Source organism: Gorilla gorilla, chromosome 4 (genome assembly GCF_029281585.2).
Source record: "Gorilla gorilla gorilla isolate KB3781 chromosome 4, NHGRI_mGorGor1-v2.1_pri, whole genome shotgun sequence".
NCBI classification, from domain to species: Eukaryota; Metazoa; Chordata; class Mammalia; order Primates; family Hominidae; genus Gorilla; species Gorilla gorilla.
Genome location: NC_073228.2, coordinates 153350328 through 153494506, shown reverse-complemented (window position 1 = coordinate 153494506; position 144179 = coordinate 153350328). Strand labels below are relative to the sequence as shown.

The window sequence follows — 144179 nt, the reverse complement described above, 5'->3', positions numbered from 1 at the left end:
CTGCATCCCCTAGAAACACCTGAAAGGATGCTCCTGGCTGCAAAGCGCCCTGAGCCTATAACCACAGGAACTGCTCCATCAGTATCCAGTGTGCCTGCTTATTGCCTGGTTACCTGCCCGGTTACCTGCCCGGCTTGTCCTTCTGCAGATGCAGTGGATGCCAGAACACCCTACAGCTGGAGAGAGGCGGGGAGACCCTCAGGTGCTTGTGCCTACGAGCACTGCTCTAGCCTGGCAGCACCAGGGATGGGAGAGGAAGGAAAGCCCCAGGAATGCCTGTGGGGTGTGACAGCAGCCCCTGAGTGAAGAGCTGTACCCAACCCCAGCTAAGCCCTCAGGACCCAGGACAAGGGGCCTTCTTCTACATAGGAGAGTGGCCTCATCAGCATCCCACACAGAGGGAGGCAGACAGGCCCTGCAAACCTTCCTCTAAACTTCACGCATCTCCTCGGAAGTCCCTATAATAATGACAAGTAGGTTTATTGAGCACTAACGGGCTGGGTGCTTGGCTAAGTGGTTTATGTCAGCATCTCATTTAATTCTCCGAAGAACCTTGTATGCTAGTATTACGGGGAGCCTGTCTAGTGGGTCAGAAAATATGACCAACAATAAAAATTTGAAGACAATAACAACAATAATAACATTAACAAAGGAAACAATGTTTCCCAGAGATCTAAGGAAGGGAAATTAATGTCTGATGAAGGGAAGATTAAAGTGACGATGCAGAAAGGGATTTTACAGGAAATACAAAGATATGAAAGTAACTCTTCAGAGAAGATCTCCACCAAGAACACTCAACCCACATTCAGGCAGAATATGCAAGGAGGCAAACTGTTGTGGACTACGCGATCTCCACATGGAAGATGTCACATCAAAAAATAAAAATAGACCGGGCGCGGTGGCTCACGCCTGTACTTCCAGCACTTTATGAAGCCGAGGCGAGTGGATCACCTGAGGTCAGGAGTTTGAGACCAGCCTGGCTAACATGGTGAAACCCCACCTCTGTTAAAAACACAAAATTAGCCAGGTGTGGTGGCACATGTCTGCAATCCCAGCTACTCGGGTGGCTGAGACAGGAGAATTGCTTGAACCCAGGAGGCAGAGGCTGCAGTGAGCCGAGATCGTGCCACTGCACTCCAGCCTGGGTAAGACAGAGCAAGACTCTGTCTATAATAATAATAATAATAATAATAATAATAATAATAATAATAAATAAACAAACAAACAAAAACTCTGGTTCCTGGCGGCTTCTCTTGAAATATCAGAATGGTACCACGGCACCCTCCTTCTGATGTGGGAACAGTTGGTTGGAGCCAAGAAGCTACAGCTTTTTAGACTGAGTGTGCAGGCTCTGGTCAACACAGTCCCCACCACCCCCTAATGCCTTTCACTTGGCCCTTCCTCTCATCTCCACTAACTGCCTGGCACCATGGGCGTTTCGGATTGATCCCAAAGGCGCTTCCCAGCCGTCCCTTAGCTGATCGGAAGAGCCCTGCTGCCACCTGGTGGTCACAGTTCTTCTGTGCCATCAATGCATATCCGTGATATTCCTGATACATCTACCACCAGGCACACTGATTGTCCCTTATTTAATCCTTTTACCAACCCTGGGAGAACAGGAATTATTGTATCCATTTTACAGATGAGAAAACAGAAAAGGTAAGTTGGGTAATTATAGATAAGAAAAAAAAATGAGCAAGGTTAAGTGAATAAATCATTCAGAATCCCAGATTCCATGATGTTGCCAGAGTGGAATCCAGCTCTTTCCTTTGCCCCAGCCCAGGGTATTTTAGGCTCTGTCCTGCCACACCCTTGAGACGGCCAGAACTCTGCAGTGAGTACTTTTGAGTCTGAGTGGGAGGACAGAGCAGCCTGGGGGCCATCAGCAGATGTCTTCATACATAGAAACCACAGTCCATCCGTAGTCAAGGCATTTGCTGCTTGCCTATGGCCAAGTAGGTCTTGGACTCAGATTTTTTTTCTTTTTCTTCTTTTTTTTAAAAAAATAAAAAAATAATAAATAAATAAAAACAAGGTCTCCGTCTGTCACCCAGACTGGAGTGTAGTGGCGCAATCACAGCTCACTGCAGCCTCGACCTCCTGGGCTCAAGAAATCCTCCTGGGTAGCTGGGACTACAGGCATGAGGTACTGGGGCCTGGTGTGGACTTAGATTTTCTAAGGCCAAGTGCTGGGCCTTTTCATGCCACCACACTGCCTCCCAGGCCTGAGAAGGCCTCCATCCTGTAGATGACAGAGTAATCCCATAGGATTGCTTTATTTTTATTTTTTTGAGACAAGAGTCTTGCTTCGTCACCCAGGCTGGTGTGCAATGGCACGGTGATCTCGGCTCACTACAACCTCTGCCTCCCAGTTTCAAGCAATTCTCCTACCTGAGCCTCCCGAGTAGCTGGGATTACAGGCGCACGCCACCACTCCCGGCTAATTTTTTGTATTTTTAGCAGACACAGGATTTCACCATGTTGGCCAGGATGGTCTTGAACTCCTGACCTCAAGTGATCCACCTGCCTTGCCCTCCCAAAGTGCTGGGATTACAGGTGTGAGCCACCAAACCCAGCCGGATTGCTCTCTCCAATCTCACATATCCCACAAGGCCCAGCACCTGCACCACCTTCCTCAGGAAACTGCCCCTGGCCACCTCAGCCTTCCCAAATCTCTCCCTTGTCTGAGCACCTATATGCCTGGTCCATAGCACCCCTCTGGGGCTGAGGGCATCTTTTCCTGTAGGGCCAGATAACTGCTTGATGTCTGACTCTCCAGTCAGCCAGGAGAGTCCTTGAAGGCAAGGCTTTGGTGTTCCTATCCTCTCTGGGATGCTTACTAAGCAATATGTATTGAACATCTAGTACTTGAGGCACATGACAAAGGCTTAGGGAGATTCTGGGATGAATCAGAAGTTCTCAGCCTCAAGGAGCATGCAGTTGCCTGTGGGCGCAACAGGCACACAGTCAGAGCCTAGTGATCTTCCCAAAGTACAACCCTGAGCACATCACTCCTCTGTTTCAAACCCTTTCATGCCTCCCCCACTGCCCTCAGAATAAAATCCAAGGCTCCTTGCCATGTTTGCTGCACTTCTGGGCCTCCAAATGTTCTCTCTCTGCTATCTTCACCTAACCACCCACTGGGCCTCAGCTTGGATATCACCTCTTCCAGAAAGCCTTCCTTGGCTGCCAAGTCTGAGACAGAGGTAGGCCTCTTCCCTGGCTTGCGTGGCACCTGCCATTACTTCATCCTGACACTTACACGGCACGTAATTGATGGGTGCCTCATCTGCCTGCCTTAGAGACTGGGATCTGGAAGACCGGGCCTCATCTGTCTGATTTCTTTCTGTATCCCCCAGCAGCTCAGGCCAGCTCCCTGAGGCGTGAAGGGTGTCCATTAAATGGACACCTGAGCAAACAAGATATTATTTTTATATACAGCAAGTGTCTAGCAAACAAATGGCACAGCGGGGCATCTGGCTACCCAATGTTTAGAGTCACACAAATTCCAGAGACTTTCCATCTTTGAAGTCCTTTATTCCTGGCAGTTCACATCAGTTACTCATTGAGCTGGGGTTCATCATGTTAACCAAGAATTCATTCATCTTTCTTTTGATATTGTAATCTTGTCCTCATCTCCACAACTGAGTTGGGGCCTGAGGAGTTTAAGAGTTCTCACTCCATCACAGGAGGCAAGGGGTACCCTTGTGAACCAGACTTTAACTCCTAGAAGTCTTGTTCAGTTCATAGGCAAATATCTTTGCAAGTTTAGTATGAGACAGCCCAACGGTTAAATAAATAAGACACAGTGCCATGGTTCTAGGCATTTGGAGAGGGAAAAGGCACATTACACAGATTCCCCTGGAGAAAATACAGGCCATTCTCATCTTCTCAATATGCATTTTCCCACTCTTCGGTGACTTTTAATCTTATCCCCTGGTCTATGAGAAACCATAACCCACGTGCTACTGAATACATTTTTATTTTCCCTTCATGACATAGACTTGGTTCCAAGTATATTTTATTTTCCTCCCTTATGCCTACAAGACATCCAATTTTGTTCAGGTCCCTTTTAATGGCACTTAATAAATATACATTCTGAGACCTGGCAGAACAGGCTGTCCCCTTTCACACTGCCTCTAAAGAGCCTGTTTGAACTAGCTAGTGCAGAGCTCAGGTGGGGCACCTCCTAGCTTACAGCTCATGGCCATCTCTGGCACCAGGTCTATCTGTCCAATACTTTGTGTCTAGGGTAGAGGTCCCTAACCCTGGCTGCACATTGGAAGCACCTGGGAAGCTTTCTGAATTCCTGAGGCCCGAGCCACACCCTAAACCAATTTCATCAGAATCTCTGGGTGGGACGGAGCCTGGATTCTGCCAGTTGAAACCTGCCATGGTAACTTCAGTGAGCAGCTACACTGAGAACTCCTGAGCTACAATTCTAGCACACAGTAGGCCCTCGGTAGGTATCTGTGGAACCCACGAGCGGGTTTCCTATTTCATTATCTGTTCCCCTATGCTCTCTATTTTTATCAGAAATCTGAGCAGGAAAGAGCAGAATGAGTCAAGAGCATCCTCTAAAGTGAATTTGCTGCTGAGAAAGGAACCGTAGGGCTTGCATTTCTCTTGTGTCATGCAGTCTTCATGCTTTAACAGGCCCAGAGGAGGCAAGTTATAGACTGACACAGACATGTATATATTTCTTAAAAGCCCTTCAAAAACCAGAGCTCACTGCTTAGGCACTATGGTTATAACATAGACATGTTCTTGGAAACATATCTAAACTACCTTCTGTTTGACACACATTCTAACTTGGGTTGGTTACAAACTTTGTCAGTTGTTAAGATCACACTTGGTCACATTTTCCCATTTCTGTGAATCTTGCAATTTATCTTTGCCCAGAGCAACAGCCTAGACATGACCACCCCAAGCAGGGACTGCACTGCACCCAACATTGCCCCAGCAGGTCGCTCCTCTTTGAACAGGAACTGTTTTTGAGGGGCTCCAATTTCCAGGTTCTAGAATGGGGTGGCTCACTTACCAAGTTAAAGAGGCTGGCTACATAGAATGCAGTACTGAGAAGCCCCCCAAGGTAGATCCTGGGTTACAGGAAAGAAAGCTATACTGATGAACAAGGTTTGCTGCCACAGGCATGGGCATGGGGGAGGGCAGCATGCCGGGGGCCACCCTGAGATGACTGCTGTCATTTACATTTGTATCATACTTCACAGTTTACAGGGAGCTCTGCATGCTTAGCCCCACGTCATTCTCAGCACAACCCTGTGAGTGAGGTCTTTCTGGATGGGAACACTGAAGTTGTGTCCTACATCTAAGGTCCCACAGCCAATCGCATCACATCCACGGCTGCCTCCAGGACCTCAGGGGCCACCTGAAACCACTGGGGGTTCCCCCTGGCTCCCCTTCTAACCAGAAACAGGAAAGCAAGCCATTCCCTAACCTCCCCACCCACCAGGCCTTATCACCGCCTGCCCAGAGTTTCCTCTATGATTTGCATACCCCTTTGTTCCCTAGTCCAGAGAACACAGCAGTAGCTGTTCACCTGCTGCCAACAGCCTCACACACCCCACCTAACACAGTATCAAAATCCCCTCTTCCCTGGAACAGCCTCTGAATTTGCCTACACACATTCCAGAACTATGACTTGGTCACACCCACTCCCAGGACCAGTTAAGAGTCTTGGGAACCTCCCTGCTACACTGATAAATCCATGGCTTCCCCACTTGAGAGGGCTCCCAGTGGGTCACTGCCCAAGATAAACTCAGCTTCCAGCAAGAGAAATAAAAGCTGACTCATTGGTTATGATGTCTCCTGATACCATGTGTAGCAAGTGAACTGTCTGACCAGGCAGTTCTGGACTCCTCCAGAACCCGCTTCCTGCAACCACACAGCACGCGGGTAACATTATCCCGTGTGACCCACGCCCACAGGCAGGCCCGGATGCAGGCACAGCTAAGACTGGCCATAACCTATGGAGAGTCCTGGCCAATCAGCTGTGACCTGCTGTCCAAGTGCATTGTGACCCCAGGTTGGAATGAGTTCTTTATGCAGACATAATGAGCAGTCCTGGCTGGAGCCTCCTGTGCCCCCACCACACCAAGCACTCTGCGAGGCCCGCCCATGTCTTCTGGCTGCCTGAGTGTGCTTCACCCACCCTGGCCTGGTCTTCCCTTCCACCTCCACCTTTCCTTCGCTTCTTTTCCCTCCAGGGTCAGAGCCTCTAAGCCTCCCCCATCATTTGGCAATGTAGGCTCCAAAGAGGGTACCCTAAGAGGGCAGACTCCAGCCCCACAGAACTGGGCTCCGAGCCCTGGCCAAGAAGCCAGAAGGCACATAACCCCTCTGTCCATTCACTTCCACTAGGCTCCACTCGGGGTTCCCCTTCTTGTCCTGGGCCTCCAGGATGGTCACGGGCTGGCCTGCCTGCAGGCTCACTTCATGGCTGCTTCTGGCCACAAAAGGGTACGCGGCTATGACCTGAAACACATGGGGAGTGACACAGAAATGGTCAGGGTGAGAAGGTAGACAGACTGGATCCAGAGAGGCTGTTTATCCTGTTCCCATCCACCTGGCTCTCGTCCCCATTGCTGGACGCTCGTCACCTCCCAAGTACATCTTTTGTGCTAAAGGCAATGACTGCATCTGCTAGTACCACAGCCCATACTATGTGACTGGCACTGTCCTAGCACTCTATTGGGTTTGGGTTCTCACAATAATTCTATCATTCTGTTTGCTGCATTTTTCAGATAAGAAAAATGAGGATCAGAGAAGTCAAGGAACTTACTCAAAATTGCACAGCAGTGAATCTAGGCCTGTCTGACCTCCAAACAGATATTTTTGATCTACTACTGCCACATCACTGAGCAGACTCAGCACCCTCTCCCTCTCCAGATCTAATGGTTTGAGCTGCCCAGGCCAGTTTCCCAGCTGAAAGTGGAGACAAGGATTTGGGCAACTTGTTTACTTTTTACAGAAAAGTATAGAACTGGGCCAGGTGTGGTGGCTCACGCCTATAATCCCAGCACTTTGGGAGGTAGAGGCGGGGCAGATCACCTGAGATCAGGAGTTCAAGACCAGCCTGGCCAACATGGTGAAACCCTGCCTCTACTAAAAATACAAAAATTAGCCGGGCATGGTGGCACACACCTGTAATCCCAGCTACTCAGGAGGCTGAGGTGGGAGAATTAATTGAGCCCGGGAGGTAAGGCTGCAGTAAGCCGAGATCATGGCACTGCACTCCAGCCTGGGCCACAGAGCCAGACCCCCCCAAAAAAAAAAGAGTAAAAAAGAAAGGAAGGAAGGAAGGAAAGAAGGAAGGAAGGAAGGGAGGGAGGGAGGAAGGAAGGAAGGAAGGAAGGAAGGAAGGAAGGAAGGAAGGAAGAAAGAAAGAAAAAGAAAGAAAGAAAGAAAGAAAGAAAGAAAGAAAGAAAGAAAAACAAATTGAACTAGAGAAAACAATTGGCAAGGAGGGCATGTATTAGGCTAATATTTAACCTCTCTGAGCCTGTTCTACCATCTGCAAAATGAAGGGAATGGTCCCATCCCCTTCAGGTCATTGAGAGAATTTCATGAAGGAATACATGCGTAGGGTTTTACACAGTGCCTGATACATACATAGCAAGGGCTCAATAAATGCAGGCTGCTTAGGTTTTTTGTTTGTTTGTTTTACCATTACTGTCATTATTGATGGTCAGGCCTCAGGAACATTAAGCACCATGGAAGGGCTGGGATGATCCCGGGCAAGTCCTGCAGAGTCCCAGAGGAAGCAGCTGATATGCTTGGGCAGATAGACAGCTGAGCTCACCCAAATGAGCCCCTGGATGGGGAGTCCCTGAGACACCACCCCCATTGACTGGAGCTGGGCGGCAGGGGCAACCTCATTCCTGTCCCCAGAGGCACCGGGGCAGAGGCTGAGCTGGGTGGTCAGGCCCTCCCGTGGGGCTCTGGTGGGTGCTTTGTAGCCCCTGGTGCTTTAATTCTGGCTACTGCCGAAGGATGCTGGCCTGACAGCCTTCCCGGTGGGTGTGGCACAAGCGCTAGAGCAGAGGGTTCCCAGACACCTATGCAGCACTCACAGCCTGCGGCAGGCTCCTCCAGCCACCCTGGCCCGAGGCATCCGAGTCTGTCCAGATCCTTTCTGTTGCTCCTGCTTCCCCTGTGGTACACCCCCTGCCACCCTCAACTGCTGATCATTGTGAGAGCTGCCTCCACTGAGGGAGGTTCACAATACATGCAGCCCAGCTTTACTGTCTCATCCCATCCTTCCAACATCCCACTGAACTTCTTCCCCGCTCATGGACTCCATCCCCGCAAAGCCAAATCCCTTAAAGGCTTCCAAACACTTTACTTTTCAGATATAATTCACATTCTATAATACTCACCCTTTTACAGTGTACAATTCAGAGGTTTTTAGTATATTTGCAGACACATGCAACTATCCCCACTATCTAATTCCAGAACATTTTCATCACCCCCAAAAAGAAACTTCACACCAGTTAGCAGTCCCCATTCCCCACCTCCCACCCCCAGCCCCTGCCACTCATCCACCTTCTATCTCTACGGATTTGCCCATTCTGGACATCCACATAATGGAATCCTATGTGGCCTTTTGCATCTGACTTTGTTCACTTAGCAGCATGTGTTCAAGGCTTGTCCATGCTGCAGCATGTACCGGTGCTTCATTCGTCTCTATGGCTGAATAATATTCCATTGTACAAAGAGCTCGCGTTGTGTTTATCCATTCATATTGATGGGCCTGTGGGTTGTTTCTACTTTTTGGCTGCAATGAATAATGCCGCCATGAACGCGCATACACATGCTGCCCATTGCTCTTCAGAGAAAGACTGAGACTGACACCTTTGTCAAGGCCACAAGGCCCTGCTGGCCTGTCCCTGCCCACCTCTCCAGCAGCACGACACTCCAGTCTGTCCCCTTTCTTCTCCGGCCACACTGGCTTCATTTGGTTCCTCATACACCTCCTGCCCTCTCCTGTCACTGGGCCTTTTCTGCAGAGCTCTTTCCATCTGCACCCCAGTACACCCTCTTTATCCAATTAATTCCCTCTCTCCCTTCCTGTTTGAGAAAGAGCACCATTCTTCTCAGCAAAACCTTTCCTGGACCTCTCCACACCTAGGGCTCTGGTACTTATCTCTGCTATTAACTTTAACTTCAGTTAGTCATGAAATTATTTTCTTAATCACTGTTTTCCCTACTCTCAGATTAGAAGTTTGAGGAAAGCAAAGACCATGATTTAGTTTTGCTCATCATTGTATCTCTCATCTAGTACAGTGCCTGGCAAATGAATGAATGAATGAATGAATGAATGAATGAATGAACGAATCTCACTTGCCCTGCTGATGGGGAACAAGGGGTTAGTTCTCTGTGGTTGCTGTGGTAGGGGTGGGAGGCCCCCTTCTTCAGGTCCCACTCCTGGCTGGGACACTGGCATGGCCATTGATCAAAGCCTTGGTCTCACAGAGTGGCAGCCCCACCAGACAGGAGGGGCATAGACTTTGAGAGACAAGGAAAATCCAAGCCACAGTCCGGATGGCGGATGGGAGGCAAGCCCCCAGCTCTCTCCTATACTCACCTGGTTCACGGTGGGAATAGAGGGCACTGGAGCTGGGCTGGGCTCTGGTGTTAGACATCGGGGGTCTTTGTTCAGCCCCGCCTGCCTTCTGAGCTCCTCTGAACTGGGGACCACATGGTACAGCTGCAGTTTCCCAGCCGGCACATACCCACGATGTCCTAGGGAGCATGCAGAAGGTTAGCAGGCTGCGGGCCACCTTCCCGTCCCTTTTAACGAGGGACAAAATCAATGGATATAAATGTCTCCAACACAGCTTCTCAACACCCAAGAGAACCAAAAGGTCATCTAGGAACCCTGAACCCCCCTGCCCCACACTCACAGTTTCTGGCTTCTGCTCACACACCCCAGTGATGGGGGGCTCATTCCCTACCGGACAGACGACTCCCTTTGATCAGCTATGATAGAGACTAAAAGTTTGTCCCTGGACTGGCATGAAAACTGCTTATCTGATGGAGCCGCCAGCTCCCATGCCCCTCTGGTGTCTGCCCAGAGCAAGAGCTGCTTCCTCTCCCCAGGACTGCCTTTCCCAGGAGGCAGAGACTGCCTTTCTCCTCTCCACGTGACCCCAGTTCCTTTATGTGCAGCAACTAGTGCAGTGCTGTTCTGATTGCTGTCGTTATGAATGGCTATCACTTCCTGAGGGTGTGCCAAACTACAGAGCAAGCATTTGATTACATAGTCTTCACATCAACTCTTGAGGGCAGCCAGTGATATTATCCTCTCCATTTTACGTTCAACCAGCCGAGCTCAGACTGGCTCCATGACTTCCCTGAGATCACACAGTCAGCAAAGTGGTGGAGCTGGAATCCAAATCCTGTCATCTTGGCCTCGGGGGCCTTGCTTAATACCCGTTCTGTTGTTCCCACCTTAAGTCATGGAAGTGCTGTTTCATGATTTCTGTCTGATTTGTACCGCTTTCTTAATTTTTTAATTGACTCACTTTTTAAAACTTCATCTTGTACTATATACAATAATAGGATTATAATCATGGAATTATGGACTACTTATATTTTTTCTAATACACATTAAAATGCTTAAGTAACAATTATAATACACTGTCTGAAGGGGGAAAAACTGTGGATCCCCTGACAATAATCTCAGGCACCCCTCATATTGTGGGTCACACACCCCTCTTCGGAAGATGCTCTCCTACGCCATCTCACCTGGATTCATGGTGCCACTTCCCGTCAGCCCAGTTACACTGGGGCACCCAGACCTCAGCAGCACTTCCCAAGGCCATGACCAGTATGGAGTGGGCAGGATGATCGATCCCCTCATTCTGCACATCAGACTTCTGGCAGTGTAGCCAGGGTCCAAGCATTCTATCTCCGGTGCCCATCTCCATCTTTCAGGGTGGTCCTGGAGTTCTCTCCATATAGCCCTGTTGACCTCAGTGGTCTGCAAGGCCCTCCAGGCAGGGGCCTTGTCTTATATGGTCAGCGCCCAGTACACCATAGGTGCTTCATGATAGACCCTGCAATGAATGCCTCAATTCCTCTTGTTGGCTTTTCATGTCCCACGGAGTCACTCTAAACTGACTGTGCCCTGAGCCCTGTGTGTGTCACCTGTGCCTACTCCCATCCTGGAATGCCCAGCCAGACTTTGACCCACAAGAGTGCCCGGGTCTCTGCACTGGCTTCTGTGGGGTAGTTTTCCCAGAAGGAGAAGAAGGGCTCCCAAAGGCCCACGTACCCCCGCTGTCCACCAGCCAGCGGCCGCTGTTGCCTTTGGTGTCCTTGTTTTGAAGGATGGCCACGATTTGGCCCCGAGGCAGAGTCAGGTCCAGAGTCCCAGTCCCACTGATGTTGCTTGTCACCTGGTACAGCTTCCCAGGGCCATACCTGCTCAGGAGAGCCTGCACCTGGCGTTCAGACCCTGGAAGGAGCGGCTGGGAGAGGAGGAGCACAGACAGACACAAGTGCTTGAATAAACCTGTCAAAGCTGGCACCAACATTTGCTCACATTTTGACAGCCAGGAGTACTGGGCCTGATCATAACTCTGCCACTGAAGGGCCCACCCTGATCAGGGCAACAGGGCCCTCACTAGCAGATGGCTGGCTCTTAGCAGCCTACGGCGTTTCGGAAGAAACTTCTAATTTCTGGGATTCTCTAAAATTCTAATTCAAGTTCTGAAATCTCTCAGTTACTGAACTCCTAGGATTGGGCCCTAAATTCTGCCCATACCATCAGGCTAAGTTATCCCACAGCAGAATGCCTCGGACAGGTCTTTCAATTCCATTAGAGTGTGAGTTTCATGTGGGCACCAGACCTTATTCATCTGGTTTCTTAAATAGCCAGCCAGGGCCAGCACATGGCGGATTCCACATATGCACGAACAAGGGCATGTAACCTTTGATTCTATGAGTTTTCAGTCCACAGGCATTTATGGAGCACCTGCCATTTACAGGGCAATGTGGAAAACTTTGAGAATGGTGTAGTAGAAATACAGGAGAGAGTTTTACCTAGACGAAATTGCCATCTAGCTGGAAAGAATGATTCAGTGGCACTTTCAGCTTATCCAAAAATCTCCTGGCATTTCCTGTTTTTCCATTGCATGATACTGCTTCCAGAAGAGTATCAACAAGGAGAGACTCAGGGATGCTTGTCCTCTTTTTGCAAAATCAATAAGAAACTAAATATGTTAAATATGTATTTACTCTCTGTCTTGAGAGAGGCATGTGTGTGTGTGTGTGTGTGTGTGTGTGTGTGTGTGTGTTCACCATGCTCTATGTGGTTACTCCTTGTGGGGAGGTGTTGGGTTGGGGAGGCAGGCAGAGATGCCCTTCAGGAACATTTGGCCACAGACTCTGCCACATCCTTGCCCCAAAGGGGATGGCGTCTCAGGATTTAGAACCAGGAGATCCCAATGTTTCTAAACAGGTCCTTAAACAGGAATGTAGAGACGAGGTAGTTTTCTTTGAGAACAGTGGTGTTGTGGTCATTTCTTTTAGGACAGTGATATGCATGTGAGTATAAGAGCCAGTGGTGTCACAAATGCTGGCCTTCTTTCTCAAGGCTGACCGGCCCTCCCTGTGCAGAGAACAGCGTCACCCCTGGGAGGGCCCCCAAGGAGGGCTTGTAAAGATCCCATGAGGGCTGCTCCTGTCCGGGGAGACCACCTCACTTGTGCTGGGTTCTATACCCTCAGCCAGATACATCAGGAATGTGCAGGAGGTTTGTGTGTGTGTGTGTGGAGAGGTGGGAGGGTGGGAAGGGGTGACACATTCAAGTGGCTGCTCTGCTGTTTATCCTCTGCACCCGTGCTCTCTCCCCAAGTCTCGGGGCCCACGGCACACCCCTGGTCGGTGAGGTCTCTGCTGGGCAAAACTCTCCATGTAGAGTAAGAGCGGGGACAGATGGGGCCAATGAGGAGTCAGCCTGCAGCCTTGTGGCAGATATCAGGCTGTGAAGGTCTCCTATGTTCGCGGCACTTGGGCCAGGTGTGGGCTACCTTTATCTGTCCTGTTCTGCTGGGCTCCTGTTCTTGTTTCTCTGTGTCCCTGGGGTCCCATTCTCCCTCTGGGGAATCTCAGGGCTGTCTCCTGACTCTTCAGTTCACATGTTGCATGTGAGGGGACAGTTTCAATTTCTCAGATCCAGGTCTTGCCACAGTCTGAGGAGACCCTTCTTCCCTACAGCTGCTTCAGTTACTTTTAAAACACAGACTGCCTGGGTACACTTACAAGTGACTAGAACAGATAACCTCTCCTTATATTTTAAAGGAAAATACATTTTTTAAAAAGCATTTGGGGCCAGGCGTGGTGGCTCACGCCTGTAATTCCAACACTTTGGGAGGCTGAGGCGGGTGGATCACTTGAGGTCAGAGGGCAGGAGTTCGAGACCAGCCTGGCCAACATGGTGAAACCCCCTCTCTACTAAAAATACAAAATTAGCCAGGCGTAGTGGTGGGTGCCTGTAATCCCAGCTACTCAGGAGGCTGAGGCAGGAGAATCGCTTGAACCTGAGAGGTGGAGGTTGCAATAAGCCAAGACCACACCACTGCACTCCACCCTGGGCGACAGTGTGAAACTCCATCTCAAAAAAAAAAAAAAAAAAAAAGAAAACAAAAGCATTTGGTCAGCCAAAGCTTTGTAAACCATCATGCAGCTGAAATACTGTTCTTTGCAATAAAAAATACCACAGCAATAGGAAATTTAAATGACATAATCAAAATTTTTATTTATGTTGAATGTTCATGTTGAAGCTGGCATTAGAAGGCAGGGAAGGAAAAGGATACCTTTGCTTGGCTCACTGCAACCTCTGCCTTCCAGGCTCAAGCAATTCTTCTGCCTCAGCCTCCCAAGTAGCTGGGATTACAGGTGCACACCACCACGCTCAGCTAATTTTTGTATTTTTAGTAGAGACAGGGTTTTGCCATGTTGGCCAGGCTGGTGTCGAACTCTTGGCCTCAAGTGATCCACCCACCTCGGCATCCCAAAGTGCTGAGATTACAGGTGTGAGCTACTATGCCTGGCCAAGGATACCTTTTGATGACAATTTGAAGAAGTTCTAGGTTTTTGGATGTCAATGCCAGTTGCCCATCATTATGTCTAATTTCACTTAATATTAAAAGGTCTGAGTTTTCTTTTTCTTGACTCAGAAGTTCTGTGCTGTTCTTCTACTTCTTGGATGTAAAGAGTGTGTATGTATCTGGGTGTGTCCCCCCACCCCAGCTCAAAGAGAAAGGAGAGAGAAGAGAACATATTTCCATGGATAACAGGAAACACTGGGGGACAAAAAGGGAAAGGAAAGAGGGGATGGATGGAGCCTCACCCTACTGGCCAGTGAAGAACTGGACAGTCTTTGGGGTGGAGGAAGGATGCTTACTTGTGTGGTGGGAGGTGGCAGCACTTTCTCAAAGGTCTCTTGAAAGGCGCGAAGCTGGTTACTCGTCTGGCCCAGTGCGTCCTCCACCAGCTTCCTGAAGGCAGGCTCTGGGACGTGGTGGTGGGGCAGCTAAGTGGGGACAGACACTGTCAACAGAGCTGGGCAAGAGGGGACAATGAGATCCCTGGCTTGCTTTGGGTTTATATTATTTTCAACCCAAGGAGTTCTGAGTGATACTCTGTCCTGAGACCTTGCCCCTGTGCAGGATCTCTTGCATTTTCATCAGACAACCTAGGAGTGAGTGAGACACCACAGCTTGTCACCAAATTAACAGCTTGTCACCAAACTCATTGTTCTTAGTGCTGACCTAGAGCCTTCCTCCCACCAGGATTCAGGGAGATTGAGGTTTCTGCCTGCAGCCTTTTCCAGGCTCCACAGGGACAGGCCACATGCATGGACCACAGGACACAGATAAGGCAGGCTGGCAGCTGTCACCAGCAGACTCTGATCGACCAATCAGGAAGCGCCCTTACTTTCTGCTTTTATAAACGTGACCACCTCTCTACTGGCATCCCCAAACACTCCCTAGCTCTGCACATCCCAGATTTAATGCAAGGGGTTGGGGCAGCCCAAGAGAGAAAACCTCTAGGCTATAGGAGAGGGAAAAGATCACCTCATCAGATTTACTCTTCTGCCCTCAAGGAAGAGAGACAGTTCTTTTACTGATGGTTCAGGCCTAATTCAATTTGCAGAGTGTCTGGGACAGAACTCTGTGAGGGCCAAAAAGAGAAAAAGCTTGCAGCCCCAGTCCCCCTGCTTGAGGAGAAACACATTCATGGATTCCTGCAGCAGAAGGCAGGCTCTGAAAAGTACTAAGCACAGTTCCATCCACAGGGCTGCTGGAGTACAGAGGATAGGGAGATGACTTCTCCCCCTCAGGAGATGGGGAGCTCTGAGAGCTTCATGGAGAGACTCATTCATCTGCCACCTGTTTGGGGAGCTCCTACTCTATGCCAGACACTGAAAGTGCTCAGGGACAATGGAGAGGGACATTCTAAGCTGAGGCAGGTGTCTGTGCAGAGTGGCCACATCCAGCAGCTGTGTGCTGGAGGGGAGGGCTGTGGGCTGGAAAGGCGATGGGGTGGGGAAGGCAAATCTTAGTAGAATTTTCATGCAAAGAATTGGATGGGGAAAAGCTGAGCTGGAGACTGTGACACACAGGAAACAGTGTGTGATATGAGGAGTATTGAAACTGATCCCAAGGTTGGACCCAACAGCAATTCAGCTCTGATGTTGACATCTGAGGGCAAGATCTGGAAGCAGTTGGGTGTTCTTTCCTGTATCAACTCCAGTCTTCCAAATTCTAAAATCAAAGTTTGCATTTGGAGGTTTATCCAAACCTCTGTGGAACCTATTTATGCTTTCAGCCGGTAGCTCCTTTTACAGGCTCTTGAGTGTTGTGGTTCAGAGTCCAGGCCCTGGAGCTGAACTGTCAGAGTTCAATGCTTGCTATTAGCCGTGTGGCCCTAGACAAGCTACTTAACCTCTCCGTGCCTTGGCTTCTTTATTTTTAAAATGAGTATAATTATACCTCCTCTGTAGGGTTGTTATGAGGATTGAATGAGATCATGCATGGAGAGTGCTCCAAACAGGTACATCCTAAATACTCATGAGAAGATGGCTGCTAGAAGTAGTAATAGTAACACCGGCTTGAGACATTTACTCCTTACTGTGTAGAAACAACCTTCTGTCTCTGTCATCAACTTCTAGTACACTCCAGAGATCAATCCCAAGATCTGCCATTGTATGAGCAAAGCTTCTTCTGCTTCTGAGTTGCAGGACTTGGGAATGGTCTGAAATCTCAGTCCTATCCTTGCTTTCATGGTCTGACTTCACTAACAGAGGGAGACTGGGCATGAGAGAGATCTGGAAGGTTCCCACTGCCTCTTCCTAAGGGCCTGATGACCTGTTTTCAGGCCCATCCTCCCTCCATCCTAGCCCCTACACACAGCTGGCTGATGGGGCTGCAGGGCCTTGCCTGGCTACTCCCCACAGGTGTCCAAGTCCCAGAGGCCTTACCTGGGCCATGCTGCCCTCTGCCCTCTGCAGCACTTGCTTTGCAAGGTCCCTCTGGAGGGTCACGAATGTGCGCAGGATCTGGCCCAGCCACTGCATGACCAGCTGGTTAAACTGTGGGAGCTCAGCCACTAGCAGCGAGTTGAGTGCCTGGTATGTGTGCCGGGCGGCCTCCTCCTGGTAGGTCACACTGCCCACCTCCAGCAGCTTCTCTTCCAGCCGCTCAAAGTCCAGTAGCTTGTCCAGACGCTTCTTGATCAGGTTCTGAGGGCCAAGCAGGGCTTTGGCCAGGCTGCACAGTGGCTGCCACACCAGGCCTTCTAGCCGTTGCTTCTGTGGGGAGACATGAGCGTGGGAGTCGGGAAAGGAGGTGGCAAACGGCAGGGGCTGTGAGAAGGGGCTTTGGAAGCATGCAGGCCTGGATTCCAGCCTAACTCCCACTGACTAGCTGGGACCTTTAGCATGTTATCTAACTTCTCTGGGCCTCAATCTGCCCATCTGAAAAATGGGGACGATGCATGTAATGAGCTTAACAGAGTGCTTAGCACAGAATAGGCATTCAATCTTACATAGCACTTTGAATCATTATTATGCAAAGACCTTGAAAAAGTTTGTTTTTTTTTTTTGAGACAGGGTCTCACTCTGTCTCCCAGGTTGCAGTGCAGCAATGCAATCACAGCTCACTGCAGCCTACCTGTCAGGCTCAAGCGATCCTCCCACCTTAGCACATGCCACCACACCCAGCTAATTTTATTATTATTATTTTTTGTAGAGACAGGGTCTATGTTGCCCACAGTGGTCTCTAACAACTGGCCTCAAGCAATCCTCCTGCCTTGGCCTCCCAAAGTGTTGGGATTACAGGCATAAGCCACCTTGCCCAGCCTTAGAAAAGATTTTGTATAGAGTGGTGGTCAAGAGTCTTTGGGGCTCAGATCCCAGCTTATCACTGACCATCTGTATAAATGACCCAGGAGGTGACCCCCTCTGAGCCTCAATATCTCACCTGCAGAATGGGGTTATTCAAAGTAGCCACCCCCAAAACCATATGGTGAGGATTAAATGATGTAAGGAATATAAAGGGCTTAGCATAGAGCCTGGCAGATAGTGAGGCTCAATAAATGTTAGTGGGGGCTATTTTTATCAGTAAAGTGCACTAATAATAATCTCTATGCTGCTGACCACTCAGGAAGATTACAGATGTGGCAATTGTGTAAAGTGCCTGACTTCTTTTTTTTTTTTTTTTTTTTTTTTGAGGAGTCTCACTCTGTCTCCGGGCTGGAGTGCGGTGTCATGATCTCGGCTCACTGCAACCTCTGCCTCCTGGGTTCAAGCAATTCTCCTGCCTCAGCCTCCTGAGTAGCTGGGACTACAGGCACACACTGCCACGCCCGGCTAATTTTCTGTATTTTTAGTAGAGATGGGGTTTCATCGTATTGCCCAGGCTGGTCTCAGACTCCTGAGCTCAGGCAATCTGCCTGCCTCGGCCTCCCAAAGTGCTGGGATTACAGGCGTGAGCCACCGCGCCTGGCCAAAGTGCCTGACTTCTAAATATTATTCTTGTAAGCTCTACCACCTGCCTAACAAAGAAAGGAGAAAGGAAAAGTTCCACTCACAAATTTCAGGAAGGCCTCAAGGTGAAGGTCTCTTGCCAGATTGCAATACTGCACTGCAGGCCCCTCGGGGACGTCCAGATTGTATTCGTGCGGCCTGAAGTAGAGGAAAGCCTGGACCCAGTACCAAGGAGAAACATCCAATCATGGCCTGTCATGGCCATCTTACGCTGGAATCCCCTTCCACCATACCTTGAAGACGTTTTCCAGGCTCTCTACACACCCCCAATGAGAGGGACACACACAGCTGATTCTATTCTCACACAGCTTAAGTGATTAGAAAGTTCCGCCTTAGACTGAGTCAACATCTTTCTCCTCATTCCAGTGCTTCTTGAACTTCATACATTTACATGCCCCTTTGTGGGGTTTTTTTCTTTTTCTTTTTTTTTTTTTTTTGAGACAGAGTCTCACTCTGTCACCCAGGCTGGTGTGCAGTGGCATGATCTTGGCTCATTGCAATCTCTGCCTCCCAGGTTCAAGCAATTCTCCTGCCTCAGCCTCCTGAGTAGCTGGGACTACAGGCGTGTGACACCTTGCCTGGCTAATGTTTTTCGTATTTTTAGTAGACACAAGGTTTCACCGTGTTGACCAGGCTGGTCTTGAACTCCTGACCTCAAGTGATCTGCCCGCCTCAGCCTTCCAAAATGCTGGGATTACAGGCGTAAGCCACTGCACCCAGCAGTGCGTTTCTTTTTTCCCATGTCCATATTCCACATGTTCTATTAATACTTTTCTCTAACTTTTCCTATTTACATCAATGCATTAAAAAAATGCCCCATAGCATTTAAATCTTCATTTAATTAGTTGCTCACATTGACGCATCAGGAGATGTCATCAAAAATCTGAAAAATACCTGAATTTCCAGGTGTGTTTTTCTTAAAGTCAGAAGAACTGGGCCCATATTCTCACCCAGGAACAACCCCCCAGAGCTGAGGAATAGCTGCTCCTTTAGATTTGATTCATGTATTCATTCATTCAGCCCTTCAAATTCCAAATATTATTTTATATTTAAGTTCACTGAAAAGCCTCATAAACAGCCTGTTAGACACTAGGCTCCTGTTGCATTGGATTGTCTGTTACCTGCACACTTCACTCAGTAGCATTACCTGCCTGGCCCCTTTAGGCACCTGAGTTTGTCTCCCCTGCTCTAGGTGCTGGTCTGGCAGAGTTGCTCTGCGGGGCTCTGCTTCCAGTGAATTTTGGCCCTATGTGGTAGGAACTCCAATGGGCTCACAGCTGCCCCCAGTATAATGGCCTGGGGCTGAGGAGTGCTGGCCAGCATTCTCCAGAAGAGATGAGACAGGATGACCTCATCTAGTTGGTTTCTGAGGCTGGTGCCTTTCCCAGCTTGTAGGCCGGGCCCTGCAAGCCTCCTGCCAGGGGAACCCAGCCCAGACTCGCCCTTTATGAACCCTGCAGGGTCCTCACCTGCAGATTGTCCAGGTAAGCAGCCACGTTGTTCTTCAGCTCAGTCACACACAGAGACACCCACTGGAACCTCTCTTCTAAATCATCAAATTCCTTGTCTTCTGTCTGAAAGCAATGTGTGTGAGGGTTGAGAATATCCACATGGGGGCAGTGTACACCGGCTTCAGTGTTCCAGGTCCTCACGGGGACAACCTTTCCACAGACTCGCCCACCAGAGCTGGTTCTCGCAACCCCAAAGCTGAGAGGGTGGTGTAGCTCAGTGGTTTTGCATTCAGAGCATGGAATCGGATACACAAGCATGAGCCCCAGTTCATTGGCTTCCTAGCCGTGTGACTCTGGACAAGGGTTTTACCCTCTCGGAGTTTGTTTTCTCATGGGGATAGTGGGAACACTTATTCCATTGTGTGAGCATGCTTGGTTTCAGAGCAGGCACTCCACCAACCTGTGCTGCTAGAAGTAGCTATTTAGGGCTGGTCCTTTGCCCAAACCCAGAGACCAGCTCTCCTATTTGTGTAAATAGGCCCCAAAGAGAGTGGCCCAAGACACTGGAGAAACCCCTCCACTGGCTCTTCAGAATCAAGTGGGGTGCCACCTCTGCCTCTTCCCAGCACCTCAATCTCTCAGCCTCCATCGCCTCAGTTCTGAAAGGAGCCTAAGCCCCCTGTCTACCCACTGTGCAGGGCCTGGCCTTGGGGGTGGCTGGATGTGACTCTTCCTCCCAGGCGCACGCTCACCCTGGGGATCAGCCCTGCCTCCTGCTTCAGCAGCTGGCTCAGCCGGGTGGTCTTCTTGGAGAGGGTGTGTGTGTTGATGCGGGCCAGCCGCTCCCGGAGGGTCAGCTGCTCTACCTTGGTGTACTTGGAGGCTGCAACGACAGAGAAGGGGGAAGCACGGTGATCAAGCCAACTCAGGAAAGCGGATGTCACGGACATGCCTGGCTGGGCACCTGCTTGGGCCCTCTGCTCCATCAGGGTCACATTCATCAGGTTGGTGAGTCACACAGGAAGAGCACAGGGTCCTCTGTCTGAGGTGTGAGCCCTGGCTGAAGAGCTTCCTGCCTGCTTGACTTTGGGAAGTTACCACTCCTTGGGGCCTCAGTTTCCTCATCTGTAAAATGGGACCAGCCACCTCGCAGGATTGCTGGGAGAGTCACGTAAGACAGAGGGTCTGAATGAACTTCCTAAAGAAGAACCCAGGGAGGAGAGATTTGCCTGGGGTCCCTCAACCACTTTGAGCCAGGCCAGCTGGGAGCCACGCTTCCCGGTCCTGAATCAGTGCTTCCTACTGATCTGTCGTAGGATGGAGAAGCAGGTGGGGAGGAAGTCCAAAGCTGCTAAATACAGTACAGCATGGTGGTGAAGACTCCAGACCTGAGTTTGAAACCTGGCTCTGTCCCTTACCAGTTCTGCGATAGGAAGCAAGTGATGCATGCTCTCATTTTACCTGACTGTGAAATGGGGCTAACAGGGCCAACCTCAGAGGGTTAGTGCAAAGACCAAATATGACAATGAAGGAAAAAGCATGGCACAGCTAGCCCTTAGTAAACATTAGCTGAATTGCCATTTTTATGTTGTCTCAGTCATGTAATTGAGTTTCTCTTAACTTGAGACACTGTTTCGTTTTCCAAACCTTTCTGTTTTAATAACCTGAGGGGCAGGGGTCCCCCTCTCCCCAGATATATGCACAGCTCTTTACCTCCCCGCTATTGATTTCTCCTCCACAGTGTGGCAGTCATGTGGTTTGGATGAGATTGATCTCACTTTAGCTCAAGGGGTGGGTTGCTGACTGATACAAGCCAATTTATATAATTCCAAACCCCTGGCAACAGTGATTAATTCAAAGAAGGGCACATAACCCAGACCTAAGCCAATCAGTTCATGATGCCCTAACTTTGGTGATTAGTTCAAGGTAAGCACATGACCCAGGTGGGTCCTATCAAAGAGAAACTTTGATTTAATTTTTGTGGCTAAGGGGAAAAAAACCCTGCCTTACCCTGGTAAGTGTGGTGTGCAGCTGTGAGTCTTGGAACAGCCACAACTTACTATTATGAGGCAAGCCAGCCTGAAGATGAAGCTGATACAGAGTAAAGAGCAGAGACAAGGGAGTTACAGGGAACTGGAGCCAGCACCCTGATCGAACCCTACCTAAAGCTTGCATTACCTCTGGATTTATAGTTACATAAGCCACTACATTCTCTTTACTGGTGAAGCTGATTTTAGATAAATTTTCTGTAACTGGAAGCATTCCCACTAATGTGTCCCCTTAAATGCCCACTTCCTTACCCACTTACCCACTTCCTTGCGCATCTTGTACTCATTGATATTGGTGTTCACGTCCTGGAGGGCAGAGACAGCCCTCCGAAGGACAGGGTAGGCACTGGCATCAGGGACTGTGTTCTCCAGGATTTTCTGCAGCAGCAATGGGTACCTGGTGATCCTCTGCAGAGGAATTACCAGCAAGAAACTGAGGCCTGAAGATCCAGCTTGCGGCCTGAGGGAGAAGGCTGGTATTAGGCAGGTAAATCCCACCCTCTGGAGGACCAGGGGGCCTGGGCTGTAGTCCTCACTCTACCATTTAGCTCACTGTGTGATCTCAGGCAAGTCACCCCCCCTCTGCAGTCCTCCAGTTCCTCATCTGTAACTTGTGAGTTCTAGATGTTAGGTAGGCAGTGACGGTTCTGGGCCTTGGTTTCCCATCTGTCCCAAATCCAATGTTCAAGCTCTCTGCCCTCAGCTTGCTCGGCCTCTCCACAGCAGACACGACTGACTACACCCTTGCTCTTGAAACACTTTCTCCTTTTGGCCCCAGAGACACCCTCTGTCCTGCTTCTCCTCATATTCTGCAAGCAGCTCTCTCAGCCTCCTCTGCTGGTCTCTCTCCAATGCCGGAGTGCCCTGGGTGTCCTCTCCTCCCTCTCTCTCCACTTTCTCTTAGTGACCTCATTTGGTGCTATGGCTTTAAACACATCCCAAGCCCAGATCTCCACCTCCAACTTCTGTTCCAGAGCTCCAGACTGACACATACAACTAGATCCTTGACATCTCTGCTCAGATATGTCCCGAGCGCAGCTCAACTCTGTGTTGTGTATCCACATGATATCTTATTTAATAGAATGGTCTGCTGCCTTAAATAAATGTTCTTGTTTTTTTGTTTTGTTTTGTTTTTTGAGACAGAATCTCACTCTGTCACCAGGCTGGAGTGCAGTGGTGCGATCTCGGCTCACTGCAACCTCTGCCTCCCAGGTTCAAGTGGTTCTCCTGCCTCAGCCTCCCGAGTAGCTGGGATTACAGGTGCACACCACCACGCCCAGCTGATTTTTTTTTATTTTTAGTAGAGACGGGGTTTCACCATGTTGGCCAGGATGGTCTCAATCTCTTGACCTTGTGATTTGCCCGCCTCGGCCTCCCAAAGTGCTGGAATTACAGGTATGAGCCACCACACCCGGCCAAAAAAATGTTCTTAAAATCACAGGAACTTAATTTTTAGAGATTTATTTAAAGTATTTAGGGGTAAAAAGTCATAATATCTACAATTTCCTTCAAATTAGCATAAAAATAGATAAAGCAAACAGCAAAATGTTAACACTTGTTAATTTTAGGTGGTGGGTATGTATCTATCACATTATAGTATTTTTCTATAGTTTTGAAACTTTTTATGAAAAAATGTTAAAAAAAAATGATTGCTTGAGGCCAGGAGTTCAAGACCAGCCTGGGCAACATAGCATGACCTCTGCTTCAAAAAAAAAGAAAAATTTAACCAGGCATGGTAGTGGCTACTCGGGAGGCTAAGGCAGGAGGATTGCTTAAGCCCAGGAGTATGAGGATACACTGAGCTATGATCATGCCACTGTACTCCAGCCTGGGCAACAAAGCAAGACCTCATCTTTTAAAAAAAGTGAAAACAAAAAAAAACTCTGGAACTAATGGTGCCAAGGTCCCTTCCAGATACACCACTGATGCATGGATGACTAGTTGTAGTCTCCTTCTTAAGGATGTCTGGAATTTCATCCAGAGTCCCCAGGTCAATAGCATCTGGGAAGGGGCTCCACAGTCTTTTCTTGATTATGACCAGTAGCCCCTAGGTCCAGACTGGAGAAAGCCACAAAGGTTTCAAATCTCAGCCATCTAAGTGTGCCTTCTCCTTGAAGATTCAACCAATGCTGCTCAGGAACTTTCTCTGGGCCCTCCCTGATGATACTCGTGCCTCTGGCTCTCCTTCCTTAGGAAAATCTCCAGACCAAATGTCCAGGAAAGATCAGCCATGAAGCTAAGAATAGGCAGAGCAGGTGGGAGCCCCTCAGAAGCTGCAGGGGGCAGGATTATCCATCAGGAGACGCCTACGCTGGTCATCTGCTCTCACCAAGGGTGTCCTGGGGCTTGGCTGACTGTGGGCAGGGGAGGTGGAAACCACTGCCAGGTATTTGCAAGACTCCATCCTCTGGACTTCCTTTCCATGGGAAAGAGCCAAGTGTCTCCTGGGGACAACTATCGCCTCATAAATTAGAGAGCAAGGGGTCCTGGAAGAGATGACCACGTACTTTCCTTACAATCATGAAGCAATTACCAAAGAATGAGGGCATCCGCTCACATTTACAGACTTTCTAAGGTAATTTGGACAATACTTTTTTGTGCAGCTTTTCAGATAGGCAACAGAAATTGAAAGATGATACACAGAGCTGGGTGAGTGTGGAAAAACAGGTCTTTGTACATTCTCTTGGTGGGAGTATCAACTGGCAAGATCTTGGAGAGGCAGAGGAGTTTGGCAATTTGTAAAGGGTACAAACCCCTTCTTCCGTCAATCCCATCCTAGAAATATACCCACAAAAATCCAAACCCAAGTGAGCAAAGATAAAGGTACAAGTTGTTCAGTGACTCTATTTGAGTTAGTAAATAATTGGAAACAACCCAAATATGCTTCAATAGAGGAATGGCCAAAAAACCATAGTCTAAGAACGGTCCAGGAAAGAAACTCTGCAGCCATTAAAAAAAACACTGTGCTGGGCGCAGTGGCTCATGCTTGTAATCCTAGCCCTTTGGGAAGCCAAGGTGGGCAGATTGCTTGATTCCAGGAGTTGGAGACCAGCCTGGGCAACATAGAGAAACCCTGTCTCTACAAAAATACAAAAAATGAGTCAGGTGTGGTAGCACACACCTGTAGTCTGAACTACTCAGGAGGCTGAGGTAGGAGGATCACCTGAGCCTGGGAGGTCAAGGCTGCATTGAGCTGAGATTACACCACTGTACTCCAGCCTGGGTGACAGAGTGAGACCTTGTCTCAAAAAAAAAAAAAAAAAAGAAAACACTGTAGAAATATCAATATCCATGCTGTCCTGAAAAGATATTCATTACTATGGTTAAGCATAAATGTAAGTTCTAGAACAGCATGTATAGAAGCAGCCGCATAAAAATTCTATCAGACGGGCGCCGTGGCTCACGCCTGTAATCCCAGCACTTTGGGAGGTCAAGACTGGCAGATCACGAGGTCAAGAAATCAAGACGATCCTGGCCAACATGGTGAAACCCTGTCTGTACTAAAAATACAAAAATTAGCCGGGCATGGTGGCGCACTCCTGTAGTCCCAGCTACTCGGGAGGCTGAGAAAGGAGAATCGCTTGAACCCGGGAGGCAGAGGTTGCAGTGAGCTGAGATTGTGCCACTGCACTCCAGCCTGAGTGACAGAGCAAAACTCCATCTCAAAAAAAAAAAAAAAAAAAATTCTGTCTATCTATCTAACCATCTATCTGTCTGTCCATCTATCTGTCTCTCTATCTATAAATATGCAGTAGAAAATTTGGATGGAAAACATTACTAGTGGAATGGATTTTTACTTTTTACTTTATATACTTGTGTTATTGGAACTTTCCTTTTGTTCAATAAGCATATGTTGCTTTTATATTTAAAACAAACACACCTAGCTGATAAAGGAAAACAAAGGTTATCTGCCTTCTCCAAACTCTGCTGCCTCAGCCATCATTCTGGAATTGCAGTGCTTTGTGCTGGACGGGCCCACTTCTGCAAGGCCGCCTTTTCCACCCTGACAGCTCTACCATTAGGACAGTCCTACCTAGGGCAGAGCTTCCTGCCCACTGCAAAGGCGAGTTTTTTTATTCCCTTGGCTCTCAGATGGGAAGAGTTGCCTTAAAAGACAGAATGAACATCCTACCCAAATAAAGGGTGGGGTCAGCGTGCATTTTGGAATCCCAAGGAATCTAATAACCTGGTGCCATCTATCATAGCAGACTGAGAAAGAACTAGTTATGGCTGGCGTAGTGATTATTATTGGCCAGGCTCTGGAAAGTAATGCCGCAGGCATTTAACGGGCAGGGACAGGACCAGGTACACTGGATGTCTTGCAAGGACAGTCCTGAACTACAGAGAATTGTTCCATGTCTCATATGTCCCCCTGAACATTCAGAAACTGAACAAAGGCCTCGAAATGTGCTACAGTTCTAAGAACCTAAATATGTTTATCACACTTGGGCTCTATCCAGTCATATATCATAATACTGGGAATTACTATGACACTATCTTTTATAAATCCCAATTTCAACGGAGTTATTTCCTTCTTTCTCTTATCATAAATAAGAAAGTCAGGTTTAGGCCAGGCGCGGTGGCTCACGCCTGTAATCCCAGCACTTTGGGAGGCCGAGGTGGGCGGATCACGAGGTCAGGAGATGGAGACCATCCTGGCTAACACGGTGAAACCCCATCTCTACTAAAAATACAAAAAATTAGCCGGGCGTGGTGGCTGGCACCTGTAGTCCCAGCTACTTGGGAGGCTGAGGCAGGAGAATGGCGTGAACCCGGGAGACGGAGGTTGCAGTGGGCCGAGATCGCGCCACTGCACTCCAGCCTGGGCGACAGAGCGAGAATCCGTCTCAAAAAAAAGAGAAAGTCAGGTTTATTGTCACTGTCAGTTGCTATTCTAGGGTACACACATTCTGTGCCCTTTCATTTTTCTGTACTTTTTGTACAGAACAGCTTCAGATATCTCTTTCTTTAAATCCAAACTTATTTATTACAAGTAGCTGCAAGCATCTGATGGCTTCCTTATATCTTTTAGTAGTGGTGTCCAAGCATATGCACACTAAACTATATAGCATTTTATTGGAAATGATTTTCCTTTTATTTCTCCTTTAATAGTGAAGCCATTATATTGATTTTTTTCAGTTACATATATAGGTAGGAGAGATATATTTATTTATACATATATTTCAGGATATGTCTTAGGATAGTAAATTTATGTAATATTTGTTATAACAAGGGAGCATGGCACTGATAAAATTGAGAACTACAGTGTGGTCTCAGAGAAAATAGAATCCCTGCCTAGCCGAGATAACTATAATACGTGAGATTCATTGAGTGTCACTCGTGTGCAATGAATCAATGCCCCATGCGGGGCTGTTATTCCTCCCACCTTACACATAAGGAAACTAGATTCTGAGACATAAGATGGCTCTCTCATGGCCAGGGGCCAAGCCACATCCACCACCATGGAGCCCGGCTACAGAGCCCATGAGCAAAGCCCAGCTGGCCTGGCTAGGAAAGACCAAAGTGCAGAGGATGTAATAAACAGCAGCCTCTGAGCAAACTAGGGCTCCCACACACAGTGTTTATTAAATGTCTGAGCTAGATGCCAGCACTGAACTCTTGAGAGATGTTACATCTAAGTTTCTGGCGTCTCTTAAAAAATCAGAGGCTCTGGCCACAACAGACCCTCATTTCTACATGGCAGCCGAGGCAGATAGTTTGCAAAAAAATCACTGCTATTATTCCTCCCCCAATCTCTACAAGCCTTTGTCACTATGAAGCTCCTGCTACCAAGAAATGCAGTTTATTTCCCCACCCCTTGAGTATGGGCTGGCCTTAGGACTTCATTTGAATGACAATGTGCCAGTTCCCAGCTGAGACCTCTAGATGCCAAAGCCCTCCCCACAGCCCTTAGAATCTTGAGACCACAATGTGAATAAGCTAGCGGGCGGGAAGAGGAGAGACCATAGGACCACAGGTGAGGCAGCTCATGTGTCCCAGATACATGAAAAAACCCAGCCAGGATCAGCAAAGCTGACCTGCAGGTGACTGCAGATATTTGAGGGTGCTAATGATTCCAGGAGAATCATTTACTGAGTACACCTAAATTGCTAATATGCAGAAGTATGAGCTAAATAAATGTTTGTTTGAAGCCACTACATTTTGGGGGTGGTTTGTTATCTAGCAAAAGCCACTTGATAGCAGCAATTAGCTAAGGCCGTGCTGCAGCTGCACGCTACACAGGGTCTGTTGTCTCTAGTTTGCGCAGCCTCCACTTCCCCCTTTTATCTCATCTCTGGCACCTTGCTTCCCTTTATATCTGTAAACTGTAGAAATACATTTTGTGACTCTTGCAGAAGCCTGTTTGTAAGACCCATGAAGGATTAATAAAAAGGGAAAATGAATACAGTTTTTTTGGGAGCAGAGAGGGGCTAGGACACGGGTTCTTGAAAAGGAGACTTTAGGCCTGGCATGGTGGCTCACGCCTGTTGTCCCAGCACTGTAGATATTTTTTACTGTAAAAAATACAGCCAGCCAGATATTTTTTACTGTAAAAATTTTGATGTTTTAAAGTTTTTGAATCTTATAATCATGTTACCCATTCGAAAATTTAAATTTGAATACATATTCTCTACATTTTTCTACCTGAGGCTTCTACCCATTGGTGCTAATTCTAAGCTATGAGTCCACCACGGACTAGTGATACTCTCCCTTTTCCATGTGGCAGGACTTCAGCCACCGGTAGAGAGGGAGCCTCAGGTGATACACACCTGCTTCTTATCACTATGGGAACACATGGGTCCCATCATCTCACTGCCCTTTCCTGTGCTTCTCATGAGCACTGTTCCCAAATGTTTCCGCTTCTCCAACCCTGGACATGTGGTAGGATGGCATGCCCTGCCTCCTGGCTGTTGAATGAAGCTATGATTAGTCCTGGCCAATGAATTACGAGAAGTGATTAATATTATTTCTGGCCCACAGCATTCAATTGCCAGCATTAGACTCTCCGGAGCTCTTTTTACTTAAGCCACAGTTACTGGCAATATTCCAGACAGTGGCTGCTGTGAGTCTGGGTGCCGAAGTGAGGATGACAAAGAGCAGAACCCCAAGTCAGCATTCAATGGAGCATAAGGAAGACATAAACCTTTGTTGTTTGAAACCACTGAGATGTGGGAGCTGTTTGTCTCTGTGGCACAGCCTGCCCTATCCTGACTAACACAGGCTCTGACAGAGCAACTCTCCTGAAGCAGCATGAATGGCATGAAAAAGGGGTGAGACCATAGCTGCCCCTGAACAGGGTCAGTGGGGTAGGAGCGAGTGCTCACTGGCCGTTCTACTCACACCACCATCTCAACGATGCCCTGGATGTGCCGCTGCAGCTCCGGCTCCTTCCGGTACGTGTCCACCAGTAGCAAGGCCTGGTCATAGCTGGCACAGTAGACCTTATAGACTTGCTCCAACTCCTCTTGGAATTCCAGAAATATGTTACCTGAGGGTGAAGATGCAACAAGGGGTCATCAAGGGCATGTCTGTGTGTCCCCTAGCTTGGAACAGCGAGGCAGTAAGTAAACCCCTCCAGCTCTCCAGTGAGATTGCTGGGTTTACCAGCATGTCACCATGGGCAAATGACCTCATCTTCCTGACTTTCTGTTTTTTTCATCTTTTCACAAGGTTGTTCTGAGGACTGAGTGACAGAATGATATACATCTTAGGCTAGGAAACTCTGAGCACTTACTAAATGGTAGCTATAGTCATACCAGGAATATTAATAATGCTCACATTTGGACAGTGCTTTATAGTACACAAAATACACTCAACCATTAGCTTGTTTTTTTGTTTTTTTGTTTCTTTTGAGATAGTCTTGCTCTTGTCCCCCAGGCTGGAGTGCGGTGGCGCAATCTCTACTCACTGCAACCTCTGCCTCCCGGGTTCATGCCATTCTCCTGCCTCAGCCTCCTGAGTAGCTGGGATTACAGGCTCATGCTACCATGCCTGGCTAATTTTTGTATGTTTAGTGGAGATGGGGTTTCACCATGTTGGCCAGGCTGGTCTTGAATTCCTGACCTCAGGTGATCCACCCGCCTCGGCCTCCCAAAGTGCTGGGATTACAGCTGTGAGCCACCACTCCTGGCCACTCATTTTATCTTTATAATTAAAGACAAAATGTGTGGCAAGCACAACAACAAATCCCCAATTTACAAAGACATGCTGCAGCATAACACAACTGGTTACGGTGTGGGCTTGGATTCCAGGGAACTAGGGCCAGATCTCCAGCAACCCTTCCCCAGTTGTGTAACCTGAGGCAAGTGTTTCACTCCTCTAGCTCTCTATTTTCTCATCTATGGAATGCAAATAGAAACAGTACTTACTGCCGGGTGCGGTGGGTCACGCCTATAATCCCAGCACTTTGCAGGCCAAGACGGGTGGATCACGAGGTCAGGAGTTCCAGACCAGCCTGGCTAACATGGTAAAACCCTGTCTTTACTAAAAATACAAAAATTAGCCGGGTGTGATGGTGTGCCCCTGTAGTCCCAGCTACTCTTGGGAGGCTGAGGGAGGAGAATTGCTTGAACCTGGGAGGCGGAGGTTGCAGCGAGCTGAGATCGCGCCACTGCACTCCAGCCTGCACAACAGAGCAAGACACCATCTCAAAAAAAAAAAAAAATTTGTTTGCGTATTTGTTATTTTTAATCGCCATCGTCATATGTCATATTACATATGTAATATATTTATTATATATGTCAGGCCTCTGAGCACAAGCTAAGCCATCATATCCCCAGTGACCTGCACGTATACATCCAGATGGCCTGAAGCAACTGAAGATCCACAGAAGTGAAAATAGCTTAACTGATGACATTCCACCATTGTGATTTGTTTCTGCCCCACCCTAACTGATCAATGTTCTTTAAAATCTCCCCCATCCTTAAGAAGTTTCTTTAGGCCGGGCACGGTGGCTCATGCCTGTAATCCCAGCACTTTGGGAGGCCCAGACGGGCGGATCACAAGGTCAGGAGATTGAGACCATCCTGGCTAACACAATGAAACCCCGTCTCCACTAAAAATACAAAAAAATTTGCCAGGCATGGTGGCGGGCACCTGTAGTCCCAGCTACTCGGGAAGCTGAGGCAGGAGAATGGCTTGCAGTAAGCTGAGATCGTGCCACTGCACTCACTCCAGCCTGGGTGACAGAGCAAGACTCCGTCTCAAAAAAAAAAAAGAAGTTTCTTTATAATTCTCCCCACCGTTGAGAATGTACTTTGTGAGATCCACCCCCTGCCCCTAAAACATTGCTCTTAACTCCACCGCCTATCCCAAAACCTGTAAGAACCAATGATAATCCCACCACCCTTTGCTGACTCCTTTTTCAGACTCAGCCCGCCTGCACCCAGGTGAAATAAACAGCCTTGTTGCTCACACAAATCCTGTTTGGTGGTCTCTTCACATGGATGCGTGAGACAATACACATATGATAAGTGCCATGAATTAAAACGGAGCCAAATAAAGAGTTAGAAAATGGTGGGGGATGTACTTGGGGAAGGCCTTTCACAAGATGTGAATGTCTACCAGAGAGGCAGAGGTAACTAGTCCTGGGAACAAGCAAGGGAAGAGCAGCACCAAGTATTAGGGAAGGACACCTGCAGAGGCCCTGAGACAGGATAGTGCTGGCCACAAGGGCAACAGCAAGAAGGCAAGTGTGGCTGGAGTAGGTGAACAAGGGCATAAAGTAGAGGAAATAAATCTCCAGGTGGATGGTGTCAAAAAATAAAACAGGTTGGGTGCTATGGCTCACGCCTGAAATCCCAGCATTCTGGGAGGCCAAGGCGGGTGGATCACTTGAGGCCAGGAGTTTGAGACCAGCCTGGCCAACATAGCGAAACCCCGTCTCTACTAAAAAAATACAAAAATTAGCCAGGCGTGGTGGCAGGTGCCTGTAATCCCAGCTACTCAGGAGGCTGAGGCAGGAGAACTGCTTGAACCCTGGAGGCAGAGGTTGCAGTGAGCTGAGATTGCACCACTGCACTCCAGCCTGGGCGACAGAGCAAGACTGTCTCAAAAAATCAATTAATTAAAAAATAAAAATAAAGTAGAGGAAATAAGCAGGAAACAGAAGCCAGATCATGTAGGGTCTTAAAGTAAGTGGAGTGCAGTAAGGGATTCAGGTTTTATTCTGATGGTTGCAGGAAGCAACTGGAGGGCTTTGAGCAACGGTGACATGATCTGATTTCTGCTTAAAAGGATCACGCTGGTGCTCAATTTTAGCATCATATACACTAAAGTTGGAACAATATAGAGATTAGCATGGCGCCTCTGCAAAAATGACATGCAAATTTGCGAAGCATTCCATACTTTCAAATCAGAAACTAATGAGATTAGTTACCCACAGAGCGTGGACGGACTTGAGAGGAAGTGGTGAGGATGAAGAAAAATATATTAACCACAAGAAGGCAGGTGGGGAACCAGGGACCACAGGAAGCCTAGCTGACCCTACTGCCTGCCAAAGCCATGGGCTAGACCTATGACCCAGACAAGGTCTGTGTTGGGACACATCAATTGGTGGCCAGAGGTGCACGGTCCAGTTCTCAGCAAAGATCCCCATGGGGAGATCGCAGTCCCAGGGCCTACCCTTTCCCGGTGTTGGTTCAGCTGATGCGTAGCAAGAACTCCCAGGAGAAGCCCCTAGAGCCAGACAGAACATGACCACCTGAAACTGCAGCCAGGAAGAAGCTGTGTGAGACAGAGATCAGCCAACTGCAGAGACGGCCCGGCTAAGAGATAGCTTGGGTGTGGCCGTGAAACCTAGGCCGGTTCCCACAGTCTCCTCAACATGGGTGTGTCCTCAGAAATGAGACAGACATGCCAAGGAAACTGTGTCATACCAGTGTGGCCAGGGGCAAGGGTGTTTCAGTAACTAAAGGATGGAGGAAAATGAACTCCCACAGAATAGAGTGGTCCAAAGAGGCAAGAATGGCAATTACACCAAAGGAAAGGCTTGTTTCCTCCCTGCTTGTCCTTCTCCAGTCACAGATTAGCAAACAATTTATTCCTAGCATAAAAGGGGATACTCATCTCTAGCTGGGATTAGTTGGAAAGGAGAGAAAGGGAGGCAGCATGGTCAAGACCTAGGGCTCTAGAAGAGCTGGGTTCAAATACTAACTCTGCCTGGTCAAGCTGTGTGACCTTGGGAATGTTACTTAGCCTCTCTGAGCCTCAGAGACGTTTTTGGTAAAATGGAGGTTATTAATAATAATCAACAAGTAACGATGTTATGAGAACTCAAAGAGCTCCTTCAGGTTAAGTACTTGGCATCATTGTTGGCACAGAGATGGATACTATTTTCATGATCATTTTAAGGTGGCAGTAACTGGGACTCAGAAAGGAAAGAGCTTGTGGGTGGCAGGGACTTGTTAGTCAGATTCCAAAGCTCCTGCTGTAACCTAGACCTTCAATGCTCAGATACAGTAGTCACCAGCCACACATGGCTATTGGGCACTTGAAATATGATGAACCCCAAATACGATGTGCTGTCAGTGTAAAAGATACTGAATTTCAAAGACTTTATACAAAACAAAAGTAATGAATGATGAATGTTTATACTGATTACATGTTAAAATATTATTTCGGATCTATTGAGTTAAATAAAAGATATCATTAAAATTAATTCCAGTTGCTTCTTTAATTTTCTTAATGTAGCTACTTGAAAATTTTAAATATTTGCAGCTAACGTTATATTTCTTTTTTTCTTTTCTTTTTTTTTTTTTTTTTGAGATGCAGTCTTGCTCTGTTGCCCAGGCTGGAGTGCAGTGGCACAATCTCGGCTCACTGCAACCTCCACCTCCTGGGTTCAAGCAATTCTCCTGCCACAGCCTCCCAAGTAGCTGGGATTACAGGCACCCACCAACACGCCTGATTAATTTTTGTATTTTTAGTAGAGATGGGGTTTCACTATGTTGGCCAAGCTGGTCTCGAACTCCTGACCTCAGGTGATCTATCTGCCTCAGCCTCCCAAAGTGCTGGGATTACAGGCGTGAGCCACCATGCCCAGTCTCCCAAAAATCTTTCAAAATGCTGTTGCTGGGCCAAGAGTTTGCAACCAGCCTGGCCAACATGGCGAAACCCCGTCTCTACTAAAAATACAAAAATTAGCCGGGAGTGGTGGTGCACGCCTGTAATCCCAGCTACCTGGCAGGCTGAGACATGAGAATCACTTGAACCCAGGAGGCAGAGGTTGCAGTGAGCTGAGATCGCACCACTGTACTCCAGCCTGGGCGACAGAGAGAGATTCTGTCTCAAAAAAAAAAAAAAAAAAAAAAAAATGGTGTTGCTGCCTTACTGGGAAAAGGGCTCTCCTTGCATAGCAAGGCCTAGGGGCTAGAAGGGGAATAGAGAGACAGCAGGCAAGAGCCAGAGCAGCCTGGCCTGGCACATAGTCGCACTGAGGAGAAGAAAAGCCATGTGGGTTATTTGGGCCTCTTTTTGGCAACCACAAGAGACAAGGGATGAGGAGGGTATTTTCTGCAGACTCTGTAAAGGCCAGGGAACAGGACTGCCAAATTTGCAGGGGAGAGAGGAATACAGGATGCTCTGTTAAATTTGAATTTTAGATAAACAATGAATAATTTTTTAGCGTAAGTAAGTCCCATGCAACATTTGGGACATACTTATACTAAAAAATTATTCATTGTTTATCTGAAATACAAATTTAACTGATCATCCCATATTTTCACTGGAAACCCTACAGTGAAGCAGTGAGGGCAGTCCATGGACCTATCACCAGGTGTGATCAGGAGACGAAGTAACATTTTGGCTCTGTGGCTCCAGCACGAAGGCAGACTGAGAAATGAAGACCTTTACAAGGAACCTCACCAAACCTCAAACATGTAGCTATAGAAGAGCCCGAGCTCAAAGTCCTTAGACCCTTGGAATGTTTTCAGCCTGAGGCTATATCAATTTCCATTCAAATAAGTGTTAATTATTAACCAAAATAATGATCAAACGATAAAAGAGAAGTACCTGTGAGAACATCTATAGGTACTTTTTAAATTTTTTTATTTTTGAGACAGAGTCTCACTCTGTCACCCAGGCTGGAGTACACTGGCACGATCTCAGCTCCCTGCAACCTCCGCCTCCCGGGTTCAAGCAATTCTCGTGCCTCAGCCTCCTGCATAGCTGGGATTACAAGTGTGCGCCACCACATCTGGCTAATTTTTGTATTTTTAGTAGAGACGGGGTTTCACCATGTTGGCCTGGGTGATCTGGAACTCTTGACCTCAGGTGATTCGCCCACCTTAGCTTCCCAAAGTGCTGGGATTATAGGGATGAGTCACCATGGCTGGCCTACAGGTGCTTTTTAAAATCTTGTTCTTTAATTTTGCATTCCTTTATCATTTGTAGGGAATAGTAACTCACACTGCTATTTTAGTAAAGAACTATATTTTCAAAGGAATGATAAACACACAGTATACAGACTTTAAGTCTCACCTTCTACCATGCAGAAGCAATTCAGTGTAGCAGTTAAGAGCTCTGACTCCCAGGGCCAACTACCTGCATTCAAATCCTGGCTCTGCCCCTAGCTGCATGACTAAGCAGGTTATTGCCTCTCTCTGCGCCAAAGATTCCTCAACTGTAAAATGAGATAATGGTATCCACATTTCAGGGTTATTTTGAGATGAAGTGAATTAATATATGTACATAAGAACAGTGCTTAGCATTTTGTAAACACTCAGAAAGTAAGTTTTTAAGATTTGTTTGTGTATTTAGGCCAGGCACGGTGGCTCACACCTGTAATCCCAGCACTTTGGGAGGCTGAGGTGGGCGGATCACCTGAGGTCAGGAGCTCGAGACCAGCCTGGCCAACATGGTGAAACCCTATCTCTACTAAAAATACAAAAATTAACCGGGTGTGGTGGCAGGCGCCTGTAATCCCAGCTACTCAGGAGGCTGAGGCAGGAGAATCGCTTGAACCTGGGAGGCAGAGGTTGCAGTGAGCCGAGATCATGCCATTGCACTCCAGCCTGGGTGACAGAGCGAGACTCCATCTCAAAAAAAAATAAAACTTTTTTTTGCATATTTGTTGTTTTTAATCTGCATCCTCATCATTCGTGTTCAGGAAAGGTTAGAAGATTGGTGGTGTAAAAGCCAGGGGGACTTGGGTGGCCACAGTAATGGGTACCTTCATCTCCTCCTCCTTTCTGCCACTGTAGTGAATCTGACACCCACCCATTCACCTATATCTCCTGACTCCACTAGGAAACCCCTCACCATGGGAATCCTGGCAGCAGATGGGATGAGACAGAAGGAGACAGGTATGAGGTTTGGACCCACTTCTCCTTTCTTTCTGCTGTGCTCATCCTAACCATTTCAGAATAAGAAGACTATCCTCCTCAGGAGGCCGAGGCAGGAGGATCCTTGAGGCTGGAAGATAGAAGCTGCAGTGAGCCATGGTTGCTCCACTGCACTCTAGACTGGGCAACAGAGTGAGATCCCGTCTCAAAAAAAAAAAATTAAACCGAAGGAGACTATCCTCATTTCTCATCTGGGCCACAGTAAAGCCCCCAACTGATCTCGCTGCTTCCACTCTCACCACCCCCTCATAATCCATTGTCCACAGCAGCCGAAGAGATCTTTGAAAAACATAAATCAGCTGGGCACAGTGGCTCACGCCTGTAATCCCAGCACTATGGGAGGCCAAGGCAGGTGGATCAAGAGGTCATGAGTTCAAGACAAGCCTGACCAATATGGTGAAACCCTGTCTCTACTAAAAATACAAAAAGTAGCCAGGCATGGTGGCGCGTGCTTGTAGTCTCAGCTACTCGGGAGGCTGAGGCAGGAGAATTGCTTGAACCCGGGAGGCGGAGGTTGCAGTGAGCCGAGATCATGCCGCTGCACTCGAGCCTGGGCGACAGAGTGAGACTCCGTCTCAAAAAAAACAAAAAAAAAGAAAAGAAAAACATAAATCAAACCATGTCACTTCCCCACTCAAAACTGTCCAGTGGCTCCCCATCACAGTTAGAATAAACTCCAAACTCCTTGCCATGACCTATAAAGCTGTGCATGATCTGGTCCTTGCGTGCCTCTTCTATTTTATCCCCAACAGTCTCCCCTCACTAATTTCCCTGGAGCCACATCAACCTTCCGTCTGTCCTTTAAACATTCTGGACTCATCCTTGCCTCAGGGTCTTTGCACAACTATGCTCTCTACTCTCCCTTCAGATATTCTCAAGGCTAGCTCCTTCCTGACACTCAGATCTCAGCTCACATGTTCCCTCCTCCAGAGGCCTTCCCTCACACCCAGCAGTTACCACGACTATTTATTTCCTTCAAATTACAAATTATTACCTACAATTCTGTTGTTTGTCTATCTTCTGTCTCTGTCACTAACTTGTCAACCCATGAGAATAGAAGCTCAGACTCTCTCGTTGATGCTGTGCCTGCACACTGCAGGTGCTCATTAAATAACTGTTGGATGAATGAATGTGAAAGAGACACAGACTAAAGATTTAGCTGCATCACTAACAATTCTGTGACTGTAAGCATATTCCTCTCTGTCTCTGGGGCTCAGTCTCTGTAAAGCAATGGGACTGGACTAGTTGTTATTTGAGGGCCCTGCTGGCTCTGATATGTTGTGTTTTGGAGATCCCCAAAACAGACTGCCATTGAGCTGCATTTCTCTGGAACTCTGGAGACAGTTAAGCAGTGACCACTCGCTGAGAACAGTTCTATGAGAATCTAAGGCTGACAACTCCTTAGGTTTTTTGCTTACCAACTAGCTGCACTTGTTCCTCTTCCTTGGAGGCTGTCTCCTGCAGATCATGGAGGAATCTGCTGTTTACTTTGATGATATCATCAATGTTTGAGAACAGGACATCCAGATCTCCCTGCGGCAACTGGAAGGAACAAAGAAGCCATGAGAGGTGGTTGGGAGTTCCATAGAATGTATTTGCAGGCTTTCGAGAGTAGGACAGAACACTCACACCATTCCCATCACTCCTGAGAAGATTGGCTGCCCCAGTGGAATTTTGCAAGGATTTTGAAATGTTATAAATTAAGTATTTTCAGGCCGGGCGCAGTGGCTCACGCCTGTAATCCCAGCACGTTGGGGGGACGAGGCGGGTGGATCATGAGGTCAGGAGTTCAAGACCAGCCTGGCCAAGATGGTGAAACCCATCTCTACTAAAAATACAAAAATTAGCTCGGCATGGTGGTGGGCGCTTGTAATCCCAGCTACTCAGGAGGCTGAGGTAGACAATTGCTTGAACCCGGGAGGGGGAGGTTGCAGTGAGCTGAGATCGTGCCTGGGCGACAGAGTGAGATTCCATCTCAAAAAAAAAAAAAAATTAGGTATTTTCATTACTCTACAAGAAGAGAGGAACAGATGGAGTACTCAGTGTGGAAGAAAAGCTGAACCGGGGTTTTAGCCTAGGTCTGCTGCCAGCTAGCTTCTCTCAGTTTCCCCATCTGTCATTGAAGGGTGAGAAGTTAGACTTCTTTCCACCTCTGACATACTTGGCACCTACCACCATGACCTCAAAATGCATTCTCTGGCCCCTATTAACCAGGCTATACCACTGTTTAAAAAGATGCAAGACATCTATATAAATGCACAAGCATGGAAGGATGTGCTGGACACACACTCAAGTGGGAAAGCTAACTGAAGAACAATATCTAGAGTCTGCTCTTGCTTTTGTTAAAATAAATAACAACATATACAGTCATGCACTGCATAACATTTTAATCAATGATGGACTGCATATACCAGGGTGATCTCATAGGATTATAATATCATATTTTTACTGTACCTTTTCTGTGTTTAGATACATAAATACTATCGTGCCGCATTTGCCTGTAGTATTCAGGACAGTGACATGCTGAACACACTTATAGCCTAGGAGCAATAGGCCATACCATCCAGTCTAGGTGTGTAGTAGGCTATATCATCTAGGTTTGTATTAGTGCACTCTGTGATGTTCACACATGATGAAATTGCCTCACTATGCATTCCTCAAAACATATCCCTGGTGTTAAGCGACATACGACTGTATTTGCCTGTTTAATGCCTATAGAGAAAAATCCCAATTTCTGGAGGGTAAAATAAAAGAAGTACTTCACTTTCTACATTATCTACATTGGTATTTCATTCAATGAAGAAAGACTAATTTTAAGTCTGTTATTTATGTGTCAAGACTGGGATATAATCAACTTAACAAAATATTTGCCCTTATGGAGTTCAAATGCTAGGGGATGCTTGAAATGTATAGCAAGCAAGAGCCTGCATTATTTCTGAAACCCAAAAAAGAAAATGTAAAAAATAAGCACTGTAATAGTAACTCTCACAGTACTAATTTCTCCACATCACCACCCTGCAAATGAGACAGTTAGAATGCAGGTCATGGCTCGGTGTGGTGGCATGTGCTTGTAATCCTAGCTAATCAGGAGGCTGACTTCGGAGGGTGAGATGGGAGGATCACTTGAGCCTGGGAGTTTGAGACCAGTCTGGGCAATGTAGTGAGACCCTGTCTCCTAAAAATAAATAAATAAATAAATAAATAAATAAAGTTTGCCTTGGGCTTTCCTGGGTGATCCGAGCCTTGCCCTGGCCTTTTGGGTTCCCCTGCCAGAGGGCCTGCAGGGGCTGTGGTTGGAGACCTGAGGAGGGGACAGAGCCCAGCCCCTTTCCTGTGGCTGAGCAGGCCTCTGTGCCCATGACGCCTATCTTCGGGGGCCTGGGGGCTGTGGGTGTATGTCCTCCCTGCTGGCTCCCCCAGCCCCTGCTGCTTGATGCTCTTGGAACTCTTCCCTAAGGAGTCAGTCCCCTAGAGGCCTATCAGGGAATCCTTTTGTATCTGCACTTTGGGTTTTAGTTTCAAAGCTCCATCAGGTACAGCTCACGTTTCAGGATGTGTGGAAAGCTTGAGTGAGGGCTCCCCCGGTTTGTCCTAGCTCCACCTTCCTTAGAGGGAGAGGGCTGTTGCAGACCCCCATCCATGCCACACCAGCTCAGCACTGCACATCTCAAGGTGATTCGCAAGACAGCTGGTGCCTCCTGGCCTTCCTGCACCAGGCCAAGGGGCACCTCAGAGGACGCTGGATCCTTTGCCTCTTCTTGATTGAGGGATCTCTCTATATATGAATGTGTGTATATAAATATAAATATACATACACACACACACACACACACACACATATATATATATATAAATATATATGAGATTTATTTTTGTCTGGAATTCTGTTAGAAAAGTAAAGAAAAAGCAAATGCTATTGATTTATCTCAGGGTACCCAAAGAGGCTGTAGTCACTTTTTGGTACTAGGAAAGGCAGCAAATGCATTTCCTGACTTTTAAGCATTTCCTTGTTGGAAGCCATAGAGGGCCAGGCCAAGTCGCTGACAGTGACTTTGCGATCGAATAAAAAGACCCTTGAAGGGGAAGCAAGAAAAAAAGAAGAAGAAGAGGAAGGAGAAGAAGAGGAAGAAGAAGAGGAAGGAGAAGAAGAAGGAGAAGAAGGAGAAGGAGAAGAAGGAGAGGAAGAGGAAGAGGAAGAAGAAGAGAGAAGAAGAAGAGAAGAAGAGGAAGAGAAAGAGGAAGAGGAAGAAGAAGAAGAAGAAGAAGAAGAAGAAGAAGAAGAAGAAGAAGAAGAAGAAGAAGAAGAAGAAGAAGAAGAAGAGTCAGTTTAAGCAATCTGTTCCAAACTTGAAAAGGGCTTGTTCATTAGCTCACATAGGTCTCCCAGTGATTATTCTGCTCACCGGTTAGCCAAGGAATACACTAAGACTCTAAGCCATGGAAGACCTTGATGGAGGTTGCACGGCCAAGGAAAAGAAGTACTGGGGCTTACATCCAGGTCTGTCAGACTTCACATCTACCATGCTTCCTTTCTATCAAGCTTGCCCCAGGAATGGATGGGAGATCTCAGAAGCTGGGACCCACATTTGCCCCTACAAAGACAGGTTGTGTGTGACCCCACCCAAGTACCTGCTGGAGGCGGCTCCTGATGTCAGAGGCACAGAGCTGGAGCATGTGCAAGTAGGAGACCTCAGTGTCGATGAGCTCTCGGACAGCCAGCCTCTGATGAAGCAGCGATCTGTCCTCAGAGGCCCTACCTTCCCCGTCCGGACTCCCTGACCTGGAGGACGGCTCATCGGCTCCATGCTTGGCCATGTCAGCAGGTTCTGGGAAAAGCAAAAGCATCCCCACTCACTTCCAGGAAGAACTATTGGGACATGCTGTCTCTAATTCAATGACAATTACTCATCAAGCGGCCTAAAAACATCTTAAGCTGCAAACAGAGTCAAGATGAACTGTTTATTAGCATTTGTAGGCAGTACCTGAACAATATTGAAAGGCAGGTAACAGCTCTGATAACTCTTGACATTTTAGGTGGTGGCTCATGCCTGTAATCCCAGCACTTTGGGAGGCCAAGGTGGGCAGATCACCTGACGTCAGGAGTTCGAGACCAGCCTGCCCAACATGATGAAACCCCGTCTCTACTAAAAATACAAAAATTAGCCAGGCATGGTGGCGGGCTCCTGTAGTCCCAGCTACTCAGATACGCTGAGCAGAAGAATCACTTGAACCCGGGAGGCAGAGGTTGCAGTGAGCCAAGATCACACCACTGCACTCCAACCTGGGCAACAGAGCAAGACTCTTTCAAAAAAAAATTTTTTTTAATAGATAATTCTTGACATTTTGAATTCATTTCCCAGGACCCAGACAACATGCTTGCCTGGCTTTTCTTCTATTTCCAATCCAGCTCTTGACCTAGATTTCTTTATCTGGTGCAGCTGAATCTCTTTCACCCTCTCCCAGTGGTCCCCCTACACCCCATCCCACCAGCTACCCCATTTAGGCCTTACTACCCATCGCCTGGGCTATTTCCACAGCCCTCAGAGTCATCCTTCCTAATCCACACTGCTCTCCTGCCACCACCACACCCATTCTTTCTGGACACGTTTCCAGTTTAAACTCCCTGAAACAAAGCTTGTGAACATGGTGTGCCCTGCTGTAAGACTTTAGTAGCTTCCTGCTGCTCAGTGATCTGATTCCAACCTCATTTCCCCTTCACAGACTGCACTCCAGGCTCTAACTTCATTTCCTCTTCACAGGTTGTACTGCAGTGGAAAGAGAGTTGAGTGCTCTTCTCCATACCTGTATTGGCGTTTGCTGCTTTTGCACTTGCCATGGCCCCTCCTGTGTTCCTATCCCCCAGCATTCACTTCTCTAAGGCCACTCTTGATCCTCCCCTCATTTCTCACTCCCACCAGCTGCACTTTTCTTCTCTGAAACTCCTACAATCCTTTATCTCTAACTTATAAAGTATCAAGGGCCCGGGTGCGGTGGCTCGCGCCTGTAATCCCAGCACTTTGGGAGGCTGAGGTGGGCAAACCACCCGGGTCAGGAGTTCGAGACCAGCCTGGCCAACATGGTAAAACCGCATTTCTACTCAAAATACAAAAATTAGCCGGGTGTGGTGGTGCACACCTGTAATCCCAGCTACTCGGGAGGCTGAGGTCAGAGAATCACTTGAACCCAGGAGGTGGAGGTTGCAGTGAGCCGAGATTGCGCCACTGCCCTCCAGCCTGGGTGACAGAGCAAGACTCCATCTCAAAATAATAATAAAGCGTAAAGGGCAATACCATGGACAAGATGATCTGAAAAACTTTCCTACTACAAAACACTTAGGAATGCTAGATCAGCTCTAATAAACTTTTTAACTGCATGACAGATCTTGTAAGAGAGGAAAAGAAATCACTAGGGCCCTCAAACAGGGAATTGAAAACTACGGTGGGGAGCAGCTGAGCTGATGCAGCTGTGGCCTAAAGTAGAGGGGTGGGTAGGGAAGACAGTATTTGAAACTCAGTGAACCAGAGACTTGGGCTTAGTGCCCAGGTAGGAATAGGAGACAAGCTCCTTCACAGAACTGGGACACCCCCAGCCACAAGGACTTCTGTGAAATGGTGGATCAGAAAAAAAAAAAAAAAAAATGCAGCTATCCACACAGAAGATGACAAAGACAGTTCATCCTGGCTTGGGTTCTGGGTGAGGAAAAAAGGTCTCCTTCATAACATAAATTTGTAACAACACACCTGCCTTCACTGGGTTTAGGTCCAAATCAATGCTACACATGTGGTCCAGGTGGCCCAAAGCTGATAAATTTATACAAAAAGAAATCCTGAATTCTGAGTGGCCACAACAAAATGAAATGTTTCCAGAAGGACATGTCTTTAACTTAGGCCACAGATAACCATGTCCTGAAGATGAGTTTAGAATAAAAAATATAAGAATGCCCCTGTGAGTGAGTACCAGCAGAAACAACAAGAGCAGGAGTAGACTCCAAGAGTGTCAGATAACCAACCAGTCAGATACAGACCAAAACAGAAACAGGGAAAGAGGAAAGACACTAGGACAAAAAATACAGACCTGTATAATGTTTTACAAGTACCAAATAGGGCTGGGCACAGTGGCTCATGTACGTAATCCCAGAACTTTGGGAGGCTAAGGCAAGAGGCTTGCTTGAGCCCAGGAGTTCAAAACCAGCCTGGGCAACATAGTGAGATTTTGTCTCTACAGAAAAATTTTTTTTGTAATTAGTCAGGCATGATGGTACATGCCTGTGGTCCCAGCTACTCAGGAGGCCAAGGTAGGAGGATTGCTTGAGCCCAGGAGGTGGAAGTTGCAGTAAGCCAAGATTGCACCACTGCACTCTAGCTTGGGTGACAGAGCGAGACCCTGTCTCAAAAACAAACAAACAAACAAACACAACAACAAAAGAACATGGACACAGTAAGATACACAATTGTTACACAACATCCCTCATGTTGCCTTTTCACCTAATTCGCTCCAGTCCCCATCCTATCCTACTCCTTGGCAACCACAAACGTGTTCTCCATTTCTATAATTGTGTCCTTTCCCGAAATTCATGTAAATGGAATCACACAGTATGTAATCTTTTAGGATTGGCTTTATTCAGTCAGCATAATTCCCTGGAGATTCATGTATATTGTGGGTATCAATAGTTATAGTTCCTTCCTTTTTATTGCTGAGTAGCTGAGATACTTTGTTTAAAAAAGTACAGAGGATACATGGCAAAAATGTTAAAATTAAACAAAGCTAGGAGGTAAGTACGTGGGTATTTGTTGTTTTGTGCTTTGTTATTTTCTGGATGGTTAAAATACTTCATGATATTTAAAATGGCACAGATCCCATGTAACCTTGTGCTCAGGGTGCTCATTTTCCTGGCTAGACACTAAGCTCTTGGAGGCAAGATGAGCACCTATTCATCTTGTATCCTCCTCTGTGCCTCACCATGCTGATGATTAATACTATTTACTACACAAATGGTTCTTATGGATGTATTAGTAGTTGCTGAAGTTTCTGTCTTAGGCCGAAGGCATTGTTCCATAGATCGGAGAGTACATAAATGGATGTTTGGGGAGGGCAGGGATGTACAGAGGGCAAAGGCCCAGAAAGATCCTGAAACAAATCTGTCTGATGCATAGCTGTATTCTGGCTCCCAAACACACCCTGTGATCTGCTGATTTGTCCCTGGCCTGAATGGCAACATTCACTACCTGTGCACAGCTTCCCTAGAAAGATCCCCATAGAATTTCAGGAAAGCTATTCAGGTTCCACAAGTCAAAAGTGTTGCTAAATAAATAAAATCATGAGAAATACTTTACAGAGAACTACTAAAGACTTAAAACAGCATTAATTTGCACTTAGGTTAATTGCAATCTAGACCTCCTAGCAGGAAAAACCTCTCTGTAGCAGCATGTGTTATCCCTTAGATTATAGCCTGTGTAATGGAAAAACCTCATTGTTATTTCTTTAAAAACATCATGCCCTTATTTGATCATTACACATTGTATACAGGTATCGAAATATCACATATACTCCCCAACTATTAGATATCCATTTAAAATAGCATGAAAAATAAACTAATAATTGTTTAAAGGAAAAATATCTATACTATTCAGCAATAAAAGAAATGAAGTACAACTGACCCTTGAACAGCATGGGTTTGACTGCATGGGTCCACTTACACACAGAATTTCTTCTGCCTCTGCCACCCCCGAGACAGCAAGGGCAACCCCTCCTCCTCCTCAGCCTACTCAACACAAAGACCACAAGGATGAAGACCTTTATGATGATCCACTTCCACTTAGCGAATAGTAAACATTTTTTCTCTTCTCCATGATTTTTTAAATAACGTTTTCTTTTCTCTAGCTTACTTTAAGAATACAGTATATAATACATATAACATACAAAATATGTGTTAATCAACCGTTTATGTTATCAGTAAGGCTTCCAGTGAACAGTGGACCATCAGTAGTTAAGTTTTTGGTGAGTCAGAAGTTATAAGTGGATTTTCCCTGGCACATGTTGGTGCCCCAACCCCCATGTTGTTCAAGGATCAACTGTATTGATATGTCCTACAACATGAATGAATCTTAAAAACATTATGCTTAGTGAAAAAAGGCAACCACAAAGGGCCACATATTTTATTATTGCATTTATATGAAATGACCAGAATAAGCTAATCTATAGAAACAGAAACAGAAAGATTGGCAATTGCCTAAGGCTGAGGGGATGGAGAATTGGAGTTTGGAGCTGAAGGATGCAACGTTTTCTGGGGAAATGATGAAAATGTTCTAAACTGTGGTGATGGGTGCACAAGTCTGTGAATATACTAGAAACTACTGATTTGTACACTTTAAATGGGCAAACCATATGATATGAATTATAGCTCAGTAAAGCTGCTACCAAAACAATATTATAGAATATCAAATGCTGGCAGGAATGTGGAGAAACTGGATCTCTCATACACTGCTGGTGAAAATGTAAAATGCCTGGGTACAGTGGCTTACACCTGTAATCTCAGCACTTTGGAAGGCTGAGGTGGGTGGATCACCTGTGGTCAGGAGTTCAAGACCAGCCTGACCAACATGGCAAAACCCCGTCTCTACTAAAAATATAAAAATTAGCCGGGTGTGGTGGTGGGCACCTGTAATCCCAGCTACTCAGGAGGCTGAGACAGGAGAATTGCTTGAACCCAGGAGACGGAGGTTGTGATGAGCCAAGATCGTGCAACTGCACTCCAGCCTGGATGACAGAGCGAGACTCCATCTCAAACAAAAACAAAAACAAAAACAAACAAACCAAAAAAAAACAAGAAAATGTAAAATGGTACAGCCACTCTGGAAAACAGTTTGTCAGTTTCTTCAAAAATAAAACATACACTTTCTGTATAACTCAGCAATTGCATGTCTGGACATCCCGCAGTAAGAGAACTTATGTACAAAAACCTGTACATAAGTGTTCACAGAAGCTTTATTTGTAATATTCAAAAACTGGAAACAACCAAAATTTCCTTTAATAGATGATGGTTAAACAAACAGTGGTACATCCATGCCACTGAATACCCAGAAATGAAAAGGAACGAACTGCTGATACAGCAACAGCTTGGATGGTTCTCGAGGGCATGATGCTATGTGAAAAAAAGCCAATCTTTAAATGTCACATACTGTGTGATTCCATTTAATAACAAAGAAAATTGTAGAGATAGAGAACAGATTTGTGGCTGCCTGGTTAGAGATGGGGATGGACAGCAGGTGGGTGTGAGTATAAAAGAATAATAACAGAGAGAACTTTGTGGTGACAGTGTTATTGCCTACAACAGAATATTCTGTAATTTAATTGAGGTGGTGACTACACAAATCTACACATGATAAAATGGAATAGAACAATCAAACACAAACACATATATTATACCAATGCCCATTTCCTGGTTTTGATGTTGTGCTATATTTAAATAAGATGTAACCATTGGGGAAACATGGGTGAACAGTACAGAGGACCTCCCTTTGCTATTGTTGCAACCTCACCTTGATGTATAATTATTTCAAAATAAAAATGTAAAAGCAAAATATTATACAGATGCTCTTCGACTTACAATGAGGTTATGTCCTGATAAACCCATTATAAGTTGAAAAATGTATAAGTAAAAAATGTATGAAATATACCTGACACCTAGTGAACATCATAGCTTAGCCTAGATTACTTCGAACATGCTTAGAACACTTACATTAGCCTACAGTTGCCCAAAATCATCTAATACAAAAATCTGTTTTATAACAAAGTGTTCAATATCTAGAGTAATTAATTGAATACAGTATCGAAAGTGAAAAATCGAATAGTTGTATGGGTACTCAAAGTACGGTTTCTACTGAATGTGTATCATTTTTGCACCATCTTACAGTCAAAAATTCATAAAGTCGAATCATCATAAGTCGGCGACTGTCTGTATAGCTTAAGTTATTCACTATCTTTGCAATACTCTCAGGACAAAGCAGCTTAAAAGCCTGGGAGAAGCCAGGCAAATGGTCTCACACCTATCATCCCAGCTACTCAGGAAGCTGAGGAGGGAGGATCACTTGAGTCCAGGAGTTCAAGGCTGCAGTGAGCTATGAGGGCACTACTGCACTCCAGCCTGGGCAACAGAGAGAGACCTCATCTCTTAAAAAAAGACAAAGGCTGGCCGAGCACGGTGGCTCACGCCTGTAATCCTCAAACTTTGGGAGGCTGAGGTGGGTGGATTGACTGAGCTCAGGAGTCTGACACCAGCCTGGGCAGAAGCAATAGCTTGCTGCAGAAGTATTAACTCTAGAACATTCAACTTTTTTTTTTTTTTTTTTTTGAGATGGAACACAAAAGTCCTAGCTCCTCAGGAGGCTGAGGCAGGAGGACTGTTTTGAGCCCAGGAGGTTGAGCCCACAGAGAGCCATGCACGGCATGGCCATGATTGTGCCGCTGCAGCCTGGGCATCAGGGAGAGACTCGGTCTCAAAAAAGAAAAAAAGAACTAAAAGAGGTCCTCTGTACTGTTCACTCATGTTTCCCCAGTGGTTACATCTTATTTAAATATAGCACAACATCAAAACCAGGAAATGGGCATTGGCATAATACATGTTTGTGTTTGATTGTTCTATTCTATTTTATTACGTGTAGATTGGTGTAGCCACCACCTCAATTAAATTACAGAACACACCTATAATCCCAGAACTTTGGGAGGACGAGGCAGGAGGATCACTTTAGCTCAGGAGTTTGAGACCACAGTGGGCAACGTGGTGAAACCCCATCTCTATAAAAAATACAAAAAAATTAGCCGGGTGTGGTGATGCACATCTGGAGTCCCAGCTACTCTGGAGTCTGAGATGGCAGCCATTCTCTGCCTGGGAGGCAGAGGTTGCAGTAAGCCAAGAGCCAAGATCACACCACTGCACTCCAGCCTGGGCAAGAAGAGCGAAACTCTGTCTCAAAAAAAAAAAAAAAAAAAAGAATAAAATAGCCAGGCCAGACGCGGTGGCTCACACCTGTAATCCCAACACTTTGGGAGGCCAAGGTGGGCTGATCACGAGGTCAGGAGTTCGAGACCAGCCTGACCAACATGGTGAACCCTCGTCTCTACTAAAAATACAAAAATTAGCCAGGCGTGGTGGTGTGCACCTGTGATCCCAGCTACTCAGGAGGCTGAGGTAGGTGAATTACTTGAACCTGGGAGGCAGAGGTTGCTGTGAGCCAAGATTGTGCCACTGCACTCCAGCCTGGGCAACAGAGTGAGACTCCATCTCAAAAAAAAAAAAAAAAGTTGAATGATCTGCAGTTAATACTTCTGCAGCAAGCTACTGCTTCTGATTCTAGAATAGAATAAAACTGAGTTAATCCTCTTCTCTCTCTTCTCTTCTGTTCACACTGGCACAGAGGGATTTGGGCATTCCCACATTCATTCAACAAGTATTTGGAGCAACTACTACATGCCAAGCATTTTGCAGGATTCCAGAAATACAAAGATCAGGAAAAAGTAGGTCTACAATTAGGATAAGGTATTTAAAATATCTGGTTATTTGTTCCAGGTTTCACTCCACTAAAAGCAGAGGAACTATTTAAATTAAAACATGATGTAGGTTGGGCACAGTGGATCATGCCTGTAATCCCAACATTTTGTGATGCTAAGGTGGGAGGATTGCTTGAGCTCAGGAGGTGGAGACCAGCCTGGGAAACACAGTGAGACCCCATCTCTATTAAAAAAAAAAAAATTTAAATTAGCCAGGCAGCCGGGCATGGTGGCTCACACCTGTAATCCCAGCACTTTGGGAGGCCAAGACGGGATGATCACCTGAGGTCAGGAGTTCAAGACCAGCCTGGCCAACATGGTGAAACCCCGTCTCTACTAAAAATACAAAAATCAGTCAGGCGTGATGGCGGGTACCTGTAATCCCAGCTACTCGGGGGGCTGAAGCAGGAGAATCACTTGAACCTGGGAGGCAGAGGTTGCAGCGAGCTGAGATCTCGCCACTGCATTCCAGCTTGGGCAACAAGAGGGAAACTCCGTTTCAAAAACAAAACAAAACAAAAAATTAGCCAGGCATGGTGGTGCATGCCTGTAGTCCCAGCTACTTGGAATGCTGAGGTGGGAAGATCGCTTGAACTCCGGAAGTTGAGGCTACAGTGAGCAGTGATCATGCCACTGCACTCCAGCCTGGACAACAGAGTGAGATCCTGTCTTATAAATAAATTAATTAATAAAACATTATGTGTCAATTAAAAACATAATAAAACTTTTAAAAAATGATATGGACATCCTGATTATTTAATCCCTTTCAAGAGAGAAAAGTAACAAGAGGAAACAATATTCCAAACTTTTTTTTTTTTTAAGAGACAGGATCTCACTCTGTCACCCAGGGCTGGAGCACAGTGATGCAATCCTGGGCTCAAGCAATCCTCCCACACAGTTGGGACTACAGACATGTGCCACCATACCCAGCTAATTTTCTAACTTTTTGTAGAGACAGGGTCTCACTTGTTTCCGAGGCTGGTCTCTAACTCCTGGCCTCAAGTGATCCTCTCATCTTGGCCTCCCAGCGCACTGGGATAACAGGCATGAGCCACTGAGCCTGGCCTAGTTTTGACCAACTGGAGGAACTGAATGGAAAAATGGAACTAAGCAGATCTCTGGGGAAAGTGAAACTATCATTTGAAAGTTCTTTCAGAAGATAAAATGTCAGGGCAGGGAAAGTTGAGGATCCATCAGCTAGCTGCCCAAGGCTTTAAAGGGGAGCCATTTTATTTATTTTTTTTTAATTTTTTTTCTTTCCCTTTCTTACTCCCAGGAGGAGCCAATTTAAACATTTAAGGAAGGCGGGAAAAAGGAAAACAATCTGGTCTCAGACTCCAGGAATGGTTCATAGAAAGCTGTCAAAGGTGAAGCTCAGACATCATGAGAGCAAAGGATCCTGTTGAAGAATAAAGGGGCCGGGCATGGTGGCTCATGCCCATAATCCCAGCACTTTGGAAGGTCAGGCGGGCAGATCACATGAGGCCAGGAGTTCGAGACCAGCCTGGCCAACATGGCAAAACCCCATCTCTGCTAAAAAATACGAAAACTTAGCCAGGCGTGGTAGCACACGCCTGTAATCTCAGCTACTTGGGTGGCTGAGACACAAAAATTGCTTGAACCTTGGAGGCAGAGGTTGCTGTGAGCTGAGATCATGCCACTGCACTCCAGCCTGGCATGGAGTGCAGGCACTCTATTAAATATTTTACTTGGATTATATTAAGAAATCTTATAACAACCCTGTAAGAAAGAAAATCTGACAGAGCAAGATTCTGTCTCAAAAAAAGAAACAAACAAACAAACAGGCCGGGCACCGTGGCTCACGCCTGTAATCCCAGCACTTTGGGAGGCCAAGGCGGGCAGATCACGGGGTCAGGAGTTCAGGACCAGCCTGACCAACATGGTGAAACCCTGTCTCTACTAATAATACAAAAAAATTAACCGGGCGTGGTGGCACATGCCTGTAATCCCAGCTACTCAGGAGGCTGAGGCAGGAGAATCGCTTGAACCCAGGAGGCGGAGGTTGCACTGAGCTGAGATCATGCCACTGCACTCCAGCCTGGGCGACAGAGTGGAGTCTCCAAAAAAAAAAAAAAAGAATAAAGGGAGGGAAGACCTACAGAAACAGGAATGTGCACATAGGGACCCTGGCTACCAAGCCTGGTTTATAAAGATAGACACCATAGTCAGAAGGGAGGATCCTGTACAAAGAGCTTCCAGAACTCTAAAACCCCCAAAAGAGCTGGAATCAACAAAATTATAAGGATCACTTCCAAAGTCCCATCCCTACTATCACTACCAAGCATATTTTAAGACCGATGTTCAGAAAAAGTAAGAGAGAGGCACACTGTTTGGTGAAGTGCTTTCCTCTTCTTAGTCCTAAAGATTGATTGTGAGAGGTATGGTGAAGGTTAGGAGCCCAGGCCCTGGAGCCAGAGAAATGTCATTTCAAATGCTGATTCTGCAATCCATTAGCTGGCTTTCCTAGGATATTTATATAACCTTTCTTACAGGGTTGTTATAAGATTTCTTAAGATAATCCAAGTAAAATATTTAATAGAGTGCCTGGTACATGGTAAACTCTCAATTATAGTAGCTGTGGTTTTTTGCTTCTATTATTGTTAAGATGGAAAGGGTAGCATTACCATTGATCAGATGTATGAAGTTGTCTAAAGACACATGGCCGATCTAGATGCATAATATTTAAGCAGGTGCCATGAACAGCTAATCGTAATAATAAGAAGAACTATATATCAGAGCGTTACTGAGAATAAGACTAATACCATAGAAACAGAACTGAGAGACTGAGAGAGAGACTGAAATGATGGCATGACTCATTTCAGCCATGATAGAGGCTGATTCCCTTTTTCATATGAGTGAATACATTTTTATTCCTCATCCCCCTTTTGCCTAAGCCACTCTGAGCTGGATTTCTGCCACTTGATTAAAACAAATAGTTCATTAGCCCTTAGAAAGGGAAACAGAGATCATCTGGAGTCAGCATAGGCTAATTTAATAAAAACTGGTCATGCCAGAGTTTCCTCATTCTCTTACTGACAGTCAACTAGATCAGTAGATCAAAGGAATGCTGTAGTCCAGTGTATCTGGACCAGGAAGGTGTTGTCAGTCTCTTGTGACATACTTACATGTACGGAATAAGAGGCAGTGGTGGAGGCTGGTGTAGAGGGCACAGACAGGACAGTAATAAGGACTAAAAAGTGATAAAACTACTAAATTCAAAGAGTGTTGATCAGTGTCCACCTCTGGGCTCTGTTTTGTTTTATTAAAGATATCTACTAATTTGTGCTTTCCAACTCTGAGACCATCTGGCTCTAAACCTCCACCACCTTTCTCCTGGACTGGTACAACAGCTTCCTGACTGGATACACAGCATCAGAGTGGAGTGGTCTTTCAAAAACATAAAATTGGGCTGGGCATGGTGGATCACACCTGTAATCCCGGCACTTTGGGAGGCTGAGGCAGGTGGATCACCTGAGGTCAGGAGGTCGAGACCAGCCTGGCCAACATGGCGAAAACCCATCTCTACTGAAAATTAAAAGAAAAATTAGCCAGGCATGGTGGTGCATGCCTGTAGTACCAGCTCGGGAGGCTGAGGCAGGAGAATCACTTGAAACTGGGAGGCGGAAGTTGCAGTGAGCTGAGATTGCGCCACTGCACAACCTGAGCAACAGAGCAAGACTCCATCTCAAAAACAAAAACAAAAAACAGAAAAACAGAAAATTTGTCACTTTACTTCTCTGCTTGAAACCCAGACAAGTCTATCACTGATTTCCATCACACTTCAAAAGAACCACTCCTTTCCCATGATAATTATTTTGTTTATTCTATTTGTTGTATGACTCAGAGTTTCATTCAAAATAATGTAAACTCCATGAGGGCAGGGATCATGTGTCTATTATTCATCGGTGCATTACCTAGTGGTTACTCTAGATCTAGCGTTTAGTTGGTGCTCAATTAATTGAATTAATGAATGAAAGACATGGGCAAACACTGGCAGAATAAATATCAAATTGTCAATGACATTGTTGCAACTGGAGTTAGACTGATATGGTCATACACAACTCTTGGTTCTTCTTGGAAGCCACCAAAAAGTTTGAGGTCAGGTATGGAATAGTAACTCCCTTTGAATTTTATATAAAATGAAAAATACAGGCCAGGCACAGTGGCTCACACTTGTAATCCAAGCACTTTGGAAGGCCAAGGCAGGCGGATCACTTGAGGTCAGGAGTTCGAGACCAGCTGGCCAACATGGTGAAACCCTGTCTCTACTAAAAATACAAAAATTAGCTGGGCATGGTGGCATACACCTGTAATCCCAGCTACTTGGGAGGCTGAGGCAGGAGACTCACTAGAACCCAGGAGGCAGAGGTTGCAGTGAGCCCAGATCACGCCACTGCACTCCAGCCTGGGCAACAGAGCAAGACTCCGTCTCTAAATAAATAAATAAATAATACAGTGTGCACTATGTAGTGTTTTTTGCCTGGGGCTTTCTTTCAGAAAAATTATTTTGAGATCCATTCATATGGAAGCATGTATCAATACATCATTACTTTCCATTGCTTAGCAGAATTCTGTTATATGGATATACCACAATTTGTCTCTTCACACACTGAATAAACAACTGTTTGTTTCCTGTTTCACTATTACAATAAAGCTGGGCCTAGGAGTGAAGTTTCCAGATAACATGATAAGTGTATATTTAACTGTATAAGTTAAGTGTGTATTTAACTAAGATCTTTTTGAAAGTAGTTGTACCATTTTACATTGCAACCAATGGTATATAAGAGTTCCAGTTCCTCTACCTTCTGGTCAACATCTGGTAGAGCCAATCTTTTCATTTTAGCCATCCTAATAGTTATGAAGTGATATTTCACTGAGGTTTTAATGTGCATTTCCCTAATGAGTAATGATCTTGAGTATCTTTTCAAGTGGTTATTTGCCACCCATATATATTCTTTGGACAACATTTAGAAAAATTGTTTAAATAATGAAAGAGGCTCTTGCTCATTATATAACTAAATAAACAATATAGAAACATATAAAGAAGGCTGGGCATGGTGGCTCATGCCTGTAATCCTAGCACTTTGGGAGGCCAAGGCAGGCAGATCAACTGAGCTCAGGAGTTCAAGACCAGCCTGGCCAACATGGTGAAACCCTGTCTCTACTAAAAATACAAAAATTAGCCAGAAGTGGTGGCACATGCCTGTAATCCCAGCTACAATCCCAGCTACTCAGGAGGCTGAGGCAGGAGAATCACTTGAACCCAGGAGGTGGAGGTTATTTTGAGCAGAGATCATGCCATTGCACTCCAGCCTGGGCGACAGAGCGAGACTCCATCTCAAGAGAAAAAAAAAAAAAAGAAAAAGAAAAGAAACATATAAAGAACAGTTCAGAGTCAAAATTAGAAAAAACATCCTAATATTTTAGAAACTACTGTGAAACAAAATAGAGCCACAGAGCCAAAAAGGGAAGGAATTTTCCAAGTCACTGTGCTTACAGAAAAGGACTTCTCTGTGTTGATAAATAAATGATTGGAAGTGAGGCGGAAAGACAGCAGCAGACATCCCCTCTCCCATATGCAGACAGACATACACATTCTCTCTCTCTCTCCTGGAGGAAAAACTCCCCTTTATAAATACATGGAAAGGACAGGTGGTATGTGTCTTAACCCAAATCAAACAGCAGCTGTTTGTCCTTAGCCATATTTCCCCAGTTCTATTTGGAAGGCCTAAAAAGGTCTTCCAAAAGAGGAAGGAGACAACACAGTATTTTTTTAAAGCAGTTATTTTTATAGATAAGTGAGTCTGCCCAGGCTATGTCATCACAAGTTTGGATCCATAGATTTAAAGTTCTTGAGCCTTCCAGTATTAGAGAATTAAGAAAATAATAACAATTATTAGAATTACAAAATTCTCTGGGCGCAGTGGCTCATGCCTGTAATCCCAGCACTTTGGGAGGCTGAGGTGGGAGGATCACTGGCATCCAGGAGTTCATGACCAGCGTGGGCAATATAGCAAGACCCCGTGTCTACAAAAAGTAAAAAATTAGCCAGGTGTAGTGGCATATGCCTGTAGTCCCAGCTACTCAGAAGGCTGAGGCAGGAGGATTGCTTGAACCTGGGCGGTTGAGGCTGCAGTGAGTTGTGACTGCATCACTGCACTCAGCCTGGGCGACAGAGTGAGGAGACCCTGTCTCTAAATAAACAAACAAATAAACAAATTCTTCAGCCTATCAATAAACAAGCAATAGGCTTTGGACAGTCAAGCTCTACAAATGCCATTTTGCTTCTGTTACAGCACATGAAAACACATTCCCTACCTCATTAGTTAAATAAAAAGCCATTTATTTGATCTAGGGCAGAATCAACCAAGGCACTGTTTACCACAGTAATCTGCTGATCCAAGAGGGATGTGAGCCAACTGCCAGCAACTCCTATTCCCTGGCAGAAATTCAGCTGAGGCTCTACTGCTGAATAAGGGTGGGTGCTGCTCAGGTCCCAGTTTATGTCCTCTTTCCTCTCATTTAAAAACAAACTCTATAGGCCAGGCACGGTGGCTCACGCCTGTAATCCCAGCACTTTGGGAGGCCGAGGTAAGCGATTGCCTGAGCTCAGGAGTTTGCAATCAGCCTGGGCAACACGGTGAAACCCCGTCTCTACTAAAATACAAAAAATTAACCAGGCATAGTGGCGTGTGCCTGTAGTCCCAGCTACTCGGGAGGCTGAGGCAGGAGAATTGCTTGAACCCAGGAGGCGGAGGTTGCAGTGAACCAAGATCGTGCCATTGCACTCCAGCCTGGGAGACAGTGAGACTTCGTCTAAAACAAACAAACAAGAAACAACAACAAAAAAACGGGGTGTTGACCCCATTTGAAAGAGGCAAGTGAAGCCCAGTAAACACTCCTTGTTACAGTATCTGGTAGTTTCTACTTTCAGCTTTTGACTTGGAGTCAAATATTGAGGGTAGTACCTTGCTGCACCCTTATTTAGGATACCATCACGAAGGTATGTGGTGTGGTCTGACTTTATTTTAGGGCTGACTTTATTTTTTCATGTTTATAATTTTTTAAATTGTATTTTATTTCAGATACAGCCCAATTTCTTCCAGGTCATCACCCTTTCCTAACTACCACAGCTTTGATGATTTTCTGTGTCATCACTTTTTTTTTTAAATTAATTAAATTAAATTAAATTTTTTTAAATTTGAATTTTAAATTAAATTTTAAACTATGTACCTAATAGACGTACATAGTTTCAGGGTACCTGTGATACTTTAATATATTTATAAAGATCAAATCAGTGTACTTGGGATATCCATCACTTTAAATATTGTCTTTTCTTTATGCTAGAACCATTCAAATTATTCTCTTCTAGCTATTTTGAAATATACAATAGATTATTGTAAACTATAGTCACCCTATAATCGTCAGCACTTTTATTGAGCATATATTATGTCAAGCACTAGCCTTTATGTTCATTCTTAAGTCTGACAATAACCTGGAGGATGAAGCAGACACTCTCATCCCCAGTCTACACATAAAACTAGGCCTTGAAGAGGTTAAACTATGCTTCCTGGATCACACAGCTAGCTGTCTGGACGCACAGCAGGTACTCCTCCACCAGCTGCCTCCCTTCAAAGGAGCAAAGAAAGTGCTCTGAAACCACCCTGCCTGAGTACCAGCCTGCAGGCATTCCTTACAGCAGGAATTCATGTCAGATCTCAAACTGTGCACAAGGCTTTGTGTGAACCCTTCTGCGGGGAGTGGACACAGATCTCTAAGGGGTCAGGGACCCCAGAAGGTTAAGAACCAGTGCCCGGGCAGGCTGTCTGCTTCCCCACTGTAAGTTTCTGGCGTTCAGAAGCCGGACGTTCTGACTTCTAGTCCCAGCTTTGGCACGACTTTTCTGAGGGACCTTAGCCAAGTCACCTCACCTATGGATCACGGATTTCTGTTCTCTTTTTTCCTGGCCTTGACTGTCTATTCATAATTATATTTTGCTTGGCAAGGATTCTTTACCATTGTTTGTATTTTTCCGTTGTTATAATGTATGCATTCTTTCTAAAAGCTGTCTGAAATCCTGCACGGAAGAAGGCAGAGAGAAACAGGAACAAAGAATAATAATGTTTTTCCAGGCCGGCTAACCTCCCTGGGCCTCAGTTTCCCACCTGTAAAACGACTAGGGTAGGCCATATGGACCAGGTGGCTTACATTCCCATAAGGCTCAAGACACAAAGCTAGCTACCAAGCAAGTTGGGACCCGGGAGGTCGTCGCATCCTGCCTTTCTGTCCCACCTCCCTTTTCTGATCCTCCCAGCAGCTGTTTCCTGCACCCCTCTCCAGCCCCATCCTGCTTGACCAGGCCCCAAACGCCCAGCGGACTCACCCGCGCGCGCAAGGTGCCTGCCGGCGCTCACGCACGGAGGTCGGCCGCCCGGGCAACAGCGCAGCCGGGGCAGGAGGGGTGCGTCGCCCAGCTCCCGGCACCCGCGCCGCTCCGGGTGGCTGTGCCCACCGAGGGCGCTGGCGGGCGCGGCTATGCCCACGCAGCTGCCTGCGTGCGTGCGCCGCGAGGGGGTGGCTGGTCTCCAGCCTTTGTTAATTGTCTTTCTGGAGCCAGGTTGTTTTCTGTTCGCTGCTCCCGGAGTCAGCCCCGGCCGGCTCGGAACCGTGCCCTGGCTGGCAGCCAACCCGAAGGATTGCAGGAGGAGTTTAGCGACGTGCCGGCACCCACCCTCCCGCGGCCTCTCATTAAGCCACCTTCTCCGGGCTCGTCATCCAGAAAACAGGAGCCGGCATTTAGGCCACCCGGTGGGAATGCTGACCCCGGTATTACTGGATACCTTTGCTGCTGCCCGAATCACCAAACTGTAGGGCTGGGCCTCAATTTAATTCTTAGTGTTGGCTGCCGAGGAGCCCTTGGTTCTTGCCCCAGCTCTCCTGGGAGCCCTGCACAACCTTAGCCAAGTCGGCCAGTCGCTTCCATGACATGACGGTGTTGGTCCATTCTTTCACTCTACTGGGAGCAAGACACTGTTCTGGGCACAGAGAACACAACAGTTAACACGATAGACAAGGTCCTGGCCTTATCGGGCTCCTGTGCAAGACACTAAACCCACCATTGAAAGTGATAGTTGCTATGAAACGCATGTAAAGTTTCATATCGGGGCAACCAAACCTTGTTTGTAGCGTCAGGAATGGACTAGATTAGCTTTTCTCATTCTGCCACTTCTTTTATTCTTATTTTCATTTTTAGGGCTTAATTTAGGGCTTATTATTTATTATTACTGCTGGTAGTAGTCATATTGCTTACTAAGGGCCAGGCGCTATACTAAATGTTTTACTTGTACCGTCTCAATTATCTCATTCACAATTTCTCTAAGAGATAGGTATCATTATTATTATCCTCATTTTCAAGAGAGAGAAACTTAAGCTACAGAGGTGAAAATAACTTGCCCATGACACACAACTACTAAGTGACAGTGCCAGTATTCGAATTCAGACTATCTGAGGGTTCAGGCTGCTTAACCACCACTCTACACTCAGAAAAACACGAAAACCAGAAAAGTGTCTCCTCTTGAATGTGACAGATGAGGGCAACTGAAGGGGAGAGGAGTGGTATAGCTTGCAGAAGAGAAAAACCAAGGGTGCCGGGCGCGGTGGCTCACGGCTGTAATCCCAGGACTTTGGGAAGCTGAGGGGGGGGCAGATCACGAGGTCAAGAGATCGAGACCATCCTTGCCAACACAGTGAAATCCCATCTCTACTAAAAATAGAAAAATTAGCTGGGCGTGGTGGTGCACACCTGTAATCCCAGCTGCTTGGGAGGCTGAGGCAGGAGAATCGCTTGAACCCTGGAGGCGGAGGTTGCAGTGAGCTGAGATCACGCCACTGAACTCCAGCCTGGTGACAGAGCGAGACTCTGTCTCGAAAAAGAAAAGAAAGAAAAAAGAAAAGCAAGGGAAGTTGAGGACTTTTCAAAAAAATAGTCCTATGGATTAGACCTAACCTGTATGATCTTAGAGGCCACCAGGATGCAGAAAGCTGTAAGGAGATGCATTGCAATTTAAAATGTAAGGAAGAACTTTTCTAACAATTTGAGTATTTCAAAAATAACATCAGTTGGCGGGGCACGGTGGTTCATGCCTGTAATCTCTTTGGCACTTTGGGAGGCCAAGGAGGGTAGATCACTTGAGGTCAGGAGTTCGAGGCCAGCCTGGCCAACATGTTGAAACCCCGTCTCTACTAAAAATACAAAAATTAGCTGGGCATGGTGGTGGGCACCTGTAATCCCAGCTACTCAGGAGACTGAGACAGAAGAATTGCTTGAGCACTGGAGGCAGAGGTTGCAGTGAGCCAAGATTACATCACTGCACTCCAGCCTGGGCGACAGAGTGAGACTCTGTCCCAAAAATAATAATAATAATAATAACATCAGTTGCCTGGAGAGCATATCCTGTCACTAAAAGTAAACATTCAAGCAGAGAAGCTTATTAGGGATGCTTCAAAGAAAAGTCTGGTACAAGTTAAAAACTGATTGAGGTGATCTCTAAGTTTCCCTTCAATTTTGATATTTTGTCTATTCTAACCTACTGATAAAGAAACTAAGTGAGTCTTAGAGTGGCTAAGTGGCTTGTCCAAAGTCAGCCGGGAAGTGAAGAGCTGACCCCAAAGCTGAGACTGATTCCTAGATCAGACTTCCTGATTGTTTCCAGGTGAGGGTCTTGTGAGTGCTCAACGCCTCAGTTCACACTCCTGTAAAGTGTGTATGTGCCTGACCAGTTTTTCCTGAATGTGTGAAATCATCTGCTTTACATGTTTTACTTTGCACTTTTTTTCAGAAGTACGTGATGGAATACTTTGCACTTGTAATGTGTGCCCATCTTCCTTGCTTGAGTATTTTGTGGTTTTAGATGTAAGTGTCAACACTCCCCGGGGCAGCTGCTGTATTATAGGATCCCAAGTATTTACTTGGCAATTTAAGGAGACCAAAATAAGCTGGATAATATTTTTCATTTGAAACTGATGTTTCTTTGATTCTATTTTAGGACTTAGTTATTTTGAGTGGCATTTCTAATGCACTGCCACTAATTCCACCATCTTTCACCCTAGTCACACAGATTTTGATGAGCGGCAATCTACTTGTTGACTTTAGAAGGGGCATTATTTTCTCAGTCTTCTGGAGAGATGTTTGCTTTTGACTGGAAACCTCTAACAAAGGAATCCATTTGATTTCTAGAACCTTTACAAAGAAATGGACATCACCTTGCCCTCAGTGACACTAATCCAAAGAAAAAAGGGTTCGCTTTCACTTCTACCTTTGACAGAGTGATCCATTTTTAAATTTTATGTATTTTGAAAAGAAAATACATGTGCCAGTTCAAAATTCAAAAGTATACTGTCAGGGTTAGCTTATTGATCTTTAGATTCCTCTTATTGCCTGCCATAATGCCTTGTGCATAGTAGGTGCTGAATAAGTGTTTGTTGAATGGGTGGATAAGTGAGTGTGAAGACATTGTAGGAGGCAAAGAGGTGGATTAGGGTGGGGCAGCAGACATTTGAGAGTCAAGAGACAACAGCCCCTTTCCTTGGTATTTCTTCTTTTGCCTGAGGTGTATGGGCCTTAAAGGGAGCCCTGACAGAACTCCTAGACCAGTTGCAAATTTGACCATGACTTTATCAAGGGATTTTTACTAAAGTAAGCAGCACTGGAGTCTTTTGGGTTGCACATTACCTAAAGACTAGTTACTAGCCAGAGTCCATGGTTGCAAGCAACAAAAGCTGATTCTGGTTAACCAAAGCAGAAAAGGAATTTCTTGAAAGAGTATTTGGGAGCTCAAAGAATCAGTAGAAAGGCTAGAGAACTGGGTTATTAATATAGACAGGCGCCGTGGGAGGCCAGGTGGCCAGATCCACAGAGGAGACCATGCCAGAGGAAGGATGTTTCTGCTGGACACTGGCAATGCCACTGGCCCTGCCATTCAGGCTCTGGTCCTGGGGACTGGATGCCATAGATGACCTAGCTGCCATTACTGTTACCGGATACTGAATGTCACCACCACTGAAATTCACTAAAATTTACTGAATAAACTTTACACATTGCCTGCTTCTCTTCATTCTTCTTTCCAGAATCATAATCAGAGAAAACTGATACCAAGGCCTTTTGGCTTCCATCAATGAGATCCAGGGCCCTGCTTTACACAATGTCCTGTTTCCCAAATGTATAATGGTAACATGGAGGCTGGGCAGCCAGGAAAATGACAAATGTCCACATGGCAGTCATCTTCTAATAATTTGTAGGCCCCAAACTAAAAGAATTGAAGAACATAATCTGCATAATGTACTTAATACAGCAACTGAGTTGAACGCGCAAAACCTGGAGAAGTGGGTGTTATGTTTGTTTCTCAACCTTTTATAATTTTAGCTAATCAGAGAACTTCTTTATAGCACTAATACTTTCTTCCCATACCATTTTTTTTAATCATTAGTATCACTTGCCGTTCCAGAGGTAAGCAAAAGAAGGTTGAGAAGAAAGAGGTAAATTGTGCCAAATGTGTACTTAGCACCACAATACGGGCAACGCTATGAGTCAAGTAAATACATTTTTCTGATAAATTTTTTAAAAGCTATCTACCTCTTTTAGAGTCTCAGTCTTGGGATCATATCTAATTTTTTATTCTACTTTGTGAAATCTACCACTCTTTCCATAGTAATAATGAAAACAGGTGCTACTTATTGAGTGCCTAATACATGTCAGTAATGTTTCATAGATTGTTTCTAATCCTGACAATCATCCTATGATAGATATTATTTGCATCTTACAGATGATGAAATTGAGGCTCAGAAAGATTAAGTAACTTGTCCAAGATTATATAGCTCATAGGTGACTGGGATTTGAAGCCAAGTCTACTACTATACCACAGTGTTTCTTGTGTGGTTGCTTTCTGCAAAGATCTCTATAACCATGTAAAAAGTGTATTCTACTAAGTCTAGAACGTAAGTTTTGAGAATTATTTCTTCTGTCTCCTGAGATATCAATTTTTTTTTTTCAGACAGAGTCTCTCACTCTGTTGCCCAGTCTGGAGTGCAGTGGCACGATCTCGGCTCACTGCAACCTCTGCCTCCCAGGTTCAAGAGATTCTCCTGCCTTGGCCTCCCTAGTAGCTGGGATTATAGTTGTGCACCACCAGGCCTGGCTAATTTTTGTATTTTTAGTAGAGATGGGTTTTCACCATGTTGGCCAGGCTGGTCTTAAACTCCTGACCTCAGGTGATCCACCTGCCTTGCCTTCCAAAGTGCTGGGATTACAGGTGTGAGCCACCATGCACGGCCCTGAGATATCAATCTGTAAGAAAGACAAGTCAAGAAATTATTGGTTGGCCGGGCGTGGTGGCTCACACATTTATCACATAACAGGCAAATTTATGTTATGGTGGCTAAACATTTATCACATAACAGAAAAATTTAGTAGCCTCATTACTAATGTATGATAATTTTTATAACAAGACTGTCTGCTTTATTGAGCCTATAAGCCAGGCATTCTGCTAGATGATCCTAAAAGATAAGTGTTACCATCTTCTTTCTACAAATGAGAAAACTGACATTTTAAGAGATTCAGAAGCTCACACAGGCCTCGCTACTAGGAAATGACAGAACTGGGACTGAAACCTCAGTAGTATGACTTCAAAGCCTGCATTTCTTCCAGCATCTCTACCCTCTCTGGGCCTATTTTACAATTTCTTTGTTTATTTGTTTGCTTTTGAGACGGAGTCTCGCTTTGTCACTCAGGGTGGAGTGCAATGGCATGATGTTGGCTCACTGCAACTTCCGCTTCCCAGGCTCAGGAGATTCTCATGCCTAGGCCTCCAGAGCAGCTGGGATTACAGGCATGTGCCACCATGCCCAGCTAATTTTGTATTTTCAGTAGAGATGGGGTTTCACCACTTTGGCCAGGCTGGTCTGGAACTCCTGACTTCAGGTGATCTGCCCACCTTGGCCTCCCAAAGTGCTGGGATTACAGGCATGAGCCACTGTGCCTGGCCCTGTTTTACATTTTGTATTGAAAACCACCACTTAGCCAGGCGCCAACACGCCCAGCTAATTTTTTGTATTTTTTGAGAGGGGGACGGCGGGGGGTTCACCTTGTTGCCCAGGCTAGTCTCAAACTCCCTGAGCTCAAGCAATCTGCCCAGCTACTTAGGATGCTGAGGCAGGAGAACTGCTTGAACCCGGGAGGCAGAGGTTGCAGTGAGCTGAGATTGCGTCACTGCACTCCAGCCTGGGCGACAGAGTGAGACCCTGTCTCAAAAAAAAAAAAAAAAAAATAGTCATTTGGTTGCAGTGACAGAAATCCAACTTATACAAAAACTACAATGTCCAACAGAAGAAAGGGCCATCTCTACTTTGTGTCTTTTCAAGAGAGGAAGCCCCTTGAAGAAGCTCTCTAGCAGACCCTTCCTCATGTCTCATTGCTTAGAATAGTATCCTACATGCATACCTAAACCAATCACTGGCCTAGAGGGATGAAGATGCATCACTGGGTCAGTCCCCTGAGCATAGAGCCATGTAGCCTTAACAAAACTGGGATCATATTGGGTAAGAGGAAAGAAAAAGAGGAATGCTCTTAGGTAGGCAGCCAACGGTGTCTGCTACAACAGGGAGTTGGCAATTTTATAGGGAAATTAGGGAGCCAAAGATAAGGTGACCTTTCCTACCGAGTCTGTAAAGAAACATTTCTTACCAGGAAAATGAAAAGTTATACCAGACAGAAAGTACAGACAAGGCATAACAATATGAAACTAGCTTGTGTTTTCAGAAACTGCAGGAACTTCATTATAAGTGGATTGAATGATCTGCATGGATTGTTCAGTGACAGACAAGACTGGAGACATAAGCAGGCACCAGATCATGGAGGGCATGGGTGCCATACTCAAGAATTTAAATGTAATCTGTAGGTAATGGGGGAGCCATTGAAGAATGAGAACAGCATAATATTATTTAATTCTAGAAAGATCATCTGTCTAGAGAGTGGCAAATGGATCCCAGAAGACATAAGGCTGAGGTGAGAAATCATTTAGGAAGTTGTAGTATTCGGCCAAGGGAGAGACAAAGACTCAGATTAAGGTGCAGTGATAGTGAGGTAGAAGAGGAGAAAGTAAGAGTAAATCTTTGATGGAGTATCTGTAGAATTTGGTGACCTATGGGATGTAAGGAGATGAGTACCTGGGCTGACTCTGGGATTTCTGTCTTGGATAGTCAGGTGGACGATGGATGAGACAAATTTTGGGCTAGCTGATACCTGTGCTATGCAAGTGAAGGTGTCAACAGGAAGATGGATGTAAGGTTCTGAGAGAGGAAGTTTGGACTGGCAATATAGACTAGGAGGTCACTGGCATATCCGTTGTACATGAAGCCATAAGATGAATGAGATCACTCTAGGAAAGCAGTAAATGCACGAAAAGAAGAGGGCTAAGGCCAAAAAACTGGTGAACACAACCAAGGGGCAGGCAAAGAAAGGGGAGCCGGCAAAGAATAGATGGAGCAGTCAGACAGACCTGTGAGGAGACCCAGCCTTTTAGTAAACTTCCTGATAGACAATATCCTCCAACTTCTGTGTTTCAGTCTGGTCCCATACCACCAGATAAAATTATAGTTGACATTCTGGATCAGTACCCTTCCAAGTATTGTCTGAATGATTGTAATATTTGATTTTTATTTACTGGTTTCTAGATGAAAGTTTCCTCTGTTAGTGCACCTCTGCTAGAAACTGCATGAGAAAAACGTCTAGTGAAAGGGAAACTCCCTCTCCTGAAAAATGCATTCAGTTCCTTGGAATACAATCTCAAGGTCTTGTCACTACAGATTTAATAATCTGCCATTGTGTGGGCAAGGATAGAAATAATTTATAAGGGTGCAAGTTGATACAACCATTTTCACTCAGATATTTCATTTCTATTAATTATCCTATCACACAAAGTATATAAAGATATTTGCATAAGGATGTTTATTGTGACTTAAAAAACATCCAAGTGAAAAGTTAAAAATAGCCCATATAACTATCAACAGGATACTGGTTAATAAATCCCAGTATCTCACACAATGGAATACTATGCAGCCAATAAGAACAAGGTTAATCTATGAGTATTGACATGTAAGGATATCCATGTTATAGATATGATATATTGTAAATTTTAAAAAGCAGGTTATAGGCCATATATTGATTATATATGTAAATATATATATGGTGCATATATAATCTACTGAATCATTCAACACATATTATTGAAGCAGGCACTGTTCTGGGGATACATTAGTAAACAGGACAGAAAAAGTTCCTGTCTCATTGAGCTAATGTTCTAGTGAAGGAGGTAAAGTCAATAAAAGAGTAAACACACACACACAATTTTAGATACTAATACATGCCATGAAGGAAAATAAAGCAAGGTAAGAAGTTGAAGAGTAACTGGGCATTGAGTTAGTATGGGTAAGGGGATATTTTAAATAATTTGGTCAAGAAAAGTGCTCCTATGGAGAGAACATTTTAGCAGTGACCCGAATGAAGTAAGGGAATGTATTAGAGTTCTCCAGAGAAAAAGAACTAACAAAGTGTGTATACATACACACACAGAGAGGTTTATTTTGGGGAATTGGCTAATGTGATTATGAGACTTGGAATGCTATGGTTTGGATAGTTTGTTTGTCCCTACCAAAACTCATGTTCAAATTTGTTCCCCATGTGGTGGTGTTGGGAGGTGGGGCCTAATGAGAGGTGTGTGGGATATGGAGGCTTTACCCTTGTGGGTGTCTTGGTACCATCCTCAAGGTAGTGAGTAAATTCTTACTCTGGTGGGACTGGATTAGTTCTTGCAGGAATGGATTAGTTCCTGTGAGAGTAAGTTGTTATAAAGCCAGGATGCCCCTTGGGTTTTCTCTCTTTGCATGTGTCTACTTCCGCTTTGACCTTTTCTGCCAGATTATGACCCAGCGCAGAAGTCCTTGCCAGAAGCCAGGGCCACGCCTTTGAACTGCCAAGCCTGCAGAATTGTGAGCTAAATAAATTTTTTAAAAAAATAAATTACCTAGTCTTAGGTATTCTTTCATAGCAACACAAAATGGACTAAGACACTTGGTAAGTCCAAAATCTGCAGTGTAGGCCAGCAGGCTGGAGATTCAGGGAAGAGCTGTAGTTTCAGTCCAAACACAATCAGTTTGGCAGAATTCCTTTTTGCTTGGAAGAGGTCAGTCTTTGTTCTCCTAAGGCCTTTAACTGATTGGATAAGGCCTACCCACATTATGGAGGGTAATCTGCTTTACTCAAAGTCCACTGATGTAAAGGTTAATCTCATCCAAAAACACTTTCACAGAAACATCCAGAATAATGTTTGACCAACTATCAGGACACTGAGGCCCAGCCAAGTTGATATGTTAACCCTCACAAGTCCGTCACTTGTCAGCTTGGTACCCATATGCATCTCCTTAAACCATGCTTCCAAATAAAGACAATAACAAGTTCATACTTCCACCTGATATTATACACTATTCTGCATACAACTGAAAATGCACCAACCCTTTCCCCAGAAGAGAATGCAAAGTCCTTGGGTAATGTTTACTTGTCTCCTTGATAGCCTGTAACTTAAATACTACCATGTAAAGTTAACAATATTTACATACTATGATATTAAGTCAATACATCCCATGTTACATAAGAGGATAAGAGAAAGAAAAAACAAACTATATATTCTCTCCATATAGATTACCAGTTTTTCCAGCATCACTGGTTGAAAAGACTTTCTTTTCCTCCATTGAATTGCTTTGATACTTTGGTTGCAGATCAATTGACCATATAAAGGTGGTTCTATTTCTGGACTGTCTATTCAGTTCAAGGTATCAATTTATCTATTCCTATCCCAGTATTACACTATCTTGATTATAGTAGCTTTATATAATAGAAAGTCTTGAAGCCAGGTATTGTAAGACCTCTAAGTTTGTTCTTATTTTCCAGGGTTGTTTTGGCTATGCTAGGTCTTTTGCACTTTCATATAATTTTAAAAATCAGCTTGTCAACTTCTTTTTTTTTGAGACAGGGTCTCACTCTGTCACCCAGACTGAGTGCAGTGGAGAGATCACAGCTCACTGCAGCCTCGATCTCTTGGGCTCAAGCAATCCTCCCACCTCAGTCTCCTAAGTAGCACGCACCACCATATCCAGCTAACTTTTTATTTTTTGTAAAGACAGGGTCTTGCTATGTTGCCCAAGCTGGTCTCAAACTCCTGGGCTCAAGTAGTGCTCCTGCTTCGGTCTCCCAAAGTGTTAGGATTACAGGCATGCACCACTGTGCCTGGCCCACGTTGTCAATTTCTATTTTTAAATAGCCTGCTGTGATTTTGATTAGGATTGAATTTAATCTGTGGATCAATTTGGTGATAAATGACACCTTAACACTTTTTTGAGTCTTCCAATCCATAAACGTGCACTGTATCCCCATTTATGTAGGTCTTCTTTAATTTCTCTCAGCAAAGTTTTGTAGTTTTCAGTGTAGAGGTCATACTCAACTTTTGTTGATTCCCTAAAATTTTATTTTTGTATGTAATCCCAGCTACTCAGGAGGCTGAGGCACAATAATTGCTTGAACCTAGGAGGCAGAGGTTGCAGTGAGCCGAGGTCATGCCACTGCATGCCAGCCTGGGTGACAGAGACAAACTCTGTCTCAAAACGAAGCAAAACAAAACAAAACAAAACTTGGCTGGGCGCGGTGGCTCATGCCTGTAATCCCAGCCCTTTGGGATGCTGAGGTGGGTGGATCACCTGAGATCGGGAGTTCCAGACCAGCCTGACCAACATGGTGAAACCCCATCTCTACTAAATACAAAAAATTAGCTGGGTGTGGTGGCGCATGCCTGCAATCCCAGCTACTTGGGAGGCTGAGGCAGAAGAGTCACTTGAACCTGGGAGGCAGAGGTTGCAGTGAGGCAAGATTGTGCTATTGCACTCCAGCCTGGGCAACAAGAGTGAAACTCCATCTCAAAAAAATCAAAAACAAAACAAAATCTAGCCAATTAAACATCTTTATTTTTGTGTACAATGTAAGTTAAACTTTTTTTTTTTTTTTGAGATGGAGTCTTGCTCTGTCACCCAGGCTGGAGGGCACTGGCGTGATCTCGGCTCACTGCAACCTCCGCCTCCCGGGTTCAAGTGATTCTTCTGCCTCAGCCTCCCAAGTAGCTGGGACTACAGTGCACACCACCACGCCCAGCTAATTTTTGTAATTTTAGTAGAGACGGGGTTTCACCATATTGGCCAGGGTGGTCTTGAACTCCTGACCTCGTGATCCACCCACCTCTGCCTCCCAAAGTACTGGGATTACAGGTGTGAGCCACCGCGCCTGGCCAAACATTTTTTTTTTTTTTTGAGACGGAGTTTCGCACTTGTTGTCCAGGCTTGAGTGCAATGGCAGGATCTCGGCTCACTGCAACCTCCGCCTCCTGGGTTCAAGCGATTCTCCTGCCTCAACCTCCCAAGTAGCTGGGATTACAGGTGCCCACCACCATGCCCGTCTAATTTTGTATTTTTTTTAGTAGAGATGGGGTTTCGCCATGTTGGTCAGCCTGGTCTCAAACTCCTGACCTCAGGTGATCCACCCACCTCGGCCTCCCAAAGTGCTGGGATTACAGGTGTGAGCCACTGCACCCAGTAATATAAGTTAAACTTTAATTTTAATTTTCCAATTGTTTGTTGCTAGTATAGAGACATATAACTAATTTAGATATATTGACCTTGTACCTGGAAACCTTGCTAAATTCATTTATTAGTTTTAGTAGGTGTTTTAAAAATTCATGATTTCCTATGTACAAAATCATATCATCTGTGACTAGAGAAAATTTCACTTCATTCTGTCTAATTTTTATGCTTTGTATATCTTTTCTTGCATTATTGTACTGGCTGGGAATTACTACTGCATACACATTAGAATGAATAAACATGAAAAATACTAAAAACATCCAATATAAAACAGTACTCCTACTTTGGAAAAAAAGTTTGGCAGTTTCTAATAAAGTTAAACATATGGTCAGGTGCAGTGGCTCACACCTGAAATCCCAGCACTTTGGGAGGTCGAGGCGGGCACATCATCTGAGGTCAGGAGTTGGAGACCAGCCTGGCAAACATAGTGAAACCCTCGCTCCACTAAAAATACAAAAATTAGCCAGGCGTGGTGGTGCGCACCTGTAATCCCAGCTGCTCAGGTAGGAGGCTGAGGCCGGAGAATCGCTTGAACCTGGGAGGCGGAGGTTGCAGTGAGCCAAGACCGAGCCACTGCACTCCAGCCTGGGTGACAGAGCAAGACTCCATCTCAAAATAAATAAATAAGGCCGGGTGTGGTGGCTCACGCCTGTAATCCCAGCACTTTGGGAGGCCAAGGTGGGCAGATCACCTGAGGTCAGGAGTTCAAGACCAGCTTGGCCAATATAATGTAACCCCATCTCTACTAAAAATACAAAAATTAGTCGGGCGTGGTGACAGGTGCCTGTAGTCCCAGCTACTCGGGAGGCTGAGGCAGGAGAATCGCTTGAACCTGGGAGGCAGAGGTTGCAGTGAGCAGAGATCGCACTGCTGCATTCCAGCCTGGGGCAACAGAGTAAGACTCCATCTCAAAAATAAATAAAAATAAATAAATAAATAAATAAATAAATAAAAATAAACAGAAACTTCTCTTACTAGGACCCAGCAATTCAACTAGTTGGTATTTGACCAAAATAAATGAAAACATGTGCCCACAGAAAGTCATGTACAAGAATGTATATATTTTCTTTATAATAGCCAAAATTTTAAAACCTATATATCCACTTACAGTATAAAGGATAAACTGTGTCACATCCAAACAACAAAGTACTACTTTACAAAAGAAACAAACTACTAATGTATACAACAACATGAATGTATCTCACATATATTAGGCTGAGCAAAAGAAGCTGGACACAAAGAGCACATACTATATGATTTCATATACATAAATACACATACACATTTTTTAGAATAGGGAAAACAAATCTATGATAAAAAAATCAGAACAGTTGTTATCTCTGAATGAGGAAGTGACTGACTAGGAAAAGACTTATAGGAACTTTCTGGAGTGATGGTAATGTACTGTATCTTTTTTTTTTTTTTTTTTTTTTTGAGATGGAGTCTTGCTCTGTTGCCCAGAGTGGAGTGTAATGGCACAATCTCAGGTCACTGCAACCTCTGCCTCCCAGGTGCCAGCGATTCTCCCTGCCTCAGTCTCCCAAGTAACTGGGATTATAGGCACATGCTGCCATGCCCAGCTAATTTTTGTATTTTTGGTAGAGACGGGGGTTTCACCATGTTGGCCAGGCTGGTCTTGAACTCCTGACCTCAGGCCTCTCAAAATGCTGGGATTACAGGCATCAGTCACCACGCGGCCAATGTATTGTATCTTGATAGGGGTGTGGGATACAAGGCTACATGCATTTGTTAAAGCTCAGAGAATTGCACACCTAACATTGTATATTTCTCAGTATGTAAATTTTACCTCAAAACATTATATAAATAAATATTGAATTTTAATTAGGTTTGCTTTTTCGGAGGTACAGGTTAGCAATTCTGAATCTATCTTCTGTACATTTTAGGCTTAATCAAGTATATTGGCCAGGCACGGTGGCTCATGCCTATGATCACAGCACTTTGGGAGGCCAAGGCAGGAGTACTCTTTGAGCACAGGAGTTCAAGACCAACCTAGGCAATATGGCGAAACCCTGTCTCTACAAAATAAACAAATAAAAAAATTAGCCAGGCGTGGTGGTGCACACCTGTAGTCCCAGCTACTCAGGAGCCTGAGGTGGGAGGATAACTTGAACCATAGATAGATAGATGGAGGATAATAAGAATCAGGTTTCTGACTGTTAAGGAAAAAAAAAGTATGTGTGCAAAAGAAGAACACTAGAATGTACCTTGTGAAGTTGGACTGGAATTAGATGTATATAAACTGATGAGAGAGAGAAAGAGAGGAAGAGATATCTGTTTGCTAAGAGGTCCTAGAAGTAATGACAAACCAATAGAGATAAACACATTTGGCACCCAGATCTTGGTTTCTAAAATACTACCATTCTCCACTAAAAGGAACCAGGGATCCTCAAAGAAATGGCTGATTCCATGGCTAAGGTAGATAAAGTACAAGAAGGGCCTGAAACAATTTATGCCGAAAAGAAAGTGTCAAAGAATTAAGGGGACATGTTAAAAGAACATAGGAGCCCAAAGGACACAGGAGTCAGCTTGAAGGGGCTTTCACTGACCAAATCTGGATAATTTAACCACGAAAATAAACGTTAACAGGTTATAATCCATTAAGTAAAATAATAATCCATAAGTTCATACTGATATAAATAACTGGATGTATAAAGAAAGAAATGAAGAAGAATGTAAAATTCAACTAATAAATATAGAAGGAGTGGTATATTTAGAAAAAACCTTAACGGATGCCACAGTGAAAGTTTAGTGTGGAACAGTATATTTATGTAGTCTCAAAATACCTTACAACACATTACTTATTAACAAACAAAGGGGAAATGGTAACTTTGAAGTGGAATAACTTTGTGGACACCACCTTAACCAAAAGATAAAAGCTAATGTTATCAATACTGAGATATGCTGGGCTGGCATAATGTAATTTTTGATATGATGCAAAGGAAAGGACACAATGTTATTTCAGAGGTATTCCTGCCAAAAAGCATAACCTGAATCTCATCACGTACAAACAAAATAAATGCAAATTAAAGGACGTTTTACAGAAAAACTGGTTTGTAGTTTTCAAAAATGTCAAGATGAAGAAACATAAAAGCTGAAAATTCCAGATTGAAGGAAATTAAGATGACAAGAAATAATACAATGTTTGATCCTGAATTGAATCCTGGACTGGTAAAAAATATAAATCATTATTGAGACAATAAAATCTGAATATGGACTATGGATTAGACAATAGTATTGTATCAACATTAAATTCCTTGATTTTGATAAATTACTACAGTTATAAAGAAAACGTAGTCTTGTTATTGGGAAATATACACTGAAGTATTTAATGAATAAGTGACATGATTATATATATAATTAGAAGAGATATATGTACACACATATATACATATAAAATTGAAAGTGGAGAGTAGAATGACATGTAGTTCTCAGTGAGATAATGGTTCTGTTGGATTGACAGAGAAAGCTATAACCATTAACAAGTGAATAAACTGGTCCTTGTCACACACTGGAAGGACAGTGAACTTGAAATTTCATGTCCTGGCTCCTCCACTTACTGTCTTTTTTAACTTTGGACAAGTTAACTAGCCTGTCTTAATACTTAGTTTCCTCATTTGTGTGAGCTGGGTATAAAAATCTGGGGGGGTGATGATACCCCCAACATAGGGTTTTTGTTGTTGTTGTTGTTGTTTGGTTGGTTTTTTTGGGGGGGAGGATGGGGGGGGTTGAGACAGAGTCTCGCTCTGTCACCCAGGCTGGAGTGCAGTGGCACAATCTTGGCTCACTGCAACTTCTGCCTCCCAGGCTCAAGTGAATTCTCCTGCCTCAGCCTCCCGAGTAGCTGGGATTACAGGCGCCTGCTACCATGACCAGCTAATTTTTGTATTTTTAGTAGAGACAAGGTTTCATCATGTTGGCCAGGCTGGTCTTGAACCCCTGACCTCAGGTGATCCACCCACCTCAGCCTCCCAAAGTGCTGGGATTACAGGTGTGAACCACCTCGCCTGTCCCACATAGGGTTTTTGAAGGTTCAATGAGTCTAAACTTCTTCCGAAGCCATAGATAAAGTCGAGTTTCTGGGCCAGGCACAGTGGTGCAGGCCGGTAATCCCAGCACTTTGGGCAGCCAAGGCGGGTGGATCACCTGAGGTCAGGAGTTCGTGACGAGCCTAAATAACATGGTGAAACCCTGTCTCTACTAAATATAAAAAAGTTAGCCAGGCGTGGTGGCACATGCCTGTAATCCAAGCTACTTGGCAGGCTGAGACAGGTGAATTGCTTGTACCTGGGAGGCGGAGGTTGCAGTGAGCAGAGATCGCACCATTGCACTCTAGCCTGGGCAACAAGAGGGAAACTGTCTCACAAAAAAAAAAAAAAAAAAAAAAAAATTAGAGTTTCTGACATTACAAAGCTAAGACCAGATTGTGGAATCACATGTCCTCACCAAGTCATGATGACCATGAAAGGCCCTGTCTGATCAGTAGTATAGTCTAGATCTAGGCTGTAAACCTCATAAGGGCTGGGGCTATCTTTTTTGTTCTTCATTGCAGTCCTGGCACTTAGTGCAGTAACTGGTCCAAAGTGGTATTCAATAAATAAGCCCAGTGCTTACAGCCTTAGAGACATGCCTCATGGCTATCATTGCTGGTGGCCACCTAAAAGGCTAGGTATATTTCAGTGTCTCTTGGTAGCCAGTATGCTTTTGCCCATTCATAAATATATGTTGTATAGTAAATAGTAGCACTGATCTGGAAATCTGGAAAACTGGCTCTGCCATTATTTTGACTTTGTCCCCTGCTGCCTATGCCTGTCACTCATTAAGCCACAAAATATTTACTAAATACTTATTACCCAGTGTGCTAATGCTGAGGACAAATGCAGATATAACTATAACAGGACTTATTCTCTACTGTCATGGCTCATCGGTCCACTGGGAGAAACCAGTTTATAGCAATTATAATACAGTGAGATGGCACTATACTAGAAGGAAGAACAGGGTGCTTTGGGAGTAAATAAAAGGCCCCGTTTTTCTTATCCTGCATACATGAATTGATGTGCCCTAATTTGGTCCTTTTCATTTACCTTGTTCTGAAAGCACCATAGGTTTGCTCAATCTCCTAACACTTGCCTGGCTCCTCAAATGTTATTTTGGCCTCCTTGACTGTAGCTCCTTGCTGGGTATTTAACATCTGACTGTCCAGATTCAGCTTTCTGGCTGTGCCTGATGCTAGGCCACGGAAGGCTGGCTAGAATAACAATTACTGATCATATCCTCAAGATGGCAGCATTGTATAATCATTAAGATCACGATGTGCCATGGGTTCATTAACATACCTTGCTGTGCCATACCATGGGATCTACTAAGAGGATGTCTGGGAGTTGTTTTGTTTTTTTGAGAGAGTTTCACTCTTGTTGCCCAGGCTGGAGTGCAATGGCACGATCTCGGTTCATGGCAACCTCCGCCTCCTGGGTTCAGGCGATTCTCCTGCCTCAGCCTCTTGAGTAGCTGGGATTACAGGCATGCACCACCACGCCCAGCTAACTTTGTATTTTTAGTAGAGACGGGGTTTCTCCATGTTGGTCAGGCTGGCCTCGAACTCCTGGCCTCAGGTGATCCACCCGCCTTGGCCTCCCAAAGTGCTGGAATTACAGGCGGGAGCCACCGCGCCTGGCCGAGGATGTCTGTTTTTATATCTTCCCTTAATCTTGAAAGAGATGAGCAGTTTCCTTCCCAGGGTGTTTTGTAGTCCTGAGATGCATAAACTGGAGAAATGAAAAAGCAGGTTCTTTGGAGTAAGAAAAATTTGAGTTCAAGTACAAGATGCACCCTTGAGTCATTTAGTGCACCTGGGCAAGTTAAGTAAGATATCTGGGCTTAAGTTGCCCTATCTAAAATTTAAAACAATGAAATTATTTTCCCAATGAAATTTTTTTATGATATAAGATAACATATGTAAGACTAATATTGTATAAAGCACTGTATAAATATTAAAGCACTTTGGGAGGCTGAGGCAGATGGATTGCTTGAGGACAGGAGTTCAAGACCAGCCTGGTCAACACGGCGAAACCCTGTCCATCTCTACTAAAAATATAAAAATTAGCCAGGCGTGTTGGTGCATGTTTACAATTTCAGCAACTCAGGAGGCTGAGGCATAAGAATTGCTTGAATCCAGGAGGCGAAGGCTGCAGTGAGCCAAGATCGCGCCACTGCACTCCAGGCTGGCCGACAGAGTGAGACTGTCTCAAAAAAAAAAAAATTTTTAAACTAATTATTACCTATGCGTGGGAAAATCCATCAGTGTAGATGAAAACTCAAACTCAATATCTTCACGTTGATTAGAAGAAAGGTTCTAAAACCTTTAGAATAATCTAGAAATTTTTATGTTTCCTATGACACATCTGAAAGTCTACAGTGATGACCTTGTCAAAAGGAATCTTCTATACGAAGATACCAGAAGTGGTCGTGTCATAGTTGTTACACTTTCTTATTTTTGGCTTTGGACAATAATTGTGAAGTTTCTATTTCAGCTGAAAGCTTGTCTCCCTCCCCCAGGAAGGTTAGAGAAAGTCACCTTTGGCTTGAATTGCCTAATAATAACAGCAGCAGAGTATATTTCTAAGAGGTTTATGGCCTAAACAAAGTGCTCTCACATATCCTATATCAACTAGGGCAGAAGCTATGGCAATCAATGATACAGTGTAGGACACAAAAAAATACAGGCTAAGAAGAATGACAGAACTTGAAATCCTAAGCCACAAATCATCAAAACATGGCTTGCATATAGGTTAGAGGGGGCTAGAAGGTAAGTAGAAAGAGTCTTAAGTCTATCATTTGCCTGGCCTACAGAGCACACACAAGGAAGCAAAATTTAGGAGCTCAGATCAGGTTCGGAGTCTGACAGGAAGCAAGAAGGGTGTAGAAAGGCTGGTGGGTAGCTAAGGTTTAAATAGGTCAATTGGCTTTAGAATCTGACAGAGAAGAGGCAGAAGAAATGAACACTGATGAAGCAGGAATAAGCAGCATTGTCTAGGAAGGATGGCTGGTGGGGACAGGAAGACAGAGGTGAGTAACCGGGATCAGACAGCTGGATCAAGGAACTGGACAGCACACCAGGAACTGCTGGGTTTGAGATTCAGACACGATGAAGATGGGTGCTGACTCTCAAAACTGTGGGAGTTCAGGCATAACTGGAAGTCAGACCCTGATGGAACACCAAGCGGCAGAATTGAGATTTATTGAGCTGCAGATGAACTATGTAAATGAGCCAAGGGGGGAGGGGGATGATTTAAGTCAAATGTAGGCCTACTTACGTAGTCTCTGCTACTTTACTCCCCATTCAGATCTAGAACAGGCAGAAAGCTCTGGACAGGACATGTTCCCTGTAAAAGTAAACAGACATACATCATAGAACAGTGGTGTGGAATGTAAGGAATCCTTCTCAAAAAGCTGGTGTTCTTGGCCGGGCGCGGTGGCTCACGCCTGTAATCCCAGCGCTTTGGGAGGCCGAGGCGGGCAGATCACGAGGTCAGGAGATCAAGACCATCCTGGCTAACACGGTGAAACCCTGTCTCTACTAAAAATACAGAAAATTAGCCGGGTGTGGTAGCCGGGTGGGCGCCTGTAGTCTCAGCTACTCGGGAGGCTGAGGCAGGAGGATGGCGTGAACCCGGGAGCTTGCAGTGAGCCGAGATCGCGCCACTGCACTCCAGCCTGGGCGACAGGGCGAGGCTCCGTCTCAAAAATAAATAAATAAATAAATAAATAAATAAATAAATAAAGATAATAAAAATAAAAGTTGGTGTTCTTGGGTAAGCTCTGGCTTCCTCACACATACGATGGATACAATAGCCGCAGTTACCTAGCTCTTATACTGGCCAGGAAAAACACATGTTAGTGAATCACAAAATACTCTATGAACTATACAGTGCCATATAAATACAAACTGACTTTTTATGCTTTCTGGATTAGGGCCCTAAAACCCAAAGTTCTTTTTTTGCCCAAAGTTCTTTTTTTCCCTACTCAGCGCCCTGGCTCTGTTCACCGCAGAAAGTCTTTTTGCAGTGGTGTTGGGCTTAGCCAGGCTGAAATGGAGCAGTTAGTTCATTTTCTGTGATAAGTATCAGTGCTTACTGGCATCAGCATGGAGAGTTAAGAGTTAACAGGATGTGTTCTTAGGACCAGCTCTCCTCAGGAATGGCAACTCAAGCATCTTCCAAATTTAGTCTCACAAAGAAGAGTTAGATTACTATAGTGAGTAATAATGAGTCACGAGGAGCACAGTTTCATGCCCTTGCTAATGAACAATGCAGAGGAAGAGAACAGGGGCTGAGAAAAGAAAGGGACATACAAATTGCAGAAACTCCAAAATACTATAAAATTCTTCCAAATAAAAATAGCTAACACAAATATTCCAAAATGCCACATATGACAGCACATTTCCAGGAATTAATGGTTGTTGTGATTAAAATAGAAAATTTAAAATACAATTTGATTATCTAAATATTGCCGGGACAGACTGATTAGAATAAGGTAATGGGAGTGGGATAGGAAACACAGGCGAAATGCAGCATTTAGTCTTTTTTTGTGCTTCTCAAGTCCTGGCCTTATCAGTAATGTTTTCAATGAGTAGATGGAACATTGATGACTTGAATTTCCTCCCTGTCAGGACATATCTCTGGCATTGTATATATTACACTGCAGAGTGTTCATTGCAGACAAACAAGTTAAAGCCTCTGGCATTATTTCACAGTAACTCTTTGCCAAGGATTAGACTATGTTGAAGAGTAAAAGTCATTTTGTGTTTTCCCTTTATGAAAATCTATGCAAGGACTTTTCAGACTAAAAGAGATTTACAGAGGTCACTTAAGTAATGCCCCTCCCCCACCCCCAGGGAAAGCTATACTGAAAACTAAGGTATAATTATTGCCTTTTTTTTTTTTTTTTTTGAGACAGAGTCTTGCTCTGTTGCCTAGGCTGTAGTGTAGTGGCGTGATCTCAGCTCACTGCAACCTCCGCCTCCCAGGTTCAAGCAATTCTCCTGCCTCAGCCTCCCGAGTAGCTGGGACTACAGGTGCTTGCCACCACGCCCAGCAAATTTTTGTATTTTTAGTAGAGAAGGGGTTTCACCATGTTGGCCAGTCTGGTCTCGAACTCCTGACCTTGTGATCCGCCTGCCTTGGACTCCCAAAGTGCTGGGATTACAGGCGTGAGCCACTGCACCTGGCCAGTATCTTCTAATTTCTAACTACCTATCTATTGGTATGTTTTGCGGTTAGAGAATCTGATTTTCCTAACATTTAAGTATTAAGGAGCACAAGTCAAGATCTGCCTGTCAGAATTTTACATTTTATCTGAATTTTAAGAAGCTGTAAAAGACAACGAGTATGTTAGTTTCTTCTTTCTACTTCAAAATATACGAGTCATCGTCAATAAATGGCACAATTTTTTTTTTCTTTGAAAGTACAAACAGGGTTTTACCATATTGCCCAGGCTGGTCTCAAACTCCTAAGCTCAAGTCATCTGCCCCCCTCGCCCTCCAAAGTATTGGGATTACAGGCATGAGCCACCGCACCCAGCCAATAGCACAATATTTTTAAAGCAATCTTAAAATCTGACATCTTTTACAAGATTACAACATTGAAGTCCAGGAAAATATTTAAAGTAGAGTCACAATTAAAATCAGATTTCCTGACTAAGGTCAGGATAACATTTTCTGACATAATTTAACCTGTCCTTAAATACCCAACTAAAGGGATAATTTGGTTTCTCTTCTCCCACCCCAAAATAATTTTTAAGAATAATATAGGCCAGGTGTGGTGGCTCACGCCTGTAATTCCAGCACTTTGGGAGGCCGAGGTGGGCGGATCACCTGAGGTCGGGAGTTTGAGACCAGCCTGACCATCATGGAGAACCTCGTCTCTACTAAAAATACAAAATTAGTCAGGCGTGGTGGCGCATGCTTATAATCCCAACTACTTGGGAGGCTGAGGCAGGTGAATCACTTGAACCTGGGAAGCAGAAGTTGTGGTGAGCCGAGATCATGCCATTGCACTCCAGCCTGGGCACCAAGAGCGAAAATCTGTCTCAAAAAAACAAACAAAAAAACAAACAAAAAAACATGAGATTACTTTTTCTCATACTTGGCTCACTGTAGTTTTGATTCCGAAGACATCTATTCTGTTTTCCAGGAAACTCATTCTCTTTACCCCGCCCCCTGCTGCTTGCTTCCACCGAATCTAAGAATCTGTAGAACTCAATTGCTTCACTAATGGGCAACAAATGTGTCTTGTTAGCTATGTCATAAAACAGACATTTTTAATAGCATGAGCACATCCTTGCAAACAACAGACTTGCAAAATTCTTGAGATTTTGAAATTGGGGGGAGAGAGAGAATAGGGGAATTGCACAATTAAATTTATTGAGTTTTAGAGCAATATGCTGGTCAGAAAAGAAAACAATCTCTTTTAAGTCTGTAAAGATAAATGAAAAGATTGAATAGTCCATGAATACGGGTTTAATCACCACAAACTATATCAAAACACAATTGGAAATTGTTGTTTATGATACAAGGAATTTTAAGAAGAGTAGCATTTCTAGAAATATATCCTAAACCACTTAATTTTAGATGCCAGCAAAGATTTAGCTACAGGAATATTCATTACAGCATAGTTTGTTTATATTAGCAAAAGTTTGGAAACAACCAGAATACTCAACTAGGACTGGTTAGATGTTGTTCCATCAATATGATTCATATTTAACATATGGACATTAAAAATGATATTTCAGAAAATTAGTTACATGGAAACAGGTCTCCGACAAATCACTACATGAAAAACACAGATCTCAAAACAAAATGTATACCATGACCAGTTTTTGCATATTTGTTCCCCCCCAAGACGAAGTCTTGTTCTGTCGCCCAGGCTGGAGTGCAGTGGTGTGATCTTGGCTCACTACAACCTCTGCCTACTGGGTTCAAGCAATTCTCCTGCCTCAGCCACCCGAGTAGCTGGGATTACAGGCATGTGCCACCATGTCTGGCTAATTTTTGTGTTCTTGGTAGAGACAGGGTTTTACCACGTTGGCCAGGCTGGTCTCGAACTCTTGACCTCGTGATCTGCCCACCTCGGCCTCCCAAAGTGCTGGGATTACAGGCGTGAGCCACTCTGCCCGGCCAGTTTTTGCAAATTTTAAGAAATGAAAAATAAAATATGTACTTATATTTTTTGGGACAAGGTCTTGCTCTGTTGCCTGGGCTAGAATGCAGTAGTGTGATATGCAGATATACTGATACACATACACGTATATACATACGCATAGAAAAATGCTGGAATTTTATACAGCAAAATGTTAACATTTGGTGATTACCTCTAAAAGATTTCTGTTTTTTTCCGATTTATCTGAATTTTCGAAATTTTTCAATGTCACATTTATAAGGAAAAGAACAGTCAATATTTTATACATATATAAATACACACACACACACACACACACACACACACACACACATATATATATATATATGGTTTTTTAAAGATCATTGGGTTGTCTGGTTGGGCACAGTGGCTCACACCTGTAATCCCAGCACTTTAGGAGGCCGAGGCGGGAGGATCACTTGAGCCAAGGTATTCAAGACCAGTCAGAACAGTATGGTGAGATCCCCTTCTCTATTTCTTTCCTTTTTTTTTTTTTCTGGAGGTGGGGACTGAGTCTCGCTCTGTCGCCCAGGCTGCAGTGCAGTGGCACAATCACAGCTCACTGCAACCTTTGCCTCCTGGGTTCAAGCCATTTTCCTGCCTCAGCCTCCTGAGTAGCTGGGATTACAGGCGCAAGCCACCACGCCCAGCTAATTTTTGTATTTTTAGTAGAGACGGGATTTCACCATGTTGGTCAGGCTGGTCTCGAACTCCTGACCTCGTGATCCGCCCGCCTCAGCCTCCCAAAGTGCTGGGATTACATGGCGTAAGCCATGGTGCCCAGTCAGTCCCCGTCTCTATTTCTAAAAACGTAAAAAAAGAAAGAAAGAAAAAAAAGGGCCAGGCACAGTGGCTCATGCTTGTAATCCCAGCACTTTGGGAGGCCAAGTCAGGTGGATCACCTGAGGTCAGGAGTTTGAGACCAGCCTGACTAACATGGCAAAACCCCATCTCTGCCCATCTCTACTAAAAATACAATAATTAGCCAGTCGTGGTGGCAGGCACCTGTAATCCCAGCTACTTGGGAGGCAGAGGCAGGAGAATTGCTTGAACCCAGGAGACGGAGGTTGCAGTGGGCCAAGATCGTGCCATTACACTCCAGCCTGGGCGACAGAGTGAGACTCTGTCTCAAAAAAAAAAAAAAATTATTGGGTAAACATATATAACTTACCAATCTTTAGAATCTAGAAGCTATATGAATCAAAAGAATAAATATATTCAAAAAAATAACATTAATTGAAATAAATGTATGGTTAATTAGGCCATAAAAAGTAAGAAATACATGCAGTAAGAAATATATGCAGTCTCAAATGGGTTTGAAGTTGCTAACTGTGGAAGCTAAAGCAACTCCTCCTGGATGGGAAGCTAAAGCAACTCCCTGTTAGGCCAGGTGCAGTGGCACATGCCTGTGGTCCCATTTACTTGGGAGGCTAAGGCAGAGGCTTGCTTGAGCCTAGGAGGTTAACGCTGCAGTGAGCCATGATCACACTACTGCACTCCAGCATGGGCAACAGAAGGAGACCCTGTCCCAAATAAATAAATAAATAAACAAAGCAACTCCATCTTGGAAACTAAGCCACCATTTTGGCTTAACTGCAGTTCCAGGAAGTCCTTGAAAATTCCCAGTTTATCTATGTTCCTTGTGTAACAGCAGATATTTACTGTAAATCCTACTCTTAGGTCAAACAACTTTGATGTTATCCATTTCAATTGCCCTACAGGTCATATCTGAACCATTCCTTTCCCTGTGGTATATAAGTCCCGGGTCTCGGGGGTAATGGCATGGGTATCCACCATCTTGGTGTCTGTTCCTTGAACTCAATGGCTTCTGTTCGAAGTCCCTATTAAATGTTTCTTTCTTAAATACTGTATTTGTCAGCTTCTTTCTTCAGCATCCCAACTTCCTCAGACTTTGGGGTACTTTTGCACAGACCCAGCCACCGCAAAACACTGTCATAGATGCAGCAATCCACTTTCACAAAACCCCGTGGACAATGCAGAGGGGGAGAACAGGGACTGATTAAAGAAAAGGACAGAAATGGCATCACTATCCAACACGGAAAAACAGGCTGAATGGATTATCACTCTGACCCAACTGCACATTTCTAATGTCTTCATGTTTTCAATCACTCCATGAATTCCCTTATCTGATGCTGATTATGCACAGGACTGTGTAAGAGTTAAACAACACCTGACGCTGGTGACTCACACCTGTAATCCGAGCATTTTGGGAGGCTGAGGCAGGTGGATAATCTGAGGTCAGGAGTTTGAGACCAGCCTGGTCAACATGGAGAAACTCCATCTCTACTAAAAACACAAAATTACGGCCAGGCGCAGTGGCTCATACCTGTAATCCCAGCACTTTGGGAGGCCGAGGTGGGTGGATCACCTGAGGTCAGAGGTTTGAAACCAGCCTGGTCAACATGGTGAAACCCCGTCTCTACTAAAAATACAAAATTAGCTGGGTGTGGTGGCACATGCCTGTAATCCCAGCTACTTGGGAGGCTGAGACAGGAGAATCGCTCAAACCTGGGAGGCGAAGGTTGCAGTGAGGCAAAATTGCACCATTGCACTCCAGGTTGGACAACAAGAGCGAGACTCCATCTCAAAATAAATAAATAAATAAATACAAAAATTAGCTGGGCATGGTGGCATGTGCCTGTAATCCCAGCCACTCAAGAGACTGAGGCAGGAGAATCACTTGCACCCAGGAGGCGGAGGTTGCAGTGAGCTGAGATCGCGCCACTGTACTCCAGCCTGGGCGATAGAGTGAGACTCCATCTCAAAAATAAATAATAAATAAAATAAACAACACTTGGGACACTGACGTTTCTAAGGCATTCCATTTTTCTATTTACTTGCACCAAACAATTCTAGAGATTGGCAGGCTACCCTTCTGTTTTTAGCATCCATCTAGACTTCTTGTGCTTGTCTCTATCATTTCACTCAAAGCACATTCTGGATACCAGTGACCCTTGCTTGAGCAAACACTGTGGCTTAAAAAAAATGGTTTTTGTTTTTATTATTTTAAAACATTTTTGTAGAGATGTGGTCTATGTTGCTCAGGCTGGTCTTGAACTCCTGGCCTCAAGCGATCCTCCTATCTCAGCCTCCCAAAGTGCAGGGATTATAGGCATGAGCCATCACACCCAGCCAAGAAAAAAAAAGTTTTAAAATTCATCTTGAATTCCCTACGAACATAGAAGTAATCCCTGGGACATGATTGTCCTAATTTGTGTTCTACTCTTTCCTTTTTCTCTTTCTTTTGGTAGTAGTTGTGGCTCTAGTCCTGTCACTGCCACTAAGATCTCTATGATTTTGGGCAAGCCACTTTGTCTTACTGGGGCACAAATGATATGTGTGAAAGTACTCTAAATTGCAGGCTGGGTACAGTGGTTCTTGCCTGTAATCCTAGCGTTTTGGGAGGATGAGGCGTCAGGATCACTTGAGTCCAGGAGTTCAAGACCAGCCTGGGCAACAAGGCAAGACACTATTTCTACAAAAAGTTTAAAAAAAAAAAAAATTAGCCAGGCATGGTGGTGCCTGCCTATAGTCCTAGCTACTGGGGAAGCTTGAGGCAGGGGGATTGCTTGAGCCCAGGAGGTCTAGACTATAGTGAGCTATGGTGGTGCCATTGTACTCCAGCCTGGGTGACAGAGTGAGACTTTGACTCATAAGTAAATTGCAAAGCATTAAAAAATACAATTATTATTATTGAACTAGGTGATCTCTGTATTTCCCTCAAGGTCTAAAATTTTTATTTTTATTCTACACTTTTGATATTTTTAGTGAATTCATCTGATCTAGAAGCCAGAAATTGCTCTTTGAAGACTCCTTTCTTTCTTTTTCTTTCTTTCTTTCTTTCCTTCTTTCTTTCTTTCTTTCTTTTTTTTTTTTTTTTTTGAGACAGAGTCTCACTCTGTAGCCCAGGATGGAGTGCAATGGCACGATCTCAGCTCACTGCAACTTCTGCCTCTCGGGTTCCAGCGATTCTCCTGCCTCAGCCTCCTGAGTAGCTGGGATTACAGGCGCCTGCCACCACGCCCGGCTAATTTTTGTATTTTTAGTATAGACGGGGTTTCACCATATTGGCCAGCTGGTCTCGAACTCCTGACCTTGTGATCCGCCTGCCTTGGCCTCCCAAAGTGCTGGGATTACAGGCGTGAGCCACCGCGCCCGGCCTAAAAGACTCCTTTCATTACACCAAAGCTGCTGCTGATTCAATAAGTACAGAATGATTTGTGACTTTAACAGCAACACCAAAAACAGGTTATTCTTCAGTCTTTTAGTCTGAAAGTTACTGCAAATGATACATGACTTTAAGAAGAAGGCTGAGTCATAGCCAACACCTGAGGACTTCATTTTCTATGTTAAAAAAAAAAACAATTTTGCCATTCTTAAATCCAATAAATTTAAATCTTAAGAAACTGAAATCACATTTGAAAAGGCTAGACCCACTCACATCTCATTTTTGTGCATTTTGCTGGGCACTGTCAGTGTTGGAATGGTGACTATAGCAGGCAGGAAACAAAGGAGGACTCATACCTTATATACAAAATTATAGAATCTCAGGGTTAGAAGGGTTTCCAGAAGTCATTTAGACCAGTAGAATTTCATGGGCTTACAGAAGTTCTAAAAAAAAGGCGAGGAGGATTAGACATACAAGTACCTATCATTCATTCATTCATTCATTTATTGAGACAAGGTCTCGTTCTGTTGCTCAGGCTGGAATGCTGTGGTTTGATCATAGCTCACAGCAGCCTGGAACTCCTGGAGTCAAGCGATCCTCCTGCCTTGGCCTCCCAAAGTGTTGGGATTACATGCATGAGCCACCGTACGCAGCTTTCAACTTTTTTTTTGAGACAAAGTCTCACTCTCTTGCCCAGGCTGGAGTGCAGTGGCACAATCTCGGCTCACTGCAATCTTTACCTCCCCAGTTCAAGTGATTCTCTTGCCTCAGCCTCCCAAGTAGCTGGGATTACAGGCATGCGCCACCACGCCCGGCTAATTTTGGTGTTTTTAGTAGAGACAGGGTTTCACCATGTTGGCCAGGATGGTCTCGAACTCCTGAACTCAGGTGATTGCCCTTCCTTGGCCTCCCAAAGTGCTAGGATTACAGGTGTGAGCCACTGCACCTGGGCTCAACTTTTAACCGAGCAAGAATATTTTAAAAACCAAAACCATCTACCATCGGCACCTTTTTATAAAAGAGCATTTTTATGACACATATGTGAAAAGACTAAATCTCAGAATGAAATATAATGTGAAATCAGATAAATAAATGAAAGATGTATTGCTTACTTTTCTCACATCCTCATGGCAAACTTTGTTAGCGACTTGCACCTGTCCATACACAGATCTTTGGGAATCACTAATTTAGACCACTTCATGCCCACCCTTACCCTGCCCCCAGCTTCATTGAGCATTTTTATCACAATACCAAAATATCCGTCTAAATGTATACCTCATCCCCTTATGGAGAACTCCTCAAGCTGAGGAATCCATTAAACTTTGGATGTGTGTGAGAAAATTAGCAGAATAGGAGTGATCTCTGGAAAACTCAAGATGCTTAAACTTAGCTTTTTTTTAAAGACCAGAATTAATTAATTAATTAATTTTTTAGATGGAGTGGAGTCTCGCTCTGTCTCCAGGCTGGAGTGCAGTGGCACGATCTCGGCTCACTGCAACCTCTGCCTCCCAGGTTCAAGCGATTCTCCTGCCTCAGCCTCCCGAGTAGCTGGAGCTACAAGGCACATGCTACCACGCCCAGCTAAGTTTTGTATTTTTAGTAGAGACGGGGTTTCACCATGTTGGCCAGAATGGTCTTGAACTCCCGACCTCAGGTGATCCAGCCACCTCGGCCTCCCAAAGTGCTGGGATTACAGGTGTGAGCCACCAAGCCCGGCTGCGTTTTATATCAGAATTTAACAGCAGATTTTAACTTAGTCAAAACATGCTTTAGAGTCACCAAAGGAGAATGATGTCTAACAGTGCTGATTTGGGAGTTGGGCACCCTGGGTGTTGGTTGGGCTTTAAAACTTCATGCTAAACTTCAGGGGAAGTCTCCTCCCCTCTCTCTTCAGTTGTCTTCCGAGATGAACCCTGTTACTAATTACTTGACCACCTTTCAAAGTTGCAGTTAAAATTCTTCACATTTTTCTCCCATTTCTATTTAATTAATTATTTTTTTTTTGAGACAGGGTCTCTCTGTTGCCCAGGCTGGAGTACAGTGGCGTGATCTAGTCTCACCGCAACCTCCGCCTCCCGGGTTCAAGCGATTCTCAGCCTCCCGAATAGCTGGGGTTACAAGTGTGCGCCATCACACCCGGCTAATTTTTGTATTTTTAGTAGATACGGGGTTTCATCATGTTGGCCAGGCTGGTCTCGAACAACTGACCTCAAGTGATCTGCCCGCCCTGGCCTCCGAAAGTGCTGGGATTACAGGCGTGAGCCACTGCGCCCGGCCCCCATTTCTATTTTAATTAAATTTTATTTAGGATAGGCTTAGCTTAAATTTTTACGACTGAGGTCTGACTTAAGATGATAGCATAAACCATGGAGCTTTCTTTCGTGAACATTATTATTACTCAGCCCAATTTTCCCAGGTCAAATTTTGTAAAACAAAACGTGGTCAAAATTTGATTCTCTGATCGATTTTTAGTAAAAAAGAAAAAAATTACCGTGTAGTTTTAAATGTTGTCAGTTAAATTTTGTAATAGTTACCTCTACTCTGTTCAGGTTAATACTGCGGTTTTCAACATGACCAAAATACGATTCTTTTTTTTTTTTGGTGGGGTTGGGGGGACATAACAGTTTTTTCACTCCTGTTAAATTAATTTTCTGTTGATTCCATCTATCCTTAATCTTCATTATGAGCAATATACCAGGTTTTCTTCTGAAGATCATATGTGGTAGTGGGGCAATAATGCAAAGACATAGGATGGCAGGGGGATTCCGGCTTCTTTCTTTCTTCCCCTCCTGTGGAAAGAGGGTCTATAACACTCCGTAGTAGATAAGACAATTCTAATTATGAAGGGTAATTAGCTAGGCTCTGCTACAACCGAGAGCCCTGACAGATTCCTCAACGCTGGCTGCTTTTCTCTTCCTCTCCACCAGAGGCGACAGCCTCTTTCCAAACAGAAACTGGGTTGGAATAGGCCGGTCCGGGGAACGGCCAGAAGAAAGATCAAAGGTTAAAAACCGCCTCAAAGAGCAAAGGTCAATACCCAACTCCTAAGGAGGCCTTAAGCTTTCATCTGCCACGAAACATGAAGGTGACTCCTCGCAATATCGAGGCCGGGGGGCCACTCAGCCTTCCAGAGACCCGGCGGATCCGAGGCGAGTAACAGGTAACACCTGCTGAGCCGCCGCCGACCGGAAGTGGAAGAGAGCCTGGGGGGGGGGGGGTGAGGACAGGCCGCAGCACGCCTGCGCAGTCAGCAGGAGTTGCAGCGCTCATGCGCAGCTGGGCGGTGACAGGGTGACGCTCGGAGCGTGGGCCGCGACTCTCACGGATCCGGTTCCGCCCTCTCGCTGCCGATCCTTCGGAGCGAGCGCCCGAGATCCCTTTCCCAGAGTGCTCTGCGCCGTGAAGAAGCGGCTCCCGGGGACTGGGGGCATTTTGTGTTGGCTGGAGCTGGAGTAACAAGATGGCGTCGTCGGCGGAGTGACAGGGGTCCCTCTGGGCCGGAGCCGGCGGCAGTGGTGGCAGCGGTATCGCCGCCCTAGCTCACCGCGCCCCTTTTCCAGCCCGCGACGTCGCCGCGCAAGCGAGGCAGCGGCGGCCGCCGAGAAACAAGTGGCCCAGCCTGGTAACCGCCGAGAAGCCCTTCACAAACTGCGGCCTGGCAAAAAGAAACCTGACTGAGCGGCGGTGATCAGGCTCCCCTCTGCTGATTCTGGGCCCCGAACGCCGGTAAAGGCCTCCGTGTTCCGTTTCCTGCCGCCCTCCTCCGTAGCCTTGCCTAGTGTAGGAGCCCCAGAGGCTTCCGTCCTCTTCCCAGAGGTGTCGGGGCTTGGCCCCAGCCTCCATCTTCGTCTCTCAGGATGGCGAGTAGCAGCGGCTCCAAGGCTGAATTCATTGTCGGAGGGAAATATAAACTGGTACGGAAGATCGGGTCTGGCTCCTTCGGGGACATCTATTTGGCGATCAACATCACCAACGGCGAGGTAATCATCTGGGGTGGGGTTCACGATAACGCTGCGCTTTTCCTCATTCCCCCCACCACCACCGCGCACCCCCAAAGTGCTCGGGCCTCTCCTCATCTCACGCACTCGCCAGGGAGTCCAGGGAGCTAGTTTTCCTGGCTTACGAACCTCGCCCGCTGTCTCCCTAAAAGGGTCAAGAACCCGATAGAAAGGTTGGGGGAACTAGTTTCCCAGCTTGTTAAACACGTCCCATAAATGTCCCTTAGTCGAGCTTTTTTTTTTTTTAACCGTCTTTTAAGGTGGAAACGGCAAAATCCTCTATGTGATTCCCATGTTTTTTTTTTTTAAATTTTTAATTCTACTGGGCCTCTTGTTCCAATTAGAACAGTTTCCGATCGCCTAGTTCCTTAAAAACCTCTCACTACGTTCAGAGGTTGCCTCTTTTTTCTGGATGAATCATTTTCCTGCACTTTAGAGGACGTACGGATTTCGTCACTACCCCCTGAAGAGGCCTTTGAGGCTGGTTGCCTCGTTTTATAATTACCGAGAGCTTTCTCTTTCCAGCTTTTCACTTCTTCCTTGTAGTCGCGACTTGGAGTTTTGCTAATGTCTCCCTCCTTTCCTAAGTGACATTGAATCCGTAGGGATGTTGATGCCATCATCCCCTCTTTCCCCTGCAGGAAGTGGCAGTGAAGCTAGAATCTCAGAAGGCCAGGCATCCCCAGTTGCTGTACGAGAGCAAGCTCTATAAGATTCTTCAAGGTGGGGTTGGCATCCCCCACATACGGTAAGAACCCGGTGCATATAGGCGATCCGCTGAGGGAAGCACGGAATGGGGAAGTGGGTAGAGGCAGGTAATGAGACCAGCTGAATCCGGGTCTTGGTGTTTTAGTTACCTGCGTTCCCTATAGCTGGCGGTTTCCTGTAAGTCAGTCATCTCAATTACTGAGTAAATTTCAGTTTGCCAACTTATTTCATTGTATTACACTGCTCCATTTCGCTTCCGTCATTCTCTCTCTTCCCGAGGCTTTCATTTGCAGTTATGCGTGCAGGTCATCTTTGATCCCTACGCGGAAGGGTTGGCTGCTGCCTTTTTTACGGCGGCACTTCTGATGTACTTAGGTTTGTCCAGTGAAGTGGATTTGAAGGTGCCGAAGCGACCCGGCAGTGTCAGTTCGAGTTGCTATTGGAGCTGGCTTGGGAAATGGCTGCTCTTTTGTTGTGTTTTTGTTCCAACATGTCTTCCTCCTCCGCTTAGAAAATGGCGGAACGACGTGACTCAACCCCATATTCCTGCCCTTTTCTCAGCTTGAGTTCACAAATTATGCTTCCTTGATTCCTCCTTTAGCAGCCCCGAGTGGATTAAACCTTTGAAAAGCCAAGAATAAAGCTGCAGGAGGCGGTGTGGCGGTTCGAGGAAGGAGATGGCATAGTGACAGTGTTTGTGATCTCTGCAGCAGATGTGACACGAAATTGTTGAATTACACTATGTAAAATCCTTCGTAGTTCTTTTAAAAGTGTTAATTACTCTTTCGTTTCGTGAATGGTCTTATTTGGCACGTTTCAGTCGGGACTAAATTTGTATAGGTAGTGGCAAAGGCAGTTTGAGCAGCACCAACTATGTTAAAATTTACCCATATCAGTTGTATTAAAAGAAATCTTAATCACTTAGCCACACTTTGATAAGTAATTTTAACCTGTTGAGTTTGTCAGTAAATCTTCACATCAGAGAAATTGGGGCCTTTGTTGGTGTGGAATATTGGTGAGTGCAAATAGCAGTAACGAGGATAAAAGATGACAAGATAGAAAGACATTGTTCTGTCAAATGGTTAACTTTACTTTGGAGGGTTTTAGAGTAATGTTTTAACCTTTGGGATTAAAGAGCCTCTTCATGGAATGGAGACTAAAATATAGTTTAAAGCCCAGCTATTTTCCAGCAATAATCTAAAATAACATTTGCAAAATTATTCAGAATAGGTAAGAATGGTATTTACTGTTTACTGGAGCCTCTTCTTTTTTGAGACGGAGTTTTCGCTCTTGTGGTCCAGGCTGGAGTGCAATGAATGGCACGATCTTGGCTCACTGCAACCTCTGCCTCCCGGGTTCAAGTGATTTTCGTGCCTCAGCCTCCTGAGTAGCTGGGATTACAGGCGCCCGCCACCACGCCTAGCTAATTTTTGTATTTTAGTTTCACCATATTGGCCAGGCTGGGCTCGAACTCCTGACCTCAGGTGATCCACCTGCCTCGGCCTCCCAAAGTGCTGGAATTACAGGCATGAGCCACTGTGCCCGGCTTTTTTTTCTTTTGAAACGGAGTCTTACTCTGTTGCCCAGGCTAGAGTGCAGTGGTGCAACCTTGGCTAACTGCAGCCTCCACCTCCCAGGTTCAAGTGATCCTCCTGCCTCAGCCTCCCAAGTAGCTGGAATTGCAGAGCTGCACTACTACGCCCGGCTAATTTTTGTATTTTTAGTAGAGCTGAGGTTTTGCCATGTTGGCCAGGCTGATCTCCAACTCCTGACCTCAGGTGATCCACCTGCCTCAGCCTCCCAAAGTGCTGGGATTATAGGTGTGAGCCACCGGGCCCAGCCTGTTAGCCCTTTTTTCTATTCCAGTTTGTATTTTTCATATCTTGAATTAAGGACTGGGTTGCATAGTCTTTACATGGAAACAACTCAAATAAAACTGTCCTTAAAAAGAGTTCCAGCCAGGCGTGGTCGCTCACGCCTGTAATCCAAGCACTTTGGGAGGCCAAGGCAGGCAGGTTACTTTAAGTCAGGGGTTCGACACCAGCCTGGCCAACATGGTGAAACCCCTTCTCTACTAAAAATACAAAAATTAGCTGGGCATGGTGGCACGTGCCTGTAATCCCAGCTACTCGGGAGGCTGAAGCAGGAGAATAGCTTGAACCCGGGAGTCGGAGGTTGCAGTAAGCTGAGATGGCGCCACCGCACTCCAGCCTGGTGACAGAGCGAGACGTCATCTCAAAAAAACACACACAAAAAAACAAAAAAATAAACAAAGTTCCAATGCTGATTTACAGTTTTAATGGAGAATTGAATGATAAAATGTGCTATTGGTTGTAAATGAGCAAGTAAATCATTTGGAAGAAAGTTGCAAATTTATCTTATGAGGTGAAGATTAAATCTGAGATGATATAGATTTGAAGTTTTTAAATCATTCTTGCCTTTAAAAAAAAAACCTACTATGTGGGAAAATAAGGCCCCTCACCCCTGATTTGCTTTCCATTACTATAGTTTTTCCAAGAATTTCATATAAATGGAATCATACGATATGAGGTCATTTGTGTCTGGCACTTTTCACTTAACATAATGTTTTTGAGATTCATCTATGTTGGGAGATTTTATAAATTTCACAAATCAGGTTAAATTTAATGTATTTGAAATCAGTTTCAAAAAGCATTAAGCATTGTCATTTTCAGTGCTAAACCCAAGTACAGTACATGTCCTTTTATCTGGTAGCTTTTATTTAAGACCTGATACAGACCCATAAGGGCAATGAGTAATGTACTGAATAAGCACATGAATAAATTAACTTCTGAGCAGAATTATAGTAATAGGTGCCTATTATAAGGTGGTGAGTGCAGAGAGAGTTATGGTAGTTATAAGCTGTCTGTGGGTGAGGCTAAACAGATTAACCTGACTTTCAAGTTAAGGCTTCCTGAGAGATGGGATTTCAGGATCTGGCTCTAAGGAAGAAAGCTGGGTGAACTGGTTTGGTAAGGCATCCAAGAATGGAGTGTGGCTTCTGGGTGTAGTCTCTAAAGGAGAACACAGTAATTGGATGAGAGTGTGGAAAGGGTAAATTTGCTTTAGGAGTGGTAGGGTCAGGTACATGGAAACAAAAGTGGTTCATTGGTTTTAAAGTGAAATGTGAAAAAAAATTGTTTCCACTGAAGCAAAAAGGATAAATATTTATGTAAACATTCTTTATTTGGGTAGCAGCATCTTCCCATCCCCCTCAGTTTGTTCCCCACTATTTCTGTATCACCTATACATGGTACATACTTAATAAATATTTACTCGGAAAGTATTGAATTAAGTTGACTATTTAGTGTTAGCTAGATAAAAGTTATGTGTTATCTATTGTTTTAGAAGTATTGTCACTAATTTAAAAATTTAGATTTTGCTGCCTTTATCCTTCATATACAAATTTGTTCAATCCCTTCCCTATGTTTTCTGTTACAAAATTCCCTATAGGATTTGCTTTTTTTTTGACATGGAGTCTCACTCTGTTACCAGGCTGGAGTGCAGTGGTACAATCTTGGCTCACTGCAACCTCCACCTCCTGGGTTCAAGCAATTCTCCTGCCTCAGCCTCCCAAGTAGCTGGGACTACAGGCACGTGCCGCCACGCCCAGCTAATTTTTGTATTTTTAATAGAGACGGGCTTTACCATTTTGACCAGGATGGTCTCCATCTCTTGACCTCGTGATCTGCTCGCCTCGGCCTCTCAAAGTGCTTGGATTACAGGCGTGAGCCACCGCACCCAGCCAGGATTTGCTTTAAGATACTTTGGTATATCTTACAACAGAGACTGAAAATTACCTGGCCTGCATAGATGACCTGCTTAATCAGGTCCTTCCTGTGTAATTTGAGAGACCTATTGTTAAGAAGCATAGCATCCAGAGTGAAGAGCAAGGATAAGCCGGGCGCCATGGCTCACGCCTGTAATCCTAGCACTTTGGGAGGCCGAGGTGGGCAGATTGCGTGAACCTAGGAGTTCGAGACCAGCCTAGGCAGTAGAGACAAGTGAAAACCTGTCTCTACTAAAATACAAAAAAAAAAAAGAAAAAAATTAGCCTGGTGTGGTGGCGTGAGCCTGTAGTGCCAGCTACTTAGGAGGCTGAGGCAGGAGAATTGCTTGAACATGGGAGGCGGAGGTTGCAGTGAGCCAAGATCGTGCCACTGCACTCCAGCCTGGGCGACAGAATGAGGCTCCGTATCAAAAAAAAAAAAAAAAAAAGCAGCAAGGATGAGAGAATGGCGTCCATTTTCTTGATATTTTAAGAAATGAAGTTTCCGGTTCTAGGCACTTGGAGAGCCGCAGCTTAAGGTACAGACATGGCCAAGTCCAAGAACCACACCACACACAACCAGTCCTGAAAATGGCACAGAAATGGTGGGCTCCAAGTTCCTGAGGAACATGCACTTTGCCAAGAAGCACAAGAAGGGCCTAAAGAAGATGCAGGCCAACAATGCCAAGGCAATGAGTGCACTTGCTGAGGCTAGCAGGGCCCTCGTAAAGCCCAAGGAGGTTAAGCCCAAGATCCCAAAGGGTGTCAGCTGCAAACTCGATTGACTTGCCTACATTGTCCACCCCAAGCTTGGGAAGTGTGCTTGTGTCCGCACTGCCAAGGGGCTCAGACTGTGTGGGCCAAAGGCCAAGGATCAACCAAGGCCCAGGCTGCAGCTCCAGCTTCAGTTCCAGCTCAGGCTCCTCCCAAAGGCTCTCAGGCCCCTACAAAGGCTTCGGAGTAGGTATCTCTGTCTGCCAACGTGAGGACAGAAGGACTCATGCGACCCCCCTGGGCTGCCGTCTTTATGGGGCTGGGGTCCTCCTGTGCTATTTGTACAAATAAACCTGAGGCAGGGAAAAAAAAGAAAGAAAGAAAATTCTTGGACCTTGTGAATTAATATGTGAGAGCTCACTTAAAATTACAGTTGATCCTTGAACAATGCTGGTGTCAGGGGCACTGAACCCCAGCCCACTCCCACTGTGCCCCACAGTCAGGAATCCAAGTGTAACTTTTTTTTTTTTTTGAGATGGAGTCTTGCTCTGTCACCCAGGCTGGAGTGCAATGGTGTGATCTTGGCTCACTGCAACCTCTGCCTCCCAGGTTCATGGGATTACAGGTGCGCCGCCACACTCAGCTAATTTTTGTATTTTTAGTAGAGACGGGGTTTCACAGTGATGGCCAGGCTAGTCTCAAACTCCTGACCTCAGATGATCCACCCACCTCAGCCTGCCAAAGTGCTGGGATTACAGGCGTGGACCACTGCTCCTGGCCCCAAGTATAACTTGACTCCCCAAAAGCTTAACTACTACTAGCCTACTGTTCACTGGAAGCTTCACCAATAACATGATTGGTCAATAACTATATATATATATATAAAGCTCTTTACCCTCATCATCCTCACTTTGGGCTGAGGAGGAAGAAGAGGGGTTGATCTTGTTTGGGTAGCAGAGGCAGAGAAAAACCTGTGTACAAGTGGACCTGTGCATTTCAAACCCCTTTTGTTCAAGGGTCAGCCGTATTGAGTTTCTGTTAAAACCTTTTTTCGTGTGTTCCATTCTAAATTGAATTAAGTTCCCCAAAGGAACAATTTAAAAATTTCATTATTATTTTTATATAGATGGGCTCTTGCTATATTGCCCAGACTGGTCTTGCATTCCTGAGCTCAAGTACTTCTCCTGCCTCAGCCTCCCAAAGCGCTGGGATTATAGGCATCAGCCACCGTGCAACGACCCAAGAAACAATTATGACATACCAAAAAATTCTTTATCTAGATAGGTTTTGGAGGTTTGAGCTGTAGATCTGCCATGTGGTATTGACTGGGTCATCTACAGTCAGTCAGTTCCTTAATGTGTGTGAGCCCATCTGTTTCCTCATTTAGAACATAAAAAAAAGGATTGTTCTAATTGGAAGGAGAGTGCTGAATAGAAAGATTTAGGGCTGCCTACCCTTCTTTTGCCAGCTAAATACTCATTTCCATTTATTTGCCTTTGCATACTGAGCTTTTGGGTAGGGTTTTGTTTGAACAAGGGTTCCCTACTTAAAAGTGTCACTGGCCTCATTGATCCTAAGGAATTTTAGTCCTGGAATTTTAAGACCTATTTTCAAAGGATAGTAGCTAGAAAAAAAGCATTCCAGCAGTTTGATATTGTGTCTACTACTTGCCTTCCTTTCTTGTTTTTCCTATTTTTCTTTCACCTTTTATTATTTTTATTTTTAGCGGCAGGTTCTTGCTCTGTCACCCAGGCGGAGTGCAGTGGCTATTCAGAAGCATGATAGTAGCACACTACAGCCTCAAACTCCTGGACTCAAATGATCCTCCTGCCTCTTAGCCTCCTGAGTAGCTAGGACTGCAGATGAATAATACCACCTCTCCCAGCTGCCTAGTGTGTTTTAATCACCATTTTTGCCCTCTGTGTCTGAAGGTCAAATGTTTTAGAACGTATTTATAAAGCACTAGTTAATCCTTACCCTTCACTTTTAAAAGCAGCTTAATCTTATCTTTGGCACTGAGCGTATATCCTGTGAATAACATAATGGCTGTTATCAGAGAATAAAGATGACGCTGCATTGGATATGTCTTCATTAAGATATATTACAGTGTCCATGCTTAGCTTGGACTAAAAAAAAAAACCCAGAAAAACGTACGTCACAGATCTCGAGAAATGTGCTTTTTAACTTGAAGGGAAACTGAATTCATGGTATACTAGAGCTGCTTTATACTGGCTTATGAGATAATATAATAATGCTAGGTAGCATTTTAAGCTGGACAAAATGTTAGAGATGTATATAGCCCTATTCCTACTAATACAAATTGGACTGTTGAATCTCAGGGGAGTTACTAGAGTGTCCTAACTTCCAGTTCTTCTGAGAATCATTATCACCCTTATGTCAAGGTCAAAGCATGCCCTCTCACACACTCCACATCATTCCATTTGATGCTGGAGAGCCATCCTGTACTTCTTCACTTGTTGGCATTTTGCCTCATAGACAAGCTGAAGAGCTCTTACATAAATATAAGTAACCTATTTGTATTTAATTAGATGCTTACGATTTAGGGTGCTCTTATTCTCCCTTTTGAATCTGTGGATTGCAGGATGGATTCAGGATAAAAACTTGTTGGAAATTATTAATTTGTGGCCGGGGCAGTGGTTCACACCTGTAATCCCAGCGCTTTGGGAGGCCAAGACGGGCGGATCACCTGAGGTCAGGAGTTCGAAACCAGGCTGGCCAACATGGTGAAACCCCATCTCTACTGAAATAAAAAAATTAGCCAAGCATGGTGGTGTGTGCCTGTAGTCCCGGCTACTCGGGAGGCTGAGTCAGGAGAATTGCTTGAGCCCGGGAGGCAGAGGTTGCAGTGAGCTGAGATCACGCCACTGCACTCCAGCCTGGGTGACAGAGCGAGCCTCTGTCTCAAAAAAAAAAAAAAAAAAAAAAAAAAAAAAAATATATATATATATATATATATATATATATATATATATATATATAAATTTGTATCTCATTTCGGAGTAAATGCTTGAACCCATGTAAAGTATGTGGGTTATTCCTTGGCTTTAGTCAGTGGTCCCCAGCCTTTTTGGCACCAGGGACAGGTTTCGTGGAAGACAGTTTTTCCACAGACTGGAGCAAGTAGGGAGTGGGGTGGGGGTGGGAATGATTTTGAGATGATTCAAGTGCATTACATTTATTGTGCACTTTATTTCTATTATTATTACATTGTGTAACATATAATGAAATAATTATACAACTCACCTTAATGTAGAATCAATGGGAACCCTGAGCTTGCTTTCCTGCAACTACCTGCTTCCATCTGGGGGTCATGGGAGACAGTAACAGATCGTCAGGCATTAGATTCTCATAAGGAATGCACAACCTAGATCCCTCTGATGTGCAGTTCACAGCAGGGTTTGCGTTCCTATGAGAATCTAATTCTGCTGTTGATCTGACAGGAGGCTGAGCTCAGGCGGTAATGCCAGCATTGGGGAGTGGCTGTAAATACAGATGAAGCTTCACTTCGCTTCTATACTGGATACTGGTCAGTGGCCCAGGGATCAAGGACCCTTGGCTTTAGTCATTTCTGGACCTAGATTTTTTTTTTTTTTTTTTTTTTTTTGAGATGGAGTCTTGCTCCGTTGCCCAGGCTGGGATGCAATGGCGTGATCTTGACTCACTGCAACCTCCACTTCCCAGGTTCAAGTGATTCTCCTGCCTCAGCCTCCTGAGTAGCTAGGACTACAGGCATATACCACCATGCCTGGCTAATTTTTTTTAGTAGAGATGAGGTTTCACCATATTGGCCAGGCTGGTCTCGAACTCCTGACCTCAAGTGGTCCACCTGCCTCGGCCTCCCAAAGTGCTGGGATTACAGGCGTGAGCCACCACACCTGGCTAGGTCATTTTGTTTTAAAGTATATTTAAGCTGTACCTAAAATATCATTAAGTCTTGGTTTTCTCATGATCTGTCACTGTTTACCAGGGATTTTTGCTGTCAGGAATGAGTGTCTTCATAACTTTCATCATTTAACTTGGTGTTCAGTGTATGCACACAGGTAAAATGATGCTTTATTGTGTTACTGTTTTTGTTTCTAATTTCAATCTCAGATGGCTCTTAAAATTTTGGTTGACTGGCCGGGTGTGGTAGCTCACGCCACACCTGTAATCCCAGCACTTTGGGAGGCCAAGGCGGGCGGATCACTTGAAATCAGGAGTTTGACACCAGCCTGGCCAACATGGTGAAATCCTGGGTCTACTAAAAATACAAAAATTAGCTGGCCATGGTGGCAGGTGCCTGCAATCCCAGCTACTTGGGAGGCTGAGACAGGAGAATTGCTTGATCCCAGGAGACGGAGGTTGCAGTGAGCTGAGATCACGCCACTGCACTCTGGCCTGGGTGACAGATGGAGACTCCATCTCAAAAAAAAAAAAAAAAACAAACTTGGTTGACCAGTATTAACATAGCATAAACTAATGCATGTTTTAGTGGGATTTTTATTTTTATTTTTATTTTTTGAGATGGAGTCTTGCTCTGTTGCCCAGGCCAGAGTGCAGTGGCACAATCTTGGCTCACTGCAACCTCCGCCTCCTGGGTTCAAGCGATTCTCCTTGCTCAGCCTCTGGAGTAGCTGGGACTACAGGTGCCCGCCACCATACCCGGCTAATTTTTTTTTTGTATTTTTGTAGAAATGGGGCTTCACCGTATTGGCCAGGCTGGTCTTGGACTCCTGACTTTGTGATCCGCCCATCTCGACCTCCCAAAGTGCTGGGATTACAGGTGTGAGCCACCATACCCTGCCGAATCAGTTTTGACAAATGCATATGTTGGTGTAACCTACATCTCTATTGAGATAAGGACTGTTTGATTTTTTCTTTGTATGCACACGTTGCTCATCGTTGGTAAGTTCTATTCTGTGACAGTGTTAGTTTTATTTTATTTATTTATTTTTTAAGTCTGTCTTTTGGATTACAGCTAAGCCTTATTTTTCTCCTCAGTACCCAGTTAAGCATTATTTTGATGTTGGTTTTATTATAGATTAATAGTCTGTTTATCACCATGAGGTACATTATAGGATTTATCTGACAAAATTATCAGATCGTGGTTGTGTTGCAGGTGATGGTAGTGAATATGGTATTCAGTGATAATTGAGATCTTTACCTTGCTCTCCTTTGAAGAACTAAAATACTGCCTTTTTCTTGTCGGTGTGAGCAGTGGGGTATGTTATGGCCCTTTTAATGGGGATTTTGGAAGTGCTACACAAAACGGTTTAGCTGAAGAGAGTACATTTCGATCCTCAACATAAAGGGAAATGGAAAGAGCATTGTATTATGAGTCAGGGTTCTGCCTGTGATGCCATCTAGATTTGAACCTATTAATAGAATGAATTCTATAATTTGTAAAGTCACTTCTTACTTGTAAAAGGGTTTTCGAAAGCCCAACAAGGTCTTAAGGGTTTTTTAATGTGTAGTATATATTGATGGAATCAGTAGGACAAAAGATGCCTCTTGTTCTCTGACGTAATGATTTGTTCTAACTTTAAGGTATAATTGCCTTTTATTTATTTGTAATGTTGATAAGTACTTTTGAAATAAGGGAATAATTGGTTGAATTCAGTGTGGCTAAACATTCTTTTTTCCCTCTGCATGCAACAAAAAGAGTCCAATATTATCCAGGCATTGCATATGGTCTCATTTAATCATTACACCAATCTTGTAAGTTGGTGTTTCATATAAAGTATGTGAGTCAAAGTGGTTAATTTGCCTAAAGTCACACAGCTAATGTGTGATTTGTACAGGTCCTACTGCATCTTTCAGCTCTACCAGTGGTTCTCAAATTTTGCTGCAAATGGAATCAAATGGCAAACTTAAAAAAAAAAGACACCTAATCCCTAACCGCAAGTATTTTGATTTAATTAAATTGGGATATGACGTAGGTATCATGAGTTTTAAAAGCTCCCCAGGTGATTCTGATATGTAACAATTAATAATTGTTATTAATCCCCAAAATATAGTATATTAATAATTAATAACAATAATTTTTGCTTTGCTACTCACCCCCATCAACCCCCATCTTTTCCTAGAATTACAACCTAATAAGGCTATACTCTTTTCTTTCTTTTTTTTTTTTAAGAGTTGGGTTCTTGCTCGGCTGCCTAGGCCTGGAGTATAGTGGCTCAATCATAGCTTACTGCAGCCTTGAACTCCTGGGCTCCAGTGATCCTATCTCAGCCTTCTAAGTAGCTGAGACTACAGGCATACACCACCATACTTGGCTAATTTTTATTTTTATTTTTTAGAAATAGAGTCTCACTGTGTTGCCCAGGCTGTAAGGCTGTGTTCTTAATTTATATATTTCCTCTTAGAATTAATTCAGGAAATCCTGTAATAGGCATCATGATACTGGAAAATACCAGAAAGTACATATAATCCCATGTAATCAAATGCTTTGATTTCTGGAAAGTGTCTAAAATCGATGTATGAAACCATTTACCTCTTCACATGTTTCAGATGCATTCCTACAATAATGCATTCTAGAAACTCCTTGAGGGAGAGAACTGTCTTACTCATAGAGGTATCTTGTGTTTCTTATTGTGCCAAGTACAATAATGAAATTCTACTTTTATTATATATCTATATACGTTTAATTTTTTCTTTTTCTTTTTCTTTTTTTTTTTTTTGAGACGGAGTTTCGCTCTTGTTGCCCAAGCTGGAGTGCAATGGCGCAATCTCGGCTCACCGCAACATCCACCTCCTGGGTTCAAGTGATCCTCCTGCCTCAGCCTCCTGAGTAGCTGGGATTACAGGCATGCGCCATCACACTCGGCTAATTTTGTGTTTTTAGTAGAGATGGGGTTTCACCATGTTGGCCAGGCTGGTCTCAAACTCCTGACCTCAAGTGATCCACCTGCCTCAGCCTCCCAAAGTGCTGGGATTACAGGCATGAGCCACTGCACCTGGCCAGGCGACTGCTCTTTGTAGTAAGAATAATAATCCCTTATTTATGTAATGCTTTGTAATTTATCAAGTGCTTTTACATAAACTGTCTCATAATTACCACAACACCTTTTGATAAATAAATAGGGTTATATTAAGAATCTTTGACCAGTGAGCAGAAATCACTTACACAGAGTCACAGAGCAAGAAAATAACAAGCCAGGACTAGAACCTATGTTTCTGGCTGCTGGTCCAGTATTCTTGGTACTATGTTACATATACTGTCAACTTAGCCAGCTTCCCATTCTTAAAGCTAACTGCAGATTTACTGGACTACTTTTTAATGGTTTGGTCACTGAAGGACTTACTTTTATGAATATTACTTAGTGCTGTATTATTCAGGGTTGCACAGACTTGATAGCTATTCATGTATTTTGAATAGCTATCTTTTCTTTCTTTGAGGTTGTATCATTCCTTTCTGGTAGCTTGTGTTGCTTCTTCCATTTTCCTTTTCCCCTTTGCTGTATGTTTGCAGCCCAGGCATTGTGTCCTTTCTTCTGTATTTGCTACTTAAAACAAACATTATATCAAACTTTGGAATGTTCATTGTTTTCTTTTTGTATTCATTTTCTCCACTAATGAAGATAATTTAATTTTGCCTTTTTGTATCGTTTTCATCTACAATTTCTTATCTAGAATACTTAGCTCTATCCATTTAAAGAGGATTTTCTAAGCAAATTAATTAATGCAAAGTAGGGGGAAGTGTTCCCTTCATCCAGTTATTTGTTCTGTTAATATCTTCATACAGAAACACTATCTGTAATACAAGTGCTAACTTATAGTGCAAAAATTACCCTAAAGAAAACCATTTGAGGCTGGGCACAGTGACTCACTCCTGTAATCCTAGCACTTTGGGAGGCCGAGGTGGGCGAATCACCTGAGGTTGGTTGTTCCAGACCAGCCTGACCAACGTGGAGAAACCCCATATCTACTAAAAATACAAAATTAGTCAGACGTGGTGGGGCATGCCTGTGATACCAGCTACTCAGGAGGCTGAGGCAGGAGAATCACTTGAACCCAGGAGGCAGAGATTGTGGTGAGCCGAGATCATGCCATTGTATTCCAGCCTGGGCAACGAGAGCAAAACTCTGTCTCAAAAAAACAAAGAAAGCCATTTGGTGGCTGGGTGTGGTAGCTCACCCCTGTAATCTCAGCACGTTGGGAGGCTGAGGCGGGTGGATCACTTGAGGTCAGGAGTTCGAGACCAGTCCCCCCAACATGGCAAAACCCTGTCTCTACTCAAAACACACAGAAAAATTAGCTGAGTGTGGCATCATGTGCCTGTAATCCCAGCTACTCAGGAGGCTGAGGCAGGAGAATCGCTTGAACCTGGGAGGCAGAGGTTGCAGTGAGCTGAGATTGTGCCAGTGCATTCCAGTCTGGGCAACAGAGTGAGACTCCATTTCAAAACAAAAACAAAGAAACAAACAAAAAGAAAGCCGTTTGGTCTCTTAATAGTGTATTAGGGGATATTTTATAGGAGTGTGTTTGATTTCTTTTTTTCTTTCTGAAACTTTTTAATGTACATGTTACCCCTTTTTAAGGAGTGGAGGTAAGTCACTTGAGCCTTAAGAATTTGAGGTTTGAATTAGGGAGTTAGGAAGGGGGCCCAATTTTAGTATTTTACAAGTATGGTGGGTGGTAATGGCTTTGGACATGTTGAAATTAAGGTGAATGGCATATTGTGTTTTACTCTTGTGTAGTAAAGTTAGCAGCAAATACAGAACTGAGCCTAGGCCAGGGAACTGGGATTGGGGTTAGATCTAAGCAAGATCAGCATATAAGTGATAGTGGAGAAAGTAAATTGAGAGGTGAGGACTCATCCCCTTGGGAAATTCGGAATTAATAAAGCAGGAGAAGAGTCAGGTTAATGGGCTGTTGAATAAAGAAAGTAAGTTTTTAGGAAGAGGTAATGTGTATCCAAGAAGTAGGAAAGAAATGAGACTTAAAGGGTTTGGGGTTTGGCTGTGTTAGAGCTCAGTACCCAACAGGTGCTCAGTAAAGTAACTTGACTCAATGATTGGGTCTGAGGATAATCCGAAGAGGGAGTAAGTATATAGAATTGAAAGGATAAGCAGAGGCCATATTTAGGAATTTTTTGATATATGAAACTCTTGCTTTTTTAGTAGGTAAGGGGCTTTTTTTTTTTGGGAGACAAGGTCTCAGTGTCACCCAGGATGGAGTACAGTGGCTAGCCTCAACAGCCGAGGCTCAAGTGATCCTCCTGCCTCAGCTTCCTGGGGAGTACAGGCGCATGCCACCACGCCTGGCTAATTTTTTATTTTTTATAGAGAGACCGGGATCTTTGTTGGCCTAGGCTAATCTGGAACCACCTGAGCTCAAGTGATCCTCCCACCTTGACCTCCCAAAGTGTTGGGATTACAGGTGTGAGGTATCGCATGGCTCCTTTAGTTTTTATAACAGAGAAATGACACAGTAAAACCGTAGAGGGGTAACTGGAACTAGGAGAATATTTAAGAAGCTAATACAATAATCCAGGCATCTTTCAAAATTTAGCCCAGGTGCTAACATTTTTAGGAAGCCTTCTTTTTTTTTTTTTTTTTTTTTTTTTTTTTGAGACAGAGTCTCGCTCTGTCGCCAGGCTGGAGTGCAATGGCGCCATCTCGGCTCACTGCAACCCCCGCCTCCCGGGTTCAAGCAGTTGTTCTGCCTCAGCCTCCCGAGAGTAGCTGGGACTACAGGCGTGCGCCACCACGCCCAGCTAATTTTTGTATTTTTAGTAGAGACGGGGTTTCACCATATTGGCCAGAATGGTCTCGATCTCTCTTGACCTTGTGATCCGCCCGCCTTGGCCTCCCAAAGTGCTGGGATTACAGGTGTGAGCCACCACGCCTGGCCAGAAGCCTTCTTTTTTATCTTCCAAGTAAATTGCTTCTTCCTGTATTTTGTATTTATGGTTGCCTTTATATTACACTTGTCATTTACCAGTTCTTCAACAGCTTTATTGATATAATTTACGCACATAAAGGTTAACCTATTTAAGCTGTACAGTTTGTTTCTTAGTATATGTACAAAGTTGTACAACCATTACCATAATTCAAATTTAGAATATTTTCCTCATGCCAAAAAGAAATCTTGAACCCATTGTCAGTCATTCCATTTCCCGTCAGCCCTAGGCAACTACTAATCTACTTTTATATATTTGCCTATTAGAAAACATTTGATCAAGCTTTTGTAATTTGTGTTATGAAGACTGTAAGTACATTTTTCACTTCCCAACGAAAAAGTGTATTTTAACATTTGTATCTCCCTGGACCTTCCAGTTCTCCACATGCTGTCCCTCAATACCACCACTATCAATGTTGGAGCAGTGATGACAAGAGCTGACAAAAGTTAGGTCATTTGTGATTTTTTTTTTTTTTTTTTTTGCAATTACATCCCCACTCAATTATTTGTGATCTTTGAAATAACACTTTGGGTATTATGGGGAAAATAACTATGTTACTGGGAACCAAGAAAAAATGAGAGTAAGATGCAAATATAAACCAGGTTTTCAAAAAATTACCTGAAGAGGAAAATAAGGTGATCTTACACACTATACCAACCTATGCTGTCACTTAGTTTCTTGTGAGCACCAGACTTCAGCTTGGTGCCAATCCACCCCTTAACCTGGCTCTCTTCCATCTATCCTTTGAGAATCAACCTTACTTCCTCAGAGAAACTTTCCCTGATGCCTCCCTTAAAAAAAAAGATCAGATCCCCATAATTTGTGCCCCCACAATAGCACTCTTCTCTCCTTCATCATGGTATTTATCACCCTTCCCCACTATAAGCCAGGAAAGCAGCAATTATTTTGTTTTGTCTTGTTAGCTACTCTAAATATTGAATGGATAAATGAATAGTAACTTTGATAATGAACAGTGGTAAAGTTTTTTTTGTTTGTTTTTATAATTTTTGGAGTTAAGGAACATCTACATATCTTTGAAGGCAAAGGGCAAGGAACAAAGGTGGAGAATATGAAAATGTACGATAATTCAAGGATCTTGGGGGTAATGTTGTAAGCAAAGGATTAGTAGTAACAAGGCAGCAAGAAGAGGGAAAACAAATCATCTTAGTTGACTACATTATTGCTGAGCAAAACATACATGATTTTCAAATATTAGATCTTATTCTACAGGCTATTTATCTCAAAAGTTGGTTTGGAACAGGGGCTCTTAACCTGGTTCTTAACCATATCCACCCCCCATGAGATCTATGTATTTACACAGGTAAGGAAAATTACATTTTTATTTTCATGAGCTTCTCACTCAAATCTAGTATTTCTTTTTGATTTTAAGTGTAAGTAGGAAACCTCATGAGTTTTAGCAGAACCTTTGACTTTGTCACCAATAGAAATCACTGATTTTTGTCGGGGGGTAGATGGAGTTTTGCTCTTATTGCCAGGCTGGAGTGCAATGGCGTGATCTCAGCTCACTGCATCTCCTGCCTCCCAGGTTCAAGTGATTCTCCTTAGCCTCCTGAGTAGCTGGGATTACAGGCGCCCACCGCCATGCCCAGTTGATATTTGCATATTTAGTAGAGATGGGGTTTCACCATGTTGGCCAGACTGGTCTCAAACTCCTGACCTCAGGTGATCCATCTGCCTCGACCTCCCAAAGTGCTAGAATTGCAGGTGTGAGCCACTGCACCCAGCTAGAAATCGCAGATTTTTTTTTTTTTTTTTTTAGACTAAGTCTCACTCTGTGGCCCAGGCTGGAGTGCAACGGTATGATCTCAGCATAAGCCACTCCGCCCGGCTGAAATCACAGATATTTTATATCACATTATTGTTGCGGGTATCTTAAAATATGGTTTACACTCATTACTACATCAAAATTATAGCATTTATTAGACCTGCTCCTATATTTAATGCATTAATAAGGAGAGTGTAGGGCTGGGCACTGTGGCTCACACCAGTAATCCCAACATTTTAGGAGGCCAAGGCGGGCGGATCACATGAGGCCAGGAGTTCGAAATCAGCCTGGCCAACATGGTGAAACCCTGTCTCCATTAAAAATACAAAAATCAGCCAGGAGTGGTCGCATATGCCTGTAATCCCAACAGGTGGATGAGGCATGAGAATCTCTTGAACCCGGGAGGCAGAGACTGTAGTGAACCAGGATCACACCATTGCACTCCAGCCTGGGTGACACAGTGAGATCCTGTCTCAAAAAATAATAACGAGGAGAGTATGTATATTACTATATCCCAAATTGCTTTTTTTTTTTTTTTGAGATGGAATCTTGCTGTCACCCAGGCTGGAGTGCAGTGGCGCAAGCTCGGCTCACTGCAACGTCTGCCTCCTGAGTAGCTGGGATTACAGGCCCCCACCACCATGTGTGGCTAATTTTTTTTTTTTTTTTGTATTTTTAGTAGAGACAGGGTTTCGCCATGTTGGCTAGGCTGGTCTCGAACTCCTGACCTCAAGTGATCCACCCACCTCAGCCTCCTAAAGTGCTGGGATCACAGGCTTGAGCCACTGCGCCTGGCTCAAAATTGATTTTTTTTTCTTTTTCTTTTCTTTCTTTCTTTTTTTTTTTGAGACAGAGTTTTGTTCTTGTCGCCCAGGCAGGAGTGCAATAGCGTGATCTCGGCTCACTGCAACCTCTGCCTCCCGGGTTCAAGCGATTCTCCTGCCTCAGCCTTCCAAGTAGCTGGATTACAGGCATGTTAATTTTGTATTTTTATTAGAGATGGGATTTCTCCATGTTGGTCAGGCTGGTCTCGAATTCCCGACCTCAGGTGATCCGCTCTCCTTGGTCTCCCAAAGTGCTGGGATTACAGGCATGAGCCACTGTGCCTGGCCCCAAAATTGATTTTTTAGAAGTAATTTTATGCTAGTTCAATTTCGCTATAATTGATTTTCTTTATAATGCCTTGTATTTTATGCATTTAAAACATTCTGAGAAGAGATGTATGGGGAGAAGAGGTATCTGGTTTTGAGAATATGTGTATAATGAATGGCAAATAGCTGTTAAGAATGGCATATACAAATATGAATGTATAGGAAAATTGAAAGGATTTTAGAGAAAAGGGAACAGAGTAGCTGAAACTGTTTTTTTTTTTTTGTTTATGTGTTCTTTTTTTTTTTTTTTTTTTTTGAGACAGAGTCTCGCTTTGTCATCCAGGCTGGAGTGCAATGGCGAGATCTCAGCTCATGGCAACCTCTGCTGCGTGGGTTCAAGCAATTCTCCTGTCTCAGCCTCCTGAGTAGCTGGGACTATAGGCGCCCACCACCATGCCCAGCTAATTTTTGTATTTTTAGTAGAGACGGGGTTTCACCATATTGGTCAGACTGGTCTCGAACTCCTGACCTCATGATCTGCCCGCCTCGGCTTCCCAAAGTGCTGGGATTACAGGCGTGAGCCACCGCGCCCGGCCTGAGTAGCGCAACTGTTAGCAGTAGTATCCTAAAGAGACAATTTGAGCTAGTTCTTACGGTTCAGCAAGATCTTGCTAGGCCAAATTCCTTTTCTGCTCCCATTAAAAAGGAGCATAAAGGTTGGATAATGATGGGTTGGCAAGAGACTAAGTTTGAGAGACAGTATCTTCAGGATATCTTGTAGGTGCTATTAAAATTGGATATATTATAGCACTGATTCAGTGTTGATACTTTTTAGTTGTTCACTGAAGACTCATATTAATAACCGAAAGATTGGGAAACGACTTTTTAACTTTTATAATTATTTGGCTTATTTGAATTAGGGATAAATAGATGCTTCCTGATGTCTTCACTTGGAGTGCAGGGAGTGTTTTTGCATTTCTTGTTTTGTTTTCCTTATCTGCCAAATCAAGCACTCCCTACACTGTTACAGCTTCTAATATGAGTTTTCATTATTTTACTCAGCAAATGTTTTGAGCATCTCTTGTGTATGCTGGGAATACAGATTGTGAACAAGACAAATATAATGACTGCCCCTAATTAAGTTAATAGTCTGAAGGGGAAGATCTACATTAAATTTTTTTTTTACTGTTATTTTGTCCTAGTCATGGTGATGGAACTAACATATATTTGGGTAAAGTACATATTACGATAATTACACTGATTTATTCTGGAATATTCTGGGTCTCATAGTAATACTTAAATATTTTTATATGAAAAATATGTATTTTTTTCTCAAATACTCCCATTTTCATGAAGAGATTTTTCAGTAAAAAGCAAACCCCTAGCTTGAAATCTCCAGCTATAGTATAACACTTCCTAATTGGTAACCATGTCATTGTCATTCCTTCCCCTGGTCCTCCATTTCCATATTGTATACTGATTCCAAGGCTAATAATTACTGATTTTAATTATGTCTCAGCCACAAACTGTAGTAATAGTTCGCCCAATTATTTACAGCATGTAAAGCTCATAAGCCTTGCACTGAAGAACCTATACTGCAGCTTCAATCTATCTGCCACCTTGACTCTTCCCTTTATGACAGCCCATGCCCCAAAATGGTTTGCCCCTGCCTGGTAAGCCCTTTTCTGCCTTACTTATCAAAACACTGTTCATCCTTCAGGATCTGACTGGTAGCAGACTATTTTCCTAATACCTCTTTAGACAGATTTAGTTCTCATTGATCTTTTGTGTGAATCGTGTTAGCATTTTTTGTCAGCCTCATTGACTTTTGCATGTATTGTCTTACATTTGTGCTTTTTGTGTATGTCTTAATTTTTAAATTGGATTTAATTTGGATATGCGTTTAGAGGAAAGGACATAAGAGCAGAGAGATAGACCTTGCCTTCTCTTGGCATTAGCTTCAGACCTTAGATAATTTTTTTATGCTGTAAGTAAGTAATGATGGTTGTGTAAATTATGAACTCATTCTTCAGCCTAGTTTTAGGTAACACTGAAGTCTAAAGGTATAGATTTGAAACAAATGGAAAATGAGATCCCCGAACATTTTATCTTTTTAAAATTATTATTTTCACTTTCACCCATTAAATTACTTGATTTTTTTTAATGTTTCGTAACTTAGGAAGAATAAGGTCCAAATCAACTGGAGTACTTTTTTTAGTCTCATAATTACCTGAGTACCTGCAATATGCACATCACTTTACCACTGTACACTTAGTAGCAACACGTCTTGTACTTAAAAATGTCTGCAGGTAAGACCTGTGTTTCTAGTTTGAAGGCCTAGAAAGTAAATAAGAGTGAGGTTTTTGTGTTGGTGTTTCAGACTATAAACTTAAATGGCCTCAGAGAATCGGGTTAGTGCTTGTTCATGACTCAGATTCTGTGAAAAGGCTATTCAAATAAAAATAAAGCTGTAAGCTCTATCCTACCAGGTATAGAGACAAACACCAAAGTTACAGTAGATGAGTATTGTCAAGGGGTTAAGACTGTGGACACAAGCAATAGTTAATGGCTTTGGGAATTCTAGGAAATAGGAGACCAATGTGGGATAGGTGACATTAGGAAGATTTCTTTGGCATCTGGGTTTTAAGGTTGGGACTGAAGGTAGAGAAAAGCTCTCAGAATAGACGTGGGAAGCATGGAGGTGAAGGTAGAAACTAAGAATAAGTAAGATTGGAATAAGCAGAAGACCATTTCTGGTTCTGAATCTCTTGTGTGATAATGTCTGAATGAGTTAGTCCAGATGGAAAAGCACAGATGGAGGGTGTGACGTTCTAGCTTTAGAGAATTAAGCTATATATTCCTTGAGACCAAAGGAAGTGTGAAAGATGTAAACACCTGTCTCTTAGGTTTAAGGAGTTATAGTACCAGTCCATAGAAAAGAAAGTCCTAGCTGTTTTAGAACTGCATGGTTGCTCCACAAGGTAAAATGCCTTTGAGACGCTTATTTTTTTTTTAGCTATTTTCAAGGAAGTATTTAATCCTCCTGACTTTGAGAATAGTGAATATGTCTTGTGTTCATAAATTTAAGCAAGGATGAAGAATGCCCAATAATGTGTGTGTGTGTTTTAAGTGTGCTTCTCAATTCATCTAATTCTTCCCAGTTTCTAACTATTAAGGGAGTTAGAGGCTTACATGCAGGTGATTTTGTTAGAGGCTTACTTTGCAGATGATTTCTTTATGAAATCATGTTAATTGCATGAAAATATAAAGTCTGAATTTGTGCCTTTTACATTTCAGGTTTGTGTTTGGGCTTAGATGGATGGTTATAACATTTGCTTGTTTTTTGTAGTTTTACATCTGAGCCATCAGTGGAAACCTGTCTAGAGCTGAGACGTAGTCTTATAAATAAGAGTTGATTTATGCCTTCCCTTTTGCCTATTTGACTTTTTGCGCCTTCTTACTTCCTTAGCTCTTTCTGGATTTGGTGTTCTCGTTTTCTTAAAAGCCTAGGTAAACTATATTTGTATTAAACAAGTGTTGAACGTTTATAATGGTAGGTTCGTGACAGCTCTCTAGTCCAGATTTGCCTATCACATAAAAAGGAAGAGGGAAAATAACAAAAGAAAATAAAATGAGGAAAAGGGAAAGGAGAGCACAGCTTATTTGCTTTATCACTTACCTTTTAATACTGTTATTTATGTGTTACCCAAAGCATCACTGTGAGCTTCTTTCAAGTAAATGTTTCAGCGAATGTGAAAGGTGTTGAATTCCCATAGGGAGAATAAAGAGTGGAAGAGGGAAAATAACAGCAGCTTTAGTACACTCTTTTAAGCAATAAGGACAAAACTGGCTCTTCTGGCCGGGTGTGGTGGCTCAAACCTGTAATCCCAGGACTTTGGGAGGCCAAGAGGTGGATCACCTGAGGTCAGGAGTTTGAGACCAGCCTGGCCAACACTGTGAAACCCCGTCACTACTAAAAATACAAAAATTACCTGGGCGTGGTGGCAGGCGCCTATAATCCCAGCTACTTGGGAGGCTGAGGCATGAGAATCACTTGAACCTGGGAGGCAGAGGTTGCAGTGAGCCAAGATCGCACCACTGCACTGCAGCCTGGCGGACAGAGCAAGAGACTGTGTCTCAAAAAAGAAAAAAAAAAGGCTCTTTTGCTGTCACGTTGACACATTTGTTTCCTAGCCTAGTGGGCAAGACGTCTAGAAAGTTAAGCAGATACTTTTCCCTTACAGGGTTATCTTTTTCTGCAAAGAGGATGTGGAAATGGATTTGATTTTGTGTGCTTGGCAGTTATCCACGTGTCAGGTTTGGGAAGTAGTTCTCAAGAACAACTAAAGCAAAAGTCGTAGGAAGGAACTGAACTTTTTGGCTTATAATCCTCTTAGGATCTCTTACTCTCAACATAAGATTCTAGGGAGCATATTTATTATACCTGACTATGAGACCTATCTGAATAGGTCTGAAATTAAAGCTGACTGATTTGAGGCTCCCCCCACCTTTCTCAGGTGCTATACCTGAAATTTCTGCAGTTTTGGTAGATGCCATCAAGGGTTAATGGGTGCCCAGGACCACTAGTTAGAATAGACTATTTTCTTAAAGAAGAGACACAAGAGTAGCACATCTGTATAGTTATCTTTGCATTTTCTAGAAAAATATTCTTAAAAGATTAAATCCTCATACTCTAGTTTTAATATTGATTTTCTTGAATCATTGGCATTTATCAGCAAAGCAAGAAATGGCACTAAACAGTTTCCTACTTGACTGATACTTGTTATAATTTTGACACAGATTTTAGTTTTCTTAAAAAGCTGGTGAGGTACAGTGGTTCAACTTGTAATCCCAGTGCTTTGGGAGGCTGAGGCAGGAGGATCACTTGAGTCCAGAAGTTAGAGACTAGCCTGGGCAACATAGGGAGACTCTGCCTTTACAAGAAATTTGAAAGACCGTGTCTCTACCAAAAACTTTTTAAAAATTTAGCTGGGCATGATGGCATGCCTGTGGTCCCAGCTACTTGGGAAGCTGAAATAGGAGGATTGCTTGAGACCAGAAGGTCAAAGGCTGCAGGAGTTGTGATTTGCCACTGCACCCCAGCCTGGCAACAGAGTGAGACCTTGTCTAAAAATAAATGAATAAATAAATAAATAGATAAATAAGGAGGAAGGAAGGGAAAGAAAGAAAAGCCCGTTCTCCCCTTTTGAATATTTTTAAAACATAAGCTTTCCAGATATGGTAAATTTTGGGATTGGTTCTTATTGGAGTTAACAAAGAAATGACTGCAGTTTAAGCTTTAAAATAACTTTTTAAACAAAATTTTAAGTATCACCCGATTTTCTTAGCAGAATTTGATATCTAGAAAAGTTTGAAAGAAAAATGGTAGTGCTTATTTTAAGGAAAGTACTCTTACCAGAATCATAGGCATCAAAATTTGAAATAATTTGTTGCAGTGATTTTCAGTCCTTGGGATAAATGAAATTGGCAGTTGATACTTCTTGAGTTATTAGGGACACATTGTATACAGTAACACAGCCCAGGATAATTAAAACATGATTCCAGTTAAAAGCAAATAAATGTCATTACCTTGTGTTATACGGGTTATTTTCTATGATCTGAAACCAAGGAAAAATGTGACTCCTTTTTGAATAAGGACAAGTAATTATTGATTAAATGCAGTTTGGTAGGAACTGGAATCAAAGTTCAGATAAAAGAAATCTTTGCTTTCTGAAACATTTTGGAATGATTGATAGAGTCATCTTCATTTCTTCAGTTACAAAGTAAATTCAGGTGAGATTAAGGAATTTGGTAAAGGCCATAGGAATCAGTGGCCAGTGGGTATAAAATTCAGCTGCCCTGGTAACAGGAGTGTTAAGGCTACTATGCATGTCCTATCTATATAGGAGAATGGAGTTGCATGACAGGGGAAAAAAAAGTCTCATTACCCTTGTTTTGTCTTGGGCCTTGTAGTTAATTAGTGGGTTTGTCTTCTGAGTAGGGGAACATTCGCCTTAAATAATACCTAGTCAGTGAAAGAAAACTATATTATTCTTAGGGTTGATGATATTAAGTAATAGCTTTTTGTAATATCCTCTCTTCTCCTTTTGTTTCGTTAGGTGGTATGGTCAGGAAAAAGACTACAATGTGCTAGTCATGGATCTTCTGGGACCTAGCCTCGAAGACCTCTTCAATTTCTGTTCAAGAAGGTTCACAATGAAAACTGTACTTATGTTAGCTGACCAGGTATGTGAAATTTTGATTAGAATATAAACTGAGAATAGTACTGTTGACTGGAATTTCATTATTCATAAATCAGAGTATTAAAATCCTGTGCATCACTATTTAACCTTAGCATAGGCAGAAAAAAAATAATAATGTGACTTGTAGATATTTTCCTATGGGAATAAGACAAAACCTGGAATTATCTTGGTTTCTTACTCATCTGTAGACTAGTAGTTTTCAATCTGCTCCTTCAGATGAAGTTTTAGTGTCATATATAGCAGGTTATTGTAAGATTTTGTTTGGAGAGTTTAGAGTGTATGTATGCATATAATTGTTGATAAATGTATATTGACATTTTGGTTAAATTAAGCAAAATTGAATATTATGTATTATGTGTGGGACTCTTAGAAAAGCTATATTTTTGAGGATAAAAAGGTCCTGAAGTAATATAAGGAAGAATTTTTTGACCAAGTAGATGCTGCTTGGAGTAATGGATTCTCAACCATTTGTGTTGCTTAAGACCTAGGAAATTTTGGAGATGTCATGAATTAGATTGATGCATTGGCTGTAGGTTAGATTAAATGGTTTTTACAGCCAAAGTTTGGATATTTCGATCTTAAGAAATGAGAAAGATGAGTAAGGAACAAACCTTAAGGGAAAAGATAATACATTAAGATAATGATTGGTAAATATCAAGACGTGTAATTTTTTGTTTTGATCAGTATTTGTTACCTTTAAGGGCAGGAAAATGCTGGAAATGCTTCAAGTTAAACTCAGTGTGCTTATAAAAATACTATGAAGAGAATGACATTTAAAAATATAATGGAGGGTTTGTGACAGCTCTCTAGTCCAGATTTGCCTATCACATAAAAAGGAAGAGGGAAAATAACAGAAGAAAATAAAACGAGGAAAAGGGAAAGGAGAACACAGGTTATTTGTTTTATCACTTGCCTTTATTTGCTTTATCACTTACCTTTTAATACTATTATTTATGTACTACCCAAAGCATCACTGTGAGCTTCTTTCAAGTAAATGTCATAAAGTAAAATGAGATAAACAGACTTGGTATTTGAGGTGGAATTTTAGTAAGTTTGTAAATTCAGAGGGATGAAGAGAAGTAGGTTAATGGGCACAAAAATACAGTTAGGAGGAGTAAGTTCTAGTATTACATAGTATAGTAGGGAAATTATAGTTAACAGTAGCTTATCGTTTATTTCAAAATAGCTAGAAGAGTAGAATTGTAATGTTCCTAACACAAAATATAAATGTTTGAAGTAATGGATATCCCAACTACCCTGATTTGATAATTACACATTGTATACATGTAACAAAATATCATACATACCCCATAAATATATACAACTATTATAGATCAATGAAAAAACTTTGTCTATAATTCCAAGGATTAGAAAGTGGTGCCCATTTTCTGTAATCAGCACCTGATACTCCCCAAGCTTCTTAACCTTAAAAGTACTCAGTGGCTCAAGCAAATGTGAGCAAATTGTGATATTTGTGGCACAAAACAAACTCAAGCATTAAAAGGTTAAAAGTGGTGCGGCACACTGGCTCACGCCTGTAATCCAGCACTTTGGGAGACCAAGACAGGAGGATCTCTTGAGCCCAGGAGTTCCAGGCTACAGTGAGCTATAATAATGCCACTGCACTCCAGCCTGAGCAATAGAGCAAAGACCCCATCTCTTTTACGTTAACAGCCTTTAATGTGGGCCGGGTTTGGTGGCTCATGCCTATAGTCCCAGCACTTTTGAGAGGCCAAGGCCGGTAAATCACCTGAGGTCAGGAGTTCGAGACCAGCCTGGCCAACATAGTGAAACCCATCTCTACTAAAAGTACAAAAATTAGCCAGGCGTGGTGGCTTACACCTGTAATCCCAGCTACCTGGTAGGCTGAGGCATGAGAATCACATGAACCCAGGAGGTGGAGATTGCAGTGAGCCGAGATCGCACCACTGCACTCCAGCCTGGGGGATAGAACGAGACTCTGTCTCAAAAAAAAAAAGCCTTTAATATGTTTTAACTAACATATATGAGTGAATCCTAATAAAAGAGTTATGGCTTATATTTTTGTTTGTTCAGTAACACGTAAGCATCCATACATTGAACATGTATTGAGAGCCTACCACTGTACTTAGTGCTGGGGGTTGGGGTGGCAAAAAAATAAGAATTAGTCTCTTCCCTCTAGAAAGAAACTTAGAGTCTAATAAAGAAAGACGGAAAAATAAGATGTTCCATCCTTGTTGTAGAGTTGTAGAAGTCTCTGTTGGGTACACAGGTAACAAGTGTGAAAAAATATAATTCTGAGGAAGGGAGATACAAGAAAGCTTTCATTTAAGGTAGTTAACACCTAAGTCTTGCTCTGTGGATGACAGGTAACAGGTGTAAGTTGTTCAAGCCAGAGATTACTAGTTTGGCTTCAGAAGACATTTGTCAAGGTAGAAGAGTACAATTTAGAATCTGTGTATTCATGATAATAAAAGCTCTGGGGAAAATGGGGACAAATAAAAAATAGAATCCTAACAGATACTACTGGGAAGAGCAAGAACATATGGACAGAAAGATAATGTTGGCAGTCTTTGGATATGGAATCTATTTAAAAATACAACTTCTAAGTAAGTGTCTTATAGAAAAGATAGAGGCTGGGTGTGATGGCTCGTGCCAGCAATACCAGCACTTTGGGAGGCAGAAGCAGGAGGATCACTTGAGCTCAGGAGTTCGAGAGCAGCCTGGGCAACATAACGATACCCCCCTTTCCACAAAAAATACAGAAATTGGCTGGGCATGGTAACGCACATGTCCGTAGTCCCAGCTTCTCAGGGGGCTGAGCTGAGAGGATCACTTGAGCCCCGGAAGTTGAGGCTGCTGTGAGCTGTGATCTCGTCACTGCACCCCAGCCAGGGTGACAAAGTGAGACTCTGTCTCAAAAAAAAAACAAAAAAACACAAAACTTCTATTATATACAAGAAATGCCATAAGCAGTCAAAATAAAAAATAATTTAAATCTGTTTACATAATGACAGATAAAAGATTGTTTTTATGACGAGAACTCCTAAAAGCTAACAAGAAGACAATAGGCCGAAAGAAAAATAGGCAAAGAGTGGAGCTTGACAGTACATAGAAGAGTAAATCCTCATAGAAGGGCCAGGCGCAGTGGCTCACTCCTGTAATCCCAGCTCTTTGGGAGGCCGAGGCAGGTGGATCATTTTAGGCCAGGAGCTGGAAACCAACATGGCGAAACCCTGTCTCTACTAAAAATACAAAAAAAGTACCCAGGCATGTGGCGGGTGCCTGTAATCCCAACTACTCGGGAGGCTGAGGCAAGAGAATCGCTTGAACCCAGGAGGCAGAGGTTGCAGTGAGCCAAAATTGCACCACTGCACTCCAGCCTGGGCAGCAGAGTGAGTGAGAGACTCTGTCTCAGAAAAAAAAAAAAAAAATCCTCATGGAAGGATTACTTCTAAATCGAGGCCGGGCATGGTGGTTCACGCCTGTAATCCTACCACATTGGGAGGTCGAGGCAGGAGGATCTCCTGAACCCAGGAGTTCAAGAGCAGCTGGGCAACATAACGATATCCTGTCTCTACCAAAAATTAAAAATTAGCTGACACAAAAAAATTAGCCAGGTGTAGTGGCATGCACCTTATAGTTTCAGCTACTCCGGAGGGTGAAGTGTGAGGATCACTGGAGCCTGGAAGGTTGAGGCAGCAGTGAGTTATGGTTGCTTCACTGCACTTCAGCCTGGGTGACAGTGAGACCCTGTCTCAAAAAAAAAAAAAAAAAAAAAAAAGAGTAAATCCAAATTGTTACAGCCTATTGTGAAAGGCAGTGTGATATTATCTATCAGAATGAAAAATACACCCTTCAGCTCAGCAACTCCCCATAATTATATGGGATTTGAAGCCCATAGAAATAAAAGCACTAATGGGTAAAGATACATGTCTATTAGTGGCATTATTTATAGTAGGAAAAAGTGGAAAACAATGTGAGAATACTGTAAGTTGGGGAAGACATAACATCTCTACCACAGAATATTTGTAGCCATTAAAAAGGATGTTTGAGCTATAGCGTTTGACTTTGCATAATTTCCAAGAAATTAAGGAAAGCTTTTAAGAATGGCATGTTTAATATTTAACTTTTGGAATGAGATTATATAAGAATTATAACAACTACTTACAGCTTTATCTGCCAATCTGTCAACATTCCCCCACTCCCAAGTATATGTGTATCTGTTTGTGTGCATATGTATATCTTATGACATGGAATTAGGTCTGGGTAATACCAGGCCATTTTAACAGGTTACTTTAGAAAGCCTAGGATTGAGTGTGGAAAGCTTTTATTTTATTTCCTTTATTGTAGCAACTGAAACTATTATACAGGTATTCCTTTTATTATTTGAAAATCACAAACACCAAGTCTTCCTATGGGGTTAGACCCTGCCATGGTTTTAATTATTAATACTAGAAGGTAAAGCCAAAGGACACAGCAGGTATATGCTTAGATATCCATTAACCTAGAAATAAATGGAGAACTTAGTTGTCCTTTTCATTTCATTTTCTTTAGCGCTGTCTTTGTGAACTCTAAATAATTGAGATACTGAAATACTTAAGAAATAATGTGTTGATTTTCATTTACTACTTAACTCAATTATCTCTCCCTCCCTTTTTTTCCAGATGATCAGTAGAATTGAATATGTGCATACAAAGAATTTTATACACAGAGACATTAAACCAGATAACTTCCTAATGGGTATTGGGCGTCACTGTAATAAGGTTAGTCAAATGCTCTTTGCATGAAAGAACAAAGAGTAAAGTTTCGACAAGAATTGCTTTGGTAAACTTTTCAATCTTTTAAAAAGCCATAGTAAGTTGAATTTGCTGTTGACAGTTGCTTTAAAAGATTGTGCTATAAGGATAATCAGCTAACTCCATTAACTTAGTAACTTGAAATAAATTATCTTCAACTTACCCAACCGAGGTTAGTTACCTATATGGAAATATAAAATTCTAAGGGCTGTATAATGAACTGTAGTTGTCTAAGTTATTTAACTGTTGAACAGTTGTATCTATTTTTCATTCACAAAAATAGCAAAAACCCCCATATTCTTTTCTTCCTGAATGCTTAAAACCAGATTTTAACCTTTGGCTCTGAAGTGTGGGTTTTTATAATATATGTGCTTGTGCCAGTGTGGGAACACTGACTTATCTGTCACCATGGTGTTAACATTTGCTGACTGAGCATGGTTGATAATGAGAATTCTTCAGTCCTTGAATTTGTGTATTTAAAAGGGTAACTTTTGGGCCTGCTTCAAAAGTAGTTGACAGTTTTTTACTTGGGTGCCAAATTGGGTGAGTTCTCCACCCCTCCCTCTCCCTTTAAAGAAAATATAGACAAGTGAAATGAACATTCATACAACAAAACTAGTGTTCATTTGGGGTCTCTGAGAGTGGTTCAACTTATGGGGTGATTGGGTTTTAGCTAGTGGCGCATGATTGCAGTTAGAAACTAATTGTGTTGACTTTTTTTCTGTAATGATTAGTCTTACTGAGTGAATTGCTTTCTTTATCGATACTATGTTGAGCTCGGGCAGACAGGCAGCATTGGCAATGCACTAAGCATGTTGTGATCTGATGATCTATCTGATAGAAATTCTCAACTTCAGGACAACTTGGGGGCTTTTTTTGTTTTTTTTTTGTGGCTTTTTTGTTTTGTTTTTGGAAGGAAGATGCCCATTTGTTTTACTAAACTATTAGGAAATGTTTGGTGTTTTTAGGTCTAGCTATAAATGTTTACCTTTGTTTGCCTGTATGAATGCCAACTGGGAGACATTACCATTAGAATTGGTGTTATTTGTCAATGTGAGATACTGATGTTGGTCTGATTAGGTTTTAGGAAATTAAATTTTTTTGTTGAGCTTTAAATAATGAAAGGTGTTTAAATATACACATAACTTATCTTGTCATTCCCAAGTTGCATTAAAAAATATTTTATAGCTTTTCTCTGAAGTATCCAGGTTTTTATTACTGTAAAGCCTGGTAATTCAATTGAAAAAAAAAATTACTGTTCTTAAGTTTTGGGGCAGTTTTGTCCATTTGACTCCAATCTTCTTGGCCATTTCTCAGCCCTCTCCTTCCTGTTTTCTTACCCCCTAAAAACCCATTATCACCATGTGATTCCTATTCTGCATCGTTGACATTGCAGTACATGGTTTTTGCCTTAAATTTAAATGATGACCTAGTATCACTTTGCCTTCCCCCCCTCCCCCACAACCCCCTTAAGAATAGCTTGTTAATCGCATAGTTGTCTTAAGGAAGTGTAAGTTATCTAGTGGTGAAAACCTTTTTAGGAGGTTTAGGTCTCCTTTTCTCCTTGCAGATATTAAAAATAATTTTGTGGAGCTGCTTGCTGCTTAACACTGTTTTAGAGAGGCCATGGGGAAGAAGCAAAGTGTTTTACTCAACGAAGATTCAAATGCTAAATGTTGCTCTTGAACATTTTAGATTAGTGTTTTGTTTATGTAGTTGATTTTTAGTGTTTTCTGTATTGTAGTTTGAAAAATGCCAGTTGTATGAGACTGGGTTCTTTGGTCAGCTTGTTCCAGTAGTTTACTATTCATGGGGAAAAAAAGGTTTTGGGGGGCTTTTGAGGACAATTTTTAAAGTTAAATTTCTTATTTGGAAAATTGTTCTGAATTTGATATTTAGGAGTGGCCACTCCAATCTTAGTGAATTTGCTCATCTCTTCCAGTAATCAGCCCTGCATGCTTACGAAAATAAATTTTAAGGTGACTAAATGCCTTCTACCTCTTCCTTACTGAAGATTTTTTTCCCCCGTACAATATTTTTTTGGGGGGGAAGGGCAGATTGTGGTACCAAAGATTGCAGATCTAAATTCCCCATTTTTGATTAAAAATATAAAAGAGCCAAATGTCACCATTGCTATCCCTGTTTCAGGCAGTGACACAAAATAGTGGCATTAAAAACCTGAGTAATTTCCAGAATTCAAATGTTCTTGAGCATGTGATTCTTATTTGGAAAACTGAGAAGCTACAGTGCTTGGTGGAAGAAGGATGGCATTTGGCTACCCTGTTCTTTCTCTAATGCCTCGGTGTTGCCTGTCTGCGCCGGCCATTGTTGCAATGTAAGCAATACTGTTTGATGCACTGCCACCCTCTATTGTCTGTTTAGTGTTTAGAATCTCCAGTGGGGAAGAGGAAAAGAAGCATGACTGTTAGTACTTCTCAGGACCCATCTTTCTCAGGATTAAACCAGGTCTGAAACTGTCTCCTATTCCAACCTCAATCCCAAATTCATGTGCTTTTCTTTTTTATTGTTTTATTTTGATGATTTTTGTTTTGTTTTAATTCTGGAGAATGTAGATCTTGCTCAAGCACCTCTTACGTTGGCATTATTCAGACATACTTGGCAAACATAACATTACTAAGATATTTCTTTGTGGCTTTTGCTTAAAACTTATAAAGTTTAGAAAAAAGCTAAATGAAAATAGGATATTATGTTTAGCTCTCTAACATACATATGAGGAAATGATGTTGGTCTAGTACTGAAATTTTTTACCTAATAGTAAACTTGAGATAGATCGTTAGTTTTTAAAAATTTATTTGGAGTTACACAACTTAATGCACGAAATATATTTAAATTCAGTTCATTAGTGCTGTATAATGAATATATTCTACCTCACCTCTCTTCCCCTTCCCTAAGGAACTTCAGGTAAGTGTAGATCAGATTTCAGATCTAGTGTTTCTAGAACTTATTTCCTCAGTCTGTATTCTCAACTTCTAGCAAATGGATATTTACAGAGCATTATATGCTCTGGAACTAGAAGATACTGCATTCTTAACAATATAACAATAACATAGCTTAAGCACTTATCAAGTTATATGGTAGATTACCATTAGTAATACATTGAAATATATTAAATTTAGTTTTTGGCAGGCTGGATAAACACCCTACTAATTTTCTAAATTTGTAAGTAGAACTCTTCATATTTTGTTACACTTTTGTTGAAGTTAAATAGCTTTTTTATCACAAAATTTAAGTTCATAAATGTTCATGCTCCTGAGCAAATGAATCTTAATCATTCAGTTTAGTATACAGTGAAGAGGAAGTATTGGCATGAGTAATCAAAAAACAAAAAACATACTTTGTAATACCTTAAATTATCCACATGTATCATCTGGATAATCATTTAATCCTTTTCCATACTGCCCAGCTTTATTCCAGGAACCACCTCCAGCTATTAAAAAAGGTTTCAGAAATTCAGAGTTATTTTTATTCAGGCAAAGAAGTACCAAGTATTGTGACTAGTTAGATAAGGGGTGGGGGGAAGACAATAGATGGTGGATCATTAGGCATATTATAAGAATAAAACTAGTTTTATAGTGCCTCATTTTTACTTACCCATTCACATATTTTGCTTACATTTCATAGCATCATTTAATAATTTACAAAGAAAGTTGTATTACATTGTTTAGATTTTGTACATACAGGTTAGCTAGGTTTTTAGTAAAGTGACCTTGTGAATGTTTTAGAAGGGCAAGGGAAATTATGACCTCTGGTTAGGAAAAAAAAAAATGCTGCAAGTACTAAACACTAAGATTAGCCACAGTGATTTTGAAGAAAATGTGCCTCTATTGAATGGAATTATGGAATTATCCCCCCCTCCTTTTTTTGGTTTTTGGTTTTATTTTTTGTTTTTTTGGGGGGTTTTTTTGTTTTGTTTTTTGTTTTGTTTTGAGACGGGGTTTCACTCTGTTGCCCAGGCAGGAGTGTAGAGTGCAGTGGTGCGATCTTGGCCCACTGCAACTTCCACCTCCCAGGTTCAAGCAATTCTGTCTCAGCCTCCCAAATAGCTGGGATTACAGGTGCGTGCCACCATGCCCGGCTAATTTTTGTGTTTTTAGTGGAGATGGGGTTTTACCATGTTGGCCAGACTGGTCTTGAACTCCTGACCTCAAGTGATCCACCTGCCTTGGCCTCCCAAAGTGCTGGCGTTATAGGCGTGAGCCACTGCACCTGGTCAAATTATCCCCTATTTATCAACTCAGTTCCCTGTGCCTTTGAAGAATAGGCTGCATTGTTTAAAATGGGTGCAGATTTTACTCATAACATGTAGTTAGTAAAAATCCACAGAAAAGGAGTTTGACTCACTGAAGGAAGTGCCTGTGTCTTTGCACATAAAAGCCTATAATAAAAATGCATTATCTTATGCTTATTTGATACTGACTTTTCCTCATTTGGTTCTGCCTTTACATATTTACAGCTTTTTGGTTGTATCTTTGGCATCATGTGGTTTCATGTAAACATTTCCATTATATGTTTATATTTATTAGTTTTAAACAGCAAAGCATACAGAGAGCTACTAAAGAAGCTTGATAGGTACCCGAAGGTAATGAACCACCAAGAGTTTTATTTCCTTTTTTAATTTCAAGTAGTTTTCCTTTCAGTTGTTTACTGAGAATAGGCTATCTTTGTTCAGTACTAACATTTTTTTCCTGACGTATTTTCAGTTTTTATAAGAGGAGAACATTTCAAATTATTTGCTCTTTAGATTTTTGTTTTTAGATTGAGATGTTTAAGAAGATCGTGTTTACATATTTGTAGTTTTCTTGATAAATAAGGTTTCCTCCTTTAGCGTTGTGGGAGGAAAGAACTCTCCAGCGAACACTGAATTTTTATAAAGCAGTCTTTTGGTTGTGAGAAAGTGTCTGGTTATTGAGTCACAAATGGAGCTATTGAATGTAGATTTAGACATGAATGAAACTGTTAGACATACTCATGTCAGAGCTCTTCCCTTTTGTCCTTCATTTTAAAGTACCAAAGGAAGCAATCCTAGAAAATGTGAACTGGAGGAAATTCTATGTACTAATCACTCTTCATTCAATGTCTACATATTTCTTAGAGGTATTTTTAAAATACCATGAAGCTGAATGTCCTTTTGTGTTTATTTTCCCCATGTTTTCTTTTCACTATGAATCTGCAGAACTTAATCATCATTTTTGTTTTGCTTAACAAATGTATTTTGCTCATTTTAATATTTGTGTACTGATCTGGTTTTCATATCAAGAGAAACTTAAAGTATACGCTTTATTTCTTAGTGTTTTACAACACAAATTTTCCTGTAATGACTTGATTGCTTAGGAAGGGATTTTAATCTTTTTACTTTGAGAGTCTTCATCATCCAGTTAACATTTACTAATAATTTAATCTTCATTCTTTTATAGTAGACTAAGTAAAAATCAGTATCTCGTTGACATGGTGACTGAAACTCAACTGTCAGTGTCTTTACTGTCCAAAGTATAATTGAGAATAGGTTATAATGCTTGGCTGAAATAGATGTTACTCATGCTCCTAAGAGAGGTACTTGGTCAGATCTTTATAACCTAAATCAGTAACTTGCTTTATTTATTGACATGAAATCTGCAGGTTAGGTGATCGAGTTTCCCAGCACATCACAAATTATAAACTGGCAAAAGGGACCCAGTAGCCTAATGGAGAGAAGAACTACAAAATTTAGGAGTAACTAGAGAACAACAGACTAGGGCTATGTAGTGTAAGGGCACATAGACCTGCCTAGCTTAATATTTGTAGATTAACTTTTATTAAAATATAGCATAATAGGTGATTTTATGACAAAAGCCAAAATTTTAAGTAAAGATTATTTCTTTTCATATGGTAGGTAAATATGAATATGTTTTGGATTTCTTTTTCATAAAAATATTTACTTATAAAAGGCTTAAGTTCTGGAGTGTAAACTTGAATTACATACAACAATTAGCTACATTATAAATGAATACCTTATTCCCTGAGTACCATATAGACATGATAACACTAAACGTTATTTTGTTCTAAACACTAGTTTTTGTTTTTAGTTAGCTCACTTAAACTGCTAATTGTAAGCCACCTTGATTTAAATGCTAAGCGCTTTTTGGGGGGATTTTTATATCAACTTGTTAAATTTTCCAGAAGTTTAACCTGACCCATTTGTATAATGTCAGTGCTAAGTAGTATTTTTTATTAATAAAAAGTCTTGGTTTCATTGGCAATGTCAGACTTTTAGGGTAGATAACAAGTATTCTGTTAGCACATTTAAGAATGGCCTTTGTAGGAGGGAAGAGTTCAGATAGTTTATATCTGGATTTTTTTTTTTTTTTTAAGACAGTTTTGCTCTGTCACCCAGGCTGGAGTGCAGTGACGCGGTCTTGGCTCACTGCAACCTCTGCCTCCCGGGTTCAAGCGATTCTCCTGCCTCAGCCTCTTGTGTAGCTGGGACTACAGGCATGTGCCACCATGCCCGGCTATTTTTGTATTTTTTGTAGAGGTGGGACTTTGCCATGTTTGGCCAGGCTGGTCTTGAACTCCTGACCTCAAGTTATCCGCCCGCCTCAGCCTCCCAAAGTGCTGGGATTATAGGCGTGAGATACCGCGCTCGGCCATTATATCTAGATTTTGAAACCTCATGTTTGTTTACCAATAGTAACAGGTGTACAGACTATCAGGTGTCATTATGACAAATAGCACACTTGTTGCTTCTGCTGTCAAGTATGTATACATTTCTTTCTTTATAAAAACAGGTTCCTGAGTATGTAATGAAATGGGCCTGTGAAATCTGCAAACGACAAGGATAAACTACTAGACTCTTTTTTTTTAACTTGATTTATTGATGAAGACTAGTAAAAGCTTATGGGGGGTGTTAAGTCTGTTCATTATCTGTTCTATTAATACTTAGGATACTTTATTTTGATATATTTGAATGCATAGAATAGATACCATTTAATGAATAAGAAGCAGTTTAACTGAACAAGGTTGGAAACCTAATGTTTCTGTATTTCTCTTTTAAAGTTATTCCTTATTGATTTTGGTTTGGCCAAAAAGTACAGAGACAACAGGACAAGGCAACACATACCATACAGAGAAGATAAAAACCTCACTGGCACTGCCCGATATGCTAGCATCAATGCACATCTTGGTATTGAGCAGAGGTAAGTTCGAAAATGGAATGTGCTTATCATAGCCATAGCAGAAGCCATCAATGGGTTTTTGAAATATTTTAGTTTCTTACAATGTCTAAGGATGTTTCTTGGCTGAGGATTTGAAGGATGCTTATTAATCATTTTACCTGCTGCTTTAACCAGTGTAGAGAAGACTGTTAAATGAGGTCTTTTGGATTTTTTGTTGTTGTTGAAGGTTGTCTCTTGGGGGAGAAATACTGCGTGATAGAAAGTTAGAAGCATAAGTGCAATGTTGACATTTCTTTTTGCAGCTGAAGATAGTACCTATATTTTTAAAGCTATTTGGGGCTTTTTATACTTTAGTAATTCACGTTGAGTTTGGGAAGAATGCATTATTTATTTTTAAAAGGAAAATGTTATCAGTGTCCTAATAAACCAAAAGTGGGTTGATGGACCATCTCCTGTTATACTTCACTCAAATATGTAAATTAATAGGATCTAGTTTAAAGTGAAAAAGGTAACAGTCTCTGCTCTCTTCCTATTTCTTCACATGAGTTCTAGAGTTTCAAGTTCCTTTCATCTTTTACAGTCACTTTTTGCTCCTTAAAACTAGCATAGAAGTAATAAGTGGAAAAAACAATGATGTGCCTCCAGGTTAAAGAACCTCATACCAAGAATTTCAGGCTTAAGAAATATCCATGAATATCTGAATGATCTAGGTTAAACTGTAATGTCACTTTTTCTGTATGCCAAGGCATTACCTATCCTTAAATATATATATATCTGAATATATATTTGTATGTATGTGTATATAGATATGTACGCATGAATACATTCATATAGATGTTCAATTAGTTTTAAGTTGTAACTCCTTTTCAGTACTTCTGAAGTTTTTTTTTAATGAGTTTCTGCAAAACATAGAAATGTCATCCTGCTTGGTTCATTAAGCTCATTTAGAGGGTTGTTTAGCCAAATCCTTTTTGTTCTTTTAAAATTAAATTGTAAGACAGTTGTTTGTCTGATTTTGGATTCCATGGAAAAAGTTTTGTTTAGAGGTAGGTAACACATGAACTTTTTAAAATCACCTTAAATAAGTAGCTTCTTGCGTAAGACACCAAATAGTGTTCCCTCCTCATGTGGGAACATTTCTTCTGGGTACTTGACTTTCTTTCATATGTTTTTTCATAATAATAGTTCCAGTTTATAAAATTACGTTCTCTTTTCTAGTCGCCGAGATGACATGGAATCATTAGGATATGTTTTGATGTATTTTAATAGAACCAGCCTGCCATGGCAAGGGCTAAAGGTAAACCAGACTCACATTATCAGATTTTTCTCTCTCTTTTTTAGAATAAAAATATATATTGGAGAAGATAAGATTTAAGGTCCTTTCTAAGTCTGAGATTTTTCTGAGATAATAAAGAATTAACCTTAATTTGCTTTTTACCTTTTATTTGGGAAAATGAAACCAGATCATTTTAGTAAGAACTAAGTTCAGCTGAAGAACAGTGTCCTCTAAGAGACAGTAAGCTGGTACCCACTGGTAGCCACTAGCTCTATCTAGATGGAAGTGGGCATGGACTAAGAAAGGTGGAGACTTTCTCATTTTGATGTGTTGCCATTATGTTGAAAATGTATGTTTTTATGTACAGCAAGACCTGTTTATCCAGCAATACATGTCCTAACATTTTGTTTCTATTAGCTAGGAGTTTACTGTTACTTTTGTGAGTGTAAGTTAATGATAAATCACCGTGTCCTAATTTTGGGTGGGGGTGGGGGCGTGGGGAATGGTCTTGCTCTGTTGCCCAAGCCGGAATGCCTGGCTCACTGCAGCCTCAACCTCCTGGGCTCAAGCAGTCCTCCTACCTCAGCCTCCTACCTGTAGCTGGGACTACAGGAACATGCCACCATGCCCAGCTAATTTTTAAATTATTTTTTGTAGAGACAGTGCCTCACTGTGTTGCCCAGACTGGTCTCAAACTCTTGGGCTCAAGTGATTCTCCTGCTTCAGCATCCCAAAGTACTGGGATTACAGGTGTGAGTCACCACTGTTGGTGTGTCCTAAATTTTAATGGCTATTTTGGTACCTTACCAGTTCTTTGAAGGAATACCTGTATTTATTGAGTGGCTGTGAGCTAGTTGTAGTGCTCAGTCCTTGGGTAGGTAGCTTTATCTAATATGAGTATTTTTAGTTTAGAAAAATATTGTGACTTATACAGTTAACTCCATTTATTAATGTCACTAATTGATGAACAATTTTTTTTGTATTAATCTGATGCCTTTGCCCTTGTGTTGAACATGGGTTAAGAAAATGCTTTTCAGGCTGAGCATGGTGGCTCATGCCTATAATCTTCAACACTTTGGGAGGCCCAGCCAGGCGGATCACTTGAGCCCAGGAGTTCAAGACCAGCCTGGTCAGTATGGCAAGACCTCACCTCTACTTTAAAAAAAAAAAAAAATAGCAGGGTGTAGTGTCACATGCCTGTAGCCCCAATTACTCAGGCAGCTGAGCCGGGAGGATTGCTTTGAGCCCAGGAGTTCGAGGCTACAGCGAGCTATAATTGAGCCACTGCACTCCACCCTGGGCAACCAAGGGAGACCTTTTCTCAAAAAAGCAAACAAACAAAAAACAAAGAAAAGGAAAAAGGAAAGAAAATGCTTTTCAGCTGGGTATGATGATGCACACCTGTAGTCCCAACTACTTGATAGGCTGAATCAGGAGGATTGCTTGAGGCCAGGAGTTGGAGGCCACAGGGAATTACTGCTGAGCCTGTGAATGGCTACTGCACTCCAGCCTGGGCAACATAGTGAGACCCCATCTCCTTAAAAAATATATATAGAAAGAAAGAAAATGCTTTTCAATTTTGGCCCCAGCCATTTTTACTTAAATCTAATATCCATATATTCGTATTAGACTCACCCTTTCCCTATAGCTAAAATTATATTCTTAGAGAAGAAACTTACATCAGAAGTTAACAGTTTGGGAAAAATTTTTTTTAGATGTATTATACTTTGATTTTTTAAATTCTGGGTTAAAATTTCTCTTGAATCTCACAGGTATATGTTTATATGTCTAGTGCGTTAAACTACCATGGTTCTTCTCAGTAGCACTGAGTATATCTTTTTTATTTTATTCTTTTCCACAGGCTGCAACAAAGAAACAAAAATATGAAAAGATTAGTGAAAAGAAGATGTCCACGCCTGTTGAAGTTTTATGTAAGGTAAGTATGCACGATGAATATTAAAAAAAATATAAATGAAGCCAGGCACAATGGCTCCCGCCTGTAATCCCAGCACTTTGGGAGGCCAAGGCAGTAGGTCACTTGAGGCCAGGAGTTCAAGACCAGCCTGGGCAACATAGGGAAACCCCATTTCTACCTTAATAGATAAATGATCCGGCTGGGCACAGTGGCTCACGCCTGCAGTCCCAGCACTTTAGAAGGCCGAGGTGGGCGGATCACTTGAGCCCAGAAGTTCCACAAGACCAGCCTGGGCAACATGGTGAAATCCCTTATCTACCAAAAATACAAAAATTAGCTGGGTGCAGTGATGCACGTCTGTGGTCCCAGCTACTCAGGAGCCTGAGGCAGGAGGATCACTTGAGCCCGGGAGGCGCCAATTGCAGTGGTGAATCTTGGCTGTCTTGCAAGGATCTGAGATTGTGCCACTGCACTCCAGCCTAGGTAACAGAGTAAGACTCTGTCTCAAATGAGTGAATGAATGAATGATCCAGGAAGAAAAAGGAACATTTTTATTTGCCAGCTCTGGAACTTGTAACATTGAGTTAGGTAGCTATTCACCATTTTAAATTTACATTTTTATTATTCTAAATATCTTTAACAAGGACTTTTAACATAGGGGTCTTTTTATTTTATTTATTTATTTATTTTTTAATTAATTTATTTATTTTTATTGATCATTCTTGGGTGTTTCTCGCAGAGGGGGATTTGGCAGGGTCATAGGACAATAGTGGAGGGAAGGTCAGCAGATAAACAAGTGAACAAAGGTCTCTGGTTTTCCTAGGCAGAGGACCCTGCGGCCTTCCACAGTGTTTGTGTCCCTGGGTACTTGAGATTAGGGAGTGGTGATGACTCTTAATGAGCATGCTGCCTCCAAGCATCTGTTTAACAAAGCACATCTTGCACCGCCCTTAATCCATTTAACCCTGAGTGGACACAGCACATGTTTCAGAGAGCACAGGGTTGGGGGCAAGGTCACCGATCAACAGGATCCCAAGGCAGAAGAATTTTTCTTAGTACAGAACAAAATGAAGTCTCCCATGTCTACCTCTTTCTACACAGCCACAGCAACAATCTGATTTCTCTATCTTTTCCCCACCTTTACCCCTTTGGCCAACACAGCCAAACCCCGTCTCCACCAAAAAAATACGAAAACCAGTCAGGCGCGGCACTTGGCAGGTTGAGGCAGGAGAATCAGGCAGGGAGGTTGCAGTGAGCAGAGATGGCGGCAGTACAGTCCAGCTTCGGCTCGGCATCAGAGGGAGACTGTGGAAAGAGAGGGAGAGGGAGACCGGAGACCGTGGGGAGAGGGGGAGGGGGAGGGGGAGGGGGAGAGCCATAGGGGTCTTTTTAAATAAGCGTTTTGCTAGGCACAGTGGCTCACAGCTGAGGAGCCACTTGGTAGGATGAGGAGGGTGGATCGCTTGAGCCCAGGAGTTCGAGACCAGTCTAGGCAACATGATGAAACCCCATCGCTACAAAAAATGCAAAAATTAGCCTGGCATGGTGACGCATACCTGTAATCCCAGCTTCTTGGGGATGCTGGGGCAGGATGCTTGAGCCCAGGAGGTCGAGGCTGCAGTGAGCCAAGATTGCACCACTGCAGTCCAGCTTGGGTGACAGAGTGAGACCCTGTCTCAACAACAACAAAAATAAGTAAAATAATAAAAAATAAGTTAAATAAACATTTTAAGTAAGTAAAATAAGTGTTTTATGTTTCTGGTTTGTTAGGGCTCTCTAATCTGTTGAAAACTAGGGGTAAATAAACAGGGCAAGTAAACATTTTCAATAGAACCTCATTAATCTATAAGAAAGAGTAAGAAATAGTCTCCTTACCCTAAACTAGTGCTGGAAAAGAAAGGTTATCAACAATTACTACATTAAGGAACAGGGAAACATGCAGACAGATTGGAGCAATCCAAAATAGCAGCTCTCCAACAATACAGGAATACAGAAGACAGTTTAAATCACACTCATTTTTTCTGAAATTTTCAACTTCATAGAAAGGCAATTGAGTTTAGAATAGAGAGGTATTTGTGTCATGATGAATAACCATGATCTCATCCATAAAAAGAAGGCCATATGGTCTTTCAGACAAGAAAGAATTGTATACCTGAAATTAAGTACAAAGCAGTATACAAATAAATAGTTGAGGGAAGAAATCAGTGAGAGTTAAAATAGTAATTATAAAGTGGTGAGATTGTTTTCAGTCTCATTGTCATACTGTTTACCATTAACACGGGCCATAAATGTATATAAATGTTGAGTTTTAGAAAGATGTATAATATGTATTATTTTACATCTTTTAACGTATGTATATGTTTCAAGTGGTCACCCAATTTATATCAGTGCAATCAATAAAAAATGTTGCAAGCATTTCCATTCTGTCCTTCCTAACTCCAGGACATGAGAAATTTCTCATAAGGTTGTAGAAAGAGATTGTAACTTTAACTCTACAATCATAAGGTTGTAGAAAGAGACTGCCTCCTTTAACTTTACCACTCTCCACATTGGCATTTACTCTAGGAGAGGAGATATAGAGGTTTGTGCTCTTTTAATATTTTGTATTTCCACATTGCTGATTGGGGAAGTCCTTTTGGTGACCGATACCTAGAGCCTTGAAAATGTTTATACATTGTTGAGAATCTTTCCTAAGGAGCTAAATGGAAAAATTCTATGCCCACAGATGTACTTAGCAGTATTATTAATAATAGAGAAAAATTAGAATACATCCAAATGTTCAATTATAAAGAACAAGTTAATGATGTATATACTAGGTAGAATACCATGCAACCATTTAGAAACTTCTGAAGGCTGGGCATGGTGGCTCACACCTGTAATCCCAGCACTGTGGGAGACCGAGGAGGCCAAGGGGGGCAGATCTCTTGAGCTCGGGAATTTGAGACCATCCTTGGCAATATGACAAAACCCGTCTCTACTAAAAAATACAAAAAATTAGCTGGGCGTGGTAGCTCGTGTCTGTAGTCCCAGCTACTCAGGAAGCTGAGGTTGGAGGATCGCTTGAAGCCTGGGAGGTGGAGGTTGCAGTAAGCTGAGATTACACTACTGCACTCCAGCCTGGGAGACAGATTGAGACCCTGTCTTTAGAAAAAAAAAAAAGAAGTTCACGAAGAGGCGGGACTTTGATAAAATGACAGGTTTTAACAAGTGGGCTATATAAGTTATTTAAGAACATAGTACTGTATAGGAAAAGCACTATATGGGAAAAACGTATGTATTTCTTCTACTAATATTGTACATAATAGGGTAGGTAGGGTCATGAAATTTTATTTAAATTTATGAGGAGACCAAGCCATCATTTTAGCTCTCATATCTTCCTATGAAATGGTAAAATATCCCGCCCAAAAATATCTTTTTGCTTATACTTAAATGCATTTATTTTTCTATCTTGAAATGTTTGTTTTTAACTTTATTTTAACCCTTGAACCTATAGGGGTTTCCTGCAGAATTTGCGATGTACTTAAACTATTGTCGTGGGCTACGCTTTGAGGAAGCCCCAGATTACATGTATCTGAGGCAGCTATTCCGCATTCTTTTCAGGTCAGTTTTTAAGGTATTTTAAGATTATAAACTCTGTGAGGGAAATTGGTTAAATTTACCTAACAAGTTCATTCTGATAAATACTAAAGTAAAGCAGACCTAGCTAACATGAATAAAAGGTTTCAGAAACTGATTTATTTGGGACTAATTTGGCATTTTTCTATTTGTAGTGTAAATAGGTGATTTTAGTTTGGAGTGGATAGAGAGTTGAATCATACTCAAAGTAGAATGTAACTTTTCCAGAATAGTTATAATTCATATTAGATATAAGTGGCTGTCAGTGCCTTCTGGAACTCTCCAACTTTGTACAGTACCAAATAAAAAGCAATTAAAATATCACATAGTCATGGAGTCTGATCAAGTGGTAGCAGTCCTAAACTAGGGTAGGGTTCCTTAGGCACAACCCAGAACTGGTCTTGAAAAAGGGGGGGAAATAGATTACATGTGGCTCAAACTCTTAGTTGGAAGAGAGTAAGAATTGAGGTAATCCGCCCAGGTATGGTGGCTCACGCCTGTAATCCCAGCACTTTGGGAGGCCGAGGCGGGCAGATCGCTTGAGGTCAGGAGTTAGAGACCAGCCTGCCCAACATGGTGAAGCCCCATCTTTACTAAAAATACAAAAATTAGCCGGGTGAGGTGGTGCTCACCTTTAATCCCAGGGACTCGGGAGGCTGAGGCAGGAGAATCTCTTGAACCTGGGAAGTGGAGGTTGCAGTCAGCTGAGATCCCCCCAAGTGCACTCCAACCTGGGTGACAATGAGGCTCTGTCTCAAAAGAGAAAAACAAAGAATTCAAGTAATCTGCCAGGTGCAATGGCTCACACCTATAATCCTAGCACTTTGGGAGGCCGATGGGGGTGGATCACCTGAGGCCAGGAGCTGGAGACCAGCCTGGCCAACATGGTGAAACCCCGTCTCTACTACAAATACAAAAATTAGCTGGGTATGGTGGCAGGCGCCTGTAATCCGAGCTACTCAGGAGGCCGAGGCAGGAGAATTGCTTGAACCTGCGAGACGGAGGTTGCAGTGAGCCGAGATTGCACCACTGCACTCCAGCCTGGGCAACAAGAGCAAAACTTGGTCTGAAAAAAAAAAAAAAAGAGAAAGAGAGAATTCAGGTAATCTTTTAACCCCAGAAAAGTGTCTTCCCCAGGTACCAGTCAGACATCTTATTCCCAAACTTCCAGTTGAATATTTAATCTTACTTGTTTTTAGGAAGTACCTCCTCTTATGAGTATTCCCCTAGATAACTGACAGCTTGATTTCATGTTTCAGTTTTCATGCTGCCTTTTTCATCTATAATAAGAAATATTTTAGAAGCTGCCACACTTGAGGAAATATTCGTTGTGTAAAGAAATGCTGTCACTGTCTTAAAAAGTTAGTAGGTTATATAACTGGACTCTGTTATTAAAGGATTAACATAAAATATTGTATGTGTTTCAGGACCCTGAACCATCAATATGACTACACATTTGATTGGACAATGTTAAAGCAGAAAGCAGCACAGCAGGCAGCCTCTTCCAGTGGGCAGGGTCAGCAGGCCCAAACCCCCACAGGCAAGCAAACTGACAAAACCAAGAGTAACATGAAAGGTTAGTAGCCAAGAACCAAGTGACGTTACAGGGAAAAAATTGAATACAAAATTGGGTAATTCATTTCTAACAGTGTTAGATCAAGGAGGTGGTTTTAAAATACATAAAAATTTGGCTCTGCGTTAAAAAAAAAAAGACGTCCTTGGAAAATTTGACTACTAACTTTAAACCCAAATGTCCTTGTTCATATATATGTATATGTATTTGTATATACATATATGTGTGTATATTTATATCATTTCTCTTGGGATTTTGGGTCATTTTTTTAACAACTGCATCTTTTTTACTCATTCATTAACCCCCTTTCCAAAAATTTGGTGTTGGGAATATAATATAATCAATCAATCCAAAATCCTAGACCTAACACTTGTTGATTTCTAATAATGAATTTGGTTAGCCATATTTTGACTTTATTTCAGACTAACAATGTTAAGATTTTTTATTTTGCATGTTAATGCTTTAGCATTTAAAATGGAAAATTGTGAACATGTTGTAATTTCAAGAGGTGAGTTTGGCATTACCCCCAAAGTGTCTATCTTCTCAGTTGCAGAGCATCTCATTTTCTCTCTTAAATGCTCAAATAAATGCAAAGCTCAGCACATCTTTTCTAGTCACAAAAATAATTCTTTTATTTGCAGTTTACGTATGATCTTAATTTCAAAACGATTTCTTTGTTTTTGGCTTGATTTTTTACAATGTTGCAAATATCAGGCTCCCAGGGTTTAATGTGGAATTGAAGTCTGCAGCCAGGCCTTGCAAATTGAAGGTAACTGGGGCAAATGCCATTGAAACCGCTAGTCTTATTTCCTTTCTACCTTTCTTTGGCACTCTTACTGCCTGTAAGGAGTAGAACTGTTAGGGCACACTGTTGCTATACAGTTTGACTCCCATTTTCATGTTTTGTTTTTCTTTTCCCATTTCTGGGGCTTACCTCCTGATACCTGCTTACTTTCTGGAAGTAGTGGGCAAGTAAGATTTGGCTCTTGGTTTCTAATTTTTAAATTTCTGAATACTGCTCTAGTCTGAACTTGGCCTTTATAGATTAATCTTTGCTTCACATTTTTAGTGTTGTATTTAAACTATTTTATAATTTAAAAATAGATTCTAATCTGAAGATACTTTTCAAGAAATATTATTAACTGATGTCATCCTCATCCCAGCAGCTCATCTGTTAGGAATGAAGTTGAGATGCTTCTATTCCATGTTTTTGTATTTGGGAAGGATTCAAAGTTGAAGGTTTATTGTCGTTGGGTTTTTCAGATGGTGACATTTAAACTCAGTATAGCAAACCGTAATGTTCACACAGTGCTCTGCCTCTGCATCTCTGTTGGGATAGTTGCTCCTTTTGAGTGTTTTAATCATTGTGTAACTAATCATAGTGCCAAGAAGTTCATAATGTGTTATGTAGCTAGTGTCACTGAAAAACAGTCCTACCATTTTAGGTAAGACCAAATAGAGTCTCTAACCCAAGGACTTGTTACACCTGACAACCTATAGTATATTTGCTTTTTCTCACAAAATGAAACCAATTTTGCCGAAAGCTGGCTGGGATAATAGGATCATCACAAGTTGCAGTTTCTATAACTAAAATTAGATTGAAATCTCTTCTGATCTAGAACATTTTACTTCAGGCATTCAGCAGATTTCAGAAAGAATTACCTTAAGTTAGTTTCTTTGTTAGTTTACTGTGTATCTCTTATTCAATAAACAAGCAGAATTTGTGTCCTGCCCTATCCATGTCTTAAAGATGAGAAGTTGGATCCACTGAGTTAGTTTTCCTTGGGGCGGGGGAAAGAACTGTAATTAAACTTGTTTAATCCTTATTTTGTATTGTAGCTATTTTTTATAAAAGCAACTTAAAATCTTATAAAAATTTTATAGTGACATTAGAGACAATGGTCATACAAATTATCACATAAACATGGACTTGAAAAATTAGGCTTTTCATAAAACACATCACATGTCATTGACTGCTTTTCAGAAATACACTTCCAAGGCAGTACATCTGTATTGCTACTGAAAAGTGCCACTTCACAGAACACAGACTTCTTTTTGCTCTTTGACATCTTGAAAACATCTGTTTTTCTTTTTTAATACAAAACTTTGTGCTCAAGACAAATCTTACATGAAACTCTCATAAACCATGAAAATGTAGCTGGCCTTCGGGCCTTAGGCATGAAATAAGCATGAGGAACATATTCCCCTAACTTCTACCCCCAGCCCAGCAGGTTATCCTTTAAGAAATCTCCTAGGAATTCTGGAGTTTGAAAACAATTGCTCTATGTTATTCCTGCTTCCAGTCTCTAAGTAACAAGGGCATTTAAAAGCATAGTCTCTTAAGGTCCACTATAGTGGTTCTTTATTTAAGAAATAACTCAGCTGGGTGCAGTGGCTCACGCCTGTTATCCCAGCACTTTGAGAGGCTGAGGCAAGCAGATCACTTGAGGCCAGGAGTTCGAGAGTCTGGCCAACATGGTGGAAACCCATCTCTACAAAAAATACAAAAATTAGCCAGGTGTGGTGGCGTGCACCTGTGGTCCCAGCTATTTGGGAGGCTGAGGCAGGAGAATTGCTTGAACCTGGGAGGTGGAGGTTGCAGTGAGCCAAGATTGTGCCACTGCACTCCAGCCTGGGTGACAGAGTGAGACTCTGTCTCAAAAAAAAAAAAAAAAAAAAGGAACTCATACAGCTCAATGATTCATTGATCCCAATAATAAATCGTTTTAATAATGATGAAAACATCCTACTGGGTTTTTCTAGTTAAAAACTTTAGGACAGGCGCAGTGGCTCATGCCTGTTATTCCAACACATTTGGGAGGCTGAGGTGGGAGAATTGCTTGACCCTAGGAGTTCTAGATTTGCCTGGGCCACATAGTAAGACCCTGTCCCAGCTCCCTCCAACATCCTCCCCAACCCCAAAAAAAAAAAAAAAAGCGCTAGGCGCAGTAGTGAGTGCCTGTGATCCCAGCTGTGTTGGGAGGCTGAGGTGGGAGTATTACCTGAGCCCTGGAGGTTGAGGCTGCAATGAGAGCTGTGATCATGCCACTGCACTCCAGCCTGGGCAACAGATGAGACCCTGTGTCACAACAAGGAATTTTTAGAAGGTGCTTTTTATATTACCCTTCACAGAGTTAAACTTTCAGAGGATTTAGTATTATTGAACTAAGTTTCGTAAGTGTATTTTAAGCAAGTAAATCTCTAATGTAGGAAAATCCCCAAAATGGTAGCATTTACTAATGTTTTATATGGTAATTTTTGAAAAATATATCTGATATTTCTTCAGTAAAAATGGTGTTGTTTTAATAACTTAATAAGAATGTTTAAAGATTCTTTAAGTCTGGCTTATCTAGCTAATGTGGGCCTATTAAATAATAGGCAGACTTCTGCCTTCCTTATATTCTTTAGATCTTTTCAAATACTCCATTCCAATATCCATCAAAAGACTTCTCTTTATGCCAATTATTATCTATACTAGTTTTTAATGTTCAATTACTACAAGATTGTAATTACTGTTTTTATTCATGTTCCCAAGAAAAATACATAAGATTCACACCCAACACACTTCGAAATTTATTTCACTCCCTTTGACTATATGTGATTATCAAAAAAGTATTTTTCAAGATATTAAAAATAAGTAAAGGAAAATGAAATATTTTTAGAACATTCAAAATCTAATGAAGTTCGGTGTTTCTTTAATTGAGGGCAGGCAGAGGTGGGGGAGAATTTCAGAAGGTAGTGAACCCAAAGGTGGATTCTTGGATAATTCTATTCTGTACTCTCATCATCTTAACCCATCTGTTTACTCCCTAACCATAGTTACTAAGCAGAGTTTTATCATAATAATATAGACAGCTATCAAAGTGTTGACATTCAGAGGAGATTACAAATATTATTTTTCTATCACATTGACCTACCATGTCCACAGTCTTCCTTGAATTACCTTCCAGTTTTACTGGGCTGCATCTACCGTTTATGTCTAGTTTGACTTTTTGTGACTTCACCAATTGCTGCTAGGAATGTGCTGGTCACTCAGCAGCACACCCACATCACAGGGGAAGATCTTGAAATACCTGGACAGTCTGAACACACTGCTCTGAATACACTCAATTCTAAGAAGTACCAGGCAACCGCATCTTCTTGCTGAAATCTTGAATTTTTGTCAGCTTTTTTTTTTTTTTTTACTGTGGACAGTAAAGCTGGAAAGATCTAAATAACCCAACAGGAAATGCCGATGAAAGTGCAAGAGTTGGTTTGTGGTCATCTGGAGTCCATGTCTCCAAGACTGCTGGACCTTCAAATTCTGCAACTTGTTAGATCATCTGGATGATAGCACAACTATTAGAAGACCTAGAAGAATACAGCGTTGCTGTGACTCAGTGGTGTTGAATGCAGACCATCTACCAGCTGGGGAAAGAATCAATTATAAACAGGTATTTTAAAACTCCAGAACATCAGAAATGTGTAGCAGAATGAATTCTATTATAAGGAAGACAAAACAATTCAGTCTGTTTTTTAATGCAGTTTAGGAATAATGTATACCTCCTATACTTAAAATTGTCATTTATCTTTCCCAACTTTAAATACTCTTTTAGTTTCTATAGGGAAGGAAGAGTTATTACAGGTTTTTTTTTTTAATTATTATTCTTTAACTTTAGATACTGCCAATCTGATTTAAAATTCTCCAAGCTTAATTCTTTGCAACAAACAGAACCACACAAGCAGCCAGGCACTGGCTCACTCCTATAATCCCAGCATTTTTGAGGCTAGATGGGAAGATCACTTGATCTCAGGATTTTGAGAACCATCCGGACAACATAGGGAGACCTCATCTCTATTTTAAATAATTTTAAAAAGAAAAGAAAAAAAAAAGGCTGGGCGCGGTGGCTCGCTTCTGTAATCCCAGCACTTTGGGAGGCTGAGGCGGGCAGATCATGAGGTCAGGAGATTGAGACCATCCTGGCTAACACAGTGAAACCCTGTCCTTACTAAAAATACAAAAAAGTAGCTGGGGCCGGGCGCGGTGGCTCATGCCTGTAATTCCAGCATTTTGGGAGGCCGAGGCGGGCGGATCACAAGGTCAGGATATCCAGACCATCCTGGCTAACATGGTGAAACCCCGTCTGTACTAAAAATACAAAAAATTAGCCGGACGTGGTGGCGGGCGCCTATAGTCCCAGCTACTCAGGCAGCTGAGGCAGGAGAATGGCGTGAACCCAGGAGGCGGAGCTTGCAGTGAGCCAAGATCGCGCCACTGCACTCCAGCCTGGTGGCACTCCAGCCTGGGCGACAGAGCGAGACTCCATCTCAAAAAAAAAAAAAAAAAAAATTAGCCGGGCGTAGTGGCGGGTGCCTGTAGTCCCAGCTACTTGAGAGGCTGAGGCAGGAGAATGGCGTGAACCCAGGAGACGGAGCTTGCAGTGGGCGGAGATCGCGCCATTGTACTCCAGCCTGGGTGACAGAGCGAGACTCCGTCTCAAAAAAGAAAAAAAAAAGAAAAAAAAAACCACAACCATGTTATAGGAAAAGTTAGTATAAATGACATAGCATAATTAATATATTCAAAATAACTTTTAAAAAGTTGTCTTGTAGCGTGAAGGGATCCTAAATTTCAAAAGCCCATCACAAACTTACAAGCCTTACTGCTACGTAAATATCCCTTTGAACTAGTTTCTGGTTCTATTTAAAAAGTCGAAAACATTTGAAATTAATTTACAAATAAGAACAGATACACACTTTGTGGGGAGGCTGAGGTGGTAGGATCTCCTGAGCCCAGGAGTTTAAGTCCAGCCTGGGAACATAACAGCAAGACCCCATCTCAAAAAAAAAAGCATATCTTTTGTTTATTTTTTTTATAGACAAAGTCTCACTATGTTGCCCAGGTTTATTTGGAACTCCTGGCTTTAAGTGATCTTCCTGCCTCAGCCTCCCAAAGTGTTAGCATTATAGATGTGAGCCACCTCGTCTGGGCCAGAGCATACATTTTAGATTTCAGATTGGGTGGCGGGCAGGGATAGAATATCCTTGTTAGTTATATAAAAATAAACTTTTTTTTGCTTTTTGCAGATTTGAAATTTAATTAAGCTATTAACTTCTTAATTATCACATCCTCCAACTCTGTTTTAACTCCCCCCTCCCCCCTCCCTTTTTTTTAAGGAATAAAGAGATTCATTCCTCATTTTAACTGATGTTACAGTGAAGATGGGTTCTTGAACTCTTGGAAGCCTGGATAAGCCACCTAATCTGCAAGATAAAAACCAAAGACCAATGCGTATTGGGGAAAAGAATGCTTAGCACTGCAAGACTGAATGTTGAATACCTGTTGAATATTCCTATTGAGGTTTTTTCCTAAACATACTTCAGTAACATCTTAGGACAATTCACTGGAGAAATGTTGATACCTGGCTGGAATGTCATACCATTGACCCATCTGAAGAGTTAAAGCTGGATTTGACTGCTCTATTCTACCAGGAATATTGTTAGGGTAGCCTTTTACCAGTTTCTAAACAATTGTAATCATTTATTGACTCAGCAGTTCCTCAGATAACAGGTCAAAAGATGTACAGATACATTCTGAAGTTTTCTTGCTATTAAAGGCACAAGAGTTTCCTTGTATTTTGACTGACAATGTAGCATGTTTCCATTTTAGTTTGTTAGTGATGGTGGTTTTCCCTTTGAAAGCCATTTGGTATATTCACCATAACAATTAGTTTAATATGATTACATAAGAAAACTATGATAAAACCCAGCAATTTTAGTAGTTGTGAAAATACGTTTTTTAAATCATGTTTAAGAAGAATTGCAAGACTTGAAACCAAATCCTGATGGGGGAATTCTGTTTAATCCTGTTTAATCTGTTTAATTTCTGTTTAATCCTTAGTTTCTTAACCTGCATAGCTTATCCTGTATTGTACTTTTTTTCTTTTTTAAACTCCCAAACAAGAAGCTTGAAACTTTTCCTGTATTTTAAAATTGAAATTTGGTCACAGGATATAGTCAGATTTTTATTAAGGTTTGGTTTGACAACCTTTAAAAGAAAGGTTTACCTCGCTAATACTTCTTAATAACATGCATCAAATGATATTCCCTATGGTGAAGTATATTCTCAAAGTTTTGTTATCTTTCATTTTTGGCATTTGCTGCTTATGGACTTAGTACCCAGGCAACAAAGATCTATTATGCACCTACTCTGTTGTATGTTCGCTATTATTTCCCAAAAAAAAGGGCATATATGCATAAGAAATAAATATTACAATTATTTTGTTTCTCCCACAAAGCCCATGGGAGATGGCCCACCAAATGTTTAAAAAGTAAAAGAGGCTGGGCACGGTGGCTCCCACCGGTAACCCCCACACTTTGGGAGGCCATGGCGGGTGGATCACGAGGTCAGGAGTTTGAGACCAGCCTGGCCAACACAGTGAAACTGTGTCTCTACTATAAATACAAAATCAGCCAGGCATGGTGGCAGGCACCTGTAGTCCCAGCTACTCAGGAGGCTGAGGCAGGAGAATCGCTTGAACCCAGGAGGCAGAGGTTGCAGTGAGCCAAGATCATGCCACTGCCCTCCAGCCTGGGTGACAGAGCGAGACTGTCTCCAAAAAAAAAAGAAAAAAGAACTAAAAGAAAAGGAGCAGTTTATGATTGAAGAAAACATGACCTGGGCTGAAGAAGTGAGGATTGATTGGAGTGGGCTAGAATGAGCTATAGTTTCTAGCTCATTTGTAAGGAGGTAGACAAAGGAGCATTGGTGCCTCAGAGTGGGTGTCTGGTGAGAGGAAAAACGGTGCTTAAGAGATTTTCGGGCTATTGCTGTGGGACAGGCATATTTTCTCCCTTTGCCTTTAGCTGTAGATAAAGTGTGGTTATGACCTGAGGCTTCTTGTATTCAAACTTGGCCTAGGGCCTATGTAGAGGCCCTAGGGTCTACTTGTGGTGGAGGAGGGAAGTATTTATAGAATGTGTAGGCTTGAGAAGTAAATAAAGCCAAAAAAGCATCACTTGCTTACATTTTTAAATGAGTCACAAAACAATCTTTCTAATGCAGCTGGTAAAGAAGTTTTAAAGGTCTATCTAAGGTTTCTCTACAGAAATTACATGCTTCTCAGGTCTTTGTTTAGTAAAATAATACAGATAATTATGCCTTGAATGCATTTATTATTAAAGCTAACCGTTTTAATTTGTGTCAGAAATAATTTGTGCCCATGGTAGGATTAAAATTGTATTCTTTAGTTAAAGCAAAGCAATCTGTTTTTCATTGATTTGATATGTGAATGCCTAATATGTTCTGCATATGTAAAAATGCAGAAACATGCTCATTTGAATTACTAATAATTATTTTAGTATGCTGAGAGGCTTTGAATTCACTGTACCACTCCTTCCTAGAGTCATTCAAAACAGAAAAAATTAGTTTTAAGTATAGATTCATGTTTTTCTGTTTTAAAAAGTTGAGCTAATACTTTTCACAAGAGACGAAATAACATGAGCCACTATAATTATTGGCTCAGTTCCACCCAATTTCCATATTTTGGGTGTAATTTAAAATTTTTGACTTGGAATTTTAACTTTTTTTTTTGTTTTGATTTTTTACCAGGTTTCTAAGCATGAATTGAGGAACAGAAGAAGCAGAGCAGATGATCGGAGCAGCATTTGTTTCTCCCCAAATCTAGAAATTTTAGTTCATATGTACACTAGCCAGTGGTTGTGGACAACCATTTACTTGGTGTAAAGAACTTAATTTCAGTATAAACTGACTCTGGGCAGCATTGGTGATGCTGTATCCTGAGTTGTAGCCACTGTAATTGTGAATATTAACTGAGATAGTGAAACATGGTGTCCGGTTTTCTATTGCATTTTTTCAAGTGGAAAAGTTAACTAAATGGTTGACACACAAAAATTGGTGGAGAAATTGTGCATATGCCAATTTTTTGTTAAAACCTTTTGTTTTGAACTATACTGCTTTGAGATCTCATTTCAGAAGAACGGCATGAACAGTCTTCAGCCACAGTTGTGATGGTTGTAAATGCTCACAATTGTGCATTCTTAGGGTTTTTCCATCCCTGGGGTTTGCAAGTTGTTCACTTAAAACATTCTTAAAATGGTTGGCTTCTTGTCTGCAAGCCAGCTGATATGGTAGCAACCAAAGATTCCAGTGTTTGAGCATATGAAAGACTCTGCCTGCTTAATTGTGCTAGAAATAACAGCATCTAAAGTGAAGACTTAAGAAAAACTTAGTGACTACTAGATTATCCTTAGGACTCTGCATTAACTCTATAATGTTCTTGGTATTAAAAAAAAAAGCATATTTGTCACAGAAATTTAGTTAACATCTTACAACTGAACATGTATGTATGTTGCTTAGATAAATGTAATCACTGTAAACATCTATATGATCTGGGATTTTGTTTTTATTTTGAAATGGGAGCTTTTTTGTTTACAAGTTCATTAAAAACTAAAAACTGTTTCTGTAAGGAAATGAGATTTTTTTTTAAACAACAAAAAATGCCTTGCTGACTCACTATTAAATAAAAATCTCCCCAATTTTTTGATAGACTACTTCAAGCCATTTGTTACATGGTATTCCTTTGCAAGTCAATCTAGGTTTCGTGTTATAACTTTTCCTCTTTTTTTAAGAAAAATGAAAAAAGTAATTCTTTTGTCTGAAGGGGAAAGGCATTCTTTCATTTTTTTCTTTTTTTTTTTTTTTTTATGACTTGCAGGCACAATATCTAGTACTGCAACTGCCAGAACTTGGTATTGTAGCTGCTGCCCGCTGACTAGCAGCTGGACTGATTTTGAATAAAAATGAAAGCATTAAAGGGTTTCCCTACAAAACATTTTTCTTTAAAATACTTTTGAAATGGCTATAAGCAGTTGACTTTCACCCTTGGAGAGCATCACACTGTGTGAGGTTCAGTGATTGTTGACCCTCCCCAGCCCCTCCTGCTTCTTTAAGTTATCTGTGTGCGTGCGCTTCCTCTCAATCTTCTTTGCACGCTCATTTTCTTTTTCTCTGACCCATGAGAAAGGAAAACTTACTGATGATAATTTTTAAATAGTGTAATTTATTCATTTATAGCATGTCAGGATAAATTAAAAGAACATTTGTCTGGAAATGCTGCCGGGAGCCTATTGTGTAAATGTAGGTATTTTGTAAAATAACCTTGAAATTGTAAATTGACACGTGTTTGGTCAGATTGTGTCAAGTTTAATTTGTTTTGTTTTCTTTTTTTCTTTTTTTTATTTGAAAACTACTTTAGCAATAATTAATTCCATGATTATCACATTCTGCCATTAAGGGATATTAGTACCGTAATACTGAAGAAATTTTATTAAGTCTGAACTTTTGGGGTAGGCAGCTTCTTTGTTTCTTTTCTATCCACCCTTGTCGGTTGAGGTATTTGTTTCTTGACTAATAAACCCTTTGATACTTTTAGCCAGAAATCGGTCTCATAAAGCTATTTTTGAGTATAGTTTGTGTAAAATAAAAATGTTTAGCTTTGGTAATAACTTCCAAGCTGAACTCCCTCTAGCAAGATATTTTTCAGTGCTTTTATTTACTATGCACTTAGACTATGCACTTTTTCTGAAATATTTTTGTAACACTTTTTTGTATTTTTGCCATTTGAAAAGGTTGTGGTGTAGTTGGTCTGTAATTAAGTTGCAGATTTAAAACTGCTGTTAGCTTTGTAAATCAAAATATAGGTGTTTTTTGTCCTGGTATATCGTCATTCCATCTGCAGCTGGAGCTGGAATCCCATTGATCTTCTAGCTACCATTCATTTTCTTCACTGTTCACAAAAGAAGAGTGTGAAATTCAGTGAATGCTGTTACTAATCCTGTTGCAAGATGAATCTCATTTCACCAAAATTAAATTATGTTTTTCTGCTAAAATGATGATACAAGTTGAAGACACATCACTCTGAAATTGGAAGACCTCACCACTTAAGGCTCCACAGTGGCTTACTCAGCTGAACTCTAGGTTACTACTCTTTACTTTGTTCACCCATTGGGGGGTGCAGTTTTTTTAAAATGTTGGGAGATGGCCATTCTAACTACTGTTGAATGTCTCTGTTTTGGGAAGGTATAACAAGAAATAAAAAAGAATATATATGAAGGGAGAGACTGGTTATCTCCTCCCATATGGTTGTGCTTATCCTCTTATGGCTTACAAATGAATATTTGGAGGTTTGCTTTCACAATGATTTCCCATCAACAAATATTTTTATTAAGATTTTTCCTGTTTCTGTTAGTCCTTGCAGTACTCATAAATGTTTTAAGCTGAGCATACTGTAATAGTCATAAGTTTAATTTCATTATAATAAAAATAATCAAACAAAAGGACTTTAGAACCCAAGACAATGAGCTAGTTTTCCCTAAAGTTTGCTGAACTATTAAGGAATATGTTCTTATAGCTTTTGACTAGAATGAGTCATGGGAATTCTAAGAAGGGATGGCCTAGACATTTTTAGCTCAGTTAAATTCAGCATTTAATGCAGGTGAGTTCCTGGGTCGTTTTCCAACTAGTCTGGAACAGTTTGGTTATGACTCAAACTGGTATAAAGCATTATTTTAGGTTTTCTCTTTGCCAGTTTTTAAGCAGTTACAACCATGTAAATCAAGATGTGAGGATATCTATATGAAGTATAGTAAAGAAGTGGTGTCAGCAGATCAATATATGTGTCCTGGGTGTGCTGCTCTCTTAAGTGAGACTTTGTGAGACTATACTTTAAATGCATTATTACCATTGCTTACATTTTGGGGGATTTTCTTCCTCCTCAAAACTTCCATTTCTATTGTAATATTCTTAATGACAATCTTTTTTTTTTTTAGCAATGTATGTTTGAAACAGCCAAAGATGGCGATGAACCAAGTGTAAATTGATCTAAGCAGCCCATGCAGTTTGTGTTGAATCAACAAACAGTGTATTGTTGAAGTGAAAGTATTTTCTGAAATGACTTGTTAGACCAGTTTTGA

General features: G+C 42.7%; 2 protein-coding genes, 1 non-coding gene and 1 pseudogene across 7 annotated transcripts; 3 read left to right on the top strand and 1 right to left on the bottom strand.

Moving 5' to 3' along the window:
* Positions 1-3516: 3516 nt before the first annotated feature.
* Positions 3517-57161, bottom strand: ARHGEF37 (Rho guanine nucleotide exchange factor 37). 2 transcript variants are annotated; one of them, XM_004042796.5, is made up of 13 exons: positions 56871-57161; positions 40550-40746; positions 37339-37462; positions 28920-29067; positions 21839-22038; positions 20283-20413; positions 19549-19653; positions 18124-18234; positions 16514-16843; positions 14435-14563; positions 11300-11495; positions 9608-9765; positions 3517-6495 (listed from the first exon to the last, which is right to left on the bottom strand). In XM_004042796.5, the coding sequence occupies exons 2-13, from the start codon at positions 40733-40735 to the stop codon at positions 6286-6288; spliced, it is 2028 nt and encodes a 675-aa protein (XP_004042844.5). In that variant the 5' UTR covers positions 40736-40746; positions 56871-57161; the 3' UTR covers positions 3517-6285. The 2 variants fall into 2 exon arrangements, with proteins under 2 accessions (XP_004042844.5, XP_055242159.2); XM_055386184.2 differs by lacking the exon at positions 18124-18234.
* On the top strand, positions 31825-31929 carry LOC115934783 (U6 spliceosomal RNA). The gene has a single exon (XR_004070536.1). It is a non-coding gene; the product is annotated as a U6 spliceosomal RNA (small nuclear RNA).
* Positions 57162-87001: 29840 nt separating the features above from the next.
* Positions 87002-143319, top strand: CSNK1A1 (casein kinase 1 alpha 1). 4 transcript variants are annotated; one of them, XM_019027496.4, is made up of 11 exons: positions 87008-87603; positions 88263-88369; positions 111734-111860; positions 116524-116622; positions 119038-119121; positions 123709-123848; positions 125046-125124; positions 126965-127039; positions 130512-130618; positions 132061-132209; positions 140797-143319. In XM_019027496.4, the coding sequence occupies exons 1-11, from the start codon at positions 87481-87483 to the stop codon at positions 140802-140804; spliced, it is 1098 nt and encodes a 365-aa protein (XP_018883041.1). In that variant the 5' UTR covers positions 87008-87480; the 3' UTR covers positions 140805-143319. The 4 variants fall into 4 exon arrangements, with proteins under 4 accessions (XP_018883043.1, XP_018883041.1, XP_018883044.1 ...); XM_019027497.4 differs by having other exon boundaries at positions 87463-87603; positions 132061-132173; XM_019027498.4 differs by lacking the exon at positions 119038-119121 and having other exon boundaries at positions 87002-87603.
* LOC134758603 (uncharacterized) lies at positions 139031-139906 on the top strand (annotated as a pseudogene).
* Positions 143320-144179: the final 860 nt, after the last annotated feature.

Bases quoted from the DNA above. Each gene is read 5' to 3' on its own strand.
- ARHGEF37 (XM_004042796.5), bottom strand. From the start codon at position 40,735: ATGGCCAAGCATGGAGCCGATGAGCCGTCCTCCAGGTCAGGGAGTCCG. The intron at 16,844-18,123 runs GTGAGTGGAACT...GTCTCCCCACAG, and splicing joins TTGAGGCCTTCCTGAAATTT to AAGCAACGGCTAGAAGGCCT. The intron at 6,496-9,607 runs GTGAGTATAGGA...CATGTGTTTCAG, and splicing joins CTATTCCCACCGTGAACCAG to GTCATAGCCGCGTACCCTTT.
- CSNK1A1 (XM_019027496.4), top strand. From the start codon at position 87,481: ATGGCGAGTAGCAGCGGCTCCAAGGCTGAATTCATTGTCGGAGGGAAA. The intron at 125,125-126,964 runs GTAAACCAGACT...TCTTTTCCACAG, and splicing joins TGCCATGGCAAGGGCTAAAG to GCTGCAACAAAGAAACAAAA. The intron at 130,619-132,060 runs GTCAGTTTTTAA...TATGTGTTTCAG, and splicing joins CTATTCCGCATTCTTTTCAG to GACCCTGAACCATCAATATG.